The sequence below is a fragment of the Polyodon spathula genome, chromosome 6 (genome assembly GCF_017654505.1).
Source record: "Polyodon spathula isolate WHYD16114869_AA chromosome 6, ASM1765450v1, whole genome shotgun sequence".
Taxonomy (NCBI): domain Eukaryota; kingdom Metazoa; phylum Chordata; class Actinopteri; order Acipenseriformes; family Polyodontidae; genus Polyodon; species Polyodon spathula.
In genome coordinates this window covers 63,301,785-63,445,963 of record NC_054539.1, presented here as the reverse complement: position 1 = coordinate 63,445,963, position 144,179 = coordinate 63,301,785, and the positions used below count along the sequence as shown (strand labels likewise).

The following is a 144,179-nucleotide window of genomic DNA, read 5'->3' as shown; positions in this document are numbered from 1 at the left end:
AAACTAAATCAGAATGTTTCCAGAAGACACCACTTTTCTGTGTTTACATGATTTGGAACAGTTAGTCCAGTAGCAGTATTGCAAAATGTTTTTTTTTTTTTAAAACTATTTAAACCTGCATATAATGGCACTGAAGCTGAAAATCTAATTTATTTCTGGAACAAACACTTTAAAAAAAGAATGTGTTACAAAGCTCTGTACAATTTTTTGTTTGTTATCCTCTTTTGCAACTTGAGCATTGTTTCCTATCATACCCAAAAGCATAAGCTGGTTTCATTAATTGAATATTTAAATGGTAAATTAAACTGTAATGACTAATTCATAAGGGTTAATAATATTACATTGTAACATGAACCAGTGAACCGTTCTCAACTATTGCAATTTATATATATAATATATATATATATAATATATATATATATATATATATATATATATATATATATTAAAGTATAGATTGATAGTCTAACTCTCACACAAAATACAATTTAACGTAAATATATATATATATATATATATATATATATATATATATATATATATATATATATATATATATATATAATTTTCTCAAAGAAATGTTATTCTGTAGCTTAAATAGGGAATACAAAATCACCAAGAATCCAGTGCTATGTCACAAATGCTTTGAAGTATAAGCAATGTGACATCACCTCTCCAAACAGTCAATCAGATGTGTAGCTGTTCTTTACCACACATGGAGAGAAACAGCAAGCCATAATTCACCAACAATGTATAAATATGTGGTACTAGGTGTATCACTTTCTGCCAGCTGGTCCATTTACATGGATGTGTGATAGCAGACATAACCCATAAGCCTGAAAGCTATGCTTGTCTGTTTATGTGCAATACATCTGGCCCAGGTTGATATTTCTTAAAGATAAAGGGGACTCTCTGTAAATTAAACATAAGACAGCTAAGGAACAAGCTATGACTGAATTCTGTGACCAAAGAATATTGGGAATCTGATACCTATAATGCATTCACTATTCAGGAAAATGTAATGTTAGTTGTGGATTGGGCTTACATGCTCCTTTTCTTGTTGTGGTTGAAAGACGGAAATACAGCTTAGCTTATTTTATGGAAAGAACCATACTTAAGGAAATAGATCATTTGAAAGGAAAAACAACTTTGAAAGTGTTTACTTTAGCTGAGCAGTGTTTTTCACATTTGTAATCAGAGCATTTAAAATATATATACAAGTCTAATTAACATCAAGGTAGAGCTAAGGCACATGGAATCTTTATTTTTGTTTACGCCAAGCAACTAAGGAGTGATCAGGAACTGCCAACTCCACGACCTTACCACCTAGCATTTCTAGATTGCTGCTGTACATATGTCTTCTGAAGATGTTATAAATATACTCACTATATTAGTTTTGAAGAGAGGCATCAAAAACTGGCAACAAGATTCTAGGACTATCACCATGGGCCTTTTGAGGTTATTGTAGTTAGTCCCAGACCTCCATGCACCTTAAGGACTTGCAGTGAAACATTAAAAATCATCTCAATCATGCAGTTCATCATCTGCTGCTCTGTAGTAAAAGCTTACAGTAGCGATGTTAAGTGGACAAGTGGCTACAAGACTCATTTTGTATGTACAGTAATATAAAATGTTTTCAGATTTTTGAAGTGTTTACTCCAGTCTTTAGTTTTTATTTGAAAATAGAATTGATGCAATTAAATTAATGTTTTTTTTTTTTTTTTAATGGATAGTTTATTAAAGACTGGAAGAAAAACTATAATATAATCCTAAGTATTGTATCTGTTTATAAAAGGTGTGTAATGTTTTCCCTAAATGAACATTTTCAAATATTTTATAATAACCTTTGTAGCTCTACCAAATCGCAAAACTTGCATTACTGGAAGGGAAAATGTCTCTACTGTATCCAAGTTTAATTTGAAATGTTTAAAATAACCATAAAATATTAAGTGCACAGCTTTTATTTTCTGATTATTTCTGTACTTTATAGCAAATGTTTTCAGTTAAATCCACACAGAGTGCTTACTCCTGTTTTAAAAGTCATCAAGTAAAACCAGTATTGTGCAGACACAGCTGATTTGTTTCACATGAAGAAATTCACAGTAGCCAAGCCTAACACTTAGTTAGATTAAAACCATATCTTTGAGCATTTATTATAGCTATAGCCAATACAATAAAGGCATTCCATAGGCTAACTATGGCCGGTGAAGAAAAAAGAAACAATTAGCAAAACAAAAATATCAATACCAAGAATACAATATGCTTTAATGTATGTCACTACGTTATTTACATAATTATGTTGTGCAATATGAAGTACAGTATGTTTTAACAGGTTTCCATATCTTATTAAATTATATATGCAATATATTATGTACATTTGAACCATTGACAGTTAGTGATAATGTGTGCCCCACCCTTCAATATAATTTGGGCACTGTACCTCTTTTTGGTTGAGATTTTGCTACATTTTTCATAGTGTTTGGTGCTGCGTTGCAAACAAACTGTATGGCTTAGGAAAAAGTTTCAAAGAAAACAGAATTAGCTTATTTTGCAATCTTCCACTAACAAAAATGTACCATATAAAAGTTTGGCTAAGAAAACACGATTCTGCAATAAGCAGTGGTGAGCCAGTAACCAATTACAAGTTAAAATATTTGCAATTAGTCACAGTTTCTTGCAAAGTCATTTTGGATAAATACATTTCAGGAAATATTAGTTAGCAGTTTGTGAAATTTATATTATATTGATTTAAATGATAATGATTTTTTTTATTATTTGTTACCACAGGTGAATGATCTGGGCAGAGTTTAAATTCACATTTAAATATATTTCCTTGTAACCTTTCTAGTGGAATTTGTACAGATATCATGTTCCACCCTCCAATCTGTGTTTTATAACCAATGACTGTCACAATTCTACATTAGGGTTTGTGCCTCCCGTTCTTTGTAAGAATGGAGAAACTGAACATTGAACATATGGGTTTTGCACAATAAACTATTGTGATTACATTGTGAGGGTATGTACAGATCACATGTATACATTTTAGCATCACAAGTAAAAACATCAACATTTAATACAGTGGAATGAATAGACATTCAAAAAAGTGTCGAACATGTTGGATTTTCTAAGACGCACTATACTGGTAATAAAAGAAGGGATGACATTTCCATGTGGATGGTGTGCACCAGCCAATTCAATCAGTTACAACTCATCACTATCAAGAGCATTTTCTTGCAGATTGAGATTGAATATTTACACAAAAAACATGTACACAGAATTGTGTACTGATTGTACTTACATTACAAAACGCAGTAGTAGACCTACTTTCTGATGCACAAATACTTTGTGGTCCAAAGTTTTCCATAGAAAAACCAATAACACTTTACATTAAGTGTCTTTTATTAATTTATTTATTTTAAAAAATGAATAAATAAAATGACTGTGTATTTACACAGCAGTTCCTTAGTAAATACACGTGTACTTAGACATAATTACAATTATATTATGCATAGTTTAAATGTACTTTATGTGTGAATCTTTCATAACCCTAACTGTAACCCTAATCCAAATCCAACCCTAGCCTCACTAACCCTAACCCCAACCCCTTTCTGATACAATTGTGTACTTACATATATTTTGCACAAAGATTTACATATTAAGTACATTGTATTTGTGCATAATAACATGTATTTACTAAGTGACTACACAGTAATTACATTACACTTAATGTAAAGCATTACCGTAAAAGCCTAGCAAAGTGCAATAAAGTTACAACATGATAAGCATTTTCAAGCACAGAGAGGTATACAAAAGCATTTTGAAGACATTGCAAACCAGGGAACTCTATGGGAAAAGCATGGGAAAAGCATGGGAAAAGTGCAAAAATATAGTGGAAAAATACTGTGGTAAACGTTGATCTACAGTATGTGTTTCAACAGAGTTTTATATGAAACACAAGACAATCATAGATTAGTATTACTGAACACATTAAATTAAAATAGATACAAATGTTACCTTGATGAGGATTATAAAGAACACATTGAGAAAATGAAATTAAACAGTGGCAGCATCGAAACCTGGGGTACAGAGGCAGAAGTTGTTACTGCTCTAGATATTATAAATAGACCAATACGTGTTTACTTAAATGTAGGCCAGGAATGCTTTAAATATGAAGGAACATAAAGTTCAGTTCCATATAATGAAGAACCAATTAACCTGTTATATACAAATAATCATTTTGAATTAATTATACTAAAAGAATGGGAAAGACGAATGAGGCTAGCAGGATACTTTTATAATGAAACACACTAACAAAATATGTGTGTGAACGTGGAACAGAAATTAATAGAAAGCACCATTCCAGAGGGAAGAAACTAGAGGTTAGATGTGTATACTGAAGTAGTTAGAAATGAAACAATAACAGGCCTTAGAAGTAAAAGTAAACTACATTTAACTACAAATGAAGAAGTGCTAAAGGAATTATTAAAGGATGATAGCATCATTATAAGACCAGCAGATGAAGGTTCTGGGGTGGTAGTGATAAACAAAGATGATTATATAAAAGCAGTAGGGACTGAATTGCAAAACATAAATACATATGAAGAAGTAAAAACTATAAGCATAATAAAAGAAGTAGAAACATTTAGCAGATAGATTGTATAAAAATGAGTTTGTATCGAAAGAATTAAAAAATGACATGCTTCCACAAAATCCAAGACCAGGTTTGGTTAGAGGTAACCCAAAAATGCACAAAGATAAACACTCGATGCGAATGATTGTCAGCACAATTGATAACCCAACATACGTTATTGCGAAAATAGCTGAAAGGCAGCTGCAGCCACACATTAAAAGCTTACCCTGCTATGTTAAAGATACAACACATTTTCTGAAAAGGATTAATACTTCTACATTTGGAATATGGACACATGGAGAAAAATCCCTTGAACAGTTTCATAAATTAACAAATTATATCCACCCTAACATTTTGGTGGATTTAAGATGGACAGAATCTGAAATATAATTCTTAGACACCTGATTAAACTTGATGAAGGATCTACTAAAACAGATCTTTACTTGAAACCTACATATGTCATCTATACTAAAAGAGCAATTCCTAAAGGACTAGGTATAAGGACAAAAAATAATCTGTTGTGATGAAAATGACAAAAAAACAAAAAAAACAGAGAAAGGAATTAAAAATAAAGAATATAAATAACAAATTATTGAGAGAGAATTGAGAAAAGCTGACAAACTCAATAGGAATGAAATGCTTGATTATAAGAAAAGGAAAGAAAGGATTCAGAGAGAACCATTAATAATTACATATTCTAAAGTATTACCCAACATTTAAAAAAGTTTGGAAGCATTTACATATACTTCATAATTCATAAAAAAAAAAAAAAATCCAAAAGCACCAATCATAGCTTTTAGATAGGATGCAAATTTGGTTGACATTTTAGTCTACAGTAAACATAAGGGGATCATCGATGCATTAAGGGACATTGAAACCCATAAAAGTGCATGTAAAGTGTTCAAATAATGGTAAAGATCAAAGTGAAATCGCAAATAAAGAAAATAAATATTCAGTCTTAAAAAATCTGTCATGCAAGGATAGCAACCATTGGTATGGTATATTTTGCATAAAATATAATAAAATAAAATATGGAGAAGAGACAGATGCATCATTATATAAAAGAATACAGAACCACTTATCACATATAAGAAATGAAAGAGAAAATGAACCAATCAGCAGTTTACAAAGAACACCATAGATGTGGTTTTAGAAAAAAAAGAAAAAAAAGATAATGTACAATATAGAAGAATAAAATAAAAATAATGGATAAATAGACTAGATACCATGATGCCTGAAGATATAAATAGAAAGGAACAGTAGATCGTTACATCATTAGCTACCTAGTGAATGACATCACAAAGACATTAGATTTAAAGATAAATAAATGTGTGGTTACCATGGCATCAAGGAAGCCTATAAATACCTCCAATATTTGTTTTCAAACACACTTTCCCTTGACAAATTTATGTTAAACACATTGGGATATTGGCTCTTTGAGCAAAAACTATAACTAAATAGTATAGTCAGTTTATAATCAGTGACAGATTACATATAGAAACATGAAAGATTATCCCCTATCATTTTTTGTACAAACTAATGACTAATTAGTGTACTATATCATAAAGAAACCACCTTCGTTGTCTCCTTTGATAATTTTTGGAGTCCTTAGTATTCTAGTGAATATGCCAGATACTACACACTAGCACATTAATGTTGCAAACTGTGGCATGGTGATTTATTACAGAGTTTGAAGGCGAATTTCAATAGAACTTGTATTAAAGCAGATTTTTTTAAAACTGTAAGGAATGCCAAGAAGATAAAAAAAAATGGAATCACGCTTGAGTTTAGCTTCATACCGAAATTATTTTTTTAAGTTTTTTAATGATTACAGTTATTGAGTGTTTTTATTAAAATAATGTCACTGAAATATCACGGATACTAGACATACATGTGCCTTTCCAATTAGAAACCTGTCTGAGTGAACACCATTGAATGACTAAGCAGTTAGTGTGGGGGCTGTTAATTTTTTATTTATTTTTTTAAAGTAAACTATTTATTTATTAAAAGCTGTGTCTTAAGATTTGTTTACACACTGCTGGCTACATGTTTCAATTGACTAGGGATACTCAAGGAACAAATATTGTCAAGAAATAATTTGTGAATTTAACCACAATGTGCCCCAATCTGACCAATGGATATGATCCTTCAGTAGCAGTTTTAGTCCTGAGATTTATCTCATGCAGCCGGTTCAAAGGTTAAGCAATAATACATTAAATTGTATGACAGCAGGACTCACTTCAGACAGGCATTAACAGAACTGGTCAATGAGCAGGCCATGTCATCTACAGTACCAGGAGGTCAATTACTTTTCAAAGAAAACTAAAGAGGAAATATGCCCATCACTGTTTCAATACAGGATTCAAACTTTGCCAAGTTGTAAAATTAGGGATACATGACATATTTACGAATGCCAAAAAAAGATGGCTGGTAAAAGTGATTACAGTAACAATAATCTGAGAAGCAATATTATTCCATTCATCCTCGGCTTTAAGACTAAATGCAGTTGAAAGCAATTAATATGATGGGCCAGCGTAAGGCTGACTTGTTAGATGCCAAATAGCAGTTGTGTCTAGGCAGTCAGGCTTTACATGATTTGATTTGAGAAAGCACCCTTAGAAATGTTAGCTCTACATCCAAACACTGCTCAGAATGCAGTCAATTTCCAAATATTTTGGCTGCAACCTGATTCCCCTGGAAAGCCCAGCGTTTCATCAGGTTACATTATATGATTCTGTATTACCTATAGCACTGGCCATTGTGGGTGAGACTAGATCACTACTTATGCAAATAGGTTTGATAATTTCTTTACAGATTAAGGACAGGGAATTAGTTGGTTCTCACCCAGTCTTTGACAGTTACACATATACAATTGAAGAGAAGGTATTGTCAAATATGTTTTTAATTACCATAGTTCTATAGTTGTATCATACCATAGACATGTTAAATAAATCTTCTGGACAATTTGACTGGTGTTCTTATGTCTAGGTATTCTAGCCTTTATAATATATGTATAAGGTGCTGCTATAGTATCATACCTTTTCCTGCTTTTGGAGGTCATGTTTTCAAAAGGAATTGTATTGCGTTCAGAAATTCAAGAACATTCTCTGCAATGTTTAACACGAATAACTTGCCAATTTCCTAGACTTACCGTGAATTAAATCACGTCTTGTTTCCATCTTACTAATGACACAGGAGATTCACATTTTTGCTTTGATCACAATCACACAAACTATTTATTATAAAAATCTGGGCTCCACAAGCAAGCCAGGTTGTCTCATTTGATACTCATCACCTTAGCCTGACCCTGAAATCCAGGAGTAAAATAGTTACCTTGGAACTTTATAGGTTCAAGATTAAATTTCTACTTAGCTGATTGGATGCCTCACATAAGTGATGATGACATGCCAAAAAGATGTAACTAGAGTGTTCAACCAACTATGACTTTAGTTATGAAGTCATTATTAACTGGTATGAAGAAGCAAAGACAAAACATTTTGGAAGTAATACAGGTCATTAGACAAGTAGGCATGCATCTGGTGTGCATTTTCTACAGTTATGATGTTACTAACTTTCCATGTGGACACAACATGTTCCAGCACTGTATCTGATTGTGTGGGCACCTTTTTTATTTAAGGACTCAAAAGAACACAATAAGGAAGATGTTAGAAGATGCACTTACTACTGGGGGAATTTAATTTTGCTAGATAAAAACATGCTGTTTTGCTTAATAATCACATGAATGCAATCTAGAGCCACAGCTAATAGCTGTTTCAAATCCATTCAGAAAAATCCATTATCAAATTCCATGAATCTTCACCTCCTTTGTTGATTAACTAGTTGGATATGTACCAAATCCAAGACTTATTCCATTGCCTATGAAGGTCTGCAGCACATGGCATGGCTTGGGTGAATGGAGTCTAAGCCAGTCTAGCAGATATTAGAGAGCATCTGTGTTGGCCATATAAACTAGTTGATGAACATTCCTTGCCCTAGAATTGAACTTGAGCTACCCAGCTGGCATCATCACCACAGACTGCCTCAGTTCACTTATCTTTTATAGATGATATTTATTTCAACATGATGTGTATGTTCAGGAATACCTGTGCTTTTGCAATGTGTTTAAATTGTTGTAATACACATTGCTGTGTTTTTACCACACTATACAATTATCAGAGTGCATTCAGACGGCATTGTCCATCATTAGATACATTTCAGCACATGTTTTAAAGTATAGTTGTATTATATTAGTTAAAACACATTTTTAACAAAAGCATTAAACAATGAAAGCACAATCACATTAAGTGTACCTCTTAGATTTCATTCACCCATTTTTGGACAAAATATGGCACAAGTATTGCATGTGAAAAGCTTCCAGCTCAGCACTTACTTTTGGAATTTGTGGACACACTCATTTTAGTTACATGTATAACATTTTCACCATTTATATTAAGGATATGAAGGATAGCTTAGGCGATTGATTGTACAGTACATCTCAACACCTGCCACTTGATATTTAGCTGATGATTTAGCAGTTTATTCGACTAAAAGATCTATGTGTTTCATCAATCTGAAATAAATGAACTGATTAAGTTATATTGTCGTGGTTCAGGTGGACAGACTGATACCACTGGCAAAAAGGGTACCATGGAGGCTTAGCGTCCTCATCCTTCAGTACATGTCACTGGTTTTCTTACAGGGCTATACCTCAACCTGGTCTCACAGGTCTCTACATACATTATAGCACAGGGCTGAACTAGTCTGTTCATATATTAAATTTAAACGTGTAAGTTCATGCTAGATATGGCATGGCTGGGGTTAGAATCTCCATCCTCATTGGAACAAGTGTGGAATGTGGTCAGGTGAGTTTATTAAAGACATAAAAGCTAATTCTCAGTAGTGTTGGAGATAATTGACGTAAAGCAGCGTTTTTTGTGTACCTGTTCCTACCTTTAATTAAAACTGTGCTTAATGTGTTTATAGATTACCAGGCTTGAGGAAGGCAAACTAACAGCCGCATAGGGCGGCAGATTTAGGTGGGCGACAAAAAAAAAAAAAAAAAAAAAACAACAAGCAAGGAATCTGCAGTGTCTGAAGTCCCAATACATGACACTGGCAATATTACTAACATGTAAATAGACATGAAATGCTATTTAAATGGGACCCGTCATGCTAAATTATTATTATTTATTTTAATTTTTTTTTTTTTTTTAACTGACTAGGCAAGCTACTGTCATCACATTAGATTTTTCCTACTTACCCATATGTCATTGTTACTAGGGTGACCAGATGGCTCACCGGTGTGTCGTGGGTGTGTCGCCAGGGTGTTGACCAGGGTGGTCACATGAGGCGTCAAGCCGGTGGCAGCTGTTGTTCCTTTATTGCCGTCAACAAAAGTCACACGTGTGACCAGGCCTTTACAGACTCCCATCATCACCAATGCATTTAATAGACTGGTGTGGAGGGTTTAAAACTAGGATTTTACCTGACTTGTCATCAAGGTCACAAAAATACTGAATGGCATTACGGCAGTAAAAATGTCAACACCCACAAGAATTTGCTTTCAATTGCCTTTTAAAACACTCATTGCAGTAGTTAATTGCCATTGATTGGTACTCAATTGTAAAGGTGAAGAAAGGGTAGTCTTTCGTGTTATGAAATCAAAACATTAATGAGTGGGTATGTTTAGTTTTATTTTATACCTGCTGAAGAACACTTCTTAAATATAATTGCTCTGAAAATATGAGTATCAGCACACCCCTAGTTTCTAGTTTACAAACATACTTCATAAGTGATACAATTCCCCTTACATTATGCCCCCCCAAGAATGATTTTTTTTTCTTTTGCATTTTATAGAGAATTAAAAATGGTTTGCAGTTTCATTTTTTAATTTAAGTTCAAGAAAAGTTAAAACACACACCACACGTGCACAGACCATTTACATCTGCAGCTCAAACAGATAAGTTCAATTCTGCTTCGGCCCTTGGAGGAAGATTGGAAAAAGAGAGAGAAGAATGCTATACAGCAGGTGTGACCTGTCAAACACACTATGCAGCTGTGCATAGGATAAAAACAAAATGTGCAAATGCCAGAGGAGATCATTTGTCTATAAGTGACCATTTTCCTAATGCACTTCCAGCATTTAAGTTAGACACCAGTGTTTACAGGGAGTTTCTTTAGCTGCTAATACCATTTAATTGCATACCTATTTCAGTAAGCCCTTTTCACTGGATCAGATTTGCAGGAGTTTTCTATTTAATGAAAAATGTTATAAGATAGTTTATAAAAATGATTTTATTTTTCAAAAGGAAATAAACTGAATATTCTTTCAGTCTCTCTTACTGAATTAATGATGTATTAGGTAAACTTTAATTGTTACATGACACGTGTGAATTTAAATCAAAAACACATAAATATATTGCTTACCTACTTACTTGTTTGTTTATTTCTGGTACCGTACAGGTGTTAATAGGGCAGAGCTTCGACGACATTCATCTTAACCCATATACAAAAGAGCCAAGCTTGTTTATAAGATTATATAGAGCTTGTATTAAGCACTTAATATGGTCCGGAACAATTTTTTACTGTGGGACCTTGAAAGAGTAACCAAAATTACTTGCTTTAAGACTTGAGTGGTAAAAGGTTGACTAAGTCCTGAATCAGATAAACAACTTCAAAATAAATACCTCTGAATACTAAAGTTTTATAGACAAGATAAAAGGTGTATAAATGAATGAATGCCACAACACAAATGATCAGGACCCAAACCTCAACTTTGAAAAAGATAACCCTTTTCAGATATTTTTTTTTTTAAATCACAATTATCCTTATTGTTGCAGTTTTAAATGTGTACAGGGTGATTTGAGGGTCATTTCAGCACGGAGAATCTGCTTAAATGAATGACACTGAATGAATGATGATGATTGCGATTGCAATTGCAGATGATTTATGCTGTGAAGGGCGCTCAGGGCTTGATGACTGTGTGGGCACTCAGGGCCCGAGTGAAAGATAACTTTGGCCTGAGGTCTCGTCCGTGGGTGCCCGACGGCTACCTGCGTGAGGCTAGCTGGAAATACATGAACAGATACATGCATCCCATTGCCGCAGATAGGACGTGGCTATGGGGCCACGAGGCATGCTACAAGGTGATGGCTGGGGAGGATGGAGGCCAAAACAAAAAGAAGCGACAAGAAAGAATAACACACAGAGCTTTTATACGCTTGCTGATGACGTATTGGTTCGGAGCGGATTCTCCTTCCAGAAAAGCAACCAAGTTTACAATCTCGAAGAGTTTATATCATCTTAACTTATATCATCTTAACTTTAATGAGCATTTAAAATGCAATCATAACTTTTTAAATACATGTATTATGTTTACTACTAATACTAAATAAATACTAAAAGAATAGAATAAAACAATTCACACATGTTTTCCCATGGAAGCTGATATAATCTTTTTTTTTTCTTTTTAAATTGTAAAAAAAACCTTTCCAAAGTCCAGAGTAATTTTCTTTCCCATAACTCATAATGATGCATATTGGAGGCTATGTTGTTTATGTACAGCTTCTCTTCCACCTGTTTACCATTTTCTAATTGAAAACAATTAAAAGTGAGTGCCAGAGACATAAGTTCTCCAGATGTATATAAAAACAACCGTACAGATTTAAAAAAAAAAAAACATCTGCCATCCAAAAAAAACAAATTGTTCTCATTAAAAAGAAACGTATTTACTCTGAAAATTATAACAAATATTGTGGGGAAGGTGAACTTCTGCGGCCTAACAGAAATGTTGAACAAATTACAATGAACTAGAACCAGCTGTTAGGAAAATGCCAAAATACTACATGACTCCTCACAAGACCATTGACAGCCCAAAGTTTCCATTGGTATCATTTAAACTGCAAGCATATTGGCGAAAATTAAAACATAAAGCATATGTGGAAAGTACAAATATTGAAAAAGGGAAAGGCTATAAAAAATAATGAATTGGTAATGTATTTTTGAAACTCCTACCTACATAAAAACACATGGATTTCAGGTCCATTTTAAACTGATGATCAAACAAAATGTTATGTATTTGTTCTGTTTTTGATATACAGTCAATTTTATACCTCGTTCACTGTAGTATATTACAGAGTGAACAAGATTGTTGGCTCCCTAATCTTTTTTTGACGATGTTGGACAGTCAATGCAACCTTCCTTGCAACAGCTTCTTCTCACTAGGTGAAAATGTGTACAGTTTTAGTTTTTCATTCTTGAACAACCTAATACCCATCTGTACCAAGTCCTTTTAATGCTGCTTAATGGCTTAATAAATGTAATAACACTGTGCTCTCACCCTCAGGCAGCTTAACCAAAAGACAACTGTATTTTTCAGGGGGCAGATAGGACAGATGCTGAATTTTGAGACACATTTTAGAGCATGATCTAAACTTGCAATAAAACGCTGCTGACAGAAAACAACACATTTTTCTCTGGAAGGCCAGATACTTAAGTTGCTGGCCAGAAAAAGTAAAACAACAAAAACAAGTAAACAAACACGTCTGAAAAGACTTACGTGTTTTAGAGGTAATTTATTCTTATAAAAGATGCTAATTGATGGGGTCGACCCTCACCATAAAATACGTCAGCTAACCATTAGTGCTAGCCTTATTAAACTAATGCCTTAAAGTAGGTGCTAAGTGTGTAATTGTTTGACAATAATTGCGTGTTTCTTTTGAAGTTAAAATAGTTGTTTCCTTGTTGGCTTCTCAGTTAAGGAAATGGTTGTGTGTTAATAGCTCTAATTAAACATTCTGCCGGAACTTTGGAAGCCTGGGTTGGGGTAGAAATATTAAATCTGGTAGTGTCCCCTTAGAAGGGATGCCCTCCCCCCAAGTGGAGTTTAGACATGGTACTTGAGGCTCTTACTAAGGCCCTGTTTGAGCCTATACATTCTATAGAGCTGAGATATCTCTCTATGAAGTCAGCTTTTTTATTGTCCATTACCTCCGCTAAGTGGGTCAGTGAGCTGCAGGCTCTGTCTGTGCACAGTTCCTGTATGCCCGTTCGGAATAATGGAAACAGGCTATCGTTACTCACGAACTCTGCGGTCCTATCCAAGGTGATTACAGCTTTCCACTTTAACCAGTCAGTGGAATTAGAGGCTTTTCCTACCCATCCCTTTGATTTGGAGGAGGATAGGAACCTGAATTCTCTGTCCGTTGAGGGCACTGAGAGTATATGGATAGGACGAAGGAGCTGCGTCAGTCTGACCAGCTCTTCATTTGCTATGGTGAAATGACCCTAGGGAGACTGGCCCACTGGATTGTGGACACAGTATCAACTGCTTGTAATGAGGCTGGCCTACCCCCACCTCGGTGGGTAGCTGCGCACTCTAATAAGGGAGTGGTGACTTCATGGGCCCTCTCTAGAGGAGACTCATTGAATGATATACTGCAGCTAGCTAGGTTACTCTGCATACATTCACCAGGTTCCATCGAATGTGGTAGATCCCTTTATGCCATCATTAGGCACAAGGGTCTTTGAGGGTGCACACGCACAACACCAATACTAGTTGGTGGTAGCGAGGCATCCCTCGTATGCTCCCTTGCGACCGCTCCAGTATACTTTCCCCAAAGTATTGATTGGTGGTCGTCTTCCAATTGAAAGGGAACGTTAGGTTACTTACCATAACCCTGGTTCCCTGAAAAAGAAGATGACCACCAAATCTTGCAAGGTCACATCACTCGCATTCATGGGTTCGATGCAAAAGATGAAGTGAGTTCCATGGAACAACTACTAATTCCCTCGGCAGGTGGGACCGAGGACGTTATTCCACAGAGTGGCCTATCAGCAGCTCTGATATAAAATGCTCAGCGAATACCTACTTAAGGCAGGCATATCCCAAAAGTATTGGTTGTTTGTTGTCTTCTATTTCAGGGAATCAGGGTTACGGTAAGTAACCTAACGTTCTTTTTACAAACTACAAACATGTCATGGGTCTAAAATCCTTACTGCCTTCAGAAACGTGAGCTTGTTAAATAAAACATGGGTTTATCTGCATTGATTATGGTTGTAGTAACTTGTCAATTTTTAAAATAACTTTGTGGAAAGATTTAACAACACACGATACGTTTATTCTGCCACCTGTGCTGTGCAACTCTTTGCCAGTGCTCAGTATGAATTTATTAATTCTGCAACTTTATTATACATTTGATGAATTATAACGTTACGGCTTTCAAAATAAGTTATACCCATCAGAGTGCAGCACACCAGGTGGACATTGCTGTGTGCAGTCTCAGACAGAAATGCCTTTTGAGTTTGTCGGAGCATATATTTATATTTATGCTAAAACAGCTTTTTCTTTAAACACATCAATTTCCAGAATGGCAGAAATTGTCCCTGGTAATTAGGGGGTTTTCTAATTCGCCAGAATTTAATGGGTCGTATTCTTAATTATTCTTTTGACCAGTTGAACTGAAGTGGCTACATGGACATCTGGAGGTTTAGGACTGCAGTTAGTCATGTCGTAATTTTCCTGTGAATTTCACAGGTCCCTAGCTACTATCCTGAGTCTGTGTCATTAAGAGCATGCATCCAATTATTAAAATATGGCAAAAATGATATCCATGTTTTGGAAAAGTCTAAAATCTCATTTGGTATTAGCTACAGATAAGGAGTTCCCAGTTGTTCCTGCACATCTTTATAACATATTGTGTTGTGTCACAAAACATAAAACATATCAGCTTTTGTTTTAACATGTTCATTATCACAAGAACATGAATTTTGGAATTTTCCATTGACAATAATCAAAAATACATAAAATAGGGGATAGATTCTAAAACATATTTACTCCAGATACCATTAGCACATATTTTTATCTGAATTGCCGAAAATAAATTAATATTTTTTTTGTCATTTTGAGTATTATCAAAAAAGACATTAAAAAAACTGGGTCCCCAATAATTGTAGCTTTTTTTATTGTTTGGCGATGCAATGCAAAACTTCAATTAAATGCCTCTAGCGTTTATTTACAATATTTGCCAGCAGGCCGGGTGTGTATTGGAGACCGGCATTTATATTAGATCACTAGCTTCATATGCTAGACAATGTGGGGAAGCTATAAAAAAGGCTAACAAGATGCTCGAATACATTGTGAAAAGTGTTGAATTTAAATCAAGGGAAGTAATGTTAAAACTGTACAATGCACTATCAAGACCTCATCTTGAATATTGTGTGCAGTTCTGGTCACCTCGCTATAAAAAAGATATTGCTGCTCTAGAAAGAGTGCAAAGAAGAGCGACCAGAATTATTCCAGGCTTAAAAGGCATGTCATATGCAGACAGTCTAAAATAATTGAATCTGTTCAGTCTTGAACAAAGAAGACTACGTGGCGACCTAATTCAAGCATTCAAAATTCTAAAAGGTATTGACAGTGTCGAGCCAAGGGACTTTTTCAGCCTGAAAAAAGAAACAAGGACCAGGGGTCACAAATGGAGATTAGACAAAGGGGCATTCAGAACAGAAAATAGGAGGCACTTTTTTACACTGAGAATTGTGAGGGTCTGGAATCAACTCCCCAGTAATGTTGTTGAAGCTGACACCCTGGGATCCATCAAGAAGCTGCTTGATGAGAATTTGGGATCAATAAGCTACTAACAACCAAATGAGCAAGATGGGCCGGATGGCCTCCTCTCGTTTGTAAACTTTCTTATGTTCTTATGTTCTTATGTTCTTATGTTCATCGAGAAGCTGCTAACACACAGCCTTGTAGCAACACTAACTAAATTTAAACATTCCAGAAAGTTTGTTATAACAGTTTTATTTGATAACAAAATAACATTGTATTGTACACCTTCCAGTATAAAGCGAAAGTCTTAGTGTGGTCTTTTTATATGCTCTGGTTAAAAAGGATATGGTCTGCAAAACATTGGAAAATGAACAAGCAGAAGTACGAATTTGTATTTAAAAACCAAATTAGATCTACCATTGTTAATAATAATAATAATAATAATAATAATAATAATAATAATAATAATAATAATAATAATAATAATAATAATACAACTTCTAAAAGGTTTTTAAAAATGAACAATAAAAGCAATAAGTATCATTATCAAAATAATTTACTGTTTAATCTCAAACTTGTACATTGTTAATACAACAAAAGACGCTAAACTACACCAAGAGGTTTGTATCTGGCTTACTTTCAGCAAGCTTAAAATGATCAACACTTTGAATAACGTAATAACTGCATTAAACAAATATGCATTACATGTAGGCCTACCTTAAATTGCGTTTTCTATTATCATTATTTATTAATCCTGAGAGTCACTTTCACCGCTGTCACTTATCTGCAGTTCATTACACTCAAGCTCCTCCTCCTCTTCCTCAGCTTCCATGGCAATGACAGAGACCTGGCGTTTAATAGAGACCCAGCGTTTATTTTCAACATTTGCCAGCAGATTCAGTGCGTATTGGAGACAGGTGATTATATAAAGTTTTACGGTATATGACATATTGATCCTTATTCACAAACCTTTAAAGATTGTTTTAAAAAATATTTCATTAAGGGTTGCTTTTTAAAGCCTATTTTGATTAATACAATGTATGTGTTGAAGAGAAGAATCCATTGAGCCACACTGGAAATGAAGCTTTGGTGTGCATGCTCGAAGATCAACTTTGCTTAAGGAGGAGTATGTCATTGATTCTAATGGACTCTTTCCTGGAACTGATTATCGATTGATGTTTTTACTGTGTTTTTAAAATAGCTATATATAAATCACAGAGCAGTTACCAGGGTATGGTAATGCAATAGTGTTGGCACGAGAAAATGTTCAGTACATAACAATTACAGTAAATTAAGTAACTAACAGTGACAGCAAAAAATATAAATTGCACAATGTTCATTTTTGGTCCAAAATAGAAGAGCAACACTATAGTTCTGGTGAAGAATACTGTATGATACTAACGTTCTGCTAAAAAAAAAAAAAAAAAAACATTCTATGTTTTCTATTACATGAGAGTACACAAAGGACACCAGGGATCCTCTCCTACCCATAGAGTAAGATTCTGTAGTGATGGGAGAACTCTTGAGGAAACTGATCCTGCTCTGTTACATTGTCCATAGATATCGCCATAAATAGATATCGATATATAAATAAATAAATAAATATTCCATGCTTTGAAAAAATAAGTACATAACTAAATAAATGAATACACAGGGATATAGGAGGATGGGAAAAGAACATTGGCACGTCGAAGTGAACTAAAAGAGGCTGCAAACCAAGCTTGTTTACATACTGTGATTGTTCATATAACCCACACAATGACATTTGCCATCCCACAATTACTGCTTTATTGTCAAGATACAAAACAAACACCAACTAAAATTGAATTCACGAAGGGAGCAAAGTGGGTGAGATATGTGGCCGATCGTGATGACTTTGAAGGGAATCTTGAGATGTACCTCAGGTATGACTGCTAGTGGGAGTGCCAGTTGTTTTTATTTTTTTTATCAGTAGTTATATGTCAGTGTGTATATGTTAAGATTAGGGTGTGTAAGGTTCTTCTGTCACTCTACTAGTATAATAGTTGATTGTTGGGAAAGTTGTGTGTGTATGATTTGGCAGAGAGATAACTTCTTTTCAGGTGTAGTCCAGAAAAGCATGAGCCTAATAGACATGTTATTGCAACAACTACCCTTGTTAAATCATGTTAAATATCACATAAGCACAATGAGTACTTGTTATAGGCTTGACAGAAGCACAGTGAAATGTAAAATGACTTTCATGGAGGTAGCTAGTAGGTTAAAAATCATGGTGTTATTTTCCATCCAAGCTCTCCTTTGTTTGTGAGGTCCACCTCATCATCTGAGAAGCATAGCTAAGGCTGAGATTGTGATTTATAATCTGTAATCCTTAATAATTGATTACTGTAACTCCTTTGCTGGACTTCCGCCTATTAGAACTAGCTGGCAGTACATGTTTTGACCAACTCTAAAATGAGCTGTAGTAGTAAATTACCCCTTATATTTCCTATTGTTCTTTAAGTCTACAGATTCTTTATTCCTTAAGACACCATTGGCTATGGAACTTACTGCAGGATATTTTATTATGTTAACCACCATGTACTTGTATAACAAATCTTGTATTGTGTTAAACCTTATGGCAGAGTAAGTATAACAGAAATAAAAAGTAGGGTTGCTTTTCATCATAGGGATTTTGCATTGTAACCCTGTACTGCCCTGTAACAAGTATAAGTCACCGTGGATAAAGGTGTTTGCCAAATAAATAAATAAATAAATAAATAAATAAATAAATAATTTTATTTATTTATTGTATGCCACCAACATCTGTCTGAAGCAAAGTATGCTGTACCATTAAAGTATACTTAATGTCTGAGGATTCCTGTATGGTACCACAATGAAGGAGGGTTAGAGTTTGTACAGCTTGGTGCTTGAACTCTACATATAAGAGGAGCCATTGATAATGCTGCAAATACTATTAAGTCATTAAAGCCTGATGCTTAGTTCCAAAGAACAGACTGTAGAAACATCTGGGTTTGTTGTTTTTCTCATGCTTGCCAGTTGAGGGCGCCCTTTAACAGCTTGTTAGAAGTGTGCTGAAAAACAAAACAGATGCTTACCCTCTGTCAATCATATACACTCTTCTAGTATTTGCAAATATGGCAAGATTCCCAGAATTCAGGATTTATTTATTAACACTGCAAATGTCTTAAACCTCTCTAGGAAACTAAAGTTTTACAGCATTGTTGTTTAGAATTTTAAAAGGCATGCATATGCATTATTATTATTAATAACCTTCACTTTAGGCATTTAAAAAAAAAAAATTCTTATACTTATTCTTATTATGAATATGCACAACGTTTATATGAACAGCTGACCCTTTGTTGTTTACATGATAAATAGGGCCTTAATTATTCCAAAATTGTTCTTATAATATAGTGTCTGTATAACTAAAAATCATTCTATCATCAGCTAAACTGGGAAGAGACTCTCCATAGACTAACAATTATAAGAAACAGGATGTGTGTCTTAAGGCAGTTTTGATTAATGAGGTACTACAAAACTGAATTTCCAAGATGTGATCCAGATATACTGAAAGTTAACTTTTCAGTATTGCATATAACCTTTAGATTTTTCTCCTTAGTTTCTCTTTACCTTTTCCCCCTAGCCTTGAATTATTTACTTCCTCCCTGCCTCCATCTCACAGCTCTCAGCGTATCCCTTCTGGGGCATGGAACTATACTCTACACCCAGCCTCAGATGCTGGCTAGCTAGCCATTGTATATCACATAGCTGTATGAAATGCAGTATAGCATGTGTTGAGCAAGAGGTCATGGCATCAACTTGGTAAGTGACCACCTATATAGAATATAATATGTGAACATATTTTTTACTATTGATTATGAAAATAATAACACATGACAGGGTCAGGTGCTGTTCTATAGCCTAGGCGTGAAGGTTTTGGACCATATTTGAACACCCTGGAGTTTGTTTTGTGGTTATAAAATGTCCTGCCCTCCTACCACCACCACACACACAGCCTACCAAAGTGAATCGGTTGTCAAGTGAATCAAGCACAGTGGGTGGGTTAAGTAATTTAGCGCTTACTCAGATCATCAATGAAATTTGCTCTGTAGCTCTCTGAGCTGCTCAGAGGGAGTGGAACTGAACTTGACGTTAAGTGGGTTCTTTTACTGAGATGCTCTGGGCGTCTCACTTACTTAACGTACCCAGTGGGTCTAAAAGCTGTGCTGGTACTGTGACATATTTGCACAGGTTGGAACACTTAGCCAATGAGATTTCTCTCTCTATTCTTGAAGTCCATGTATTTCATCAAATACAATAAAATCATGAAAAAAGTAAGACAATACCTTTATAAAGTTTGTCTTTAAAAAAATTTGTATAAGTAACATTCATACAGTAGATGCTCTGTTTATACTGCATGGCTGTTCCTTATGTTTTAATAACATTTGAGGCTACTAATGCCAAAGATAATTATAATTATGGAGGTTGGCGATTCATAAATCTGTTATCAAATGTAAATATAATAGCTTCTTGTGGCAAAGCCTGTTTACCCTTATTCAGCACAGCCACTGAATGTTCCATGAGGATGTTCTCATCACTGTGCTAAGCACACCTTTATAGAAGTGAAGTACTAGGCCCAATGCTTTTACAAAGTCTGAAGCTGATCTCTGGAATTCTCCCAGGTTTACTCTGGCCGTGTATCACTTAACAGATACCTGCAAAACAAACCAGGCAGTGAGAGAGACACCTGAAGGTGGCAAAGAAATGTGTCAGGCCAAACCAAATACACTGCCTGGACCTCCCTGATCTTCACTGAAAACATTTTTTGATGCTGGCTAGAGTTTCCAGTTAGACGCTGCAAACAAACATAAGCTTGGAGGTAAAAATGAATGGTTCTGCTTGAATTTCATCACCTGTAACAGACGCAGTTAGCAAATTAGCTTCTACAATGGCACCTCTGGTTTGTTCGAAATCACACATTTCTCCCCTTCCTATATGGGAGTCCATTGTCAAGGATTTATACAACACATGAGAGACATACATGTATATAATAATGAACTTCTAACCAAAACTGTTGAAGTGTTACTGAACAGGCTGTAGAGGTTAAAGCACAATGCATTACTTTCATGAACATGTTCCCATCCCTTTGAACCTGAGCCAGAGAAAGCAGGTAGGACAGATGAACCAATCAAAATGGTGAACTTTGGGGGAGGAGTTGTGAGCCAATGGAATGTTTCTGATGCTGGTAAAAACTGATTTATGACCAGAGATATGTAAATTAAATATTTTAAAAAATCATAGTTATGTTGACAAAGATATTGCAGGAATATGTACAACAAAGCACAAAGTTAGGGAAAGTAATTCACTATTCAGTAAGAAGGACCATAGAAATATGCCAGCAAGCCTACTTATATGTAGTTATAGACCTGCTACTCGTAAATGCTCTTGGACATGACCCAGATGGGAAGGAGCTTATTCCAATCGGGACATGAAATTGTTGTTCAGAATGGCTCAGCCCAATTGTATTAAACTACACATCGTGTGGGCTGGAATGGTACAGCTTCATAATGAATGCAACTGAATACACACCCTTGAGTGTCCTATGTACTGTATTCACACCCTAACCTATAAACAACACATTATAAATAGCCAGGTTAAGAGCTAACTAAATATCCTTAGCAGAGATGCTTTTTTATTTTTGATAGCAGGGGTTTATTTGTAACAATATCTGCCTCAGACTACTAAGTCTGACTTTTAAGTGGTTTATAAGTAGAGGTGCTTGTAAAGGCTTCCCATGGGCTTTGCCCTTGACTTACAGCAGGGCAGTTGCTGAGTGAATTTCTCAACAAGAAAACACACACACACACACACACACACACACACACACACACACACACACACACAGGGTTTTTTGACCACACTCTCAGCTACATAGTCCAGAAAGATAAACAGACTAAGAGAGAGAGACGAAACTTGAATCAAATTCAAAAAATATACTTTGTATTCAGTGTAGACCACTGTGCTATTAACATTTTTACTGATCATGACTAATTTTCCTGCTTTCTGCCCCCTCAGGCATAAGACGTGTGTGGCTGAGTGAAAAGGCTAGTAGATCTGTCACCTTGTCAGTAAAAAACAAGAAAAAACAAACTTTTTTTTTATTGTACATACAATGGTAACAAACTGACCTATAGTGCTGTGAAATAAGTCAGATGTATTTAGACAGCAGACATAAATAATAAAACATAAAACATATTTTACTTCACAGTCTATGTAGGTTGTAGGCTAATAACCTTATTTAACCTTCAAATAGCAAACCTTCTGTAAAATGTGTGAGGCACTTTATAGTTAATATCTATTTACTATTTTCTAGTAACAAAACCAATTTCCTTTTGAACAGAGAATAGTGGTGTTCATTTTGTACCTTAATATAAGTTTTTATACCTAATTCTGTGCATTCACTAAGTTATGACTGAGTGAATTGTCAAAAACAATTCACTCAGCTGTAAAGATTTTGTTGCAAAATTAAACTGTCTGTTGCTTTATGGTTTATGTATTTCATCACTCCCATCATCTGATATATTCAAGCAAGATACTTGTGTCTTGTTTTTAAGAATCATTATGTGCTAGTAACATGGACATTATTATGACAAGATTTTCATTTAGCAGAAAAGCCAAGGTTAGCTAAACAGAAGCTAAATGTTTTATGTTGACAAACTTAATTACTGTCCCTAGAGCGCTGGTTAATGTTTCTTCTTACGTGCATTGATTTTTTTTTTTTTTAATTACCCAGAGCAGAAAAAACATGTGGTTTCAATGGCAATTTCTTTTAGTCATACAGATTAAAATATGGTAGGTACAGTTTATACATCCAGGTAAATAATATTATTTTTATATATTTATTTACAAGAAATTGTATTATCATTAAAAAACCAATGAAACTCAAAAAGAATCATTAGACAGACCACATTATTACTAATCATTAAAAAGCAAAAGTGAAACAAATATACTGTACAGTGGTTCTGGTAATTACATGGTATCAGAACACTTCTTTGATGACAGGTCCATTTCATTGTAATTAAAATAAAGAAAGTCAATATGCTACTACGGTGATATAACTACTAATGGTCCAAGAGCTACATGTGCTACCATTCCCACCCCTCATCTATTCTATTGAATTGTAATTGAAGATCATTCGCTAAGGTTAGATAAAACTGTCCCAAGAGAAGATGCATGCCAAAAGTCTAGGGGATGTATTTTATTTGTTCTGCTGACAAATCTGGAACAAAAATAACAAAACACACCATAAAACCTATAGTAGCACCTTTATACAGACTGTGGTAATTAGTCCTGCTGAGTGACCCACTGAGTGCTATTACACGTTTTCACAGATCTGTATCTCTTAATCACATTCTTTTTAGAATACCCCCCCTCCCAACATTCCCAGTGGTGTCATTGGTGTCACTAGGTTTTATATTTTCTATGTCTGCATACCTCAGATCTTGTTTGAGTGTTTTATAATTACAGATAGTCCTTCTGATTTAACAAGTTATTAAGGAACATTGGTTTCCTTTTTTTGTTATAGATAATAAAGAGTTAAAAATGAAATGTAGCCTGAGTTGAACATCCGAAATATATGTTTAGAAATGTGCTGTAAATATTTAACAGTTGTGCAATCTGAAGCCTCTTTACCACCACCAACTAAATAAACTACACATAAACAATGCCTGTGTGTCCCATCCCACGACTATGATTTTTAAACAAATCTGAAAAACAAAATGTCGGTAAAATCAAATGCCATCTTCTGCTCTTTGTATCATAAACACAAACCAGGCCAGGGAAGGTAATCTCTTTCTATGAAAGTGTGTTTACAGTTCTTATAAACTAAATAAATCCAGACAAACACACCTGAATATGAAAATAAGTACGCCAATATTTTGTTTAGCAATTCTTTTATTCATTATTTAGGGAACACCAAATATATAACGATAATCTAAGGAACCCACTCTGAAAGGAAATAACCCAAAAATGTAGATGGGTGTGTGTCAAATGTCTGCATTGGAATAAAAAAAAAAAACTCTTGCATTGCCTCAGGGCTTATCCATCCCACACACAGACTGAAGACAGAGAACTTTATGCAGTAAAGAATCACTTACTTAAACAGAGCAAAGAGGACTAGGCTGATGTACTTAACGCCAAGACTACAAACCACCTCAGGGGCTTCGTAAGTTCTTCAGGAGAACATGTATAGTTTCAAAGTTTAGCTCTTAGCAGAGACCAGGTTTCTTGTATCTCTTATCAACAGTAAAAACAACATATATGAGTGTTTTCAGGGTTCAAGAGATGGTGGCTGAAGCAGGTCTAATTTATCAAGCCAAATTTATTTTTTGCTCTGGAACACACTGACCTCTACTGGCGACCCCACATCCACCCACTCAGACTCCAACCCCAGGACAGCCACTCACCTTGCACGCCTCCCCTAAAGGCCCTCCCTCATGATCATGACAACAAAACAAACCCCTCCCCCTCTTTTTTCTTGGGGTCATCAGAATATATTTATAATGTATATAGACCTTGAATTACTTTGCACATTCATTTGTGGACAAGCTGATTGGAAAAAAAATTAATATGTAACAATTTCTGTATGGGTAGCCTTTTGGGCAAATTAGGCTATCGCTATATCGCTGTGCATGAAAAAAAAAAAATATATATATATATATATATATATATATATATATATATATATATATATATATATATATATATTCATTCAGTGCAAAGCAGAGGACACTTTGTTAAAGATGTTTTAAGACAGAACAGTCCCCAAACTTAACATGCTTTACACAGGCTGATTAGCCCTTATCCTAGACCGCCTTTTATAATATACCACTAGGGGCCTGTGACGGAAAGATGAGTTCTGGTGATGAATCTTCCTCCCAACCTGTGAGGGCGCTAAAGAACGAGGGGAGAAGTATCTGGAAGGGCTGGCCTGACAGTTCGTTTCCGGGTCAGGGAAGTGGGTCAGCCTGGAGGGAAGCGCGACTCTGTTGTAAGACCGTATTGATTTGAAAGGTAAACGAAGGCAGCTGCAAGTAATGAGGCAGCTGCAACCATTTATCTCGATATCATGCGGGATTACATATAGGGGCCAGGGTAACGCTGATCTTCTCCTTCGTTTGGGTTAAACGATTGGAGAGAGAGAAGGACTGAGAGAGGAGCTCTCAGTGGATTGTGTTCGTGTTTTGTATTGTTGTGTCTGTCCGTGTAACTGTCTGTTTTTGTATTCAGCACTAGACAGTTAACGCACATCTCCGGAGCTGTCGAAAGGAGAGCACTATCCGGAGCACCACTGCACTGAGCACCTGCACGTTTTCGATCACCCAGGACTGGTGACCGTACCGTTGTTTTTGTTCAGGACTGTGCCCTTGTTTTCATTATCCCCGTGCTTTACACATTGTTGTGTATTGCCAGGGATTTATTATTTTTGACGGTCGCCAGACCTGGAAAAGAGCAATAAAGCACTTATTCACTGAATCACTGTTGTCTGTTCATCACTCCTGCACCGCATCACCGCGACATCTGTTCCCCTTACCAACCACTTTGCCACACGTGGTGTCAGAAGTGGGATGGACCGCAACGCACTGGCGGAGCTGCTGCAGGCACTGGAGATCAGACGGGATGCAGAGGAGAGACGGAGGGAGGAGCGCTATACGACGCTCATTGAACGGGTAGGGCTGATCGTTGCTGCAGGAGCGACCCCTACCGGAACATCATTGATGTCGGCCCCAAAGGCACGGGCCATGAAAATGACGGCAGAGGATGATCCGGAGGCATTTTTGGTGGCGTTCGAGCGGCTGGCAACCGTGGCGGGATGGCCTCGGGAGTTCTGGGCAAGCCAGCTAGGACCTTGCCTGGTCGGGGAAGCGCAGGCAGCTTACCAAGCCCTGAGCGACCAGTACGCCACTGACTATGACCTAGTCAAGCAGGCTATCCTCCGTCGTCTCAACATCACCGCGGAGACCCACCGGACGCGGTTCCGCGAATACCGGAGAGCCCCGGAGACACGCCCCAGGGTGGACCGCTCAACAAATGGGGGAAGCCATTGTGGTGGAACAATTCTGCCATGTGGTCGGCGCCGAAACTCAGGCATGGGTACGGCGCCACAACCCTGACACCCTGGAGGAGGCGATCAAATTGGCCGAAGATTTTGAAGACTCTTTGATGCCAGCCCGGGTCGGGATCCTGTCAGCCCCTGCCCTGCTCAGGAACCAACCTCTCCCTCCCTCTCCTCCAACACCACCACCATCACCCTCGGTCCCGGCACCCAGACCTCCCAGACCGCTGACCCCGTTGGGCCCCCTTGCCTCCCCCCAATGGAGACCGAGGATGGCCCCCAGCTGGGGTAGAGGTGTTGCCCCTGCCCCGTTGCCCTACCAGCAGCGGGACAGATATCTAACCTATGCCTCCTCTGTCCCTCCACTCTGTTTTAGGTGTAACCAGCCAGGACATAGGGCCAGGTCATGCCCCGCTGCTATGGAGTGTGACGTGGCTGCATGCAACTGGACACCTGGAACGGGTAAGCAGGGGGAAAACGGTTGGGAGGGGCCCTGTCTGATCGAGGTGGTTTTAGGGAATGTGAAAACCCACGCGTTAGTGGACACAGGGTGTGAGCAAACCTTGATCAGGACAGCTCTCTTGGGCGGTATGTCGTGGCGGCCACAAGGTCAGGTGGCCATCTCCTGTATCCATGGAGACACGGCGGCATACCCCACCCTAAAAGTATATTTATCGGTAGGACCGATAAAACGTCACCTTGTAGTCGGGGTGGCGGAAAGGTTGCCGCACCCAGTTATTCTGGGCCGAGACTGGCCAAAATTCAAAGAATTGGTGCAAATAATGGCAGTCTCAGCCACACACGTAAACGTGGCAGAAAAAGGGAAAAAGGAACAGATTGGTGATGTGTTTCCTTTTCATACTGAAATGTTTTCCCCTCTGTTCCGTCCTAGAAAAACAAATAAGGAGAGAAGGACGGCGAAATGGGAGGGAGCGTCTTTAAGACAAGGCTGGGGTCTGGTGGGAACAAACGCCAGTCGAACGAGTGGGAACGCAGTGTGACCGAGAGAGCGAGGTTACTGGGCCGACTAGGGCAGAGGCTATTCCAGCCCCTCTCAATATACCAGACCCGTGGTACTCAAGCGCGGACCTAGTGTGGGGCCAAAAGAACGACCTGTCACTGGTGCACGCTTGGGGGCAGGTCCGGTCTATTGAAGGTAAGGATGTTGATGGCGCTGGGCCGCTAGTATATCCACATTTCAGTATAAAGGGGCAATTACTATATAGGGTAAACCTAGCCGCGGGCACAGGACAGCCTGTAACACAATTATTGGTTCCCCCGTCTTGTCGGACCGAGGTCATGAGGCTGGCGCATGATATCCCTTTTGCGGGGCACCTCGGAGCCGAGAAGACGAGGGAGCGAATATTGGCTCGATTCTATTGGCTCGGTCTTCATACTGATGTGTCGAAATATGTAGCCACATGCCCAGACTGCCAGCGAGTAGCGCCAGGTCGAGTGCGCCCCGCTCCTTTGAACCCACTGCCGATTATTTCCACTCCGTTCGAGCGCATTGCAATGGACATAATGGGCCCGTTGCTACCTTCTGACTCTGGGTATACGCATATATTAGTAGTGATGGATTATGCAACGCGATACCCAGAGGCAGTTCCATTGAGGTCCACTAGTGCAGCTGCAATAGCCACCGAGTTAGCGCAGATTATGGCTAGAGTAGGGATCCCCAAGGAGATTTTGACTGATCACGGAACCAATTTTTTGTCCAATACGTTACAGCAGGTGTACAAAATATTAAAAATACGTCCCATCAGGACGTCCGTTTATCATCCACAATCGGACGGTTTGGTTGAACGTTTTAATCAGACCTTAAAGTCGATGCTGAGGCGATTTGTAACACAGGAGCAGAAACATTGGGCATCGCTTCTTCCCTACCTCCTTTTTGCGGTGAGAGAAGTGCCGCAGAGTTCAACGGGGTTCTCCCCCTTTGAGCTCCTGTACGGCCGGCAGCCTCGCGGCATTCTCGACCTGCTGAGGGAGGGGTGGGAGGAGCACAAAGGCTCGTCTAAAAATGTAGTGAAGTATGTGCTCCTACTACGAGATCGGCTGGATTTGGTCGGTCGTTTGGCCCAAGACAACCTCAGATCGGCTCAGCACCGACAACAGCAGCATTACAACAAAAATGCACGGATTCGAACCTTTCGACCAGGGGACAAGGTAATGCTGCTACTTCCCTCATCTGAATCGAAACTGTGTGCTAAATGGCAGGGGCCGTATGAGGTGATTCGGGCTATAGGGAAAGTAAATTATGAAATTAGACAGCCCGATCGCCGAAATGAACGTGAAATTTATCATGTCAATTTGTTAAAGCCCTGGCAGGCAAGGGAGGTCTTATTTATAGCCCCAGGCAATATGGAGGATGATCCCTGTCCAGAGACCCCGAGCACAAGAGCGATTTCTATGGGGGAACAATTGGTTCCGGATCAGCAAAGAGAGCTGCGTAAGCTTATTGAGGAGTTCAGCGATGTTTTTTCTGACGTGCCCGGCAGGACAAACTTAGTTGAATATGACATTATCTCTCCACCAGGTGTCACAGTGCGAGAGAGACCGTACCGGATCCCGGAAAGTCGACGAAGTGGCGTTCGCAAAGAGGTATGGGATATGCTCGAGCTTGGGGTGATTGAGCCTTCCAGGAGCGAGTGGTGCAGTCCGATCATCATAGTGGCTAAGAAAGACGGCACCAACCGCTTCTGTGTGGATTTCAGAAAGGTGAACGCTATTGCTAAGTTCGATGCATATCCCATGTCTCGGGTCGACGAACTTTTAGACAGACTGGGAAAAGCGAGGTTTATTTCCACTCTGGACCTGACGAAGGGATACTGGCAAATCCCTTTATCCCGCAGCTCCAGAGAGAAAACCACATTTTCAACACCAGAAGGGCTGTTACACCTTAAAACCATGCCGTTTGGGCTACATGGTGCGCCCGCTGCCTTTCAGAGACTGATGGACCAGGTTTTACGCCCACATCATGAATATGCAGCAGCATATATTGATGACGTGGTGATATACAGCTCCACCTGGCGAGAGCATTTGGCTAGGGTTGCAGCCGTTCTTTAGTCTCTAAGGGCTGCCCGGCTGACAGCTAACTTGAGGAAATGTACTTTTGCCAAAACAGAGACTCAATATTTGGGATTTTTAATGGGGAATGGAAGGGTGAGACCTGTAGTCACCAAAATCCAGGCTTTGGTTGATGCAGCGATCCCCAAAACCAAGACTCAGGTGAGGTCACTACTGGGCTTAGCCGATTATTACCGCCGCTTCATCCCCGAGTACGCCACAGTGGTTAACCCGTTAGTCGACCTCACCAAAAAGAGTGCTCCAAATTTAATTAAATGGTCAGCTGAGTGTCAGGGAGCGTTTGATACTATTAAGCGTACACTTTGCCAGGCCCCCACTATTATCACACCGGATTTCACCAAGAGATTCATCCTCCACACCGACGCATCGGATGTAGGTTTGGGTGCAGTCTTGTCCCAAAAAGTAGCTGGAGTAGAACACCCGATATTATACCTCAGTAAAAAAATGTTACCTCGGGAACGCAACTACTCCGTAGTCGAAAAAGAGTGTTTGGCCATTAAATGGGCTACTCACTCTTTACGATACTACCTGCTGGGACACTCATTTTGATCTGGTCACAGACCACGCCCCACTCAAGTGGTTAAGCACAATGAAGGACAGCAATGCCCGGATAACTCGGTGGTATCTGGCATTGCAGCCCTTCATGTACCACATGGTACACCATGCGGGAAAAGACCACCAAAATGTGGATTATTTTTCGCGGGAGGGGGGAGTAATAGGGAAGGTAGTTTTAGCTGAGTGTTCCTTCGGCTCCACTCTGAGCGGTGGGATATGTGACGGAAAGATGAGTTCTGGTGATGAATCTTCCTCCCAACCTGTGAGGGCGCTAAAGAACGAGAGGAGAAGTATCTGGAAGGGCTGGCCTGACAGTTTGTTTCCGGGTCAGGGAAGTGGGTCAGCCTGGAGGGAAGCGCGACTCTGTTGTAAGACCGTATTGATTTGAAAGGTAAACGAAGGCAGCTGCAAGTAATAAGGCAGCTGCAACCGTTTATCTCGATATCATGCGGGATTACATATAGGGGCCAGGGTAACGCCAATCTTCTCCTTTGTTTGGGTTAAACGAGTGGACAGAGAGAAGGACTGAGAGAGGAGCTCTCAGAGTGGATTGTGTTCGTGTTTTGTATTGTTGTGTCTGTCCGTGTAACTGTCTGTTTTTGTATTCAGCACTAGACAGTTAACGCACATCTCCGGAGCTGTCGAAAGGAGAGCACTATCCGGAGCACCACTGCACTGAGCACCTGCACGTTTTCGATCACCCAGGACTGGTGACCGTACCGTTGTTTTTGTTCAGGACTGTGCCCTTGTTTTCATTATCCCCGTGCTTTACACATTGTTGTGTATTGCCAGGGATTTATTATTTTTGACGGTCGCCAGACCTGGAAAAGAGCAATAAAGCACTTATTCACTGAATCACTGTTGTCTGTTCATCACTCCTGCACCGCATCACCGCGACATCTGTTCCCCTTACCAACCACTTTGCCACAGGGCCTCATTCACTTACAGCGGTAATGTGTTCCCTTTCAATTTGCAGACAACCACCAAAACATTACTTATGGGATATGCCTTCCTATTGGTAGGTATTCACTGAGCTCTTTATATCAAAGTTGCCGATAGGCCCCTTCCTGGGGTGACGACCTCGATCCCGCCTACCGAGGGATTAAATAGTCAGTCTGTGGAAGCTATGTTCTTTTTTATCTCCTTTCTTCAGCAGCCTGCCTTTTCTTACTGTATGTTGTATGTGAGCGACTGCCTGTGCAGTATTGATTTAAAGGAGTGTATGTGTGTCTTTTCTGCCTAGACTCTTGGAGAGAATGCAATTCCTCCACCAGGGCTAGGCAATGCTGCATCCCTGCTATTAAGTGATCTGGTTGAGTGCCGTGCGTGCAGTAGTGTGAAATATAAATACGTAAATAATTCCATTTTTGTTGTTGTGTGACCTGATCTCACAACCCAACTTGCCTGCATTGTGCTGTGGATTAGCTGCAGTAATTTCCACACAACAGGTGCAATACTGGCGCGCTTGCACCTCGGACACCTGTGTGCTCGCTGCCGTGCACAATGGTTACACGTGACAGTTCCGCTTCAGGTCACGTTACTCCAGGCATTGATTTCAGTTGTGTGTCTGCCTTTGTAATAGTAGACAATGTAACAGAGGGAGAAACACTAGCTGTTTTAGGTTGATAGGCTCCAGTGGCATATTTATTTATTGCATTTACTGTATATAGGGCTTTTTATGCAAAAGTATCACCAAGCACTGTACAGTACATAGCAGAATGTTATATCATTTATTAATTATTTGACAGTATCTGTGGTTTTAAAACTTCATAAATAATCATTTTTAAAAAAATCATCAAAAACACACACGCACACACACACACACACACAAAAGCTTTGGTTTTGTCATTTCAGGTTTGCAGTTAACGTTTCTCATGTGTTTAATATTTTGAGATTAAAGGCAGCAAAATAGTCTGTGGGAATTACACGGTCATTGTAATTAATGTGTCATTTAAAGGTTTACAAAACTCGAAAATGTTGCTGAATATGTCATTCAAGGTTGTTTTAATAAAAGCTTGTTACTTCTTTTTTTTTTGCAGCCAACAAAGACCCTTTAAAACGACTCTTGTTTTCAGCGAGTTTGTTTAATTTTAAGATTGTACAACTGTAGGAAAAGCAAGGTAAAATTTACAATGTACTGGTACATCCTCAGACAGTCCAGGATATATGAAGATAAGGCAGTTGTATATGCAACACTTTCGGCTATGTTAATATATTTATATAGGCACCATGTACTTGTGATATTTAAGTAGGCTATGCTTAAGATATAGAAAAGAAACTGTAAATGTCCAATAAATGAATGTTTACAGAGTGCAAGTTGAGGTGCGGTCTTAAATACAAGCAATCAAACGGCATCTAATGTTAAAGTGATGTTTCGCCAAACACATTTTGAAATGTAAATAGTGAACTTCTAATTGACTGAGTGAGTGCTTTTCTGACTTTAAAATAAATCAGAGGGAGATCAAGTTAAACAAACATATGTATTTGATTTGCAGAGTTAAACATAACTGTTCCATTATCAATGACTGTCTCTGCTTTGACTGTCTCGTGGGACGCTGTGATTTGGGACAGGACCCCGCCCTCCTCCTACGGAGCGTATTTATTTGGTCCTTAATGTTTCACTGAAGTTAATGTTCTCACTGATTCACCACCAAAAAGCCTTTCATAATTCCCCACCACTTCTTCTGCTAATACATTTAGATCCTGGTCTGTAAACTTTTGATTCCTCACTCTGTCCTCCCTGGTGGCTGTCATTTGGACAAACTCAGAACTGTAGACCTACCTTTTCTTTTGAGCGTTATATATTATATACTATAATACAGTGTGTGTAAATCTCATGCATAATTCTGCGTGTTGTGACAAGTTGCAAATGAATAATTAGCTCACTTTATTTGTGCATATAATTACCTTAGAGAATAGAGCTACATTTGCACACCGTGTACAAGCGCGAAAACCAACAAGTGAGCGGTTACAATCGAGGTTATGTAAATAAATATAGGTCTCAGATTAGTATGGTAGACGTCAACAAAATGACTAATGATTAAATCAACATGCAGGTTTACCTTGCTTTTCCTATGGTTGTACTATGCATTTGCCATACTTTACTATGGTTTGACAAGGTTTGTTCATTTGCTTTACCATACCTCGCTGGCCTTAGCTATGCTTTACAATTCTTTTATTATTCTTCATTACATTTTGCTAGGTGCTTACGATGGGAAACGTGTATACTGGGTTGCCCAAACTCAGTGCTAATCGGGATCTAAACCCAGCTGTTATACAGAAAAACTGAATGATACATTTTTATGGATATGTAAAAACTGAAAAACAAAATAGAATTACTGTTGCTGTATAACAGAACAGTGATTGGTATAGGAAAGTGTTAGTATTTGAAAGGTAATGCAATACCATACCATTGAAATCATTTTGAATGTATTTAAACTAAACATCTCTTCATAATACTATTGTAGAGTGTGTGATCAAACTGGTACAGTACATGCCAGTACTTAGACTGGCCGGTAGTCTAATGAACAATTTCCTTTTCAAGGGGCTTGCACAGTTTCATCTACCAGTCTTCCAACTGCTGTGCGTCAGCATTCCAACTGACACGTAACAGCGCAAAAATCAACAAGTGAACGGTTACAATTGAGGTTATGTAAATAAATATAGATCTCAAATTGGTGTGGTAGACGTTAACAAAATGACAGATTAAATCAACATGCACGTTTCCAACAAAATAACTAATTTAAAAATGCATACAAAATAAATGATGCACACCAGAAAGTTAAGGAAGAGTGAATTAATAACAAACATTTGAATTGGGTTGCAGAGGATCAAACATGGGGTGTGCTGAGCAATAGAGGCTCCTGTTCAAATTACATTTTTATGCCAAATTTTTCATGCAACTACTGTGGAGATTCTTTTAAATACTGCAAATCATCCAACATGATTTCAGCTATATACGTTATTCTGGGGTTATATGGAAATGTCTGTCTTCACATTTTTCACTATTCTGTTGATATATGGTCATGGTCATTAACTTTTTCATCATACTGATAATATTGAATTTACAGCCATGGCAGAGGGTGTATGTTATTGACCTACTTATCAGTTTAGGGTCTATTTATATGCTGTCAGACATTAAATTGTGATGCCAAAGTAAAATGATAAGAGAATGATATTACTTTAATTGATCCAGTTTGAGATATAGCAGCAATTTCATGAGCTCAAATGTTTGTTGGTTCCTAGACTGCAGTTCTTAGGATAAGGTTGTTTTTTCATTACTGTTGAGTATGTTGGAGTAGGCTGTATGGTGCACTGTTTTTTTGTTCCATCTGCTTTGGGTGGAATTGTGATGCAACATATTCCTTAGCTTTGAAAAGGGAATTTAGACAGTTATGTCGTTTGAGTGCCATCATTGCCAATACAGATTAAGAGTGTGGTTTTGGCTGCTGTTGTGATCTAATAAAGCATAATGCTACAACATGACTGGTTGAAAAACAGTTACAATTAGAAAATGAAATCGAGATTTCCTTTAAAACCTGATTTATAGTCAGTAGAGGATATCAAATGTTGTCGTTTAGGTCACAATATCACAAGATTTCTCCAAAAAATAAGTCAGGACTATACACAAGATGGCAAAACGTTAGTTAATAAAATATTAGAACAACATAACTCAGATGGGCTCAATTCAGAATGACAGCATATATCATCAAAAGCTAATGGAGGTTCAAAATAAATAAATGGAATTTGCACAGGACACAGACATCTCACACCTTAACACTTCATGTGTTGGACAGAATAAAAGTCAAGTAAGCCCAATGTTAGTGTTAATTACACTCTACAGGCTTTGTATGTTTTTTTTTGTTTGTTTATAATAGTTAAAATGCCTTGGTAAGTGGTTCAGAAGACTATCCATCCAGTGTATCTCTTTGAAGGAGTCCTTTCTTCTTGAACCCACTTCTGACCTCCCAATTCTTTATCTAGCCTGGCTCTAGCGGGTGTTAGTTATCAGGCAAATAAGCAGCTTCTTTCTGCACCAGATCTAGAGCAGTCTGCTTGCTCTCAGGGTCCAGGATTAACGAGGCCTAAACTACAGAAGGGGAAGAAGATTTCTGAGGAGTCCCTGAAATGGGAGCTTTGTGCAGATTGAACTAAAATAAACTCTCCCAGCCCATTGCTTTTAGGACCTTTTTTTTATCATCTATGGCCCTTCTCGACCTTTACAACTCTCTGCTGACCTTCTGGTTTCCAGGCATTTTATTACGGTAGTCTGGAAGTTGTAAAGCCTAATAAATATTCACTCATGATACAGTAATAGAGGAGGACACTGATGCACCTTCCCAGCAATTCTTTACAGTGGCACACAATTGTTGAACACTATCTCTGATTGTGATTAGCTTTAATTACTTTATTCAAACTACTGTACAGTAACTATGAACTATAAAGTTGCATATGTCTGCAGAGTCCTTATTTCATTAAAATATGCAATGTCGTTATTTAATGAATGCCTAATATATATATATATATATATATATATATATATATATATATAATATATATATATATATATAAAAATTGATTACATATTAGTTTTATCACTTTTTAATAATTCAGTTACCAGAAAATACTATAATAGCATAGAAATAATTGTGGGAGATACAGGAAATTATCCCATTTGGCTGATTGGTGTAACAGTGCTCTCATGATTCAGGGTATGAGTCCAAATCACATGGTTTACTACCCAGTCCATTAAACTAATCACTGTGGCAAATCACCCATTTTCTGTGTCACTCTTTTCCCATTGTACTTATTTTTATTTCACACAAATAAAAGAAGTTCACAGTAATTAAATCGTTACACACGGCATAAAGCCTTTCAGTGCTTTGTACATAGCAGAAGCCAGGAGGTCAACAGTCAGCTGTCAGAACTGTTTGGGCACTCTCGTAAATCCTGCAGTATTGCTATTGTGTGTGTGTATGAGAGTGTGTCTGATTCACATGAGGCTGTAAATGCCTTTCATCAATTCCTAATCAAAGTGCACTGCCAATTTATGGCTCTCACTGATGGAACCTCTTCTATTGGGCTAATGGTGCCCTGGTTAATCTAACTCGACAAAAGTGCAATATAATTGTTTTAATTTTATACTGCAAAAGTATACTGCAAAAAAGTGCAATAGGATTGTTATACAGCTGAATTTCTGTAAAATCCTCCAGAAATTCATGAAGAAAAATTGCTTGGGCTATCTTGCCTGCCGTTTGGAAACCACTCGCTTTAACACACTGTTCAATAATGGCAAATGTCCACTATGAGGTGCTACAGGAGAGCACTAAGCCGATTGGTGAGATTAAAAATAAATACTTTTTAAAAATCGCCATAATTGATTTTTTGTAATCTTATTGTACGTCCTTTTGGAATATGTTTTAAAATTTGTTGTGAAGTAGCATCTTTTCAGTGTTATATCCCTCCAAAACAATAAGCACAGTATTTCAGTTGTGGTAAAGAGCAGGCGTTTTTTTTTTTTTTTTTTTTTTTTAATGCGTCAGACATTTTCTTGGTCTGTACACAGCCTAAACATTTATACACTGTCTTTAGGCAGCTGGCTTATTGGTAATTGTCATATTTATTTTAATGCCAGAGTATGTACATAGCTATTTGCATCAGCAATTTAGTATATATAGATTTCAATCTTGATCTTAAATGTGTTACTCTTTCAAAAAACACTGGAAATTGTAGTTTTTGGAAATTGAAACTGTGGCAATCACTTTGACACAAAAGCATCCATGTCTTAAAAGCCTGGATCTGCAACAGGTTGGTATGGCTGAAAAATTAGTTTTAAATTCAAAATGGGCAATTTTCAGCAGAAGCTGCACAAGGCAAAGTGTAGAGAGCTTGACGTTAGCTGTGTAAAGAAACAGCTCAGTGATGTAAAAGAAACAGTGTCAAGAAACCCAGGAGAACAGAAATATTTTTTCTACCACAACACCCTCTGGGAGAAGATCCAAACACTTAAGAAAAGGAGAGAAATATTTTTCAAGATGAGATGAAGAGAAAGAATGTTAACTGGATGGTGATAAATGCTAAAATGGGAATAACATTTTCCTTGAGGAGAAAGGAGATCATTGAGGATGAGTCGCTTGTAGCAGAGATTAAAAATAGATGGCCTGCATTGTTTACTGAGAGACAGGTGCAGTGTGATTAACATTGTCAATGGAACTTAAAACCATAACAGAACTCAAACACTTATTCCAAAAGCAAATATTTTGATTACTGAGGTGATCATTTAAAAAAAAAATAATAATAATTCTGAAATGTTCTGAAAACCACGGTAAATAAATATGTAGATTAATTTTCCACTTTTCCTACTTCTACAGACAGACTAATTATATGTTTAGGTACTGTTTTGTATAAAAAAATTTAAACAAAACATAGTTGAATTTTCATCCCTGTTACTTCAAACACCATTTCCCTCTTCCTCCATGATTTTGAAAAAAATTACAATGACTGCTCTGTGATTTTTAGCACAAATTTCAGTGACAAAATCCCAGGCTTACATATCAGTTCTTAAAACAGGAATCACAAATCAAACACAAAATATCACTCCTCCATCTAAAAAATTGAGGTTGGCTTGTCAGAAATAGCGTGAATAATTTACCACAGAACAGTCATTCATTAAAAGTCATTAAGAGTGTATAACTCACATAGGTATGAGGAAAAACCAGGAATAAGCAAAATCTGACACTCCCCATTACTGCATGTTTGTGCAAATGAGTTTTGAGGTTTAACTTTCTTTAAATAATTAATTAATTATTCGATACTACACAGTATTTTGTGTTTTGATAGTTGCAGAGTAGTACAAATGTAAATAATAATAATAATAATAATAATAATAATAATAATAATAATAATAATAATAATAATAATAAAACATTATGTTAAATCTTTCTTCAGGTGTTGCTATTTTGATAGTTATTTTTATAAAGTTTTGAGGTTTCAGTCCAGGTTTGATAGCACTTCTTTACTAATATTATCCACAATAAATAAAATTAAAAAATCAGTGCATTAAGTACTTTTATTTATTTATTTTTTATTATTATTTCTAAATGCTGTGTGTTTGCCAGAGCCTAAGAACCTTTTAATTTCTAGGGGCTAGCAGCCTTTGGCCTTTAAAAAAATAAATAAATAAATAAAAAACGCCCCGCTGTGCTGAGCACTTGCAACTATTTTCTCTTTTCAGAAGCATCTCTTACCTGCTCATGGTAAGTCTGGCCCATTTTGACAAATTGATTCAATCAACATCTCTTTGAACATGTCACAGTGTTTTCTAGCTCATGTTCTCTGCTGTAACCACAATATGCCTTTAAGCAAAACATTGTCAGGACCCTATTTAGGTTAAACATGAATGCAAACAAATAAATGCACTATTAAGGGAATTCCAGAGAGGTATATTATACTTAATACATTCTAAAATCCTGTACTGGAATAATATTTAACACTCCTGTAGTTATCCAGTACACCTGCTTCAATGCTATGCACCTCACTCAATATCCATTCAGTCCCAAACCTAACCACTGCTGCTTCCTACCAGTGAAATTATTATACAATCAATTAGTAAACCAAATCCTCAGCTACTAGAAAATTACATGGATAGCTGTGTGTGAATTATCATGATGACCATCATCTGAACATTCAGTATTGATGGTGCAAGCAATTGTCTGAATCATTAATGCATAGAGCAACTACTTGTAAGTTTCTCTAGTGAATGGTATAGCATTAAAATATGTGTCTATTGATTTTCTTCACCTGGATAAATGCAAAGAGAGGTGTGAATATATTTTAGTAACTACTGACCATTTCACATGCTTTGCACAAGCTTATGCTACCACCTCCAAATCAGGAAAAACAGCGGTGGATAGAACAGAATATATCATGACCAGGGATCAAAATTTGAAAATCAACTCTCCACTCAGATCAAGAGGTATTATGGAGTGGCTGGGTCTGGAACTACTTCCTACTACCTACAGGGAAATGGCCAGGCATTTCAATATAACACTCCTGCAAATATTGTAGACATTGTCAGACAAAATGGTCCATGCTTATAACTGTACGCGTAGTGAAGTAACAGGATTCTCACCCTTTAAACTTCTCTACAGTAGGTCACCAAGATTGAATATTGACCTTGTATTCAACATAGCTACCGATTCTTGACCTAGTAATATATGTGGATAAGTAGCAGCAGGGAATGAGAAATGCTTACAAGATCACTTCTGGAAATGCAAAGACATCAGCAGAACGAAACAAAAGGAGTTATGATCACAAAACAAGGTATACAGTGTTATACCAGGGAACTGTATCTAAGTGAAGAACCTAACTGTGTATGGAACCCCTGGCAAACTCCGGTCTTATTGGGAAGAGACAATCCACACAGTGGTCCAGAGAGTGGGAAAAGACATTCCTGTCTATGAACTGAAGCCTGAGGACAGGAAAGGAAGACCCTGAATTCAACACAAAAATCTCTTATTACCTTGTGATCACCTGCCAGTTGAACTTCAAGCCGCAGCTGACATAGGTCACCACTCTAGAAAATGTTCACATGGCAACAGGACTAAAGAAACTACCAAGATGCTGGAAGAAGCTGGGGACATTACAGATACAGAGGATGAAATGCCTCGTCCAATGCCAATTCAGTTAAGTGCAGAGGAAATACCGGCCCAGAATTGCAAGCTGAGAATTCTGCATCAGAGAATGAAGAGCGGGAGGTTTTTAGAGAACAAGGCCTTTCACCTCCAGGAACACCGCCAAATGCAGCATCTTAGTTGGATTCGCCAGCAAGGATTCACACACCAGCACACTCTGTTGAGGCAGCAGAGCCAAGTAGCCTTCATGAAGATCAACTGCTGCTTTGACCACAAACAGAGAAGAGACGACCACGGAAACGTACCTATGAAACAGCTTAGAACTAGTGTATCACAGCAATGACCCAAAAATCAAGGTTATCAGTGTACTTCCTGCACAACTCCCATCATCCAATTACATGCCTTGTGGATTTCCCACCCAGTATCTATTTGTGTTCTTTACCTGGAATACTAGTTTGTAAAGGAGGGTATAAAGGACTAGAATAGTATAGCTGTTACTATTACCAAGCAAGTGTAATAACAGTGTAACAAATAGTGGTTAAGTCTACTCACATCAGGTAGTCCATGATCGATTAACATAGCCTGCATGGTAGCCTGTATGGGGCAGCAAGGACCCGGCTGCATAACAAAATTAGTAAATGACTGCAGCAACAGTTTAATCTTGCAGTGGTGATTTATTTAACGTCATCCCTTTTTCAGGGGCGTGACTTATGAAAGGAATGAAAGCACATAGCTATCTGAATAGAGCCTATTGAAAATTAGATGTGACATCTCATACAGACGTTGCTGGTGAAATAATTTTAAACAAATAAATAAAACAGCCATCTGAGAGGAAATTGCCACGAAGCAGTCAAACAGGAGCTCACAGCTGGTTACAATTGAGCTGACAGTTTAGTAGGAACAGAACTGGCCCATGAGTTAAGAAAACAAAACATTTGACCAGCTAAAATGGAACTAGGGTTTTAAAGGGGCAGGTAAAGTACAAAATTAATTGTGAATTAGTACAACTAGTTGACTAACTAAATACTGTTCCACCAATTTATTTAACAAGGCACACTAAATGCTTCATCTCAACCTGTTACTGAATCAGGCGCTGTATAAAATGTAAAAGTGAAGAACCTGAAGAAGAGGGCTAAACCTTCTGCTAAGCTCTTACTAGACAGTATCTGTAGCATGCAGTGGTTTCAAAGACAACATTCCAAGAACATGCACTTCCTTTCATCAAGCAGGAAAACAAAATTAATTAGATTGTTCAAAATTGACTTCCTGAGAGAAAGTCATTTTTAATGTATTATAACATGTGTGTATTTCATTTACAGAGACCTACAGTATGGTAAAACCTAAGAGGGAGGATTTACTGGAATTAATTAATTAGCTTAATAACGGAGTCGGAGTCATGAAGCTAAACGAGCGTTCTCCAAGTGTGGTGCACTTTTGCTTGGGGATAACAAGCAGACCAGAGTCAGAGAGCTTCAGATTACGGACAGGGAAATAGCAGGTCAGCAGTTTGAAGAGGTACTCAGGACCTATGTGATGAACATAAGAACATAAGAAAATTTATAAACAAGAAGAGGCCATTCAGCCCATCTTGCTTCTTTGGTTGTTAGTAGCTTATTGATTGTGTAATCTTACAAGGCAGCTTCTTGAAGGATTTCAGGGTGTCGGTTTCAACACCATTACTGGGGAGTTGGTTCCAGACTCCCACAATTCTCTGTGTAAGAAAGTGCCTCCTATATCTATTCTCTATTTGTGACTGCTGGTGGACATTGTCGAAATTCTAATGCTTGTATCAGATCACTGTGTAGTCTTCTTTGTTCAAGGCTGAATAGATTCAATTCTTTTAGCCTGTTTGCTTATGATATGCCTTTTAAACCCAGGATAATTCTAGTCGCTCTTCTTTGCAATCTTTCTAGAGCAGCAACATCCTTTTTTTTAGCAAAGTGACCAGAACGGAACACAATCTTCTACATGGGGTCTTACTAATGCATTGTAATGTTTTATCATTACTTCCCTTGATTTAAATTCACAATTTTTCACTATATATCTGAGCATTTTTTTGGCTTTTTTATAGCTTCCCCACACTATCTAGATGAAGACATTTCATAGATTTTCAGCATAGAAAACAGACTGCATGCATCCAGATGTGTAAGAGGACAGACAGGTTCCAGAGATCCCAGCATACTTCTGAAGGCAGTCAAGAAGAATGCTATGATCTCTGGTGTCAAAAGCAGCTGATAGGTCAAGGAGGACAAGCAAAGAGGGAGCAGCAGCATCTGCATTAAGTAGGAGATCATTTACAAACAAAGCAAAGCAGCTTCAGTACTGTGATTGAGCCAGAAGCCAGACTGCAGAGATTCAAGCAGATTGTTTAACATGAGATGTTTCATCAGCTGACTATCTACAGCCCTTTCGAAAGTTTTGGAAAGAAAATTGAGATGGAAATTAGATAAGACAGCTGAGTCAAGTGAGGAATTTTTGAGCACCAACGTAACCCGGGCAAGCTTGAGGGTAGGAGGAACCGAGCCTGAATCAGGGACAGGTTGAGCATGTGCATAATGGAAGGAGCAAGATCAGAAGCACCGAGATGGATAAGATTAGTTGGCCAGGAGTCCAAGGCAGTAGTTGATTTCAACAGTAGGTTGGAGACATCAGTAATGGAGAGAGGAGAGAAGGAGAAGAGAGCAAGAGGGGAAACTGGAGGCGAGTCAAGGTGGCCAATAAAGGGTTATCAGGGAATCAAAATGGTTCCATTTGGGAGAGGCCAATATATCACTCACTGAAATAATGTTTTTTGCTAGGGCTTTAAATACACTATCTTTATAGTGACACCAAAAATGAAATTTAGTCCTGGCCTAGGTTCTGGGATCTTAAACAGTTTATTTATTTATTTATTTTTATAATGACTAAATTGTGAATGGAGATCAGTGTATAAATGCACCAAGGAACAACCAGCAGTAGAGGAAGTACTTCTGAAGTGTCATTAAGTAATGTTTTAAAAATTAACCTCTTCAATCAAACACGTGCTTATGGGAAACAACAGTAAAGTACCAAAACAAAAAGACAAGACAACATCATTTTTAAATGTTATGTTTCTAAAAAAAGGAGGCTTCAAATGTTTTTTGTTTATTTTATATAGTAATTTAGGGTCACTGTGGCATGCTGGCGAGTGGATAGAGGCCCAGAGACAGTCTGTAGTTCAAAAAAATAACTATTTTATTATAAATAAACCCAAAAATGAAAGGGCACAATGGCCAGAACAAAGCAATTTAAACACAAAAAGAAAGACAAAAAGCAAAACTTACAAAAATAACAATTTCCAGGCTGGGCAATGCCTTCACTGGATTCAAACTTTCCAAACAATCAAAAAAACCAACCTCCTTCCTCAGCTCCCTCCTCCCAAATGAAAAGCAGAGGCCTCCTTTTATGTCAGGTGGCTGGGCGCTGATTGATCGTTAATTAAACTAATCATCTAATCAACCCCAGCCACCTGAACACAATGAACCAAGGCAGGTAGGGGAATTTAACCCCATCCCTGCCAATTTCTAAAAAGCAGAGCTGTGCTCTGCCACAGTCACATTTATAACTTTTGGTCCCACATTGTATTTTATTGGTTTGTTAACTAGGAGAACATTTTACAATGGACCCTGACTTTATGAATTACACCATTTTTTTTACAGTATTATAACAAAGTAAGCTGACTATAATTAAATATTATATATTAATCAATGACAGGGAGGACCCTGTCGCTGGTTCATTGCGCGTATGCGTGCTTTTGTGGAAGCAGTTGGAATGCGCAATGGGAGATTCATTGCCAGCCTATCAATTGAACAGGAAGGCTGCGCCACATCCCGAGGCGACTGCAAAGCCAAGGACTCACATATGATCGGTGAGCAAAATATTATTTTGTTTACATTGATGAGGAGAGCGTCCGCTCCATCGAGAAAGAACCAAGGATTACTATACTAAACCCTTGAATTATGGAGGATATTACATGACAAAATTAAAAATAAATAAATGAATGAATAAATAAATAACTAAATATCGGAATAAAAAAATGAACGAATAAAGAAATAAATATCAAAATAAATAAATACATAGACATTTGATTATTAATTAATTAATTAATTTATTTATTTCCATTTTGATTTATTTATTTTGATTTATTTTATTTTTTTATTTATTTCATCATTTCTACTTTTTTTTTTACATTTCACAACAGCGCTATTTACATTTCCACAAATGCATTTCCTTTTCTGTTTTAGTTTTTACATTTCAAAGTCACCTGCTCATTTTCTTTTTACATTTTACTTTGACAAAAGCACTTCTGTCAATCAGAGCCAGTGGGCGGAATCAATTGCACCACTGGCTAATACAATAGTTGTTGGTAGTGGCATTTGATTGAGCTTGACTAAATTTTTAGAGCTTGAAAAACAGAGCCAAATCTAGTGTTGTTATTTTATTTGTTGAGAAATACACAAACAAGTGAATCATTTCTGTACTTAATTTGAATTAGTTTACATTAAAATGGAAATGTCTGAATTCTACAGTATTATTAGAAGAGACCTGTTAACACTTAAGAATGAAATTGGTGCAAACTCTGTGTCTCAGGACTACATTGTGTATGGTGTAGAATGGTTGTTGGAGAGATTAGGGCAGGTGTCATCTCTTACTGGTAATGATGTAGACCCTGTCATATTAGCCAGTCTTTGAGAAATTCTACATAGAGTTTGATAGCATGATGCTCTGGGATACCACTGTGGAAATGAAGTGATGAAGAGTGACAAACCTGGATGTCCATACTTGGATATTTCAGTCAGCTCAATAGAATATTACATACAGTCTTGTCTGACTGCCTCCCACAGTGCAAACCTGTTCAGAGTGTCTGAAAGAACTGTTCACGGAGAAGGGTAGATATTGACTTCTCTATCTTGTACCTCACACACATTGTTGCAAACTCCTCTTCGGTAAAAGTCACTAGATCCACAGTAAAAAGTCTCCAGATTGGGAAAAATGTCACAATGGCTGAAAAAGGGACAGGGGGGTTCCCAGCTGATATTATAGTAACAAAGTACACACAATAAACTGACATTGTACATTAGGGCTGCTATGATTAAATCGAAAATCGATTCCATTCCTGTGACAAGCTGGCTTGAGCGATGACGTGAGACCTGGAAGAAGCACACAGCACTGTGAGTGAAATGAATGACAATCAACAGCAGGCTGGGGGTATGAATACGTTGATTTAATAATAAATAAAAGGATTTAACAAAACATAAACACTTTTACAAACAAAACGGTGCAGTGGCCAAAACAAATAGACAGACAAACAAAACACAGCGAACACGAAACAAGTATTGCGCTAGTCTAAAACTAGCATGCATAGCAATTGTTTTGTCTTACTGACTCTCGTCTCTTGTCTCACGACTCACATCTCGCATCCCACATCTCACATCTTACATCTGTCGATCGCCTCTGACCTAATCCAATTCCATTAAGCCAAAGTTGCAGGTGCTTTATATTGTGGCTGAAGAGTTAACTAATTTAAATAACACTAATACAAAAATAACACAAAACATAATATGCACAGGGGCAGGGAGTACTCCATCACAATTCCTCATTATATACATTGAGATAAATACTGGATAGTTGATTAAATTATTACATTTGTATAACACGCATGGTTAATAACATTATTTAACTTTATCAATGAAACTGCACCGAACACCCTGCCTTGCGAATTACAGTATTTCTACCAGAGACAAGCAGTGGGCATGTTCTTCTTTTCCTGCTTAAGTATTAACTTGCATCTGATTTGCTGGTCCCATCCTGACTACCAGAGAATCAGTTGGTGCTTATCTCACCAAGATAAGCACCAACTAAGACATAGCTTCTTTTACAGTAAACTAATGTGATCCATCTGCCTGTCCTTCCATCTGATGGTGCAGATATCCTTCTGCCTGGTGTTGATGGCTGAAGTGTAATGCTGGCTCCAGGGATTAGCCTCTTTTGCCTCTCTGGTGCATCAGCACACACAATGGCTGCAGTACTGGCTCCAGGGATCAACCACAGTGCGGCCTCCCTAGCGCATCAGCATGACAACCGTCTGGATTGAGCTGAGTAGGGTACTTCTCTGGGGTCTTCAAGCGGGCACCTTCCATCCTTGGTGTTTCGTCGACTAGCCCACAACACCTTAAGAGGGCTCAACAGTGATTCTGGAGTCCCAGCATCACCCCCCTCCGTCCCCCACTCAGCTAAGCCCAGCTTACTTACCTTCCTTTATATCAGTGTTTTTTTTTTATTTCTACTGTGCTTGAGGTCCCCAACCAGAATCTTTTTTGTCTCAACCAGAGCCAGTTGCTGCTTCAGATAAATTCTTCACTATGCGTCAGAAGTGCTTTTGTCAAAGTGAAATGTGAAAAGAAAACGAAAAGGTGACTGAAGTGTAAAACGCAAAGCAGAAAGGGAAATGCATTCGTGGAAATGTAAAAGCGCAGAGTAAAAAGCAAAGTGGAAATTATGAAATAAATAAATTAATAAATGAATTAATAAATAAATACATGTACAAATACATATGGAAATAAATAAATATAAAAATAAATTAATGAATAAATAAATATGTATGTATTTATTTATTTTGATATTTATTTATTCATTCATGTATTTATTTATTTATTTCAATATGTATTTATTTATTCATTCATTTATTTGTTTTTCATTTTAGCATGGAATATCTTCCATATTGAACTGTCAGACAGATCCTGTGAAGGTGCTGCCCAGCCAGGGTCATTGGAAAGAACCAGATGATTATTACACCGAACCATTCTACTCGCAGAAGGGGCCCATGAAGGCGTTGCCCAGCTGGGACCGTCGGAAGGAGACGGAGATCCCATGAGGATGCCATGACTCCTGCAGCAACATAACTAGGTTAGTTTAAGAGATTTTAATCAAATAACAGTATAGAGAGGGTAACGTAGTGCAGTAGGTTCCTGGAGCGGGTCGTCTCTTTTAGTGAGGCTAGCACGCAACGTATGTGGCAAACTTTTATTTCTTAGTTCTGTTTTATTTTGACTTTATTAAATCTGACACTAGAGCTAACACTGCTTCTACCCTAGAGTCGGCACATGTGTTGTTTATGAAATCTGTGCGCCTGTGCAGCGTGTCAATAACCATTGCTCTGTGTCTGACCTAGTTATTTTTAGTGACCCATGCAGGTAACATCCCCCTGTTACAGAACCATTTTTAATTTATTTCAGCTTTTTATTTCAACTTTTTTTGTATTTGTTCTTACCACATTTCACCACGACCAGGGTAATGTACCAAAATGACACAGTGGGATGACAAAGAAATTCTCTCAAGCTCTTGGCCATGCCCCGAGACTACAGTCTGTTATTGAAAACAAATAAATAAATAAACCTTTGCTATCATAATTAGATGGGAGCCTACATACTTACAACCTCTCACACCCTGGAAGCACTCACCCTTATCATATAATAGTAGGACTTCCACTAACACCAGGGCTGTGCTGTAAAGACATGGGCCCCATTGTAACCTCTGACCTGCTGACCTCAAGACCACTGGTCTGAAGAGAGCTAAGGAGTAAGATCAATAAGAGCTGGTTTGTTAATCCCTCAGTCAGCAATTTAACCCATGTCAGCATAGTTCACAAGATGACCACTTTCAATTAAGAAGTGTATCAACGGGAGGAGATTGCAGAAAATGGTTAACTTCTCCACAGACAGCAGGGCCAGGTAACTGACAGATGAGTCCTTATAATCTTGCTATCTCTGGGAAAATATGATCGTGACTCCTTAAAGAAGCTCATTCAAACAGGCATAAAGCGCTAAATGATTATAAAAACAAGAGTTCCTACAGGAGGAAAAATATATCTCTTTTGCTGCCAGTAAGCACTGTACCTGGCTGTGCTTTTGTACCTTGTTTGTGTAAGACTTAAAGACATAAAGGTTTCATCTTTAGCAATTGATATCCAGCGAAGTGGGCAATCCTTTTTGATATTTGACCGTGGTGTCCTGAGACAAATATAATGGTATTATATAAAATAAAAGTTACTTCAAGAGAAATATGATTTATGTTTTATGTTGTTGTTGTAAATATTTTGCTAGTTCTAAAGTTTTTGTTTTAGGATTCTAAATTTCAAAGGGCATCTACAGTAACACAGTGGTTGCACTTTCAGTCTATACAAATAGTGTACATTAAAAAGTGGTTATGTAAAACATGGTAACTATAGCTTTGATATATCACTCCCAACATTACCTTCCAGTTATAAAGGTAGACCAGTCTCCCTGGGGAAAAAAAAAATGTTTTCAAATATTTAGTAACATATAACTAGTACGTCAAATTAAATTATTTGCAATGCAGCTTCTGTTCAGCCTAAAGAAGATGAACATTCACTCCCTGTTGCCTTCTTTACACACATACACACAGATTAGCCCTGCATGTATATCAATTTTATTGAGGGAATTCTAGAGCAGAACTGTATCTTTAAGAGGATATTTCAGTGATTCTTGATAACCACTGTCTCCTATCCAGCAGGGCACTGTAATTCTGGTATAATACTGTTTTTGTACCCTTGGGTAGACTCTAAGGTATGGTACTGAATTATAGTTTTGTACCTACTGGTTATATTTTTTACTTAACTCTGATTTTAGGCATTCATGCTATACATTGGCACCAAACATTATATATATATATATGTATGTTACAAGTAAAAGTCAGAACATTGGCAAATCTTAAGATTTACTATTAAATGTCGACATTTACCAAACAAAGCTGTAAATGCCAGAAATAAGCATGATAACATTTTACTTCGGACATTTACTGGTAAATCTAAATAATAACCAAGTAGCTTTGGCTAATGAGCAAATGAATTGCTTTCGCGCATTGTAAGGCTTCAGGAATCCTGTGTAACTCCAAGTGCCGCAAGAGTCTACCATGCTGCAATAAATAAGTAAATATATCTATTCACTGCCTGTCTTTGTGGCATTTGGTTTCATAACCAAAGTGTGATTTTCTGTTGAAAAAACAAAGGTCCTCAATTATTTAATATGCATTTAACAGAATGTTATTTTTCATCAAACGTATTTGGAGTACTATATCTTTCAATGCCATTGTGAATTGTTTTTTACGCACATGCAACCAGAAGGCTGGTTGTTCTATATAAGTGGATCACAATGTTGTTCAGTACCATGTTGAATTGCTCAATTGTGCGTTACTGTAAATGTATTAATGATTATTTTGTTAATGGAAAATTTATATGCAGGAATGAATACATATTTCGATAATTTACTTGCATTTACCAATAAGATTCGATAAATCACAAGACTAACCCGTAAATGTCTGGAAAGCTCTCTGTTGCTTCAGCATTTTAGACATTTACCAGTAAGCTTTGGTAAATCATAAGATTAATCAGTAAATATCTGAAAAGCAATCTGTTTCTTCATAATTTCAGACATTTACCATAAAATATACACTATATGCATAATTTTAATACATTCAATTGATATAGCCTATTAAACGTATTGTCTGCATTTTCTTTTTTTAACAAAAACACACAAGGGTACCATAATTCGGCATTAACATATAATGCAGCGGTCATTACCTGCTAGATAATTGAGTGCGGCAAAGGTGCCAAGAGCCGCAGTTAATGACCACAATTAAAACTGAACATGTCATTTAAAGTGAGATTCACAGAAAGTGTCGTTAGCTTTGATGGGCATCTCGAGTGACCACTCTACCCGTAACTGACTGAGATGATCGATGTGGTTTATAAGTATGCAATACAGTGTATTTTTGAAGAGATATTTCCTCCCACACTTTTTATTTAACTCTCCTGACAGACTGAAGCTGTCAGTTAGCAATTCACAATGATGGCTAAGGCAACCTGTAATTATTACTTCTGATATGCTCTACTGGGAAGCTTAAAAAAGATGTTTTCTAGCAGCTCTTTGCTTTCATGCAACTGTAAACAGATGTTATTTCAAAGGGTTTTTTTTTTTTTTAATGCAATGGTTTTATGGGGGAAAGAAAGCTGTCAGAAAATGTTGCCTTAATAGGGCTCAGATTTCCTTGATCCTCATCAGAAGCACAGTGGATGATAAAAGCTAACTGTGAAGCAATTACCGATATTGTTTATTGCATTAGATTATTTGTTCTGAAATCAATTTTCCTTCACTGAGTACATTTCTCCTTAAGTTCAGGATATTTATTGTTTTTACAGCTTTTTGCATGTCTGAATGATACAAACCAGTTCTTCTTTGCACACTGTGAGCCAGAGCATAACAGAATTTATGTGCCTTCTTTAGAGGTGCTTAATGGTGCAGTGCTCTGTCTTTTAGCCTTTTTGAGGACAGCATAGCTTTTTATTGATTTTGGACAGCCCTGTTTGTTTTTCCTCTTGTTGATTTGGATTTATGTACTCCCTTTGTAGAACTTTTATATGATCAAATCCAGCAGAGGTGGAAACAATAGCAACACTGTATAGCCTACACCATCAGGAATTTACCATAGCAAGAAATTAACAAGTGCTGACTATAATAATATACATTTCACATGTAAAACATAATAGCCCTATTATACAGTCAAAAGGTTTAGAAAATCAAAGAATTCCTTTCTGGTAGGTGACATAATGGTCAGAGGTTACAATGGGGCCCATTACAGCACAGACCCTGGTGTTAGTGGAAGTCCTATTATTATATGATAAGGGTGAGTGCTTCTAAGGTGTGAGAGGTTGTAAGTATGTAGTCTCATCCCATGTTGAATGTTGAACACAGTGAATAATGTTGCAGGACAGCAAGGTATTGCGTCTCTCTGTTTAACACAGAATAATAAAATGAAGGCTAGAATTAATCACACCTGTCATGATATCACATCCACCAAATATTAAAATCAACGACTAGACAAATGTTTGTCAAATGCGTTAGGGTTAAAAGCATTGTAATATTAAAATAATTCAGATGGAAAACTGATCCCTAAGCTGTTAATAATACAGTGCTTCCATTGATTTCTCCTGCAAATGTTCTCTGTAAACCTTGCTGGAAACTGCTGTGTCCATATTGAATTTATTCAGTGTTCTGTATTTAAACATTCACTGGGAAGTATTTAGCCTTTTGTGACTAATGCAAACAGCTTCCATCTGTGTACTGAACACTGGAAGGGAAAGTAATCTATTGATAGATATAAAATCTTACAAATACTAGATTTGTGTCTTAGTATTCCACTATTTATTTTAAATGTCAGTCTTATATGATTAACTTGTATAAATTAAGTTATACAAGTGATAAGAGTCAATCAAAGTAAGTGTTACAATTTAATAAAGATATGGGTCAAATGAATCTGTATTCCTATGTCCACAAAACTAAGTCATTTTGCTTTGGATCCTGGTGTTGCGTTTATTGGCGTCTGATATGCAATAGGACTGTGGCATTGGCTTTATTTTTAAAACCATTTATCAATTTAACAGTCTTAAATGTAGTACAACAGTAGTATGTGTATATTTACCTAGTCAAACCACTGTGGATGCGTTAGCTAATTGAAATAATATGGCATAAGTTCACGTAATTGTTCCACTTTGATAACTCTACCCCAGTTATGTTTTTACAGCTAATTATAATAAAATACCTACTGTGGGTTAGCAAAACAGTTTAAAACAAGTCAGAATCTGTAGACACAAATATTTTCTTTCAGTTATTAACAATAGAAATTACAAATTGGCAAACCTTGTGGCTGCAATCAGCTCTTCTAATTGTCAGGTATTTGTTTGAAAGAGTTCACAGAATACAAAGCCTATTAAAATCCAGCAGACTGTCTATCCCCTCCTGCAAGAGACCATAATTCAAAGAAATATTTGGCTGTGGAAGTCAAAACTGCCTTTTTTTAAAAACAAATTTGTCATCGTGGAAATTAACATAAGAAAATTACTGTATATGACTGATTCGAGCAATTTTGAGACTTTTTGCAATCAAAATATTTTGCATCTGCTTCTAGACTTCATGTCATGTTGATGTAAGCCAGAAGCTCTGTGATTATTTTTATACTCCATTAGAAACAAAGAAAGAGCCAATATTAGACTTTTTATGTAAACTGAAACAGAACTGCACCCGAAGATAAATTATTTCCATGCTGTCTATTAATGATTTCTTTGTCTTGCAGTCAGAGACTGAGATACATTGTCATGTACACCTATCTTCAAAGCCTCACTGCTAATATTCACATGGCCTTTTCTAAAGAGTAGCTGATGATCAATTACATTTTCAATTGTTTTTTACTGGGATGAACAAAGAGCTATTTGCTTTCTGGGTATAACGGTGGGTGATGGGGTACACACTGCCCTTGTGTGTATTATATTATTTGTTATATTATTATTTAAAACATATTGTTTAATTTTGTAAAAACAAGCCGTTTTATTATTGTTTACAACCTGGATGGGGTTAAAATCGTGAAAATGCGTAGTCAACAGCAAGTACTTATTGATAAACTGGCTGTTGACCACGCCTATGATAAAACCTGTAGAATGTAGTTGAGTGGTAAATTAGGTAATGGATAGCCAGTTGACCCCTCCGCCACAATATAAAAGACCTGCAGCTTTGGCTGAACGGGGTTGGAGTGTTCAGGAGTAGAGAACGGGAGTAGAGAGAGGAGGTAAAAGAATAAAACTAAAGGAACAATTGCTATGTGTGCTGTTTTCAACACCAGCACCATACTTGTTTTAGTTTTTATTTGTTTGTCTATTTGTTTTGGCCACCTTGCCTTTTTATAAAGAGTTTCTGTTTTGTTACATCTTTTTATTTATAATAAATACGCGCAAGCAACGTATTCATGCACCAGAGCTGTCTGTGTGTGCTACTCCTTCCGAGTCTGACATCACCACGTGAGCCATCATGTCACACGGTGTAATGCTTCTCAAGAAACACACTCCAGAGGTTTGCTCACTAAACATGCAACCCACTCTATTACTTCTCTATTAGATGATAATGTAACAGACCAGCATCTTACTGTGTCTGAGAAGTGAACTGGCAAATAAAAACTGTTTGTAACTCCAGGGCAGCCATTCTACCCATCTTTTCAAAATAACTAGGTCCCTTAGGAGAGACTAAGAAATGGGAATACATACAGTATTTGCCTTTGTCATGAAAGGCATGCATGCACTTTGGACCACTGGAGCTAAACTCTGAACTTACTGGTGTACATATGTGTGTGTTGGGAGGGTTAGACTGTTAAATAAAATTAAGTAAGCTCATAGTAATGTACTGTAAGTTGAATTTAAAATGATAAACCAAAACTTACAAGAGCAAAATGTGCATTAAAAAAAACTAAAAACTAAAAAAAAAAAAAATAAAGGGGTGTTGTCCCATAGAATAATTTGACAGTAACAACTATCATCAAAGAAAAATTACAATAACCACAAAAAATCAGTATGAAAAAAGATGTTCTCTATTTACAATCCAACTTTGCTGTAAGTGGATCATTTGTAATTGATAGACTCTTTCCACTTCTGCCCCCATTACAATAACACCCCATTTCCTTTACCTTATGCAACCAGAGGTTTTGCTTCATCATTTCACTTTGTCAGACTGGATCTCTCTTCACTGTTGTGTTTGTTTTTAATATGTTGCAGTGCTCATATTACAGTGCCGCAACATATTTAATATGTTGTAGTGCTCTTAGTACTTTGAAACTCTTTAGAGAATCTGAGATAACAAGTGAGTGATTGGTGATGACATCACATTTATGATACACTGTGATACATGGTGAGCAAAAGTTAACAATTACAATTAAGTAAAGAAATTAAAGCTACTGCATTAACCATGGTATCTTATCTCTTAGATAAGAATGTGCTTTAAAAATAATCAGATTTAAATAGCTATGGAAAATATGGAAAATCCTCACTGTTGTGCAGAAAAATATTTAAAATTAAATACTTGGAAATGGGGTCCATAGAAAATTAAAAATATATAGTCAATATGTTTACCAAATGAGGGTATTAGGATTTTATTTTAAGAAAATGGTTTCATAGACAGTATCTTAATTCACGAGGCAGGAGCTAGGCCTGCGTAAAGGGAGTACTAGGATAAAGAGACTAAGAGCTTGTGACTTTAGCAACAGAATAGGGATTTCCCCTTGACTACTCGAAGAACCACCCTCACTGAGGTGAGGCCGAACCGATCGACCACCAAGGCCAGAAAGCGTGGTAACTTCCCCCAAGGGGAACCTAATGAAGGATAGGGGATGAGCAAAGGTCTCCCTGGCTTACTGAGACGTCTAAATTGAGAGAGATCAGACTCGGCTTACACTCCTAGGCTGCATGGACAAGCGTTGGAAAACAGAATAAAGAAATAATCACATAAAAAGGGCCAGGGGTCTCCCCCCCTTCTCCAGCTGTAAGAGCCACTTTCAATAAGTTTAGTCAGTCACTAGCTTGAATGTTGGGAGCAAGCTTTGCTCTCCGAAGGGGGAGACTTGCACAGGTGAAAATGAATAGATTTAAGCAAGAGAATACAAAATGAAATGTAGTTAGAAGAATTTTGCCTGGGGATCCCCTCTGGCCATCGGAAACCTTCCTCTCGATGGACGAGACGATGCTGTTGGCCTCTAAGTTTGGGAAGTGAGCTTCACTTGCCCCCAGAGGGGACCGTTGCAGTGGTGATGCAGCAAAGTGGAGGAGGAGGGGAGGATGGAGGAAAGTGAAGAGGAAGACAAGAATTAGGGAGATGGCTACAGTTTAAATAGGGTGACTGACAGGTCATTTTAGTGTGACTGACAGGTAATTTAGTGGGATGACACAAAGAGAGGAGCCTTAGCTCCTGCCCCCCAAAATACACTAAGGTTCTACTTAGCAGCGTAATAAAGAACAAAGCTGGGATTGGTCATTTGTCGAGCCTTGGGTACTCATTAAAACCATTAGTAACCAGGCTGCTTTTGTTTGCTCTTTCTGCATGAACACCTAGTTGAACTGGCATGAAAGTGCTGTTTGGTAAATGAATAAGTTGTGTACAAGCAAGTTTACCTGAGATTAAGGGTTAGCTGAAAACAACTCCTGCTGAAACCCTTTGTCTCAATATTTACCTTTTTCTCATCGGCACAAATCATCCATTGATTTTTTTTCTTTCTTTCTCCAAAGCACACAGACACACATAACCCACTGATGGAGAGAGCTAATCCTTCTTTAATGTCTGTTGGTGCTGTGTTTGGCCAATAACCCTAGGTGAACTTTTCACCTTAGTGTACAGTCAGTTCCACAAACAGAAGACCTAAACATTAGCTGTCGACCTGTGTGTCCACCACTCTTTGTTTGTGTTACTTAGGCTTCTGCTCACATTTCCAAATAAGCAGTTGTCATCGAAGTCATATTAGTAGGAGCCCCTGAGATCAAAGTGCTGGTCACAACTTTGCTAAAAGGTTGCTATTAAAGCATTTGTATACACATGTGTGGGAGCAGGATGTTGTGTAAATACAACTGCTTTCAAATCAGTTTTATGATTGATTTTCAATAGGTCTCTTGTGGGTCATACTGATGTTATTCTACTGCTACATATGATATACTGTATGTTAACCTGAAATTACTGTAATACAACCAATACTGAAAACTTTGTATTTCCGCCAATAGATAACTATCATGAAGACACTTGAGCTCATTATTAAAGATTAACAGACCTTCATTTTTGGGCTTTCTCCCATTAACACCTCTTATCAGTATTAGAAAGTAAACTCACATTATCTTCCGTTTTCAAACTGTTTCTGTCGATAGCAATATGAGAAGGCAAGTAATCAGGAATGCATTGCATTGTCTGGATGGACACAATCACTCCCAGACTGCACAGTTTTCATTATCAGCTACCTTTTTGCGGGGTTTTTTTCCGCTAATTGTGGTGGCTTTAAGCTAACAGAAGTAGAAAAATAACAGCTGGGGATAATTAATCTTCTAATGTCATTTTTGACTGACAATGTGATAGTGGACAAAAAGGACCTCAGTCAAGCAAACAATAATCAATAATATAAAGATATAAGGAAATACAGGATACAATTCAAATTCCAGATACATTAACTACACTATAATTACACCATTTCAATCTTTAATACAATATACTTACAACATGGCAAAAATTAAAAGAGGAACAATGTTATATGCATCCAACATACTGCAGTAGTAAGCATATCAATTTAACATAAGATTAGTGCTCTTTCACTACAGTTCAGTTAATGCACCTGCATTTTGAAGTGGATTTTACATTTCTATCATGACCACATTTTCAAAACTGTCCTGCATTCCAACCGTTGAGTTACACGCTCATTGAAGCAAGGGTGAAAATCACTGAAAAACACAGAAATCAAACTTTAAATAATGTTTTGTTTTTATACATATATAAAAGAATTCAACATGGATTCACATGTTTCATCCACATATGTGCACCTCCCATGTATACCTCTGTTCAAATATTTAAAACACAAATATCTTATTTACACATGAAACCCTATTGGCACAGCAATGATCACACCAATCATAAGTTAAAATAACCGGAAATAGAAGTCAGTAATTAAATAAACACAACCGCACAATATTACGTCTTTATATGTTTCTAAAACAAATTGAACACCATCATCTTTGTTTATTTAACTATACAGTGCTATGACATTTTCTGTAAGCCATACCTGTAATTAATCAAAATCAATCTTGCAGATGTACATTCTAAGCAGTTCATTGTTTTGAGGTGCTGGTGACATGGTGTTGGAGTGGTGCTGTAATAATAAATAAAAAGGGACACACAATCACTGCTTTGTGGGAAAACAGATAAACATATCAGAACTATCAATAGTCCTAACAGCTGGGGTGGATGACCATGACATGAAAGGTCTGCTGCAGATATGTTTGTACTTAACCCTATAGCTTTGTAGCTTGAATAAAACTGATTTAACTAAAATCATGTACTTATATATTTTACAGTATCCCATTTCTGTATAAGATTTCTGCAAAATATATCATTTCTGTACTGCATGTACATGAATACATAAACATATTGGGTGCACAGACTGATAAATCATGCTTGCCAAGTTCTAGAGATAATAAACTGGATACCAACAAGTAATAGATTAAAATGTTTATTTTTTAAATGGATTGGGTCTGCTTAATCTACAAGAGCTGCAAAGACTTAGATTTCCCTACAATGTCTATTTTAAATTGCATTTTGCAATCAAACAAAATCATGTTCATGCATAGTTTATATGTTTCTGATGCCTATAACACTTAATATAAATGAATTTTGTGCTTGTCCAAATGATTTGCCACTGCACTTTTGCAGTCCACCTCAGTTCATTCCAGGCTAGCTTTATCAGTAGATAAAGGTTGGAGTGGCTACCATCACACATTCCCCAACCTTCTCCAGGTGGTCGAGTGGTCTCTGCAACACAAAATCGTCCTCGTGCAAAAAAAACAAAACAATCCTCTCTTTATTAGACCATTAGCTCTGGATCTGAAATGGTGCTGCTGACATCAATTAAAATTAGCTCTCCATTAAATTAGGCAGTTTTATTAAATTCTTAAGGCTCTTTTCATTTGCAAAGCCAATTCATTCATATTGCTCAACAGAGCAAAGACTGGAAGAGGTTGTGCTATCAGTATACTCTGTCCTTCATCTAATAATGGAGTTGGTGACAATTTAAACAAGGACATGTGATCTTTTTGCTTTTTCCAGTTTATTCCAGTTACCCAGACCTCATGCTTCTGTGCTGTTGTGGTTTCATTATGGTTTCATTGACAAAAAAATAGCAAACAAAACAAAATCCACTGTTTCAAAATAGTATTCCTTGCTTCCAAACCAAACATGAAACACAATCAGGATCACTTCTCATCCATTAGCCATCAACTTATTTTCATGACACTTAGTTAAGATATTGTAAAAATATCCATCTAAACATACACAGCTCTTTTAATATCATATTTAAATAAGACTTTATATGATGTTCATTTTCAAAGCATTTGAAAACATTTGAATAAAAAATATTATCCATCATGATTACTCATGGGCAATATGTGTCTCCAATGTAAATGTTTTTGTGGCGACTATATTGAAATCAATTTTTTTTTATCCAAGTGATTGTTCTTCATGGCAGTGAACCAGAACTCATTAGAGGCTATAAATATGTTTACATAAACTGAAAAGCTATTGTTAGCCAGGGCAGTTGAATTCAGGTAAGATAAATACAATCTCAATAAGATCCCCTTTAAACAATTTAACCCTCATTATGAGCCAAGGCCTATTACCAATAATAATAGCCTCTTATAGTTGTTGTTTTATGTGAGATTAGAAACTGGTAAAGGCCATTGCACACCCAAACCATTCCGTTGTATGCCAAATTTGTATGACAAATTAATTCATAACAAGATCTTTATCTTGCAATCAAGACATAATACACTGAAATATTGATATCCAAAATTCTAAACAGGTTGTAATGACATTGCCGGAGTTTTCAAAATGTACTCCTGCCTGCCCCAAACTTCATGCCCTAGAACTGCTCTTGCATTGAATAAAACTGCTGTCTTGCTCATGGCTAGCTTTTGTATAGAAAGTTATTTCAGTGCTGATTTTGGGAATGGATTTCCTTGTGAATTTAGATCATTAACCTTAATTTTACTGGCATTTATAAGGCACAATAACTGATTATTCAAACAGAAACTTCTTCTTCTTCTTCTTCTTCTTCTTCTTCTTCTTCTTCTTCTTCTTCTTCTTCTTCTTCTTCTTCTTCTTCTTCTTCTTCACATACATTTGAGATATGTAGGGTAATCACAAATGTGTGTGTGTGTGTGTGTGTGTGTGTATATATATATATATATATATATATATATATATATATATATATATATATATATATATATACACACAGTATGCTTTAAATCAAATCACTGTTAAGCTTTATTTTGACAAATGAGACTTGATTTTAAACGGGCTTCACGGTGTGCACGTGTTTTTCTCTTTCAGCAGTGAATTTACATATGTATGTTGTTACTTAAATCAGGGGACTTTTTACACCATATTTTTCCTACTGAGGCCTGAACTGCTACTTGTTGTCACTCACCTGATGCCTGTGGCATGTAATTGAAAACACTCTTAGGTAGCTTTACAGTGCAAACACCTAAGCCCCTTTCACATTGGCCTGGGTCAGAACATACCCTGGTCAGGACCCGGTGTCATGCGAATCGGGCACATGATTTCACACTGTGCTTGATAAAGCAGGGTTGACCTGCTTGACAGACGCAAGTAAATAACATGTGTATCAATGCTCCGGAAGCAGCTTGTTCTCTGGATTGAACTGTCGGCCCAAATGTTGATAGAACAAATGTGTCTGCATCCCTGCTTCAGCCTGGCTCATGCCGAGTCTCAATCAACAAAAAAATGGCTAAACAGAATAAACAAAAATGTTCTTTTCGGAAGTGAAAGCTTCACACAGACATGGCTGTTTGTTATTGCATCAGTTAACCCGGGTCCGACCCAGGTATGTGGTTTCACACTATGCGGGATTGTGCCAGTGTGAAAGGAGCTTTAGACAGCAGGCACCGACAGTAAAAATGAATGCAGGTGTTGATTTGCCTGTTATAGCTCACCTAGATGTGGAATGCAAGGCTTTGCAGTTTATCCAATTATTCACAACTATGGTTTGCACAAATCGGCAATTCACACTGTAGGCCATAAAAATGTTGACAACCACTTTGATGATTGGTTGCATGCACTTTACTGCTAAAAGTCATAAGAGTTTCTTGGTAACACATATCACTGGACGGTAAAGTGGGACTGAGTCTTTTCTAAACTGGTTGACAGAGGACATACAATACATACATATGAAACACAGCAGTTATTTTAATAGTTTTGTGGGAACACATCCAGGATTGGGATATTTCTTTTGGTAATGTTATTTTTTTTAGCTTTTTTGTAGCCAATTAATCCCTTTATGTATTTAATTCAGTCCTACTTAATTGTGGAAAATGGCCATAACATGCTATCATTTAGACTTTTTTTTATTTTTAGAACTAACCTAAATTAATTTCTGTTGTAATTAAGAAACAAGTCTAGAAAAGACCTGTACCAACAATGCAACTGAAGAACAAACAAAAAATGAGCTTGTTTTCTCTTTTGCCAAATCCCCTCCAAGTAGAAATCCAGAAATATCCTGTAGAACTATATGCGTGTTGGACATGTAACATGTTACCTATGTTTTGTAGAATGCTTATAGTTTCCAGTTTCAAAAAGAGCTGTGTATCTTTGAAACTAAAGCTTAATTACCAATTGCCACTCTTCATTACAGTTGAGGTCATGCTTAAGATGAAAGTAGTGGTCTATAGAGAAGCATCTTATCTTACCTGCAATGTGCAAACGGCTCAAATGGAATCTCATGACTTTGATTACCAGTAGAGTAGGTCTAATCAGATTTGTCATCTCTAGTGGTTAAATCAGACCCCATGCTATGACAGATCAAAGTGTTTTCTTCCACTCTATCTGCATAGCAGCCCAGCAAATCATGGTCATTGGGATTATAATCATAGAGTTTTTACTTCTAGGTTATAACACTTTCAGAATATTGCATATTGAAGGTTTTCATCGGTCTATCTATATATCTATCTATCTATCTATCTGTGATGGGATAAAAGGGTCTTCTGTTGTTATTCAGCCTCCCAACAACAGAGGGCGCTGGTCCAAGCAAAGGATCCTGTGCAAAGATCACGTGACCATGATGGAAGTCACGTTTTTCCAGGACACCATCTGTGTGTGTGGCAGCAGTGCAGGTATGTTAAACCCAGTCACTCAGGTCAAGTGTTTATTAAAAACACCTGCCATTCGCAGAGAGGTGTTTCGCTAATCTCAGAGGCAGGTTTGTGAGTACAAAGGGAACTGCATTGTTGTACTTCAGGGCTGGTGTTCAGATTCAGGAGCGAGAGAGAGAGAGAGAAAGAGAGACTTGGAGGGGAGGATTATAAAGATTAACCCGTGGTGTTTATTCTTTTAGACAGGACTTACAACTGAGGAGTGACAGAGAGGCTGGCAAGCAGTGGAGACCCTGTCCCTCAACCTGATCCTGTTTTTGTGTTTTAATTAATCCTCATGCCCTGACACAGCAAGTTTTCAAACTCTCTTATTTATCCACTCCAGTCACACTATCTATCTATCTATCTATCTATCTATCTATCTATCTATCTATCTATCTATCTATCTATCTATCTACTATGGTGTGGTTTCCTCAGGGTACATCTTTTTTTTCAAAACAGTAAAATGCATAAATACATAAATACATAAATAAATACTGTACTAACTCTCTAGCTCACTGCACCATAATTTTAACATTCTTTATCTAACATGTAAGCTTCATATTCTAAAAGGATTTAAGCTGCATTGTTATACATACTTGATGTCTGAATCAGAATGCATTTTTTTTTCTTCTGTGGTGTAATGCATTTGAGTTGAACATTGTTTTCTGTTGTACATTGCTGTTGAAAATATGTTAGCAGGTTCTAATGATGTCATCCAAAGTTACTTGCCCAGCTTACTGCTTGTTCTATTATATTTGCCAGCAGAGCGATATCACGAACAATTCAATTTATTTGGCGAGGCTTGGTCTTAAGTCCTGGGCCTTGATTTAATCACTTGTTGCTAGGATACACAAAAAAATATTGTCTGTCTTCATTTTATAAATACTTTTAATTAGTTGTCATTCAAGGGAAAAATATTGTTACAAGTTAAATGAGTAACAATAAGTTACATTGCATTCTTACAGTATGAGTACAAAGACTTCCCATGTACCTTTAATGGCAAGTTATAAGTAGTGCTGAATTGTGTGTTCTTTAACTCAGCGTTATTGATTTAACCTATTAGAAACTGATGTGCTTTTTCATTATAACTGACTTTTAAGATGAAGCCTTTCTGGGGGGATTTTATTCATCATCCCAGTTTAAGGCTTTGCTTGCTGACTTCTGGGGTCGTATTCCGCAAGTATTACCTCAATATCCTCAAAAACAGGCACTGTGGAGCCAGCCCTGATAACTGCCCTAATAACTTGACCTGACCAAGATGCTTAATAATATCTTTGTCAGAGGTGTAATATACAGACCAGCATTACAAATTGAAGGGGAGACTTTGAAGCACTATTGTCTGATGCAGCGGTACCTGACATTTAGGTGTCCTAAGACAAAAGCACTTATAATACAGTCAATTATCAACAGGTAATGACAGCTGCAGAGGATACACATGCTACTGTAAACAAAACACCAATTCTAAAGTCATGTTAGCTTTTAGAGGGCATCTACCCATGAGATAATGACTGCTCTACCCAGAACCTGATTGGGTTACTTAATTGTGACCTTATTTTTAATGGTATTTTTCACCACCTGAAATACAGTAAAGAGACATGTTTGACTTATTATTTATTTTATTTATTTATTTTGCTTTTGCAACAATGCAGACGAATAAGTACCAACACGATTTTTTGTTTGTTTTAAATATATAAAAAAATCATCTTAAGAAACTGTATAAGTATGATTTGCGCCACTGTATACATACTTACCTTCTGTAGTAAGAAATGACAGTGTCCCCTAAGGCATACCAGGTTCTGAGCTGTGGTCTTGTTTGCTGCTGTATGAAATGGCTTCAAGGACGTACTTTTTAAAGGAAGAATTCATGGAACTTCATAAAAGATCTGTCATACTTTAGACAAGAATTAAGCATAAACTCTGCAGGGCAACATAATCCACAGTAGAAATCTCCAAGATTTCAAGTACTATAAAGGTTTTTATTCCCAAAGGACACTGAGTCATGGAATGCCTGTATAGCATAAAGGAGAGAGCTGAAAAGTGATTTCAAACCCTCATTATACTGTAGTGTACATATTTTGGAAGCCATAGAGACTATTTGGACAAAGTTCTGGTGATGTAATTCCTACAATGAACATTTGACATGATTGTATCTGTATTTCAACTTAACAATATGCTTTAAAAGTATTTTAGCTGAACTAGATGAAATAGATCTACTGTGTACCAAATTTACAGAAAAAAAAAAAAACTCAAACACAGAATATTCGTTTTGAGAGATACACTGTGTATTTAGATGTAAATATGCAAAATAAATAACCGTACTGAATTAGGTGAGATTAACAGTTGTCCTTTACTACAGAAAATATGCATTACTAGTGTTAAAAGAGAGCATTTTGTTCATTAACACTTGATTGAACACAATCAATATTCTTCAGTTGTCAAAGAAGTAGAGATAAAAACAAAATCTTTTTTTTTTTTCTTATCAGTTAAATCAAAACAGCTTCCCCCAGCTTGGAAACCTGCTTGCACTAAGTGATGTAATTGCCAAGAGGCTGTTTCAGTTTAATGTTTTAGTGACAAGGCCATCCTATAAAGGATCACCAGACCTGTATCTGTTTTATATTACCTTGACATTTCAAAAAATGTGTTTAGACTCTTGTTAGTGTAACTCTTGTTGTAAACAGCACAGGGGATGTGAAGCCTAATACATTCAGGTGTCATTCCCTTTTCAACCCTTTAACCTAGTTCTTGTGGGTTTTTAACTAGTTCTAACTAGCTTTGTACATATGCCAATAAAACAGTGTTTTTTCATTATTTTTTGTATTATATAACTATAATTCTGCTGCAAAACAAGGCACAGCACATGGCAGACCACAGTACTTTATCTATTCTTTATCGATGCGCCCATCCGTTGGTGCAAGTGTAGTTTTTCCATATACTGCAGTTTCTGCCAAACATTTTACTGCTGTTACTTCAAAGTCTAGGTTTCTCCTGGCAGCTTTACACTCACCAACTGGTCTTTTATTTAAGACCTGGCTTTGCAGGGGATTTTTCTATGGGGTTTTGATCCCTATGTTAAAGGCATATTTTATGTCATTTACATTATACATATTTTATTTCTTACCTGTTGTATGTGTGTTCTTGTACTGTTATTTCTGCTTAGATCATTATTTGTCATTTGTAACTATTCCAGCAAAAACCTATAGCACTGAAGCTCATATGTGAATCTGTGTTCTGTACTAAAATCTGTGCAAGAGCCCTGATAATCCCTTTCTGAAGCAATATTTGCTGGAATAGTTAGAAAATATGGTACATAATGCCATAAGCAGAAATAACAAAATATAATCATATAGAACCCATCTACTAGGATTTAACATAGGATTTTTATTTATTTTTTTATAATAATGTGAAAAAAAAATTATCCATTTAAGTCCAATTGACAGGATGTTTGCCTGTTATGCCTCCTTTTAATTTCAATTTAATCAAATTTATTTTGTATCCACTGTGCCTCTGAAAATTATTGTAAAAAGCACACCTTCTGCTGTCAGTCAGTGAGCTTTGGAATAGCAATGTACATTGCTGTTTTCCCAGGCTTCAACTTGACAAAGTGATCCACAGACATGAGTTAAAAACAGATTTACAGGCCTACTTAAAGCTGCTGAAATACAAGCCTTTCAGCTGCCTCGGTTGAACTTAAGTGATGAATGTATTGCTCTTGAAAGGCGAGGACTGGAGAGCCCTAGGTGCCAGCCGGATGCAATGTCACATTTTTCTACATTGTTTTTCCATTTTGTCAAACCCTAACCTGGAATGATGAGAGACAGTACTAGTAGCTATTACTGCACTGATGTTTATTCAAAAACCAGTTTTTTTATGTTGCTAATTAGTCAGCGTCTGAGATTTAAGGGAGTGTACATAATTAAACCCTTGTTACTTCTGAACTGCCTGCAGAACTGGAAATGTATGTAAGGAGGATAAATATGTATGCATGTAGTTATTTTTCTTGTCATTTATAGAACCAGCAGCTAAGTATATCATACACAGAGTTTGCATAAATAAATAAGAAAATACAGTATGAGCATATTTTAACTATTCCAAAGAAGCCCCATATCTCATGCAGGGATGGGAGTGTAAAACATCTGAGGAGAGCCGACTTAAAGACTTGTCCCGGGCCCAAACATTTCAGTTGGCAACACTGCACGTAGGGCATCTCTAATTGTTCAACATCAACACACAACATGTTCATATATGAATAGATCATATGTCTTTATTAGTCTTTATTATCAAATAAGATCTATCTCCCTGATTCTAACTCTGTGTTCACACTGGGTCCAAAGGGTTTGGTCCCCACTCACTAGGGTTTGGTATGTTTGGTGTGAAGTGCAAACAACAAAGTCCTCTTGGGAAGCGAACCATACCGAGTCCACCTAAAGAAGTGGTCCCCGTCCATTTCGCTTGCTAAACCTCAATGTGAGCAACAGCTGGACTCGGTCCTTTTGCACAAAGGAAACAAATTATACAAGGTAACCTGACAGGAATTAAACATTTTGCAGTTTAGTTCATATTCTGAGGAAACAAGTAGAGCAAAAAACAAAACATGTCTCAGGGAACTACATTAGAGTTACCAGATATCCTGGGAAAATTTACAGTCACAGTTTTCAGATCTTCATTTTTTGTCCTGGTGAGAAACAGTAAAATTGTTAATTGTCCTGGTTTTGCTATTGTATTTTTTTTTTTAAAGTACAAAACTGCATCAGCGTACTCAGCAAGTTGTCTGTTAGTGCCATTCAAAATTAAAATAAACACAATCTTATGAATTAATTGTTTTGTGTATTCCTTATGTTTAAATGGTAATAGCTGATCTATTTTTTTTAAATCTGGCATTTTGTACATTTAACATGTTTTGACTAGATGACAATATAAATAAAATAACAACTTGTTACGATCTGCAATAAACTCACCCAATTTTAAAACTATTATCGTGTTTTTTATACACTGTTACTTTTGTTAATGGCTTCAGTTACAACGGCGTCAGTGAACTGAAAGCATTCCTGTTTTTCACTGTGGAAATCTGGAGTGCGTTCAATAGGCAGTGCGCTCTCTCTGGGCGCCCCGTAACATATGTTAGCAGTTACTGAACGGTCTGTTAGGAGCGAGGAGTTTCACAATAGCAAGCAAGATAGTGCAAGCTATGTTTCTTCATGCATTTATGGAGGATTTTACAGAAATTCAGCTGTATAATGCTTCTATTGCAATAGCTTTGAGAGCCAAAGGCATGGTACTAGCAGCAATAAACGAGAATAGTAGTGACCACTGAGGATTATAGACATCTTACTATGCGAAAAAGAAAATAAACCACATCAACACAAACGTGTATATTGCCTATTATGTTAAAAATACTTCTCTCACTTTCTTGACTTCAGTTATAACTTTCTCACTGGGTACAACAACAGCACTGCCAGTGTCATGTCAATTTCCGTCCCACACTCCTCTATAAATGTAGGCTATATAAACCTTATTAATACACATTAAAACAACAACTCTGTTGGTTGTATGTAAAAATAGATACATTGAATCAAAATGTATTCTAGGGTGTTTTTTTTTCAATACAATATTGCAAATAATATCTGAGCTATGCATACAAGCATAGTATATCTACACTCATGCATATACATGGTTTAATTACTATATAGGGTTTTAATCTTGACATCTTTTGATCGATTAATCGTTTGATTACCATTTGATATACCATTTGTATTTATTAATTGCATTATGTATGCATGTGCAAGTCAATGTGTGTGTACAATTAAATAATTAAAAGATAGGCAGAGGTGTCCATCCACTTCATAATAATTGCCATTTCACCTTACACATGGAATCCCTTGCAAAAGAGTAGTATATATTAATCTGTCATAGTATATAGCTCATTCCATCTCATAGCTCATTCCATCTCATCCCTCAATTGGATTGAGATCTGGTGACTGGGCAGGCCAGTGCTGTAAGCTGAATTCACTGTCATGTTTGTGGAACCATTCCTGTGCAATCCTAGCCTTGTGGCATGGGGCATTATCCTGCTGAAAAAAATCCATTAGCAGATGGATACAATGCTGCCATGAAGGGATTCACCTGATTGGCAATGATGTTCAGATATCCTGTGGCATTCAAACGTTGGTCCACTTTTATCAAGGGGTCCAATGTGTGACATGAAAACACACCCCACACCATCACACCACCACAATGTTGACACGCGGCATGATGGATGCATGTACTCATGTGGTTTTCTCCATACCCTAGTCCTCCGATCAGCGTGAAGCCACGCAACATCTTGGGCGATCTGCCTATTAAACGCACTCCTGATAATCCTAAACCACATTGACAGTGCGAGAAACTAAAGCTCTGATAATAGAACACTTGGTCAGACACCAAAATCTGAGCCAAACTGGACAACTCACATTTCTCAACTTAAATTTCTCAAATTAAAATTACTTTCTTTAATACCGACATTAGGAAAACCATGCAGTATTGTATAAACTGCATCTGCTACTGTAGACATTCACTAAATGTATTCATTAATTAGCGAAGTGCTCCCCCAGTGCTTTCTTCCACAGCAATATGTAAGACCCGAGTTGGTTTGAAACAGACCCAGTGTGAATGCACTTAGGGTCAGTAAGGGTTAAAAAATACAGGTTTTAGATTTTTACAGCATCTACTAAATACCAAAACACTATTTGATCCTTTTCCCGCTAAAGTAACATGATAATACTGGTAAGACGGTAAGAATTGTAAAAAAAATGGTAAGAATTTAAATGAAATTGCATAACTAAAAATATATCCTACAAAGTCTAAGCATTATTTTTATGTATTCCAATATTAATTTAAGTATTCCAATTCATGTTCACTTATTTTAAAATAATACAAGAGACAAAAATAAATTCACTTACTCAACATGAACAAACGTGTCCCTATTTTGAATTGCACTCTACTTCTGATATACTATCTGTCTTTTTGACTTACTGGGGATGCTGGAATATGTACTGTAATACATATTGAGAACTCAGAGTTCCACCAATTACCCAACCTTAAAGAACTGCAAAGATGCAGGCTGCGCACTTAATGCTGAGCCAACAATCACAATGACAGACTGAATATCAAGGAGAAAAGGTTACATCCCACATATTTCTATCACATTTTGATTTCTTGGATTTGCAGTAGTACAACTGCCAAAGTAAGATGAACTCAAAGAGTTAAACTTTTGAGGAAGTGTATATGTCAAGATACACAGTGAGAAGACCTTACCAAGAGGATATAATTTACAACTGAACCATTGTACAGTATCACCAATTACAGACTAAACTGTCTACTGATGAAACTTGCTTCCCCTGTTCTACTCTGATATTCTTAATTACATGTTAGGCTTGCTTACTTCATAACAATGTTAAAAAACAAAAAAATCAAAAAGCATATTAGTACTGCACTTTTGAAGTGCAGTGGCTATTTCGGATTTCCCACAGATATAATCTAATACTTTAAATAGAATTATCCTTTTTATTGTTGTTTGACTACTACTTTCAAATAATAATAATAATAATAATAATAATAATAATAATAATAATAATAATAATAATAATAATGTTGCTTTAAGGCTGTTTATAACTTACCTACCAGTAACATTGAAAACAGAAGGGTTTTTCTTGATATTTGGCAACAGATAAATTTGATTTGATTAATGAAAAATGCGATCAACAGCCATTGTAAAAGAAAGCAGAAAAATCTTAACAGTGATGAGATCCAAAAAAGGTTAAGCTGTAAGCCAAGGGGTTTGTGACACAGATTTCATATAGTGTGTGGATATGCAGGTGACGTTCACATGATGGATGCCTGATGACTCCCAAAAAAGCGTACAGTTAAAAAATGGACGATTTCCTCCGTTTCCACTTTGTGCTCCACTCTGGGTTATGGCCTGGTTTGGAATAATACATGGAAGCCCCCATAAATAAAATGGGGAGGAACAACACTTATAATAAGGCAGGACTGGGCAGCTGCACCACTCGCTCCTGTCCAAGGCAGAGTGAACCTGTGTGCGATAGAGTGAGGTTACATAAAAACATAAGAACAGTCTGAGAACGAGAAAGGACCATTTAACCCATCAAGGCTCGTCCCTTGTAAGCACACCATTGTCCTCTACTTGTGAATGAGTATGTCTCACACTGAATGCATGAGTCTTGACAGGTCTGTGCCTGCCTTAGATGAGCATAGCTCTAAACTTTTAAAGGTTTTAAGTTTCATCATCCATCATTGCCCACAGCACACAGTCATCTCCTGTTCATTTGGTTGACTTCCAAAGACTAAATACTTTCCATTACTGCTAAACACGCTGCAGTAGTAGTAGCTCCCACCACAGGGTATGATAACAAGGGCGTATGAAATTACAGTTCTGCCCTCTATTAAGATAAAAGAAACAAGTAAAAGAATAAAAAAACAGACACACAAGTCATAAATTTAAACTAAGAAATGCAACTTGTAAAAAATGTAAGAAGGAAAGAAAGCTTACCTCCCTGACCCAGAAAACTATTCAAGATTTAATGCTACACAAGCATAAGAAGAAAAAAAAAGATCCCTGTGGGGAAGTTAACAAGCCAGTTAAGTAGATACCTCACTTACAAAGCAAAATAGTTTTTTAAGAAAAAGCAAATAAATCATTGCACATCACAAAGTAATGGGAAACAGATTTCCCAGTGTTGATTTCTGGTAAATGTCACTGCTCCAGCTAAAGCTTGGTGTGAATTTTTTTATGATGCAGATATGCTAGGATTACCTCAGGCCAACAAGGCTAGGCACAGGCTTTGCATGATTGCTTTTATTTGTTACTGCTGACATTGTGCTGTGATATGCTGCATTTCATCTTCAATGGTGTTCCTAGACACATTGTTTGGATGTGCACATCCAGGCTAAAGAGAGTGTTTGCCAAAGAGAACCGATCTCCAGCATTCAGACAGCAGTGAGATAGGAGTCGAATACTAAAAGTCTTAGTTGAGTTTGGAAGATAATTTTTTTAGTTTTACACTGCCAGTACTTTTATAAAGAGACTTTGACTCCTTGTTAAGAGGTAAAAAAGTATTTATTCACTTTGATTTATTCACAAATTTGTCTGTTCAACTCACGGACAATGGATAATAATTATTTTTGATCCAAACAGTAAATATCTTCAAAGCACCCCCAAACTCTCCAGTAAGAGTCATGTGTAGTATGTGCCAGGCTACAGAACAACAGTTTTTATATATATATATATATATATATATATTATATATATATAGTATATATAATATATATATATATATATAATATATATATATTGCATATATTGCATATATTCAATGCCGGGATCATGACTGCTTGTATGGGTATGGTAGGGAGGTGATCATGACTGCTTGTATGGGTATGGTAGGGGGGTGATTAAGGTCTATTTGGCCGCTGGTCCCGTCTGTTAAGGGGAGAAGAAGAAGCCACTGCCCTCAGAAAGAGGAACTGATCTGATGATGCCAGGTCAGCAGGGTGGACCGTGACGAAGCCACACTCTTCCTGCCAAAAAGTCAAGACCAAGTGGATCCAGCCACTCTACTTAAGTGCAGGAATTAACAAAATAAAATATACTCAAACTCTACTGGCTCATGGCTAGATGATCAACAGCTATGTCTTCTGGAGCAGTTCTAATATACAGTTCTACAGCAATGAAGGCACATCTACCAAGGAGTTTGATCATGGATAGGAAAGTCCAGCTTTGGCTGCTGAAGTGGTTGCTCAAATCCTGAAAGAATGGCCTGAAAATACTGTGGAAGAGAAACCTGCACGAAGTAATAACATGGATAGATAGACTGAAAACCATGATCAAGTTTATTTGTTTCTGTTACAAACACAGGATCTTGGGGAGCATTATTGAAAGCCCTGGCTAAGGTGTACTTGTAGATGGAGTTGTACGGGCAACAGGTCAAAGGAATCTAATGGTAGTGAATATGAAATCCTCGTTGAAAACGTCTGCTTTGGCAGAATTGGGCGAGGATTTTTGAATTCCATGTAATAATAAAGATGCTTGCCATAGTTCAGTGACAGGACAGTTGATTCCAATTAGGTTTAGGTTGAATTGGATACCTGATTGGTATGTTTTGATTGTAGATAGCTAGAGGTGCAGTTTTCATGACAGTGTGTGATGAAGACCAGGAACTGATCAGAAGAGGAACTGATCAGAAGAGGAACTGATCAGAAGGCTCGTGTGGCAGGATAGATGGTAAACTGAATAGAAGTGGAGCTAGGATTTCCAGCCTGTAATGGATGAAGCCAGGGTCCAGGGTGCTAAGGAATTCATCATAAGTTTTTGGGCTGAAGAAAGTAGATGGCTGGGAAGGTCATTTAAATCGTTCAGACGAAGAACTATATATGTGCACTCCAAGTAGTTTTGAGCTATTCAATCTTTTTTTATTTAAAGTGTTAAAGACAATGTCCAGAGATGCATTACCTGAATCATGCTTATCCTTCTGTAGGCCATATTAACTTAAATTATTTTTTCAGTGGAAGAAGAGTAGATATCACATGACAAGTAATATTTAATTAAAAGGTTTAATATTTTTCCAAAATACATTACAATTTTAATTAAATTCATTAGGACAACATTACATATAGTTTTACAAAATAGTTTACAATAAAACAAAGTGAATCCACTGTCAAACGTAAGATGGGCCCCCATGAACAGTGTCTGCACTTCTACTGACAAAATCCTACTCCTATGTGACTTCAACATTCATGTTGACTTGCCTTCCTCCCCACTAGTGACCGACTTCAACATGATTCTATACTGTCTTGGGTTCTCTCAACAACCAAGGACACACCCTGGATCTGCTCATCAACAGGGGCCTTGATATCTCCAATCTCTCCTTCTCAGATATCTCTCTTTCTGACCATTTCTTAATTACTACTAATATTAAATTCCCTGCTCCTTCCTCCGCTACTGATACTGTTATCTCCTTCCATTCCAAGAATCTGCTGAATCCTCTGAAACTCTCAGAATGTGTCTCTGCATCCCCTCTAACTGGAACTCTTCCATCCTCAGTTGATGATGCGGTGACCCTCTACAACACCACCATTACTCATATCATTGAAATTGTTGCCCCGCTTACAACCAGAACTGTCAAATCGAAACTGCCTATGGTACAACCTCGAACTTCGACTGCTTATGTCTGTCTGCCTGTCGCAAGCTTGAGTGCAAGTGGAGGTCATTTGGACTAACGGTTCACAGAGAGATCTGGATGCACTTCCCGCCGACCAGGGTGAAATACTTCTCTGAAATCATAACTATGGGACAAGGTAAACCCAATGTTCTCTTTAGGACCATTGACCAAATCCTACATCCTACAACCGACAGATTCAACTCCCATTCATCCTCCTCTCTTATACCTGTCATGATTTCTCCTCTTTCAGAACAAAATCAACAACATCTATTCTACGTTCTCCCCCCCACAAACCCAGTTTACTACTTAACCACCTTGATGCTCCTCCAGTTGCCCCTTTTTTGCCTCTCCTCCTTCTCTCCTCTCTCTATTGCTGATGTTTCCGGCTTACTGTTGAAATCAACTACTGCCACATGTTCCCTGGACCTCTGGCTGACTAACCTTGTCCATCTCTGTTCTTCTGATCTTGCATCCTCCATTATGCACACTCTCAACCTGTCCCTGGAGGCTCACTTCCTGCTGCCCTTAAGATTGCCCAAGTTACGCTGGTAATCAAAAAACCCTCCCTTGACCCGGCTGTCTTATCTAATTTCCATCTACCTTTTCTATTAGAAACTCTTGAAAGGTCTATAACCAGTCAGCTGATGAAACATCTCATGGATAACAATCTGCTTCAGTCTTTACAGTCTGGTTTCCTGTCTTCACCTGAACACTAGCAAATCTGAACTCCTTCTAGTAGGATCTAAAACTCAACTTAAGAATCTAAATATATCTGCCCTGAACCCCGGAAACTATCTGCTGCTGCCGTCCCCCACAGTATGAAGCCTTGGTGTACTTCTTGAGAGCAACCTCTCCTTTGATGCCCACATTTCCTTCATGGTCAAATCTTCCTTCTACCATTTTCAAAACATCTCCAAAGTCCATCCCTACCTTTCCCTCCCGGATGCGTAGATACTTTGTCATGCATTTGTCTCCTCTCGACTCGACTACTGCAACTCTCTATATTGTGGTCTCCCGGCACGCACCATAAACCGACTATGGTTAGTTCAGAATATCGCTGCCAGGATCCTTACCAGATGTAAAAAATGTGATCAGTCACGCCCCCATCTTGCCCAACTGCACTGGCTACCTGTAAAGTTCAGGATTATGTTCAAAACACTCCTACTCACCTACAATGCCCTTCATCACACAGATCCCGAGTACCTCCTCAACCTGCTAACCCGCTATGTCCCTGCCCGCAAGCTAAGGTCCTGCAACTCTGGCCTGCTTGTTATCCCCAAGCAAAAGTGCACCACACTTGGAGAACGCTCATTTAGCTTCATGGTTCCGACTCTTTGGAACTCTCTCCCAGCTTTGATGTGTGATGCTCCCACTGCCGCTTGCTTTAAATCACCTCTCAAGACCCACCTGTTCTCTTTTGCTTCCCATGCACTTTAAGCCTGATATCTGCTATTAGTTGCTGTATTGCTGCTAATGTCATGTAGTATGTTGCTATCATGTATTATGCACTTTCCACTGTAGTTAATGTATTATGCTTTTTTTTTTCTTACTGTATAGCATTGTGACAGAAATACAATGAATCTTGGCTGTAAATCTCCCTACTGACCTGTGAGGGTGCTAAGCAGTGAGGACAGAGTTCTTTGGACGGGCTAGCCTGACAGTTCTTTCCCTGGGTCGTGAAGTCGGTCAGTCTGGAAGAAGGCGAGAACGTATTGTAGCAGCCGCAGATTATAAAGGCAGCTGCATTAGTTTAGGGCAGGGAGAGGGTTAAAAGCCTCCATGCCAGAACACGTGCAAAAAAAATGCACGTTTATTTAATTGTCTCAGCTTTGTTTCGTGGTCCTCTTGCCCAAACTGTGTTAGATGACATCTCTTATACAATAAGAGGCACCCTTCACACAACGTATTAACTTACAGCAGGTTGACGCTCAGGACTGATGAAAACTTTATGCTAATGAGGTAATCGTTAAGCTTTATCTCGATTTGTTTAAAACGTGCCTTCATAGACGAAAATCATTGGGGCTTAACGACACATCTCAATTGTCTCTTACGAATAGCAACTACCGTTAAATCCGATCATGTACTCATGTTTTCTCATTTCAACAGGAATAGACCCCGATATCTTTCAGTGTAGTTCTTTTTTCTTCATTGGTGTCTTTAATTCAGCCAGCAAATTATTTTCTACACAATTTAAATGAACTAGACTTTATTGTTGTAAAATATAATAACATATATAATAATAAACATGACATTTTACTGAGCATCAAAATTTAATTTAATGTCATTAATTGTGGTAACTAGTTCTATTCAAACAAAAAGGTACCTCACTGAACACGACTTCTTTTCTGACAGTGATATATACTTATGCCATGAGATAAAAGTTTTATTCAAATATAGTTTTATATAGTTTTATATCTTGTGGGAGGAAACCTATGGTGGTCCTGTCGGAGAGATGGCCAAATTGGGTATACTAGCAATATTCTGTTTGGCTAAATAGATATCAGAAAAGATGATAACGTTTACACGGTGAAACTCAGGTAATGACTGCTGCTGAGGGTATTACCGACCAATCTCAGGTAATGACGGCTGCCGAGGGCATCACTGAGCGAGCTTGGGCAATGACCTCTGCCTAGACTGTTACTAACCAAACTCAGGTGAGGACCCTACCAAGGGTATTACTGACCAAACTCAGGTAATGACCTCTGCTGAGGGTATTACTGACCAAACTCAGGTATTACAATTTTCCCTTTCCAATCCAGTCATCTAAAAAGAAAACATCAAGCACAAGTCTCTAGTTTTTTTCTCCGGAAAAAGCTGAGAAAACCTTTCAATGGCCGAGTGAGACTGATAGGAGCCAAGAGAAGCCAAAAAAAAATCAAAAAGGGCCGGATCTGAGCAATAGACATAGCCCCTGCAGCACTTCCGCATCCAGAGCTCAAAGAATATGATGGACATTTGCAAAGCTTTTTGAGATGTTATAGTAATAAAATAATAGGGTGGGGCTTGACTGGAGATGCAGTACTGAGTGTCCTTTTGATATGCAGTGCCTTTTAAACCTGTTTTACTGTGAAAAACACCTTTAAACGATGTGTGTAAAATAAACATCGCATGTGAAAATAACTTGGACCTGACGTGCCTGACAGGCACTGAATAAATGGACCGCTAAGCGGTAAAATGTTTTCAAAATCTGCAAGAACCTGTTCATGACTGAGTTTCTCAGTCTTGGGAAAAGGAATACCTCTCACGACAGAAACCTGCAACTGCTTGACTTGCGATAGTGATGGTAAAAAGGGATAAGACAATCAATCCCATGATTCAATGCACGTACCACTACAGTGCCATTGTTATAGCCCACTCGGAGTTGGAGGGCATGCAAAGAACAGACAGCACAGCTTTAATTAATGCAGACAGAACAAACTTAATGCGTTGCTTCCAATTCTGCTGCCTGAATGGGTCAGCGGGCCGAGGCGACAAGCTTGGAACTATACAAACAAGTAAAAGCATAACAAAACACAGAGCATGGCGGCGGACAAGCAGTCACCATGAAGCCGAAAGAGGCATGGTGAGCCCTCCAAACAACACGCATCAAATAAAACACACATAGACAACTAGCACGTAAACAAACAAAGGCAAACTGCTCATGGCCAAAGCACAGACAATATAAAAATGCAGTAAACAAAAGCCTGGCGACGCAAGGGGAAGCTCAGACTGCAGAAATAAAACGACAAGTGCAGACTTCTGAAATAAAGCAACAAGTGCAGTCTGTCCTTTGTAAATGGCGGCATAATTGTTGAATTACAAGTGGGATTGCGACTACAACGCCCAGGTGAATTTACCTGAGATTTGCATAGGAGTGATCTAATGGGCAATTATTCAATAACCCTAGAGACAGAGCAATCCTTCAATAATCCCTCCACCATTCATTCATATTAGCATTGACTGAGTCAGTGTTTTTGAACATCTCAGTGACAATTCAAAGATACAGTGCTAGCTAAATTCAAAGGAGCTGAGCATCAAAAGTGCAAATGGATGAACAATAGGCTCTACTGCAAGTTGAACACTCAATGTGAAACTGCCAAAGTTATTCTTATTTATTTCACTGTCAATGCAAAAGAGAATTACACATTTGTTTATTCTAGCATTATGAACATACTTTTGAGCAAACAAAATCTCAATATCTAAGATCAGTTTGCATTTGTTTTTAAACTGTTTCTTAAGCAGCATTAATGACACATTTGGCTGGAAATGTATCATAACGAACAGCCACAAAAACACTACCCTTTGAAATCCAATGGTTTATTGTTTAGTTTAAAAAACATGTTTAAAATTGCTTCACAAATAGCACTTGAGCTGCGACAGCACTATGTAAACTACCCCTGGAACTACCTAGGTATATCCCAGAATGTTATGTATACAGTCTTTTTGATGTGCGCCATTAAAAAAATAAATAAATAAAAAGAAGTATTTCTTATTAACATTTCATTCATATTCTGGGTTGTCTTACTTCAGGAATTATAAAAAAAAAGGTCTGGCCTGTACCATACGTTTGTTGGATGTGTTTGTGTACTTTTGGATTACCTTTACTGAGGTACAACATACCTACCTACTTTGCTTTACCAAAACTAGGGTTTCAAATATATCAGCGCTGCAAACCTTGCAGGCTTCACAAGTATACAACCAGAAGTATATTTGTATATAAATTACATGTGGTAAGTAGTTTTTTTGTTGACCAAAAGGACTGTGTATACTCAACTTTGTAGGTGGCTGTCAGTGTCAGTAAATAGAAATGTATTTAGTGGTCTTTGTATGGGACATTCAATGTAAAGGTGATTTACTTGACCTAGTTCAGTTAAAGTTTGCTCTGAACTAAACAAAAGGACAAAATAATCTGGGTTGGAGTCTAAGCCAGTCATCTAGTTATCTTGCCATGTATCTCCAATACATATTAACAATTTAATATATATAGTGTTTACTTTTCAAACAGGAAAGTACAAAGCTGCAGGAGAAAAATATGATTTATTGCTTTATTTATTTACCATTCTTTGTCACATTTGTCATTTTGGACCGAAAGTTCTTCAAGTCAATTCTAGACTTCTTGAAATGTAAATGTTTCAGTGCAGTGAGATTAAAGTTGGGCCCAAAGCATTCGAACCACAGATTATCATTCTTATGTTTTCCAGCTTTTAACCACAACATCTGATTTCTGTTACCTAGGTATTGCCGCTAGCAGATTCTTACCTTGACTAATTACTGGCGTGCTGCAGGCTGCTACATGTGCAATAAATCTTCTGCTTCATACATCTCATTTGTTTTACATGAACACTGTTCCCCTAAGTACATAAATATAAAGAGACAGTCTGATTAAAATACCTTCTTCATTTTAAATTAAGACACTTTTTTTTTGTAGAGCTAAAATGTTTATTGTGTTCATCGTTCATTGTGTATTGGCAACAAAACAATATTTTGACACAAACAGAGGCTGTGTATCATGATATACTGTACAACCAAAAAATGCACTACTGTAAACTGTCTTTTTTTTTTTTTTTTTTTTTTGCAGCAACTTAATTTCGCTAATGGCCTGCAAGGTACATTTGTGCGACAACAAAGGACTTGACTCAAAATCTAAATCTTAGTGTTTTTAAAAAAAGTACTTTATTTATTTGCATATCAAAATCAAGTAAGTGTTTATTTTTTTATTTTTTCAGATCTGTCATTAGCTTGCACACTATCCTGGTACACTGCAACAATCTTATCCCTGAAAATGTAACATACTTTACTGGTAGTATACAGTACAGTATACAACAATAATACAAACGTTACTGCACATTGAAACTTCCCAACGGTGGCGGCATTTCCATAGAGTAGCATACCAGGCTAGTTTGGCTTGTGTTGAAATGTCGTACATATTATAATATCCTCTTTTACATGATTGTTCAGTGTCCTCAATAACCTCTTCATTGGTAGATGCTACTGTTTTTGCTTCAGATGCCTTTTCTTATGCATTTGGTTCAGGAGTTCCTGGGTTGAGAAGCACGATTACCAGTAATTTAACACAACCAAGTAGTGTACTGTATTCAGAAACAATTAACGGTTCTGTTCTACCCAATCTTTGGGACCAGCACCATGGCAACCTAGCGTGCACATGAACAGAAACACTGTACCGTAGAACTGCTGTTGCAATACCCATCTGTGACAGAAAGACATTGATTCTTGGTGGTAAATCTCTCTCCCAACCTGTGAGGACGCTAAGTAACAGGAACAGAGTACACTGGACTGTTTGGCCAGACAATTTATTCCCTGGGTTAAAAGACGGTCTGTCATCTAGAAAGGAGGCAGAGCTTTGGTGCACTAATGCATCGACCCAGAAGGGAAACGATGTGGCAGCCACGGATTTGAGGAGTGACTACAATCGTTTACCAAGGGGTCATGTATGATGGCACAAAAAGGGGACGACTCAACGTAATCTGTTCCTTCATTTTGGTTAAAGAAAGAACCCGGAACAACCTATGAATTGTGAAATCGTATCGTGAGTGGTTGTTTGTTTTGTCTCTAATCGTTTATTATTAGTAGACAGCTAACACGTCCAGAGCTGTCACCAGAGGCCAACATAAACCTGGACAGCACTCCACCTCTGTCACAATAAATACCTTTAATAGCACCACGAGCACTACAGCACGCACCCAGGACTGTTTGCGTATTGTGTTTGTAACACGACTGTGTTTATTATTTGGGACTGCAATTATTGTTTGGTCACCAGACCTGGATTACAAATTAAATCTATTTCCTGATTGGATTATCACTGTCTGTTTCTTCATTGCGCACCGCATCACTCCTACACCTGTACCCAACTAACCACTTTGCCACACCATCACATTCAGTTTGCGGATTTACACAAAATTCTCCAAAAATGTCTTGCTTGTAAAATGGTCTTGCTTTACAGTAAATAGCTACTTTTTCTCCATCAGATGGTTCTTGAATGATGAATCAGTGTGATTTCTACACTTGTGTGAATTTAATTTCATAGTTGCTCTGTATCCAGCTTTTCTTTCTTCTTCTAATTAGTTAATAATCAACTTTATAAATATAAAATAAAAAATTTAAATACATTTTTTTATTTATTATTCCTGCAGAAATTTCACTAAAGAGGTCCATTTCTATAACGTGAAGGTTTTTTTGGGGTCTCGCAATATAAAAAATATCCAGAGCAAAGGGGTAGAGAAAAAGATCCCCATAGAGTTTCTACAAGTGCCATTTTCTTTTATCACTTTCTTCATTTAGCGATTCTGCACAATATTCAAAGGTTTTTTTTTTTTCCTTAACACTTTTCTTAATATGATGCCATTTTCAAATGTAAATGATTTAACCAACAAAAAGAACAAACAAAAAAACAGGCTTACGGTTGACAATGAGCCCAGTGTTTTAATCTGGAATTTCAATTAATGAAATGTGAGACAAAGCTCCTAATCAAAATAATATTTTTTTTACTATCGATCCTCACTGAACAGAAACGAAAGATTCACGCAGATTGTTTTAAATTTGCTTGATGTATCAGAGCGCAAGCAGGCTATAAATTCGGTAAAAAAAAACTGGCACACCACATCGAAGACATTTTATCTATGTAACATGAATGAAATTGAAAATACCAACCCTATTATCAGTAAAAGTTTCTCGGTGAGCGACTCCGCAGAGAAATACAACAATCCAGCATTAATTGTGGTGTGTGTGTGTGTGCATTATATGTCTATATATATATATATATATATATTATATATATAGATATATATATTTAATTATAAATAATTTAATTAGGAAATACCTGATATGTTATGCAGAACTGAGCAAGTGTTTTTGAGGACGTACCAGGCAAGGGGTTAAACGTTTCTCTAAGTTTTTTTATTTTTGCCCTTACATTAAGTGGTGCTCCGCAGCATCTGTGTACAGTATATATTTAAATGCTCATTCACCTTGTATTACTGACTAACACGATTTTTTATTTCAATTTTTACTGACTAGTTGCGTTGTTTTATTCATCGGTTGCTCCACCAGTGAGTGTCTGTGCTCACCGCACTGTTGTTCAAGTCATCGATGAGCCACCAGACTGTGAGCAACCAAAGCTGGTGAGATTCAACGTAAACCAAGTAGACACCCCCGTGGAATTTGTCAATATGGACTGTCGGCAGACAAAATAAATATATAGTGGACTAGGAAACTGTAAATCGCTAAGTAATAACAGTCCTACCAAATTTCTCACAATGCTAAGAATTTGCTCTATGATGGGCTCCTTGTAAGGCTACCACAGATTGTTGCATACTTGTTCTTTACCCCCCTACTTTATGAACGCCCAAGGGGGATATTTTTAAATGTGCACACAATTAAGGTCAATGAGAAAGAATTGATTTCAACATTAAAATTGTTTCAAAATTAGGGCACTGAAAGTTTTTGTTTTTTTTAAAGTTCAGTCACGCTACTATCATTCTTTACATTCCCTCTTCTAAATTGTTTGTTGTTGTTGTTGTTGTTGTTTTTTGACTTGGTTGGCATTTTTTAAAAATAATTACTGCCGTATTAGTATGGAGATGTGTATTTATTGGAATAATTTAAGTAACAAGCAAAATAAATTAAATAATAAAAAAAACAGTTCACATCGTCCGGAGTGCAAGATGTGCCCTATAGCTTGGAAATCGTAGGTCATAATCCAAGCTATGTCACTGCCAGCCGTGGACGGGAGTTCCCAGGGGGCAGCACACAACTGGAAAAGCACTGCCCGGGCGGAGTAGGATTAGATTGGCTGGGGAGTCCTTGGCTCACCCTACACCAGTGACCCCTGTGGCTGGTCAGGCACCTGCAGGCCAGCCTGTATGCAATTCAGAACTGTGAGGTACTCTGACGCGGTGAGTTCTGAATATCGCTGTACAGCGGGCAATTAAAGTGGACCACTGACTGCACTTGTTTCGGAGGACGCCAGTGCTCGTCTTTCCCTCTCCCAATTATTTTGGGGGTTGCAGCGGTGAGCCAGGTTGAATAATTTGGACATTCCAAAATTGGAAAATTAATATAAACAACTGTTTTTTTTTTTTGTTTTTTTTTGTTGTTTTTTTTTAAATAGCTCATACTGTATTGTATTTTGTAATCTAGACATGCATAGATTTGTATTCCTGTTGATAATTCTCACTCAGTAGCTTTTGTTAAAATTGTGGTGGATCATCAAATTTCTTTTTTTTTTTTTTTAGCACCATGTTTCAGTTCTGATAGTTAACTGCTGTTCCAAATGACTGGGGTTCTGATCATTCATTTCATATAGACTCTCCTGGAAGGTTTTTCAAAATGAATTTAAAAGTGAACCAGTTGGTGGGAGGGGTTGTTTGTAGAAAGAATGCTATTCCTGACTTTTCAGGAGTCCAATCCACATTTCCAGCTCACACACAGTTCTCTACATTGTTTTAGCTAGAGGTTTATTCTTACACATTAAACCAATCCTTGTGATGGAACTGGTCAAAGCATTACTCTACAGCAGTGGACCTCAAAGTCGTGCCCGTGAAGCCAGGCCATCATGCCCGCGGCAGCTGTTTTTAAATTATGGGTTGTGAACACATTTCTGGCGGGTCGTAGCTTGGGAAAATAAAGAAAGCTTTAAACACATTTTCCAACAAAAGCGCCACAGCAGTCTGTTGCAGCGCTGCTCGCTTATGCTGTGCTTGTACGTACGCGACATTTTATTTATTTTTTCTGAATGGCTTTTGTGATATGATCAACCAATTAAATATCTGCTTGTCTCTGCAGTAGCCCAATCATAAGTTAGCTGGGTGGGACATAAACGGTGTCTGTTTCAGGTGCAGGTACCAACTGTAAGTTTAACCAATAGGAGAGTCAAATATCTGCCAAGTTTTACACAGCTGTCCAATCATAAGCAAGCAGAGGCTGTTTACGGTATTCTGCATGAAAATAGAAGGCGAGTGAGTAGCCAATGAGAAAGTGAAAGATCTGACAGCGGTCCAATCATTCCTGAGCAGAGGTGGGGTGTTAATATGTCGGGTAAGCACTGAATTACACTGACTGTTATTGAGAAAAATAATACATTTCAGTCTGTAGAATTTAATTTTCTCTCTCTATATATATATATTTTTTTTAATTTCACCAGACAAGGGAAACACCATAGTAGATTTAGTTACGAATCCACTTTCTCTGAGTAATTGTACTGGAAATGAGCGATCTTTAAAACAGAGTAGTGTTGACAACTTTGTCAAATTGAAACAAAGCGAGACGCTATCTACACTCTTTTATGTTAGTTTATTCACGGTTATCTGTGTAAACAGGCTATTTAAAAAAATATTTCAATTGCGTATTTTATGTAAATTATCTAAAGAATAAGAGCATCATGCACAATTACTACCTGAGACTTGGCCTTATCAAAGTGAGCCAAGAATAACCCCACTAAAACTCTTAAAGAATATATATATATATATATATATATATATATATATATAATATATATATATATATATATATATATATTATTTAATGATTGAGGACCGCTGACCTACAGGGTAGTTCAATGGGGTTGTTCCCCACAGGCCCCCCATAAGCTTGTTGTGTTGTCCTTTGAAGTAAGTTTTTGGAGGTTTTTACTACACTTAATTGTGTGGCTTGAGCATTTTGAGAAGAGTGGACACAGTGTTTTCAGATTGTTAGAGTTGATGTGCTATAGTGACATGATGAATAAAAGCAAAACAAATGCAGCAATTTCCAAACTTTAGAGGCTTAGCTTTGTAACAGTGCAACATCTTTCTTTTTGTCAGATTATGTTTTCCTAGTGCATTTCTCTGTAATTATTTGACAACTGTAAATGTCAGCACATGATGTTGTAGAATAAGGTTTTAGTTTGTGGCCAACTAACCAAGTATACTATGTTTTCACATGTAATACACATTACTGCAGTGTACTGTAAAACAATTTATACTGACCAACACATTATTCATTTAAATATACTGTATATGTAGATGTTTTATCACTATATCAATCAAGGAACCAGCATTTTCCCACATCTCTACTGTCATAAATTTAAATGATTAGAGGTGAGAATAAGTACCAACACTGTGTTACAACAGAAATGCTGACAATATATAAAAGGTCTGTCATAAGATATACTTAACACCTGGTAATATTACATTTGAAACTTGCAGCTGCTGTCAGAAGTCAACTGCTTCAGTAGTTATGTTGTGTCTCACTCTTGGCATGTTTACTGTAGTTGTGTATATGACATTTCTAGCAGATTATAAACTCAAAGCCCAAAGGGTTATAGATAAAGGTTAAATCATTCAGAATAAAGTCATCAACTCTAAAAATATAATAGCAGTGAGTGTGGAAATCACTACCAGCAACAAAAGAGCAAACAGATATAACTGGGCCATTTAAATACAAAAGGAATACCTAGGGCTTGCTTCCCTAAATGATCATCTGGATTTCTGTAAGAAGTTAGTTTACCGAATAAATTTATTATGTGTTGTAATGAGGGCACAGTCAAGTATTCAAGATTAAGTGAAGTAGTCGGCTGACACTGTTCAGTGCAGACTTGCTGCAAGTTCACAGACTGCCATTATGATTTCAATGTTTTCACGCATGGTTATGTTATTAATATGTTTGTAGTGTTACTAAGCAATAGGTAATAGAAGAGGAGATCAAAAAGAAACTAAAATATTACAAATAATGCAGAATGTTCAGAAGCAAAACCGAAAGACATTAGAATCCATAATGGAAATAAAAATATATACTGTATCCACACACAAAAAAAAAAAAAATGGAAATCATATATAACAAATGTAGTTATGTCATGATGTGCACAAGCTCACATAACATGCATTAATTGTACTGAGTTCCTTATACATTATCTCTTGAACTTTGGGGGGAACTGTATAGAACAGTTTTGGCAATCAGATTAATAATAGTTTTATGATTCTCAATGTAAGGAAACGATTACATGTACACTTCAGCCATTTTTTTCTGCAGCAAGTGACTTCAAGATTAGTATAATTATTGATTCCTTGGCAAGAAAATAGGAGGCATTTAAACAAAATAACACAGAGGCTGAGGATTTTCCTTTGCAGTAGTAAAGAGCAGCTTGAAGTCAAGTCAATCACTGTGTCAGCTGCCCCCCCCCCCCCCCCCCCATTTACATTGCATAAAATGTATTTCTGTGTCACACAAATGCAATATTATTGATTTCTTCTGTTTTCAGACTTCAATACGGAATGATCATGTGTTGCTAAAATGTTTTTAAAAAATGTTTCCATAAAAACAATTGAAGAGCATGCTTCCTTGTATATATAGAGGTGGGCATGACATCAGTATCGTTAGATATCGATAATAATTTTCATATCCGAATATTGTAGGCTTAAAAAAAAAAAATCACGTACGCTCGCAGAGTATTTTTTGCTAATACTGTTAAAAATACAAACACGGTACAATCAAGTTTATTTTATATTAAGATTCAACAAACCCTATGCATACCAATCATTGTTATTCTCATAGACAAACACCACACTTAAAGTATTATTTAACCATTTTATTCCATTGATTGGCATTTTTCTTTTTCTAAGAACCCGTATTTCAAACATTCAACAACTATGAATCAAGGAAAACAATAAATCCACAACCCCCACCCTCTCTCATATGCATTTCTTCACCTGTTCCCTCTCCCCGGCCAGTCTCTTACCGGCAACTGTATCCTGTTTTTAAAAACTATGCGCAATTAACCAATAAAGCAACAGGAAACAGGATTGTCTTTTTTTAAAGGGATACACACGTAAAAAAAAACTACCTTGCTGCAGTCAATAAACCATCAATTTTCAACAATGTTCCACACCACTTGAGGATATGCACCCCCAAACTTGAATTGAACCTCCATGCTTAATATTTGGCTTCAAGCAAGGCTCTTTATAAATTTCAGTTGTTCTTCATCTCACATACTGTCTTCGATTAGATCCAAATGACTGAAACTTTGACTGATCTGTCCAAAGCACCTTTGACCATTTTTCCATAGTCCAATTTCTTTGTGAATATTTGAGCTTTTTAGTCTTGTTCCCTTTTCTTAAGAGGTATTCTTACTGCAACACATCCCTTAAGTCCTGATTTCAAGAGTGAACTTCGTATTGTTGATTTAATGGACAATGACACCTTTGCCTTCTGCCAGTTCTGTGGTCAATTTAATGCTTGTCTTCTTTTTATTCCTTAAGGATATTATCTTCAAGTATTGCTCATCCTTGTTAGACATCTTTTTGGGTCTTCCAGTCCTAGGTTTGTCAATTACAGATGATGTTTTTCTGTACTTGTTGATTATGCTTCGGATACCACACCTTGATAATTGAGTGATGCAAGCTATTTCATTGAATGTTTTTCCTTTTTTATGCAAGTCAAGGTTTTTATAACAGTAGAAAACACTAGTGGAGGCTTTTAGTAAATTGATGATGCTCATAATGCATCAGAGTAGAAAAATGCAAAGTCTAAGACTTTTGCACAGCATTTGTGTATGCGTCAGTGGTTAATTGCATTTTGTCTGTGTGATTACTTACGCTATTATAAATGTATATAACTGCTAAGGGTTTAAAACCTGTTTAAAAGTGCTTAACTCGATTTGCATCAACACTAAACACGGTTCATAACCGACAACCGAGTTTGAAACCTACTCAGGAGGTAGTCTTGAACTCAGTTGTCGGCATAACTGGGTTAGATAAACTGATTTAACTGTAATCTGGACGTGAACCGTGTTGGAATCTGCTTACACAGTATGCTTCGATATCCCCTAGTGCTTTACGCAGATGAAAGTTATACGATATTTAACACAAATATATAATTATTTAATATTATATTAATACAAATATTACTAGTCCTAGCAGGTAATAATAGACATAACCACAAACTAAGCTTTATTTACAAGTATAACATGTCAGAGTGTAGTTGGTATAATAAAAGTAATGGGACAATTAAATTAGCAACTATATATATATATATATTGTAAGATGTCAGGGAGGGGGTTAAAACCCTTCCCTGCACAAAACATGTGAAAATGCACACCTGGTTTTTGTTTAATTGTTTTATTGTTTAGTAATCCCCTGCACCTGGTGTTAATTGTAAATTAGAGCCAGGTGCAGGGTATTTAAAGAATGCAGCCGGTCTGTTCGGGGCTGCTGAGAGGTGGGAAGCAGAAGGTGTGCTCTGTTTCCGAGCAGTCAAGAGTGAGGTATGGTGTTTTTTGGTTTGTGACAGGTAAATGGCTTAGCCGTCCTGTGTGTTAGTCAGGGACCTGGTGGTGTATAGTCAGAGCTCCAAAACGGAGTTAGGTTTTGTTTGTGTTTGTTTATTTGATTTGTGTTTATTAAAAGTGTGCGCAATCGCCATAAAAATCAATTTCTGTTTCCTGGGTCTGTTTTTAAAGGGGCAATGAACCGTGAGAGTTGTGCAATTTTGTTACATATGGTGGCAGAAAGTGTGGGTGCCCCTATGACCTTGGAAATGGAAAGCATTGAACAGTTGATTGCCAGGATCAACAGAGATACCGCTGCTCAACTGGAGCAGAATAAGAAATGGATCGCCAGGATGAACAGAATGACAGCTGCTCAACAGGAGCAGAATAAAAGATGGAGATTGGCACTAGGGCTGCCGGAACGGGAGCCGACGGAGCTGGAGCCGCTCCCAGAGCCCAGAGAGGAGGAGCCGCCGCTCCCAGAGCCCAGAGAGGGAGAAGCAACGAACAAAGAGGAGGAGGTGAGGTGAGGTGCCCACTTCCATCACCCCAGAGAACCAGTCCGGCACTGCAAGGTACGGTCCCTTGCCCCTTGCTCCTGGACACCCTGCCGGTCTTCTTAGACCTTCCAGCGCTAGACCTGGATCCCAGGAGTCTGCAACATTGGCCACAGCTCTGCCCCTGGTTCCCTGCTCCGCTCTTCCTGAGCATCCAGTTGTCGCTGGGCTGTTGCCAGACGTCGCTGGTGCTCCCCCTGTTCGCTGCTTCGCTTCCCCTGGGTGATCGGACATCGCTGCACCAGTCCCCAGGTGAAGATCTCTACCCACTGCTGCATCCTCCTGTTCCCCGGTCATTGTTTCGGTCGGCCCTGCCATCCCGATGGGGTCCCGTGTCGCCGGTTCATGGTCCCTTCCCGGATGTGCCGGAAGGTCCTACCCACCCTCAAGCCCGCCCATGGAAGAGGGTGGAAATGGACATTTCTGGACTTGAGTGTGGGTGGTTGTGTTTTAGGGGAGGATGTGGCCTTGGAATGGCCGATCAGTGTTGTACACTTGGGGGGGGGGGGGGGGGGGGGTGTAAGATGGCAGGCAGGGGGTTAAAATCCTTCCCTGCACAAAACATGTGAAAACGCACACCTGGTTTTTGTTTAATTGTTTTATTGTTTAGTAATCCCCTCCACCTGGTGTTAATTGTAAATTAGAGCCAGGTGCAGGGTATTTAAAGGAAGCAGTAAGTTTGTTCGGGGCTGCTGAGAGGTGGGAAGCAGAAGGTGTGCTCTGTTTCCGAGCAGTCAAGAGTGAGGTACGAAGTGTTTTGGTTTGTGACAGGTAAACGGCTTAGCCGTCCTGTGTGTTAGTCAGGGACCTGGTGGTATATAGTCAGAGCTCCAAAACTGAGTTAGGTTTTGTTTGTGTTTGTTTATTTGATTTGTGTTTATTAAAAGTCTGTGCAAGCACAATAAAAGTCAATTTCTGTTATATATATATGCTGTTGATATAGTTACAGAGGCAGAGATTGATAGAAGGAAAAGCCAAGTGATTGTTAGCTAGCGTAGGCTTTAACATTTCATTAAAACATGTTATTGAAAACATTAAAATGACAAAATATTTGCTTTTGGAATAAACTATTATATACACACTGAACACTAAAATCTCTCTTTTGGAAAGAAACAGCTGGTTTATAACTTTCATCTGCTGTTTTTTTTGCACAGCTTATTTGCTAAACAGCTTGTCATTTCTGTTATGTATGCAGGCAGTGTTAAAATTCCACACTACACCAGTCCAGCTTCAAGCTGCATTTTCCTCTATTAGTTACTTTGCACCCAAAGTTTATTTAAACACTTCGGAACAAGTTCAAAAATTACATTAAAACAATAAAGCTTCATATTTTACTGTACCAGCTTCAAATACACAGTTGATGGAGAAATGCAAAATATACCAGTTGATTTTTCTCTTTAAAAAATATATATATATATATATATATATATATATTATATATATATATTATATATATATCTATAATACGTATGATAAATTTCATCGGGTATCTAGTTATTCTGCATACTATTTAAAGTAGCCCACACTTGATATCATCTTCTGATTCCATGAAAAGTATTATTAACAATTGTTGGCATTATCAATATTGTATTTGTTTGCCCAAATTAGTTTTATTTTAAAGTGAATCTCATATTGCATATGGATTAAAGCAGTTATTGAGGCACGCAGAAGCATCCCCAGTCCACAGACAACTCTGCCTTGGGCTTAATAAATGTCACTCAGTAAACGAACCTGTCTAAATTATTCTGAAAGTTCGGTTATAGATGTAACCCTGGTTCCCTGAAAGAGAAGACGACCAACAGCCACACTTTTGGGATATGCCTGCCGCAGGTCAGGTATTTACTGAGCATTTTATGTCAGAGCTGCCGATAGGCCCCTCCGGAGAGTGATGTCCTCGGTCCTGCCTATGAGGGAATAAGTAGTCACATTCTCTTTTCCATCGAACCCACGAATGCAAGTGATGCGACCTTGCACGGTTTGTTGGTCGTCTTCTCTTTCAGTGAACTGGGGTTACATCCGTAACCTAACGCTCTCTTTCAATTTGAAGATGACCAACAACCATGCTTTTGGGAAAGTATATCAAAGCCATCGCTAAGGAGTGTGAGCGAACAGCAAATGTGGGACATCTCGCTACCACCAAACTATTGTTTGTGGTGTGAGTGTACAAACTCAAGGACCCTTGTGCCTAATGAAGACATAGAGGGATCGACCACATTAAGTCATTAGAACCTGGTGAATGTATGTGGAGTAGCCCAGCTAGCCGCAGTACAAATATCAGTCAATGAAGCTCCTCTAAAGATGGACCATGACATAGCCACTCCTCTGGTAGAGTGCGCGGCCACCCTCCCAGGTGGGGGTAGGCTGGTATTGGTATATGTAGGCGAAACTGTGTCCACAGTCCAGTGGGAGAGTGTGGCAAAGTGGCTAGTGAAGAGGAACAGGTGTAGCGGTGATATGATGCAGGAATGACAGGCAGACAATAGTATCCGGTGAAAAAAAAAGGTGCTTTAATTATAATCCAGGTCTGGTGACCGTAAAATAATAAATCCCCGGCTATACACAACAATGTGTAAAGCGAGGGGATAACGAAAACAGGGCACAGTCCCGAACAAAACACAAGATGCGGTCACCAGTTGTGTGGTGTGTAGTGGTGCTCTGGATCGTGCTGACCCTGGCGACAGCTCCAGAGGTGTGCTTAACTGACTAGTGGTGTATACAAAAACAGACCGTTACACGGACAGACACAATAACACAAAACACAAACACAATTCACTGAGAGCTCCTCTCTCAGTCCTTCTCTCTCCAAGCATTAACCCAAACGAAGGAAAAGATCAGCATTACCCTGGCCCCTATATGTAATCCTGCATGATATTTAGGTAAATGGTTGCAGCTGCCTTATTACTTGCAGCTGTCCCTCGTTTACCTTTCAAGTCAATATGGTCTTACAACAGAGTCTCGCTTCTTTCCAGGCTGACCCACTTCCCGGTCCCGGAAACAAACTGTCAGGCCAGCCCTTCCAGATACTTCTCCTTTCATTCTTTAGCGCCCTCACAGGTCGGGAAGAAGATTTAACACCAGAACTCATTGTATTTCTGTCACAGATAGTCATTGCTTTAAGAGGGCTTTGACAGGGTCCTTTCATCATGACAGACGAAGAGCTGGTCAGATTGATGCAACGCTTTTGTCCTATCCACATAACATCTGAATGCCCAAAACGGGCAGAGGGAATTCAATCGATCCTCCTCTGAAGAAAAAGGAGGGGGATGGAAAGCCTTTAGTTCCACTGATTGGTTCAAGTGGAAAGCCATAAACACTTTAGGGAGGAAAGCGGGGTTTGTGCATAACGACACCCTGTTTTCATCATCCCAAACATGCATACAGGAGCTGTGCACTGACAGAGCCTGTAGCTTACTAACCCACTTTGTGAAGGTGATGGCTAATAAAAAGGCTATCTTCGTAGAGAGATATTTCAACTATGGAAAATATAGGCTCAAACACGGCCTTAGGAAGAGCCTTCAATACCACATATAGACTCCACTCGGGGAGGACGTCCTTTCTAGGAGGACGTAACCTCCGAGCTCCCTTTAGATAACGGGTCGTTAGTATATAAGCACCCAGAGACATTGAGTCAATGAGGACATGGCATGCAGATATGGCTGCTAGGTACACTTTCAGCGTAGAGGGGAAATCTAGCCTCCTGTAGCAGGTCTTACAGAAGCTGTAAAATGACTGCTATTAGGCAATAAATGGGGTCATGACCTCTGGCCATTCACCAATTTTGGAAATAATTCCACTTATAGGCAAACAACAACCTTGTGGAGGGGGAACTAGCATGCTGCAGTGTACTGACAACTACGTCTGAGAGCCTGTGACAGGGTCTTCCTCGGGTCACACGCGTGGGTAGCCGCTGTTCAAGCATACAGAGAGACTGAGGTTGGTGTTGAAACGCCGGCACAGGCGCGCAGGATTTATTAACAACAAAAAGAAAGTGAAAGTAAAATAAAGGCGGTCATGTGACGTTACCAGCGATGGTAACGCACAGAGGACAGATACAGAAAACCGTACAAAAAGTGCAAAATAAAACACAATACCGCAAACTATAACTCAAAAGGTGCCGTGAAAACGGCAGGCCTTGCAGCAGCCCCGATCACAGCGATCAACATGCTTTTATACTGACACTCCGCTGAGACACGCCCACCCGCCTGCTGGAACAGCTGATTGCTTTCAGCTGCTGCTCCACGCAGACGGGTAATCGTCCCCAGTGGAGCGCCACAGCAGCTAAACAATTAAATCAATATTAACAATTAACACAAAAACATACAATAAACTACATATTTCACTGTGCAAGGCTTACGCTTTGCCACAGAGCCCTAAGGCGGACAGATGGTCCCGTTTATGGGCTAGACCCACAGTCTGCCTGGTTCTAGGTTCCAGAGAGTGCTCAACTGACTGACTCCAGGAAGGCCTGGAGCAATGGTATTGGCGGGAATGTGTACAATAGCATTATCGGCCACTCGTGGGCTAGGGCGTTGACTCTTAGTGGACCGCCGCAGCAATGGAGAAAGAACCACGGTAGGCTGTGAGTTGTCTCTGCCATTGCAAAGAGATCGACTCTGGCCTTCCCAAAACGTTGCCAAATGTGCTGTACCACCTGAGGGTGGAGTCACCATTCTGACGGGTGAGGACCCTAACTCGAGAGGAGGTCCATCTCCTTATTCACCACTCCCAGGAGATGAACAGCCCAGAGGTATAACAGGTTCTCTTTCACCCATGTCAGTTGCCAAAAGGCTATGCGGTGTAACCCCGGGAACTGAAGTCCTCCCTGGTGATTTACATATGCTACCACTGACATGTTGTCCGTGTGGACAAGGACATGTCTCCTCTGGAGCACTGGAAGGAAATGCTGGAGAGTGAGGTGAACAGCTCACAGCTCCACTGCATTTATGTGCACGGATGTCCAGTGACCCGACCAGGAGCCGCAGACTCCTCTGCCTGTCCAGACCACACTCTAACCCGAGTTGGGTGCATCTGTTCTAACTACCTGATGACTGTAGATCACTCTCATCCTTACACCTTTGCGCAGGTGAGAGGCTTGCCTCCACCAGCACAGGTCTTCCCAGTGTACGCGAGACATGGTCAGCCGGGTGTCTAGTCTGGACTGCATACAGTCACACAACCAGAGCAGCACATAGCTTTCAACAGAGTAGAGCACAGCCTATAGATAATATATATATAAAAAACAAAGAAAGAGGGATTTTTTTTTATTTTAAAGACCTAACACATCGAGATGAGTAGAGGTCAATGTATCCGTGGAGTCTACTCTATAGTGGAGGAAGCACAGGTTGTTGTTTTCTTTTTTTTTCAAAACTGCAAGGCAGTGAAAAAACAAACACACAGCAGAGATAAAGAGTAGGGTTTGTTGTTTATTTTAATTTTTTTTTTTTGCCACACACACCGAGTGAGAAGGCCATAGTCAGCCCAGCCGAGCCGGGTCCCGGTGAAGGAATACATGTCTTTCTTTTATTTATTTTAGCTGCAAAAAGCAGATGCTGTAGGGTTAGAAAAAGCAGACTACAGTTGCCAAGTGATGTAAGCTGCCGAAAGAAAGATTTATTTTTTTATATGGAGTGCAGTTGCGCAGCGTTTATATCTCAGTACTCAGAAGCCGAGTTTCTGATTCTGGGAAAGTAGCAAGCCGACTTCCAGCAATAAATTGCACAGAAACTACCAGGAAACTCGTAGTGAGAGCTCTTTCCCAAACATTCAACTGGAGGTTAGTTTATATCTACCTTACCTACCTGATTGTGAGAAGCAAAAGAGAACGTGATCTCCGCGGAGTGACGCCACTCCCCAGAGGAGCCTATCGGAAGCTCTGACATAAAAAACTCAGTAAGCCCAAAAGTATGGTTGTTGGCCGTCTTCGAATTGAAAGGGAACTGGAAAAAATACTATCTGCTATGTTACTGCTTCCTGGTACAAACATGGGAAAAGCCTTGGTAGGTTTAGGTATGTGCATAGTATAAAACCAGAACATAAGCAGAACTATGTAGTTCAAAAGGAGCAAAATAAAAGTTAAATGAATGATGATGACCAGCAATCATGTCTGTGAAATCTGTACGTTTATAATGGGGAAACAAAAATGGAAACAAAAAAATAATCATTTTTTGAACAACAAACCTTTAGGGTTAAAGTATTTGTCTAAAGTTATGACATGACAACTGCAGTTCATAGTTAACAAACTCTATCCTGCATTGCATACCTAGCTCTTGCCAAACTGTTTAATCTCAGCTAAACTCCGATCCACACAATCCTTTCCAAAGCTGACATTTGAAGACATACAAAACACTTATGAGGGTCTTACAGACTGCTATGTTTGTGCTAAGTTAAAGTTTTATGACCAAACTTTTGCCTTTTACTAAAATCGTATTAAAAAAAGAAATGATTGTACAAAGAAGTGACTGGCAATAGACACAGATATCAGCAACTTTTCTGTCCTATGAAAACTTTTCAGACTATGGCTGTGATTGTGTGTAGTCCTGTGCTGGATTTATGGGGTTGAGAGATGGGGTACATGTTTCCCATTCAATCCCAAACAAGCTCTAATCTCTAAATATATTGATATCCCTTAAAACAGTGTTCCTCAAACCGGGAATCCCGACCCAAAAGGACGTGGCATGGCTATTGCAGGGGGGTTGCGTGATCACAAAATTCTGTCCTAACCTTAAAATCCTTAGCATTTCATTATAGCACATTTACACTTAATCCATAATAGTAGAAGATGTATTATGAAGCCAGCCCTTCTGCCATGTTTTACTGGTCAGCTAATTGACTTTTGTTTTCTTTTGTTTTACTCAACTAGAGCGATACCATAAACGCATCACCTCTTCCCACCAACACCACACTGTAAGCAGTTTGAATGACAAGTTTTGAAACAAATGTGTTTAGTGGGAAGGTGAGAGGACCATCTGTATAAAAATCATGTTTGTTATAAAATTAATTTGTTTACTACGAACCCTGTCAGGAATTTAACATATTTGTTTAAACCACAAATACCTTTTAATAATTAAGCAGAAAAAGCTTTAAAAATAATAATGATAAATATAAAACATATCTCAGTCTGTAGGCTTTTTTTGTGCAACTTTTCTTACTAAAGCCCGAGTCAGACAGACAGGCGCGGTGCGGCACGCAAGACATTTTGCCAGCTGTATCGCTGCCATTGCTTTAATAGGTGTTGGACAGATCAGCGTGGGATGAAATAGTTAGTTCCACAGTGACACTGAGCAGTGACGCTCAAATAGAATCTAGAGTGATTTCTTCTGGCTAGTGCACGGCACCGTCGGTGGATTAAGCAATCACATGCTTGCAAGGAAAAATCATGAATGAAAAAATAAATATAAAAAACAGACTCCCAGCAGCAACAGCACTTAACCTAGTGTTGAATTAGACTAGTCACCTTCCCTGCAGGAACAGCACATAATCTAGTGTTGAATTAGACTAGTCACCTTCCCTGCAGGAACAGCACATAATCTAGTGTTGAATTAGACTAGTCACCTTCCCTGCAGGAACAGCACATAATCTAGTGTTGAATTAGACTAGTCACTTTCCCTGCAGGAACAGCACAAAACCTAGTGTTGAATTAGACTAGTCACCTTCCCTGCAGGAACAGCACATAATCTAGTGTTGAATTAGACTAGTCACCTTCCCTGCAGGAACAGCACATAACCTAGTGTTGAATTAGACTAGTCACCTTCCCTGCAGGAACAGCACATAATCTAGTGTTGAATTAGACTAGTCACCTTCCCTGCAGGAACAGCACATAATCTAGTGTTGAATTAGACTAGTCACTTTCCCTGCAGGAACAGCACATAACCTAGTGTTGAATTAGACTAGTCACCTTCCCTGCAGGAACAGCACATAATCTAGTGTTGAATTAGACTAGTCACCTTCCCTGCAGGAACAGCACATGTTGAATTTGACACTTGTCAAGCAGCAGGAGCACATTTTTGCGTTTTTCAGTTTTTTGCATTCATGTTCTTTTATTTGTATTTGTGTTTTTCAATTTGCATTCATGTTCTTTTATTAGTATTTGTGTTTTTCAATTTGTATTTAAGTTTTTTTTTAAATTATTTGCATTTGTGTTTTTCGATTTCTATTTGTGTTTCTTGATTTGTATTTGTGTTTTTCGATTTGTATTATTTGTGTTTTTCACTTCAGAGTCAACGTAGATAGGGTACCAGAAAATGTGCTTCCCAATGTGTAGTGTCACACAATCAACATTTCAGAAAGTCACTTGACTTAGAACCTTTTAAATACATTTTACGTATTGCATTGTTCTGCTGTGTCATACATTAAGAGAGGTTAACCAGTCAAACATTAATTTGACGATTGTTTTTGTGTGTATTAGAAAGCTCCAGGAGTAGTGGAGACAAGTATTAAATTAAGCTAAAGATTTGAAGTGAATTGTATTGAATATGAAGAGTTGACTTTCATTTATTTTTTTATGATTGATTGCAAGCACGTTGAAAAAAAATTAATTAGTGGCTGATTTGGGCACTAACATAAAAAAGATCTAAATGTTTTCTTTACAATGCAATTTTGGGGGAGTCCATTTTTATACAGATATAAAATCATTATAATTACAATGGATTAAAGACAGTGACCTCTGTGAAGCCTTTTAATCACTTTGTGATAATCTGCTAAACTCTATGATCTGCTAGACTAATATAAACATACTTCTAGGCAACTATTGGAGCCTGGGTTTAAAAGCCCCCTTCAAAACCTGCACACACTGCTTTATGCTTTAAAAGGAGACAAATACTGAGAGATACTGTACAACCATGGAAACATAAAATATAGGAATGTATTGCGGATTTGGTGACATTCTTGTCCTTGTCAGTTAAAGTCAGGCATAAATAACATATCCATAAGGGAAAAAAAAAAAATTACAATATTAATATTCTTGCATTATTGTTTTAAAGCCATATGTCATGGTTAACTTGTCCAGTCCAAGGTGTCTCAGCAATAAAAGGCTCCTTAGGTGGTTCTCTGACCATTTACAAAGTCTTGCGAGAATGTAAATGTCTTTTTAGAACAATAAAAAAGTGAAGTTACCAAGTTGTTAAGTTTTAATTTCCTGTGTGATCCCAATCCTTGTTATTTGACAATTACTCTAATCATGTTATTATTCTGTTTCCTAAGAAACTATCTTCAAAACAGAAGCCCTTGTAAAGACTTTAAAGATGTATCAGACACTTTCCCCTGCTGTACTACATTGTGTATATTGCTGGCAAACATCCATACTGCAAAAGATATACTAGCACTCTATGCCAGGACTCTTGACCCTGATCCTTGGCTGTGCTCTCTTTCCAGTTGCAGTCCGTCTCGGAAAAGACAGCAACCACTTTTTTCTTGGACTTCTTTGGGCTCCTTGCATTGCTTTCCACTTTAACCATACCTCACTGTATCAGGCATTAAAGGGAAACAAAATGTTATCCAAGATGTTATTTTCAATGCTAATTACATGACTTCCCCTCTTATAACAGTGGCCCGACGTCCTCACCTGTACAACAACTCATCCGCTGTGGTCAACTAAAGTTGGCCTGCTGTAATTTACCAGGATGAGATTGTGCCCTCGAGATGACTGAGCCTTCTGTCCCTACAAACCTAAGCTTTAGATTTTCAGGTCTACTTTGGAATACCTGAGACACTGACTAAGTTTCTGCTAGACTGAAAACCTATTTCTTTGCATTAGGTTTTAAAAAAAAAAAAAAAACACTGATCTCTTAACTCGTGGCTTTCTTAATAAAAGATTAGTTATAGCGTGTCCTTTTTTATTTCTTGTATATTTTAAGTTGCTCCTATGCTATTATACAGGGCCTTGGGATGGCTAGACATGACAGGTGTTATATACAGTAAGTCTAATTTAGTTGTTGTTTATTTATATATTTTTGAAATTGTTAGAATAAATATGTCACATTAAGCATGTGCTGCTATCTAGTGCTGTATTGAAATCATTTAAAACATTACTCTAGACTGGCTACTCACTACAGTTCAAACATGGTCCCCCTCCCATTCAGTCACAGACCTACAGGACCCTGCAGTGGTGTCTCAGGAGGTAGCAACTCTGTTGTAAAAATGGGCTGTTTGCATGTTAGACCCTCTCCATTTGGAGGAATGGTTCTACTCCAGGTACGTCCTAGTGCCCAAGTGGCCAGGAGGCTTCAGACTGATTCTCAACCTCAGGCAGGTCAACATATATCTGAGGCGAAGGAGGTTTAAAATGTTGACAATGCAACAGCTGTTGCAGTCAATCAGTCCAGGCGACTGGTTCACCACAGTGGACCGCAAAAGCCATATTCCCACAGAAAATGTAGGATCCGTGGCTGCACTGATGCTGCATTTCGTTTTTTAAATTCACTGTTTAAACACAACTGCCTTGCGTTTAAGACATAGACATTGCATGACATATTAGAAAAAAAAACAAAACATGCATGAGGCGTTGAACCACGACCGCCTACTGACAGTGTCTCGCGTCTAAAGGCACTCTCTTGGTGGAAACAGCCTGCACATCTATGCCTTGGCATTCCACTGGGGAGATGGACACCACGGACATGTCCAACCTGGGATGGGGCACTGTGTGAATGGCAGGGGTGCGCAACCCCCCTTGGCAGGGCCTCCACACAAATGTTTTGGAGCTGCAGGCAGTTTATCTGTTCTTATAGAATTTATTGAAGGAGGTTCGAATGAAACACCTTCTTGTCAGTACGGACAGCATAGCAGTGATACATAAACCACGAGGGTGGCCACCTCAGGTCTCAATATCCATCGCATGGCCCGCAAGCTTTTACTCCGGACACACGAGAACCGTATCTCACTGCGGGCACTACACCTTCCCGGTGTGACAAAATGGGCGGCAGGCTTCCTCTCAAGAGGAGTTCCCAGCGACTCCAAGGTGGTGAGCCTCACTTCGGAGAAATTTGGGAGAGCAGAGATAGATCTCTTTGTCTCCACAGGAATCGACCCACTGCCCCCTCTGGTTCTCCATAACAGGAGTTGGGGACCCATTGAAGATGGATGCCTTGGCACACAGGTGACCCAGGCAACTGTTATATGCCATCCCATCACTCGCCATGCTCCTGGTGTGTCTATAGAAAATCAGACCAGACCAAGGTGCTCTTAGTAGCCCCTTATTGGCTCAGGAGGCTCTGGTTTTCAGCCCTAATGCAGCTCCATGATTGCAGCAGGCTTGAAGGAAAAATGATGCTGAGATCTCTGCGCACAGTCATTTATACCCTTCAGGGTGGGCATAACTGTATCACAGGCTCGGCTCAGCAGATTTCTTATGTCTTATTCGGGTTTTGGGTCTTTAGGAGGTAAATAACCATTTGGTAGTTGTTACATTTCTATTTCAAGGAACCAGGGTTACGATAATAACCTAATGTTCTGAGGTTTCTAATGCATAGTAATATACATTATAATATCGGTAGTAGTTGAGGCTGTGTTATTTTAATACTGGAATGATACATCTGGGCTGTACCACAAATGTTGGTTTTGGCAGAGTAAAGCCTAAAGATTTTGCCCATAAACAAGAGCAAGCTGAAACACATAAAATTGCTCTCTAATAGAAATGTAAACGTGTTTTTCGACATGAAAGATAAAAAATAACTTGCCAACCTCCATAGCATAAGATTTATTATACTACATACACCTGTTGGCAAGAGGCCTGCCATGGGGTAACAAGTGCTTCTGAAAACAATGACATTTTATCATATTTAAAAAATATAATGATAATTAAGTTATTATTATTATTATTATTATTATTATTATTATTATTATTATTTATTATTATGGCTGGAAGCCTATTGTTCTTCAAATTATTAATATTTTCTTTCCTTCCGCCACAATGGTAAATCTTTAACAGCCCATAAAATGAAAACCGTTGCAGGTAGAGAGAGACTCAATGTTTGGAACGTTGGACGTTAACCCTGAAGCAAAATGGAGCACGTAGGTCACATGGTTTGGCAGCCATGTTGGATTTATCAAAATTTTGGTTATTTTCTAAACTCTTCTCTGAAACCGCTTATGCTAGAGATGTGAAACTTGCTGTACAGGTTTATGAATGGTCAATCTTTAAAAGTCATTCAAAGAAAAAGTTTTCGTCAATGGCGGCCATGTAAATACAGTATAATCGTAAATCTTGAAAAACTACTCACTTCTAAATCTTTTGTAGTCATTTTTTATATTACTTTAGTATAAATACATGTTAATTTGGATTCATATGTTTTTTTTTTCTGACTTTATGTGAACGAAAAGACACACATTTGCCCGTTTTCCCATTGGAAATAGTGATATTTTGAAATATCACTGTCCTGGTCACAAAAGCAAAGTTTGTGGGGAATAATAGCCAGTTTCTATACTTTTGAGGCATAAGCAATTAGGAAATAACACTTACTACCCAGGAACAAAAAAAAATTTAAAAATTGTTACACAGTGTTATTATTATTATTATTATTATTATTATTATTATTATTATTATTATTATTATTATTAATAATAATAATAATAATAATAATAATAATAATAATAATAATAATAATAATAATTTGATTCAGCTAGACTGTCCAAAACCAGTATAACCACATTGTGGAATTTTTTAATTTTTTAATTTTATTTTTTTACACAAAATGTTATCCAACAGCAACAATGATCTTAAAGATGAATGACAGTTAATGGCAGAAGGCATAACTGATGTGAACCGAAAATAACTAGTCAAAACCAGGGATGTTATGACCAGGGATATGTTAATTAAAATATCAAAACAATCACGACTGAGTTGAAAAAGACATTGCAGGAATATTGTCAACAAAGCAGAAAGCTAGGGAAAGTAATGCATTGTCTTTTAAACCCTACAACCTGTTCAGTAATACTTCCACCTGCTATTAATGGGCATCTTAATTTCACCAAAAAGGATCTTGTCTTGTAATTCTAAAGCTGTTCTTAATGTTTGCATGAAAAGGGTAAAAAAAAATAATAATAATAATTGGCGATGATGGAATATATTTTTAGAACTTCTCCCCATATCTTAGGCCCCCTGATTCTATGCAGATATTGATCAAATCCACATCTTTTCAGTTGGCTGAATGTGCTGTTTTGGTAGGATTTTACAGGTCAAAAGGTTCCAACTGATGATCTCAGAAGCAAAAGTGTACGGCAGAGACACAGGTGTGCTGGGGAGACTCCAGAGTTGTCCTTGGCTCATTTCTGCAGTATGGCTTTAGAGGAAGGAACAATCCAGCAATAGTGTAAAATTGTCAGCTGGGAGCTTTTAATAATGGAGCTTTTTTAACTTTCATTTGGCTGCGCAAAAAACAAATGGAATGTACTTACACAACTATAAACCTTATGTACAAGTATAATAAATATTTTTGCAAAATGAAAGATGGGTTTGTTGTAATCCCACATGGGATTCTATTGAGCACCATATGGTCATAAATATTGCAGTATGTTTCCAATGATGCAACTAATGAGAGTGTTTTTTTTTTCTTTTTCTTTTACACAAGCAGAGATTATAAACAGACTCTTTTACAATATTCATTTTACAGATATGAGCTTTAGGTCAAATGTCAAACAAATCTGCTGGCTAGCCTCACTGTTTATAAATGAAGACAGTCTACGTTTACTTTGTTTGCTTGTGCGTTTTACATCTCAATCTGGCTGCCTGTATAAGGCTTTAAAGTTAAAAAATGTAAAATAATTTACACAAAGTGTACGTATTTTCTGCATTTTATCATTATCTGTTTAGCAGTGTAAAAAGAAAGTTGCTTCACATTTTTATAATGTTTACAATCATTCTAAGCCTGCTGTTTCTCAAATAATGAGTTGATTTTTTTTTCTTGTAGACTGAATAAGTTGCTTCTGGCTGTTTTGAAACTGACAACTCTGACCTGAGTTGCCAAAAGTTGCTTCCCTATTCGGGAAGTTAAAAGAGGCCCCATCTTCTTTTAATTGTGCAAACAGGCATGCATTATGCGGTTATACTTGGTGTGACAGAAATAGAATAATTCTTGGTTGTAAATCTCCCTCCTGACCTGTGAGGGTGCTAAGTAAAGGGAACAGAGTATCCTGGAATGGCTGGCCTGACAATTCATTCCCAGGGCTAAAAGAAAGTCGGTCATATAGAAAGGGGACAGAGCTTCCTTCATTTATGGTTACATTGTTTGTTTGTCTCTAATTTGTTACTTGTTATTTCTTAGTAGACAGTAAACATGTTCCGGAGCACTCGTCTGAGGCCAGCACTAACCCAGACATCACTTCACCTATATCACAATATAAATTGTGTTTGCACCACGAGCACTATAGCACGATCCCAGGACTAGTAACCGTGTTTGTACATTGTGTATGTAATTGACTGTGTTTATAATTTGGGACTGCAAACCCTTTATTTTGAACAGTGCAATATACATTGCTGTGTATTGCTTGGGATTTTTATTTACGGTCACCAGACCAGGATTATAAAAATAAACCCCCTTGCACTTTGGATTCTTGTTGTTTGCTTTCATTGACCACTGCAACACTCACCTGCACACTGTTAACCACGTTGCCACACTTGGGTACACAAGTATGCTGTTTTATTAGCCATCAAGCACCCACAATTCCTGAAGATATGTGCAAATGCAAGTTGTCGTGGGTATAATTTTTGCATTACTGTACAACAGGATGGTAAGTTTTAGTGGTAACATAAAAAGACTGCTTTAAAGTAAGTGGATTTATAATATATTTTCACTTAAATGCTTTTCTAAAATACTAAAACAGGCTGGTATACAAGTACCTGTGCTTATTTAATGTTTTTAGGGGGCTTTGTAAGATAATTTATTATAAATCTCTGAAATGCAACCTTGTATTCACTTTTTATAGCTATCTGCATGTTGGTTGTGCTGCTGGTCCTCAACATGTTGTGCAAATGGGCTTTAACGTTGCATGCAAAAAAACGTTCAAAACCAGAAAGACAACATTAAAAAACTAAGCAGCAAGATCTTTCTTTCATTCATACAACCTGTTTGGAGCTTTGAACTGTGATCAAAACACATTCAGTTAGTGTCAAGCTTTACCCAATATTTTCACTGTGACTGTGGAGATTCAATGCTTTCCAATAGGCCCTTTTAGTTTGTGGGGTAATTCTGCTGATTTTCACATCTCACAACTACTGCAGGTGATATGAAACAATCCTTTATCCTGGTTTTGGACACAGATTGTATTAGGCACATACTTACAGGTGAACTATAAAATGATCTGCCAAGTCATTTTCGTGTAGGATTCTGGGAAGGAGAAGTGCACAGATCTTACTCATGACAGCAAGCAGTGACTCATTAGGGGAAGTACATGTATTTACACAAACTGAAAACACGAGGAGCATGCCAAGCAATTATACTGAATAAAATTGAAGACACTACTGGCAGCCACAGAGACAGTCTTGTACGCCATGTTAGTAATTTGATGTAAATACCTTGATAAATATGGCATATAATGTCATCAAGTATTAAAAGCAGAAGTTTCTTATATTTAAATATTTATCTATAGTAGTGACGGGTACTGTAACAGGGGATATGTTATGTGTGTAGGCCGACACCGAATAATCATGAGGCAGACACAGAGCATTGTTTTTGACACGCCACACAGGAGTGCAGATTTATTATCAACACAAGTGCTGACACTAGGGTACCAGCAATGATAGCCATAGTGGCACATTTAAGAATGAAAACAAAAGAAAACAAAGCTAAAAATAAAAGTTTGCACACAAAATGGTGAACACTGGTCCCTCTAAGGAACGTGTTTGTATTTTGGAACCTACTACTCTATGCAAACCCTCTCTATACTGTTTGGGATCAGCATTCCCTAAACTGACCTACTTCTGGGCTCCCAGAGTCCCGACATTCTCACAGAGACTCCTGCCTCTTCACACAGCCTTTTCCAATGGCCTTGGTTGAGGAATGACTTCATGAGCACCGTCTTGGAGTGGAAGGGTTTCGTGTAATAGTTCCTGCAGAGCGGACACTCTCCTCCTTGATGTAAACAAACACAAGCTTTCGCTCAGTGTGTAACAATGGCCAAAGCCTGGAACTATGGCACAAATATTTGAGTTCCACGCAACATCCCCGGGCACGCCCCATTGGTTGCCCAGCAACGCCTCCCAGCTGCAAACACTTGCACAGGAACCAACAACAGGGATCTCCCTGTCACAAGCACCAATATAGATCAATAATTTCCATATCACGATATTGTGGGATTTAAAAGAAAATTCAAGTACGGAAAGCTCGCAGAGACATACTTTTATTGCTAATTCTGCTAATATACAAACATAGTACAATAATGTTTATTTTATATTAAGATAAAATACACTCTATCAATCATTGGCAGTCTTGTAAGCAAAGAAAACCCACACACTAAAGTATTATTTAACCATTTTATTCCATTGATTTATGTTTAGGTATTAAACGCTATTTGCATGCTGCATTAAGTTTGGCACAACTGACCATCCGTAAAGTGTTGATGGGGTCGTGACAAATTTTGCATCCTGCTGAATTTTGCATCCTGCCTTATTTTGAGATGTGCGCATGCGTCAGTGTTTCATTTAATTTTGTCTGTGTGTTTACTTACCCTATTATTTTATTCACTGCCGTGAACTTTCGCTATTAGATATGAGATGTACTTTATTACATCAAAATAATATAAAAACATCAGAACACATGCAAAATTCAGCATGACATCATACTTAATACTTTAGAGGTGTCATGAGTCAGCATTTCCGCACAGAGCAGTGGAAGATTCAGTTACATCAGAATGTCTACAAAGTGAACAACCCGAAGTCTGTGCGCTGTGAAGAATGGAAATATTACGGTTTTGAGATGGATGATGGTGGAATCTTAAAAGATAACATCTTAAAAGATTTTTCTCCATGGATATTACAAAGTAAAGCAACTCTGAGTTAAAGTAAGTTACTGCTTTTCATATATAAATATCTGTTTTTATCATATCATCTGCGCTTTGTTAATGTCTATAATTTAATACATTTACGAGACAGGGTGCAAGCCCTGTTGCATTGCTGTTCTTCCACTTTGGCAGGGATTGGGTTAATATTATCCCTGTCAAATACATATACAGACTGTGGAAGGACTTAATTAATTAATTAACAATCAACTAAGCCCAGCCAGAGAGCAGTCTCTCCACTTGTGGGAGACAAATCCAGGGCAAGACGCAAAGTACAACAAACAAACAAACAGACAAACCAACCAAGGACTACAATTCTCCTTTTATTTCACGGACTGAATGCAGGTAACTACCTCCAGGACAACCAGAGACGATAACCTGCCAGCCCAGCCTCTACAGCTGTGCATGCTTGAATGGAATATGTACTAGAGTGCTTAAACTTTTTGCAATTGTGTGTTATATTTGTCTGTTTTGGAAGGCGTTGATATTATCAATGTCGGTATCGAAATACATATATGATATCAGTATACAATTTCATATCGTTGCCCACCACTAATTTATAGGAATATTATTATTAGGAAGGAAATTGTTCAGTTTTATGGAAAATTGAAGCTATATGTTGGGAAAAATGCATTGTAATTAAAGGGACATTTCAATGTTGGGGGAAAAAAATCTAGTTGATCTGGGACTCATGCTAACTTAGTGATTATTAAAAAAAAGATGTCTTAATGTTTATTAAACTAAACATTTTGAATCTCTCCACAGGTATTTCCTGTAGGATGCCTCTCAGCTAAAATGTTTATTTGGAACTGAGCAGACATTTTTACTTATTGAGGCTATCTGTACATTTTGAAACCAAATAGTTATGATCCCGAGATGGTTTTGGCATGTCAGGGTAAAACATTAATGATATGCTTATTCTACTTTTACTGTACCCTCTGCATATTAGAATAGTAATTAGAAATGAAGTAAACAGCTGTATCACTGCTCTAGTGTATTAACACTAACAAATAGCAAAACTAGTACATATATTTTCCGAGATTTCATACTTAGGCTTCAATATATAAATGTGTTCTAATAATATGCAGAAGTCATGAAAAAAAAAGTTTTCCAGTCACTGAGATCAGTTTATTAGTAATGATATCAGTGATGGGAAGCATAATATTGCATGCAAAGAATACAATGACCTCTGCCATTTGAAAAACATTAAGTTCCAAGCCTGTGCACTAATATGAAGCAAGTGCCAGAAAAAGCAAGCAGATCTAACACAGTTTTGTAGTCGATGAACATGGCTCACTTAAAAAGAAATATCTTTGAAATAAAGCAGAAACTTGGTTTATCCTATTAGGTTTTTTTGGCGTTGCCAGGGAACTGGACGTGCTTAATACACATTATATCACTCGTCCATCATTGCCGGGTAAAGTAAATCAACTTCTGCTTAGTCTCAGGCCACAAAACGTTCATCAAATGACACAGCATTGAACATTAAAAGCAAGCCATGTTGTCTTTTGATTGTGGTTACACATTCACGGCCTCTTGGCTGTGATCTTAATATTCCACTAGAGTCAAATAAGTAAGTAGGCCAATCAAACAAGCACAGTGAAAAGGAATAACCATATATTAATACTTGTCATCAGCATTACCACCCTCTTTTATTACCCGAGAACTGACCAGCTAGTAACTTTAACCCCTCTCTGTGTATTTACAAGGATGTTGACTGTCCCAGGTTGTAACCCAGAACGTTCACATTAAACAATGTGTGATGAATCCACAAGCATGGCTTATTATGATTCTACAAAGAGCTGCAAAAAATCCCTGCTCAGACAAAGCATATTCCGACTAGGTACAAATACAGTATGAGCTATAGAGCAATAAAACCTTTCAGGAAATAACTGTTGACCGGGTGTTAGAAAATATTGTGCAAAAGAATTGTCTACTTTTTCACTGCTTCCAAAACATCAACATTCCAATCCTGCTTACTGCAGTCAAAATGCTCAAGCCTGGTAATGTGTGTGTCTTGTTGCATGCAATCTTACCAGTGTGGGTAGTGACACTGCATCCCTATCTCCACACAAGTAAGACTACAGATAAATATCTATTCAACCCTTAAAAGAGAGTTTCTCTCTGCTGTCGGCATGTTGCTTTGTACTGCATGAATGCCCATTCCTTTCTGCTTGTCTGTTTAGATCCCTTCATAATGCAATACGCATCAATCAGTTTGTGAAGGGAATCCTTGAAGCTCAGTATCTGTCTGTCCCCTCTGTAGAGAAAGACAGACCATGAAGTTAATCTCGTAAATTACAGTTATAAAGTTACACTACACATTTTAAACATGTGTGAACTTTCTCGATCAAGAGGAAATATACAGTATATTACTTTCATTTTAAAATAAAAAATTTCTTTTTAATTTTGTATGTACATACACCTGTTTACACACTAGTTACTTTTGAAATGTTTATTTTATTATATTTTTTTATTTTTTTAAGTAGTGCTTTATTAGTATGTGGTAAGTTAGAAAATAAACCCTTTCATGTTTAATCGATGTGTTTGAATAAAACTTTTGAGCTGTAGCCGATAGTTTGTCTTTCATTTTAATATTGATGTTGTTTAAAATGTATCCGCCATAATGACTGCTGGCGGTGGTTTTAGGTATAACCGCGGGGGCTCTAGTGTTGAGTCACCACCATCACTGTCAATAAAACACTTTTATTTATTTATTTATTTCAGCTGTTTGTCCAAATCATTTAAACCACAAATTAAAATATCAGATGTGACTCACCTACAATTATTACATTTTTAAGTGGCGTTCTAAAAGGTTATATTGCAGTCATGCAGGCACAATTATCAACAGTTTGACAACTAATAGTTGAAAAACTAAAAATTTTAAAAACAAAAACAACATGAAGACACACCTGTTTACACTAGCGCCAAGGGTGTCCTGAAATTTAAGATTTTTATTGTATGTACATATAGCATAAAAACAAACCCTATACAAGACGTTACTATGTACTGTGGCATAAATAAATTAATAACAACCACCTGTGAATGTAAACATTAAACCAGAATATTGTTTCTGTACTGATTTTTTATCTTATCTACTTTAGTAAACGTATGTATTTATGTACTGACTGGTGCTTTTACCACTCTGTTGTAGCACAACTCAATAATGCATTTTGTTGATTTTTTAGATGATTCTCCAAGAGCAAAATCAATTTCAAACAGCTTAATACAAATTATAGCATTGGATCTTCAGCCAATTTCTGTTGTTGAAGACGTTGGTTTTCAGACGTTTGTAAAGCTGCTTGAACCCTGGTATAAGATTCCAAATAGGAGATCGCTGATGCGCATTGAACTCCCTCAACTATATGATAAAGGTAAGATGGAAGTGAAGAGATCACTGTTACCTGTAAGTGATGTTGTTCTGACTTCAAGGGCAACAGAGGCATATCTAACTGTCTCATGTCATTACATAGATACAAACTGACAAATGCAGTCCTACATTTTGGAAACATCACACATCCCTGGACAGCACACTGTAGATAACATTGCTGAGCACCTAATAAGAATAACAGCTGAACGGGAAATTAACCACAAAGTCCAAGCTGTGATTACAGATATTGGGGCAAACATGGTGGCTGCAGTGCGCAAAGCAGAATGGAAACATATTCCATGTTTTGCTCATACTTTGAACTTAGTAGTTAAAGGCTCATTAAAGGCTGACCCTAGCTTGGATTCCCTTCCATCACAGCCCAAATTCAGAAGAGAAGCAAAAAGTGATTCAAAATCAGCTGAAGATGCCTGAACATAAATTAATACAGTCAGTCAAATCTAGATAAAAATGTCAAGTTTGGGAATTGTGCAGTAGAGAAGACCACAGCAGCTCTTTGACAGCGGTTTCACTGGCCTGGGATGCTTGTTCCATATGCACCTCCTACCTTTCAGAGTTGCTGTCTACGGATTCTCGGGTGGCTAACAGAGTATGCTGGTGGCAACAGATCATTTTGCTTTGTTTATACACTGAACAAAAATATAAACACAACATGTAACAATTTCAAAGATTTTACTGAGTTACAGTTCATATAAGGAAATCAGTCAATTGAAATAAATTCATTAGGCCCTAATCTATGGATTTCACATGACTGGGAATACAGATAAGCATCTGTTGGTCACAGATACCTTAAAAAAAAGGTAGGGGTGTGGATCCGAAAACCAGTCAGTATCTGGTGTGACCACTATTTGCCTCATGCAGCGCGACACATCTCCTTCGCATAGAGTTGATCAGGCTGTTGATTGGGGCCTATGGAATGTTGTCCCACTCCTCTTCAATGGCTGTGCGAAGTTGCTGGATATTGGTGGGAATTGGAACACGCTGTCATACACATCGATCCAGAGCATCCCAAACATCCTCAATGGGTGACATGTCTAGTGAGTATGCAGGCCATGGAAGAACTAGGACATTTTCAGCTTCCAGGAATTGTGTACAGATCCTTGCGTCATGGGGCCATGCACTACACCGTGTAACAAATATATATATATGTTTTTTGTTCCTGGGTAGTAAGTGTTATTTCCTAATTGCTTATGCCTCAAAAGTATAGAAAATGGCTATTATTCCCCACAAACTTTGCTTTTGTGACCAGGACAGTGATATTTCAAGATATCACTATTTCCAATGGGAAAACGGGCAAATGTGTGTCTTTTCATTCAAATAAAGTCAGAAAAAAACAACATATGAATCCAAATTAACATGTATTTATACTAAAGTAATACAAAAATGACTACAAAAGATTTTCGAGATTTACGATTATACTGTATTTACAAAAATCTTTTGTAGTCATTTTTGTATTACTTTAGTATAAATACATGTTAATTTGGATTCATATGTTGTTTTTTTCTGACTTTATTTGAATGAAAAGACACACATTTGCCCGTTTTCCCATTGGAAATAGTGATATTTTGAAATATCACTGTCCTGGTCACAAAAGCAAAGTTTGTGGGGAATAGCAGCCATTTTCTATACTTTTGAGGCATAAGCAATTAAGAAATAACACTTACTACCCAGGAACAAAAATTGTGTTACATAGTGTTATCATCTTGAAACATGAGATGATGGCGGTGGATGAATGCCATCGATAAAATGCAATTGTGTTCGTTGTCCGTAGCTTATGCCTGCCTATACCAGAACCCCACTGCCACCATGGGGCACTCTGTTCACAACGTTGACATCAGCAAACCGCTCGCCCACATGACGCCATACACGCTGTCTGCCATCTTCCTGGTACAGTTGAAACTGGGATTCATCCGTGAAGAGCACATGTCTCCAGCGTGCCAGTGGCCAACGAAGGTGAGCATTTGCCCACTGTTGTTTACGACGCCAAACTGCAGTCAGGTTAAGATCCTGATGAGGACGATGAGCACGCAGATGAGCTTTCCTGAGGTGGTTTCTGACAGTTTGTGCAGAAATTCTTTGGTTGTGCAAACCCACAGTTTCATCAGCTGTCCGGGTGGCTGGTCTCAGACTATCCCACAGGTGAAGAAGCCGGTCCTGGGCTGGTGTTTGGTTACACGTGGTCTGCAGTTGTGAGGCCGGTTGGATGTACTGCCAAATTCTCTAAAACGACGTGGGAGGCGGCTTATGCTAGAGAAATGAACATTCAATTCTCTGGCAACAGCTCTGGTGGACATTCCTGCAGTCAGCATGCCAACTGCACGCTCCCTCAAAACTTGAAACATCTGTGGCATTGTGTTGCATGACAAAACTGCACATTTTAGAGTGGCCTTTTATTGTCCCCAGCACAAGGTGCACCTGTGTAATGATCATGCGGTTTAATCAGCTTCTTGATATGACACACCTGTCAGGTGGATGGATTATCTGGGCAAAGAAGAAATGCTCACCAACAGGGATATAAACAAATTTGTGCACAAAACGTGAGAGAAATAAGCTTTTTGTGAATATGGAAAATTTCTGGGATCTTTTATTTCAGCTCAAGAAACATGGGACCAACACTTTACATGTTGCATTTATATTTTTGTTCAGTGTAGTTGTGCTGTTTCTATATTTTATTGCATTTTGTGGCGTGGCTTTCTTGAGGCCAGTGTAAAAGGAACATTTTAAATAAACTGTGTCAAGCTTATTTTGTTGTCTGTGTGTGTATACAATTGTAGATGCTTGTCAGCCAGCCCAGATTGCAAAGAACCTGTAATATTAATTTCTGGAGGATGACACATCACCCAGTGGCATAGCAGTTACATCTAATTGGGTTATCCCTGGTGTTTCAAGGGTATCAAGTGGCTACCCACACTGTACCAATGGAACCGTCGAGCGTGGATGAATCATGAACTCTTCACTTTGTGTGTGTGGACAATTGCCCTGCTCATGCTGAGGTCATTAACCTGAAGGCAACCAAACTTTTTTCTGCCACCCAACATGACAGCAATGCTGCAACCCTATGAGTAAAATCTACAATCTACAATTTGAAATGCCACTACAGAAGAAAGATTATAAAGAAGCTTTTGAGATGTATGTATGCTGGCAGAAATGCATCTGAGTTTACAATTTAATTGTTGGAGACTATGACAACATTCAGAGAGATGTTACCCAGCAGACAGTAGCCAACTGTTTCCATGAGGCTGGCTTTTTTTTTTTTTTTCGCAATGCCAACAAACTTGAAACAGAGATTACTGAGGATGAGCAGTGCAAACTTACAGTAGTGAAAGACAGAAATATTATTGAGCCACACTTTGCAATTGAGGACATTGTTAGTGTGGACACCGATATAGCGGTGGCAGAAGAACTGAATGAGGAGGAAATCCTCTGCAACATACAGCATTAGGAAACTTTAGATGGCAGTGTTTAAGACAGCGGTGAGCCCCCAGAAACTGTATGCAACATGAACGTGATTCACAGTTCACTTTGATGGGAAGACTTGAACAAATTGTTGAAAACTGCATTTCAGAGTCAAGTGCAAACATCTATCCTGGACTTTTACTCAAAAATGTACAGGGATTTGTCTGCATTGGCAAAATATGAGTGAAATGTGAGTGCCCTAAAAGTTTCTTTTTTTTTTCTTACCATACTGTTGTTAATATTATTATTTATTTATTTGGAAGACACCTTTATCCAAGGTGTTACAGGACAATACAAGATTACAATGCAAGAACAATATTTAAACACAATAAGTTTACAGTAAGTGCAAGTTTGTATTACTAAATACAATATAAAATGTAACAAGTTAGGATTTAAAACAACTTATGTATTCAGTGACAAAAGTCATACAGTAGTACAAGGAATGTTGTTCCATAAAACATGTTTCGGTTTTATCTTTTTTTGTTCTCCAGTATTTTCTTGTGATCAAATGAGAAACACACAAATTACAGTACATATGAGTTTGTTTGCTCAGGATTTAAAACATATTCTTATAAAAATATTTGATAAAAAAAAAATACTATATAAAACAGAGCATTCTTATTATTAATGACTATAGGACTATTCTATTTTGGTAACCGCTGGTAGAAATGAGAGCTCCGGATGAGCTGAATTTCTGATAAGCCAAACTTTTTTACTGGTCCCGTGAAATTTGACAAACAGACCCCACTGTATTACATTGGCTAATACCAAACTCCCTTTATTCCTGGTAATGAGAACTGGAGTTTTGTAACAGATCATAAAAAATACATTTTCAGAATTTTTGCTAAAGTAGCAACATTTAAAAATGTGGCATGTGAGAGGTGCTAACCAATGTGTGGGGAGACAATCAGCTGTCCCAACTTTATTGAGTGTTGCCTTTTTAAACAGTGTGTAACAACTACTAAGACATCATTTTTTCCATACACCAACAATTACTTCAATATAAATTGTGTTATCAATAACTCACAATTATGTTCAATATAATGATTTGGACTAGTTCTAGTACAGGCGTTCTTGTACTCTTGGGCTTTCTGAGAATAAAAATAAATGTAAAAATATTGCTCTAGGACAACACTTTAATGACACCCCAAGTGTTCCTGTTACATTTTCTTCATTATTTATTATTATTTAGGTAATTTATAATTCAGTTAAAATTCATTATTTTGACTTATTAAAATATTTCACAACATTAGTACAAATTATATAATGGTTGAACTATAGCTAGTAGCAAATAATGAAGAATTGTTCACAATTGATTTGAAGAGCTGATACTGTTTATTAGATTAACTGTCATATTCAAACACTAGCTTTCAAGGTTTAAGTTGAAATTTTACAAAAAAGATGTTATTGTTTACATTTGTAGGAGAATGTTTGGAAACAGTGCTCCAGATAAGGTTTGAGGTCATTGAGTGATTTCCTCTACGATTTAGACACTATGGGCCTCATTTACGAAATGGCACTAAACATTATGATGCATCATAATCACATGAACGTTTATGATTTCCGTATTTACTAATGCAATTTTATTAATTATCACGACAAATAGTGCATATATTATGGTGCACACTGATTTTATTGTGCCACGTTATGGTAATCGGAATGACTATGTGATTTGTATGATAATGCCTGCTAATGTATTTAAAAGAGGCACCCTGCTCTGAATAATGAAATGATTTTTTTTTTCACACCATATTTACTAAAGGGCAATAATCGTAGTGTGCTCCAGTTTGTTTGGAAACCTTCATGGAGGTATTAATTACATTACAGTTTTCATACAGAGCAGTGAAAATTACCTGTAAATAAGCGTGAATAAACATGAATTAATGTTATAATTTCTTATATTTTATTTTATGGTTCATTGCATTGGTACAAATAATAGAGTGGTTAAATAAACCACTGGACCAAACAAGGTATTGTAATTTATAACAACCTCTGTCACTAGAATTTCTAACTCCTCTGCGTGCAGTTTTAGTTTGTGTTGCCTCTGTCTGTTGATCGCTCATTTTCAGTCAGTGTAAGCCACCTCCACCTTTCACAATAATCCACTGACCAAAAGATATGCCTGGACTGCGCAGCTTTTTATTTCACGGTGGTCACGGGTAAGTCTTGGACATTATCGTGCACATTAAGTTATCACTCACAATACATGTAGTGCACACTATAGTATGTAAACTAGCCAAATAACGCTCACGTAAATTAATGTGTTCTCTGTTTGCAAATGGGGCAGTAAATTTAGATTAGGCTCACTACTAAATGTGCACGTTACAGCTACATTTAGTGCCTTTTCGTAAATGAGGCCCTAAGTGAGTAAAATGTATTTTGTGTGACTAAAACCCAACATTACCTTGTAGTCATGAGCATTTTCAATAAACTGTAGATACTTTAACGTTAACTTATGGGGTATGCGTGAATTATAGCCTTACATTTTAACTGTAATGTTAATTTGAACTACTGTACAAATATTTCGTTTTACAATAACAATATCCCTTTCGTTATTTTACATTTGAAAAGAATCCAACAATGTATTTATTTATTTAACTCTATTAATAATTTTATAGTCCAGGAAGTTGCTACTCTGGATGTAGTTATGTGGGCGGCACTGCCCAGTGATTTACTGCCCACTGAAGCTTCCTATCAAAGCTGTAATTGTAAGATACTGTTATCCAGTAGTGAAAAGTGAACTGCAACTGTTGGCAAGACAAACTATCATTTAGAGATATCTGAAATTGCATTTTAAGATATCTTGAAATATTTAAAGATATCTCTAAATCATTTTGAAATATCTCAAATTGAATTAGATATATCTTTAATTGTGCAGTGTTTAAGATATCTGTAAATCAATTGGAGATCTCTAAAATGAAATAAAATCTCAACCTGATTTACAGATACCTTTAAATACTATTGAAATCATGTGGATTTTGCTAGCATGGTAAGCCAAACTGTCATTTAGAGATGTCTTAAAATTACGGTTTTAAAGATATCTCGAAACGACTTCCTGTTCATTTAAAGATGTCTCTAAATCATTTGAAGATCTCTCAAAATAACTTCCTGTTCATTTAGAGATATCTTTAAATGGACAGGATAACCATACAAAACACAGAGCATTTTCACAGGAAGACATTTCGAGATATCTTGAAATGGCTTCCTGTTCATTTGAAGATATCTTCAGATGATTTAGAGATATCTTTAAATGAACATGCCTAAATGATTTAAGATATCCCTAAATTATTTAAAGATATCTCAAAATAACTTCCTGTCCATTTAGAGATATTTTTAAATCATTTGAAAATATCTTCAAATATTTAGAATATATAGAAATGATTTAGAGATATCTTTAAATATTTAGAAATATCTCAAAATTAACTTGAGATATCTCTAAATTATAATTTGGCTTGCCATACAACTGCTGTATCTACGATGCTATCAATCCAGTAAGTGTCCTTATTTGAGGACAGGCTATGTATGTAATTTTTGAAGAATTTAAATGGCATATATCTACCTGTTATTTAAGTTTTTTTCTTTAACTATTCAAAAAATGTATTTCGTTCTTAAAGGGTTAAGGATGGTGCGTGCCTGTGCGTGTTGACAGTGTGTGGTGGGTTGTCAGCAGCAGTAATGAAGGTGTTGCTAGGAATTGTTTTTGGCTCTTAAAGGTGTTGTTTAATATGTGTTGTTTCAGAAAACAAATTTAGGTCCTTTACACTCCCCAGTAACAACAACTCTTTGCAGCGCACAGGCTGTACTTGTGTACAGTGCCTATGGAAATTCTACCCCCCCCCCTTGAACTTTTTTCACATGTTGTTGTGTCAGTGACTCAGTTTTATGCATTTAAATGAGGATTTTTTTCCACTTATCTACACACCATACTCCATAATCTAAAGGGGAAAAAGTTTTTATTGAGAAAAAAAATTATATATTAAAAATACAAAACTGAAAGATCATAATTGGATAAGTCTCCACACCCCTGAGTTACTACTTGGTGGAAGCACCTTTGGCAGCAATTACAGCTGTGAGTCTGTTGGGATAGGTCTCTACCAACTTTGCACACCTAGATTTAGCAATATTTGACCATTCTTCTTTACAAAACTGTTCAAGCTCTGTTAAGTTCATTGGGGAGCGTTGATGGACAGCAAAATTCAAGTCATGCCACAAATTTTCGATTGGATTTAGGTCGGGGCTCTGACTGGGCCACTCAAGCACATTTACCTTTTTGTTCCTTAGCCACCCCATTGTAGTTATGTCTATGTGCTTTGGGTCATTGTCATGCTGAAAGGTGAACTTCCGTCCCAGTTTCAGCTTTCTTGCAGAGGGCAACAGTTTTTCTTCAAGGACTCAAGGACTTCTCTGTACTTTGCTCCATTCATTTTTCCATCTATCCTGACAAGTGCCCCAGTCCCTGTCGATGAGAAACATCCCCATAAAATGATGCTGCCACCAAATTGCTTCACAGTAGGGATGGTGTTCTTTGGGTGATGCGCTGTGTTGGGTTTGAGTCAAACATAATGGTTTGGATTTAGGCCAAAAGATACCATTTTAGTTTTGTCAGCCCACAAAACTACCACATGGCTACAGAATCTCCAGAGTGTTTTTTTTTTTTTTTTTTTTTTTTTATTTGCATATTTCAAATGGAATTCAAGGTGGGCTTTCTTGAGTAATGGCTTCCTTCTTGCCACCCTACCATGCAGGCCAGATCTGTGGAATGCTTGGGATATTGTTGTCACATGCACACTTTGAAGGCTTCGCCATAAAAGCCTGTAGCTCTTGCAAAGTTGCCATTGCCCTCTTGCTAGCCTCTCTGATCAGTCTCCTTCTTGCTCGGTCATCCAGTTTGGAGGGAAGGCCTGATCTATGCATGGTCTTGGTGGTGCCATACACCTTCCACTTCTTAATAATCATCTTGACTGTGCGCCAAGGGATATTCAAGGCCTTTGATATTTATTTATACCCACAACCTTATCTGTGCCTTTCAATAACTTTATCCCAGAGTTCTTTTGAAAGAGCCTTGGTGCTCATGGTTGAGTCTTTGCTTTGAAATGTACTACCCAACACAGGGAACCTACAGGAACTGCTGAATTTATCCTGAAATCACGTGAATCACTACAATTTAACAACGGTGGAGGCCACTTAATTTGGTGCGTGATTTTGAAGGCAATTGGTTACATCTGAGCTATTTCAGTTTTTATTTTTAATTCATTTTCTACAAATTTCTAGAATATTTTTTCACTTGGAAGTTATGGGGTAGGATGTGTAGATGAATGAAAAAAACATATTTAAATGCATTTTAATTCCAGACTATAAGGCAACAAAATGTGAAAATTTTGAAAGGGGCTGTAGACTTTCTATAGGTACTGTAATGCTCATTGGCTGAGGTTACAAAAACTAATTTACATAATCCCCCCACCATTCACACAGTACAGCAGACACGTAGGGGGCTGTGTACACACACAACAGGAGGCAGAGACATTCACAAAAAATAACAGGCAGCAACAGCTCATACACAACAATAAAATAACAGCATTTCAACAGTAAAAATAAACAGACCTACCCACAGAAACGATAATCCCATTCCCCCCCACAATTTCAACACAGAACACACATAATGACCCAACGCTGCAATATGTTTTCTCAATGATTGTCCAGTCTCTCCAATACAGCCATAGCAATCGTAATTGTTAATTGGTTATAGTAATAGAAAACATGACTTCAGTTTATATGTAATTGCAATCACATCATTGAAAGTGCTCCCATATATTGTATTGTATTGAAAAACACCCTATTAACACAAGATTGACTAACTCTGTATATATATATATATATATATATATATATATATATATATATATATATATATATATATATATATATGTTTTCCATACTCAGGATAGGTATTGTCTGAAAAAAAAATCAATTAAAAAACAACCTTGTAATGACAAAATGGGTAAAGAAATCACTGTCTACATGTTGTACAAATTAGTCACATTAAATGTGCAAGAGAGATTTGTTTTTTGCTGATGCCAGTTCACTGTGCCAAAGAAAAGACAGTTGACAGCATTCCAAATCCTTCGCACACAACCTATTGTAATAATTTTCATGGCACAGTAGTTAAGCCTCCACACCTTTTCTTTTATTGACAATTTTTTTCAACATAAATTTATTTTTTAACATACAATTCTCACTAAAATAACTTGAAACTGATATTTAAACAATATCTTTAGAAACTGTACACTGAAAGGATAACCCCTTGCGGTTTTTCAATGTGGTTTTTCTTTTACAGAGCAGAAAATCCTAATGATGGATGTATTCTTGTAATAGTAAGTGAGGTGAATTACATAGTATTGACCGCAGTGAAATTAATAGGGTGCTCCAGATATGCATATCATTTATCGTTCATAACTGAAGGAATACCAACAGCGTAAAACCCCCATGGTGCACACAGTAGGAATCACATTTATTTTGGCCAAATTATATTTCTTATAACAACAAGCCATAAGTACATATGAATTGTTATTAAAATAGTAGTATTTTAAACATTCTAATAGACTATAAAAACATGATATATTTTTATAGAGTTGGGAAATTAGCCATATGACTAAAAATCTGTACAGAAACCTAGTAGTGGTAAGTCCCCAAAGAAAACAAATGCAATGTTTAGTACAAAGAGGCCCAATAATAATAGGATACGTTGTTTTAAATTAACAGTTAAAATATTGCTGTTATTATTCTAGTTTCTTAAACTAATTAACTTTCATAAGTGATGGATATAATTTAATGATGTTAATTGAACCCAAAAAAGTTCTAAATGAATCAGTGCTGCACCACAGATAATATGTATTGGACCCGAAGACAGTGTTCACTCAGACGAATTGCGAGATTAAAATGTCCTGCTGGCAATTAGTGCAGTGGATTGGGCTCTTGTTTGTACAGCAATCAATCAGGCTTAAAGAAAAAAAAAACAGACTGAAAACATAGGAGGTTAGGAAAATGCAAGTCTTTGTTTGTCCCTTTGGCTGCTGCCACTCTCTAGTTTACTACATGGTGCTGACTCAATGACTGGAGCCAAAGTGTTTTCAGTTTCATAACTTCTCTCCGCTACCTGATTGGAGAATGGCTGTGGCTCGTTCTAATAAGCTAATTACTAAATGACCTCAACACACTGTCTAAAACCCAGTAGACAAAGTATAATCTTTATTTGATCTTTCCTGTACTGTAATGTTTTTTTTGTTTTTTGTTTTTTTTTTAACAATTAGACTGGAGGAAGAATAATCTAAGTTTGTGCTCTATGAATGTTGCATGGAACACTTAGTTCTATTGGATGCTTATATAACCATAGGAAATGCCATTACCTAGACTACTGTTGTCTATCCAGAAGTTTACTCCTGCATTTCATTATTTAGGTATTTCTTCTTCAATGTGCAAAATCGTGTAGACTGAAGTATATTCAAGTTTATTAAAATGTCTGGATCCTTGGTTCTGTATTTTCTCTTGTAATGTTTACTGACAAATATAATGATTGCCAGTTATTCTAGGCTTAGTGTTACTTTGCCTAGTTTTTACTGTTGCCAGTTTTCAATTGTGTCAAGACTGTAACATAACCATGAACTTCTTAAATGCATTATCATCATCAAAACAAAGTTTGCATAGCAATCTTAATATAAATTGTGGTTGCAGTGAATTGCTTCCACATGATTGCTGTCACTGCATTTATTTGGCTTAAAAAAATTTCAATGTAAATTTACATAGTTATAAAGTTCATATAGACAGTACATTTCAATGCTGTCAATATCAGAAGCAGCAACGCTACTTTTTTTAAATAAGTGATTTGTTTCTTTGAAAATTGCATTTGTATCAAATTTACAATTTTTCAGCAGCCACAGCAATAATGCAGCTGGATTGTAAATGTGTTGACAAGTTTCATATCAGTTTTAAGATCTTACAGTGTTTTCATGCAACTTCTGAAGTACTTCAACCATATGTTGTTGAGTGTAAAATGGACTTCGTCAGATGGAGCCAGCTCTTTGTACTTTTGGCCATATGCTGAATGAAGAAACATTTACGAACAAACATTTTGGAGACGAGACAGGGTTAAAAAGAGTAGACTCCAATCCTGTGAAAATGCTGGAGATTTCAACTGCCTGTTTGATTTTGCTTTCTAAGGGTTGTCCAACAACGTTTTATTAAAAAAAAAAAAAAAAAAGTACCCAACCCTGTTGAGTTTTCCATCGCTAAAAATGGATCAGCTGAAATCCACTGCTGGGCACTTACTTGTTTTGTTAAAGTCTGTTTTGATTAATTAAATTAAGCTTGGTATTCATTAAACTGTTCTATACTGGTGTTAATGAATATGACTATTCAAAACAGACTTTAAAAAAACTACCTGGTGAGTTAAAAGTGCCCTTAGTCTCTCTCACCACAAATTAACCAATATTAGACTACAACTAATACTTTGCAGTTATATAACATGCTTAAGAAATATTTTATTTCAGGACATTGTAACATGGTCATCATGAAAAATATAAAGCAGTTAAATAATATCCACATATATCATTATAGAACAGCAAAGAACTAATAAAAGATATGCATTTCATCATGAGAAAATACACAATTTCACTACTGTCATTGTCACTGAAATGTAAGAATTATTCTTACTGTTAGTTTTTTCTTTTTTTTTTTTAAATAAAGCTCATGTCTATTTTAGCTAGATATTCAGATGGGATTAAAGTACAAGCACTTGAACAGCACATTTGATTCCACCGTGTAACAATTTTTATTTTTATTTTTTTGTTCCTGGGTAGTAAGTGTTATTTCCTAATTGCTTATGCCTCAAAAGTATTGAAAATGGCTATTATTCCCCACAAACTTTGCTTTTGTGACCAGGACAGTGATATTTCAAAATATCACTATTTCCAATGGGAAAACGTGCAAATGTGTGTCTTCTCGTTCACATAAAGTCAGAAAAAAACAACATATGAATCCAAATTAACATGTATTTATACTAAAGTAATACAAAAAAGACTACAAGAGATTTACGATTATGCTGTATTTACAGTATAATCATAAATTTCTAAAAACTACTCACTGCTTTACCTTATCCTCCATTGCACTGGTAACAGTTGGTATCAATTATACTGATTGTATTTTGTGTTCTTTATCAATTTATTTAAACCTTTTTCACCCACCCACCTGTCATTAACATCTGATGACACCAGTCATCAGATATCAATCAGTAACGACAACTTTTGTAAACCTGTGTGTCAACTGAAAGTTACACTTCTAATCACTCTACAAAGATGCATTTTGATAGATCTGTCAACAAATGTCTTTTGGAGGGAGGGCATTTGCTCCACCTTTCTCTATGGGGTAAAAGGTGAATACACACTTCCCCAAATAAACACAATAGGTAAGCAATTGATAAACAAACTATCCTGCCTAATGTTAAATACAATAATTGATAATCTTTAAAAGATTGCAGATGTCCCCAACTGTAACCCCACAAGGAACCTGAGATGATCCCCAATATCCCTTTAAATATGTGTAACATTAGATAAGCTTTGTGTTTTCTGGTTAGTTTTATATATATATATATATATATATATATATATATATATATGTGTGTGTGTGTGTGTGTGTGTGTGTGTGTGTGTGTGTGTGTGTGTGTGTGTGTGTGTGTGTGTAGAGATTCTGTGGTATTTTTAATATCCATGCCCATCTCTGAAAGTCAGTAACATTTCTAAAGGGAATTGAACATATTGAACATTAAGTATTTGTTTTGTAATGTATTTATTTTCCAAATTTTTTTAGGAACTTTTACAAACATAAAATAGATCACATTTCAACACTGTGCAAGCAGCCCTTCACATACAGTACATGTCACCTGGGAGACCAACTACAAAATAAAACTTAAAAAAGACAGTCAACTTACTTTGCATTTTCAAGGCCCTAACCATTGACACTTCAGCCAACAGTTCTGTGGAGGGCCCTGTTGAATCCGATTGCTGTGTTTCTGTTGCACAGCTGCCTCTGTGATTCCTTTCTGCTTAGCAAAGAGTTCTTCTTTCTCCAAAAACTACAATACCTTCTCTTTGCCTGGACTTCCGCTGACCCACAATATCTCTGTTTGTGGTCCACATAATAAAATAAAATTATACAGAACGCTACATAAAACCGTGACACATCACGGCTGGAGAGAAGACACTACATTTTGCTGATTAGGCTGATGCTTCCTCTGTACTGCTGTATTTGGCACATGATCACAAATTACAGCACTGCTGTCTTGGCTTAAGCCAGCCATTTTGATTATAAGGCTATGGTGAGGAAGCACTGTAAGTTAAATTATATCAAACATACTCGCAGAAAGATAATAATAGAGCGAGCAAAATAAACATGTAAACACCACGTTGGGCACAGCAAGAATGGTGCAGCATTGAGGGTTTGGATTTGCAATGCATATAGTTTGAAATGTACTTATTAGGGTTTTTAAAATAGAGAGAGGGAGATCAGAAAAAGACATTGATTAACAGTTATCTTCAATAAACATTTCTAGTGATTGATGAGTATGTTGTAGGATTCAGATACTCCTTGGTTGCTGTTCTTGCTGTTTTATATATGCATTACTCTAGCTGGCTTCTGCTCATTGTGACCAAAAATAATTTCTAACCATTGCCCCTCCTTAGCTTAACAAATTAAAGACAAAGGAGAAGCGTCACAGTTTGTTTAGGTACAGTTGTATAGAGGTACAGATATAGTATACAACACTTTAGATGAAACTGATGGATCATGGTACATCTGCTGTGGGTTGCACAGCCTAATTGTAGCTAAAATTTTAAAACACAAAGCATTTAGGTACCAGGAAGTTTCTCCTCTATAGTGCTCTAAAATAATATTCCAAATTGAAGTTTTAGAAAAACCAACACAAACAGAAAAAGTGGTTAATGAAAATAGTATAGTACTGTTAGAGTATGCACTGTAAGACTTCTGGGTAACACTTTACATTAAGGTGCAATGTATAAATACTTTATTAACACTTTATAAATAAGTAATGGATGATGTGCAATGTATTAATAAAGCATTATAGAACAAATTATGTGCTTTTTAAATACATCATACATAGGGGTAGGTGTACTAAAGTGGTGCGCCTGTCGGAACATAACTTGTGTGAAATGTTCTAAACAAGCACAATGCTATTTGCGACTTTTTATGGAATGCTTTGCGGCCGCAGTTTCTGTTTACGGTTCAAGCGTAAATAAATATGTAATTTGGGGCGTTCTTGCATAAATTAGCAAAAAGGGGGCAGGTGTACGAAATGTACGAGATGTACGAAAGCTGCAGGCAATTGCGACACTTACAATTGCATCAATTTGTTAAGAACTTTTGAATGCATGTTTTAAACAAACAGTCACAGTTGTTGCTGGAATTTCCCAGTCTGCTTTTTCTCATGCATTGCCAGTTGTGCTCAATGCATTTTTCAGGTGAACAGCCACATACCAATTTTCCCTAAAAGTGTGGTGTACTTGCAAGCCTTGAAAAAAAATGTCTGTGACATTTATGGTTTCCCCAACATGCCGCATGTTGGGAGCAATAGACTGCACACATGTGCCACTAAACCCTCCAGCTCATTCTGAGCATCTGTATAGGACTAGGAAACACACCTATTCTATTAATGTGTACGTGGTTTGTAATAGTGAACAATTTAGCACTGCACCCCTGACTAACTTAAATAAAAATGGACAGTATACATTAGGTTTATAGACTACTAATGATAATATAAATGATTGTATGCAATTAGTATAATACAAAATTTGTTGCTGGTCCTTTGAAATTCGTATTAATAAGAATTAACTCTGCACCATGATCTATGTTGTGTTTATTGTCTTGGCTGTAGTGAAAAAATTAAGCTGACAAATGTTTTTTGATTCAATAACACTTCATATACAAGAAAGGTATACCTCCAATACAATCATATAAGCACAAAATTTAAACTGTCTTTGGAAAAGGCCTCAGTACAGCTCAGTGCATATGTTTGTATCAGAGAGCACGGCTATCCATGGATTCAATTCGAAAATGATGTCAAGACTAACAAACTTTTGATTTGAGATTCACGTGATGACGTCGGAAGAGTAGACAGCGAAGCAGCCGAGCTCTGGAAAATATATGCAAATAATTCATAAAAACATCCGACAATCAACCTAAAAATAATCAAATCTTAATATAAACCTCCTTTGGAGTCTAGTGCAATGTCTACAGCTACAAAAAAAAACAAAAAGAGCCAAAGAAAAAGGATTGAGTATAGACAATACGCCATTAATGGCAGGAAGCTCAGACTTGCAGTTAATGGAGGGGGACGAACTGCAAGGACATGACGACAGTGAGCAATGCCCTTTATGTGCTAAGAACATGATAAAGATGTCTCTAAAATACAGAAAGTTCTAGTCAAAAGCCTGCCTGCCTGCCAGCAACGTCGCATATTCAGAACGACATGGCCGCTGTCGGTGCAAGGTTAGCCGAATGTGAGCAAAGGGTATTTGATCTGGAAGATAAACTACCACCATTGGAAGTAATTCAGAAGACAACAAAGATGACTGGCCTGGCTAGAATAAAAAATCAATGACTTGGAGAATCGGTTAAGAAGGAATAATTTACTTCTAATTGGCATTGCTGAAAGCGCAGAAGGCAGAGATATTATGGAGCTCCCTACTGAATTGCTAAAAGCATTTTAAACATACTGCAGCGATCCTGGTTCCCGCAGGCAGGCGCCTCACACAGGGCGAGGCAATCCACACACAGACGGAGGGCAGGCGCGAACCTGGGATCGCTACATTTGTGTCAGAAGTGGACGCAGGTACCCCGGCATGCACTCGTCAGACTGTAGCCTGGACAGCAAGTCCGGGGCGGACTTGACACTGGTAGGGGAGAGTGTAGCATGCACGGGGGAAAGCAGCAGCAGGACTGGTAAGTGACATAATCACATACAAAGACATAAGTACGATATACGCTCCTTGCAAAGGAGCCGGATCTTTTGTACAGCGGTATTGGCGCTATGCTTCAGTGCGAGAGGTCCCAGGTTTGCGCCCACCCTCCGACTGTGTGTGGATTGCCTTGCCCTGTGTTAGGAGCCTGCCTGCGGGAACCAATATCGCTACATTAGCGAACCCGGGACCTCTCACACTAAAGAACAGCACTGATACTGCTGTACAAAAGAGCCGTCTTCTTTGCAAGGACGGTTTATCGGGCTTATGTCTTTGTATGTGATTACGTCACCTACCAGCCCTGCTGCTGCCTTCCCCCGTGCACGCTACACTCTCCCCTGCCAGCCTCAAGACCACCCCGGACTTGCTCACCAGGCTACGGTATGACAAGTGCATGCTGGGGTACCTTCATTCCACTCTGACACCATTGAGGCGACACCAATTTCCCGCAGGCAGGCTCCTCACACAGGACGAGACAATTCACGCACAGGCGGAGGGCGGGCGCGAACCCGGGACCTCTCGCACTGAAGCATAGCGCCGATACCTCTGTACAAAAGAGCTGGCTCCTTTGCAAGGAACATATGTCGGGCTTATGTCTTTGTATATGATTATGTCACCTACCAGTCCTGCTGCTGCCTTCCCCCGTGCACGCTACAATACCGAGAGAAGAAACTGGCCCAGAAATTGAAAGGGTGCACAGGTCCTTAAGGCCAAAACCTCCTGATGGCGAACTATCCAGACCAATTATCCTGAAATGATTCAGATATAGAGACAAGCAGAACTGTATTTAAATGACAAGGAAAATTTAGGAACTGACCTACAACCAGAAGAGGTTCTACCTTTCCAAGATTTTTTGGCTGAGTTGCAATGAAAGAGGATGGAGTATAATTGTATTAAGCCGTCTCTCAGGAAAAAAAAAAAAAAAATTCCCTACACACTGCTTTACCCAGCAAAGCTCCGGGTTATTGTTAATGAGAAAAGAAACATCTTTGAAAATCCCCAAAAGGTTAAAGTAGCTCTTCAGAAGCTACTTCCCAAGCTTCAGCTGTGACGCAGTGAGTTAATACATGCAACGCATTTAAGTTGTCTGTTTGGACGTTAGATTCAAGATTTTTTGTGGCTCTAATTAACATAAGACCGAGCACTATCTTAAAAACCTTTTTCCTGTTTTTTACTTGTTAAAACTGTTTTCGCTTCTTTCCTTAGGCATGTTTTTTATGGGACAAAGCAACAAACTGTTCTTTTGTTTGTAATATCCATGAATATAAATGAGAAATGCAGTGGTTCGTAAAGTACCACAATAGGGAGCTGTTGTGCATGGTTGTGAATTCCAAACACCTTTTTTCTTTTTCTTTATTTTTTTTCCTTATTTTTTTCTGTTGCGGTTGTTGTTATTATTTGTATTAGATAACTGTTAATGACAGTTATACAGTTCAAAAATATGATTGTTACATCCTGGAATGCAAATGGGATTAAATGTCCTGTAAAACGAACAAGAAGTGAAACCTTGAAACTAAAACAAAAATGGGTAGGACAAATATTTTACTCCTGTTATAACAGTAAAAGCAGATGGGTTACCATACTTGTGCACAAAAATTCTCCCTTTGCAGTCCAGAACATTATCACAGACAACGATGTTCGTTATGTACTTAGAGAAGGTAAACTATATAACGAACCTGTTGTATTGTTGAATGTCTGTGCACCAAATAATGACACAATACACTTTCTCACTCAAATCGCCAAACTACTTGACTGTTATGTAAGGCTTCCAATACTAATTGGAGGGGATTTCAATGCCGTTTCTATCCCTAACTCAGACAGGTCAAATAGACCTTCTCCCTCAGATATTAAGATTTCAAATGCCCTAACTGACATGTGCAAAGCAGCTGGATTATCTGATGTTTGGAGATTAATTCATCCTAAAGAAAGAGAACACGTTCTATTCGAGACCCTGCAAATTCTACTCTAAGATTGATGCTTTCTGTGTTACACAAGACAGTTTATCAAATGTTTGGTAATCAAAAATTTAGAATATAATTTATTCAGATCAATCCCTGATTACTATCTCCTTCTCCATTCAAACTGTAACATTACAAATTTCAGCTGTAGACTAAATAACTCAGTATTATTAAATCAAGAATATGTAAAACAACAGAAACAAAACATTTATTAGATACAAATGCTAAATCTATTTACTCATTTGCAACTGTATGAGATGCATACAAAGCTACACACAGAGGATGGTTTATAAGCTATTCAAGTTACCAAAAGAAAGCAAGAAATCAGAAATTAACAAACTTACCGAGACCTTGACAAATCTTTCAACAAAGCATAAAGCAAACCCCAGTGATGAAAAGATTTATACTGAATTATTAAAAACACAAATGGAACTTAGTGATTTATTAAATAAAAAGCTAGAATTTGTCTTGTTTTGCTTGAAAATTTTAACCTATCATTAAATCAATCAAATTTATTTTATATAGAGCCTTTCATGTCAAGGAATCACAAAGCGCTTCGCATGGCAAATAAATGAACTGGTGATAAGGCAGGTAAATTACACCGTGTAACAATTTTTATTTTTTTTTTTTTGTTCCTGGGTAGTAAGTGTTATTTCCTAATTGCTTATGCCTCAAAAGTATAGAAAATTGATATTATTCCCCACAAACTTTGCTTTTGTGACCAGGACAGTGATATTTCAAAATATCACTATTTCCAATGGGAAAACGGGCAAATTTGTATCTTTTCGTTCACATAAAGTCAGAAAAAATAACATGAGTCCAAATTAACATGTATTTATACTAAAGTAATATAAAAATGACTACAAAAGATTTAGGAGTAGTTTTTCGAGATTTACGATTATACTGTACATTTACAGTATAATCGTAAATCTCGAAAAACTACTCACTTCTAAATCTAAATTTTTGTGAACATTTATGGCATTGCCACCCGATGCTTCACTATCCTTTAAATGGTCTCCTGAAGGAATGAAATACCTTGGTGTGACTCTAAAACCACAGATAGAGGAAATTACTTCATACAATATGTCTTAGAGGACTTAGACAGATGGAAGGACATGCCTTTGACATTTTGGTGTAGAATAGATACAATTAAAATTAATATTTTGCCAAGAATAACCTTTCTTATGGGTGCCATCCCACTATCTCTCCATAAACATTGTTTTTTTTTTTAAAAAATATGCATTATTCAGTAAATTTCTGTGGACAGGAAAGGCTCCTATAATTAGTAGGTTGAAGTTGTCAGCAGTCAGGGATATAGGGGGTCTGGGTCTCCCAGATATTTATAAATATTATATCTCATTTAATGCAAGATATCCATTCAAATGGTCTTATGATATAAACCTTGATCAAAACGTGGTGGTGGTGGGGGTATAGAACAGGAGATCTTGGAGGTAAATAAATGTAACGTATCCTTAAATTCTCTGTGGTTCACCCCAAATATTGGACATCTATAAATAACCCAGTTATAAAATTATCATGTGATATTGCCTGCCGCATACATAAAGCTTTGAAATTTGAAGGGACAGCTTCCCCCAGTACTCCTGTATGGTGTAATGGTAGTATTGTATGCAATGGTAGACCATTAAAGAACACTATCTGAGAGTCCAAAGGTATCTTCAAATTAAAACATCTCTTTGAAGATAAAACAATGTCATTTCAACAATTAAATCATAAATATATCTTAAGACTTCTTTCTCTACTTGCAAATTAGGTCACACTTTACCAAATTTCTTGGAGAAAGAATAGCAACCCCCAAATTACAGAGCTTGAATATACATTTATGGAAATTATAGGAAAAACCTCACATATTGCATCCAATATTTATTAAAAAAATAAATAAACAACACAAAGCCCACAATAGGTAGCCCACTGCAGAAAACATGCAAAAGAGATAACTGAAGATCAGTTTACCCCTGAAATGTGGACCAGAGTATGGAAGGATGTGCATAAAATATTGAAATCTGTGAGAAATAAACTAATCCACTATAAATTCATACATAAAATGTATCTTACACCTGAAGGTTAAATATAATGAGGGTAAGGGATTCTGCCATTTCTTGGCACTGTAACCCAAAATGTATTTGTTCATATGGTATGGTCTTGTCCAAAACCCGTGAGATACTGGTTTATGGTAGTTGATTCTGTATCCAAAATTACTGAAGAGTAGAACAACTGGACCCAAAGATATGTCTTTTGAACTATTTTAGTGACAATTTATGGGACAAATCTGTGAAAAGATTAATAGCAGTAGGATGTATGAAAGCGAAACGTTTTATGAGATTTAATTGATAGGACATTGACAAAGTCACTGGGGACTATTGGCTTTGCTCATATTTGGAGATGCTGATGCTGGAGAAAATGTCCAGTAAACTAATGGATGTATGTAATGAAGAACATCAAATTTGGAGTCAAATAGAAAAAGTGATAAAGGACACCCAAACTTGGTTCAGATTTCAATATCCCCGATCTTCACAGTACTCTATTTTTTTTAAACGCTAGACCTTCTTCTTGTCTTCTCTGCTCAGAACGCATTCAGGAAAATGTAGGCAGACCTCTACTGTTTTTTTTTTTCTATAAGGGGCCGTCAATAAATTACCGACTGCAATGAAAACGCTGGTTACTTGGGGATCATCTCACAAAGCATAAAGTAACCTGGGTTACACCAGGAGAAAGACATTGCAAAAGATTAAACAGTTATATCATCATACAATTATTGCTTCACTGAGCGCTAGAATGGAGTATAACTGTCATATAAAAGGAGTGAAAAGGGTAAATTCTGTCATAACATTTTGTAATATGTAGAATAAGAGAGAATGATACCATAGACATGCAAGTTAGCATCAATGATGACTAAAATGAGATTTTCACTTCTGTTATGTTCTAGCATGGAAATATTTTGAGTATCAGTAAGCTGATTATGAGATTTGCACCCCCTAAAGAGTCCATAGTTCACAGCATGCCAAGCTGTTATAAATACAGTACACCCTCAATATAATGAACCTGCTGGGGTCCAAGCCTTTTGTTTGCTATAGTGAAAGGACAGTAGAAGTGAACGATAAACTGTTGGAGTAAGTTAATGAGATGATATTGTAAATGAAAGTAGAATTACATGTACCTGTTTGTCTCATGTCTGCAGTATTCTGCCTTTGCTTTGTCCTATTTGTTAAAGAATTAAAACATATTACAAAAAGCAAAAATCCCAAATTGAAGCTAAAATTCTAAATCAATCTGAAATGAATCATTTCAAAGTGCACCAAATCTTAATCAATTTTGCTTTGCCACATGGTTGCTGAATAAACCAAAAACAGGGCTTTTTGACAACCTATATTAATGACAGAGATATGTCTGTGGTACTTGTCAATACATATGTTACAACTATCAGTTATAAAATATCAGAATAAGAAGCTGGCCGAACAAGAAGCCAACAGCAGCTTCGCCAAGTTAAGTTTATATATATATATATATATATAGAGAGAGAGAGAGAGAGAGAGAGAGAGAGAGAGAGAGAGAGAGAGAGAGAGAGAGAGAGAGAGACACACACACACAGCTGCTTCTAACATAGGATCCACGTTGAAAGCCAGGGACACTTGGTCTGACTTGCTGTCACTATTTATTACTGGCAGATAGTCATATTGACCTTGCTGAAAACTGTCGAAATAATGCGATCCTCTAGCAGATCTCCTTTGAAAATAACCCCCTATGTGTTTGGATTTGTCAGCCTGTGCTTAGTCATCAACAACTAGTGTTTACTAGTATTAAAATATGGCTGAAGTATTAGCAATATACAAACAATAGAGTTGACAAAAGGTCTGGCATGTAAATACAGAGTGTGATGAATTGTTTATAGAGAAAGAGAATAAGGCCAGCAACAGACCCATGTGGGACATCCCTTTTAAATATGGACTGGCTACCATTTGCTAATTTTCTGTCAAACAGTACTTAAAATAGTCAAGTATAGCTTATACCCAAGGCTAATAAAAAAAATCCCACAGGACATTGTGGTTCACCAAATAAAAGGTCAAGGACATGAATCTTACCACATGGCCCTGTTTGCTTTCAACATGAGTAGATTGTTGGAATCCGAAACATGTTCTTAGGGCATCTGGACTGGCTTGGTCATTTAGCAGAGTGCCATTTACCATCAATTAAAACAAATACTGATGGAGATTTCAAAATACTTCTAGGTGGCTGTGGGTGAGTTGTTATAGACCAGGAAATGCTAATCCAAGGCATTGTGGTAAAATTCTGTTCCAAACTCGAACCCCTCCTGCTGTCTGATGTCTGTGTTACAAGTGTGTGTTGTCGATTTGCACAGTGGAAAATGCTTTTGGGTTGGGAATATGATTATTATTATTTTTTTAATATATATAGCAGTAAGAAGACTAATTGCAGTTGTTTCCGGGTCACTTTTCACCAATCAAATCAACAACCTGCGTTGCAAGTTACATTCTTTACTAATGCTGCTTATTTGATGTCTAGGAAACTTATTGACGAAGGTTTAACTTGTCCACAATAAACCCTGTTACAAAAAATGCAATTAATAGGACACAAATTCTTACTTTCGTTCGTAGTTTAAAGAAACTTACCAACCAACCCCAACATTCCATTAATTTTTGTCAACATGTCTCAGTTATCAAACAAAAATTTGCAGGAAAAACTTGCAGGAGAAAAGGGAATATTCTTCTAATCAAGTTAACGTGCACCATAGCTTATTTTAGCACTGTCATTGTTTAAAATGGAGAAACTTCCTTGTGGCAGATGTCTATTTTCAGCAGTTCAGAGCAAGGCTCTCACTACACAATTTAAAACATGAACCAACTAATGCATAGATCTTTTAAAATGAAAACTTTACCAGCCTTACCAATCTCTTACCACAACTTGCTTGTGATTTATCAGCTATTTTGAACTCTGCCAAAACCCTAATCCCTCTGCAGCAAGGCCACAAAGTGGGAATACCCAATAAATCCGTAAGCAAGGGAGCTGGAATTTCCTGTATTAATTCCAAGGTATTCTGTATGCACATACTGTGGTTTTACTGCAAAATACCCATAATGTTTAAAATGTTCAGTAGTAGTGCATGCAAAGCATTGAAACGCTAACACATTAAGACACTGAAAATGACATTGTCAAACCCTTCTGCTACACGTTAAAATGTTACTGGGATGTACAGGTATTTGTAAACAGTGGTGGGTATACATTTGCATGCCATGTTTATGAAAATTAAATATCTAACAGTGCATGTGAGTCTCTTTAGTGTAAATACTTTAGATCAATTGAATACACACCAATATGTCCAAAATATTACATTACAATGCAGTTTAATGCAGTTATAAAGTATGTTTTTTTTTTTTTAAGGAATTACATGGAAATAAATAAATCCTTCAGTGATTTTTAAGTTACACTCCTTCAGTGTATGTGTTTTTTTTTTTCTACTCTATAAAATAAGTAAGCCTTTATAATGTGTTACAGATTGGCTATGTGTATGAGACAAGGGGATATGTTTCAGATGAACGTTAAAGACATACATATGTCTGCAGTACAATTTCTTACCTTGAATTAATTGCATTTTTGGTTTAATAACCTGTCCTGTCAGAAGTCTTATATGTATATGTTGTGTAACGGGGAGACCAAAAGGGATTACACACAGGGATCTTTAGTAAGATTTGTAAAATATGTCCCTTATAAAGTTTAACAAGATAAATTTGCACAGTAATATTGCAGTTTACTATGTTTTTCGACTATGCATTTTCTGTGAATTTCCATACTATTCTGTGATTTCTTTTCACTTGTCTAGGCTTCACTACTGTATTGATACAGTCGTATTTTTGCTTTTACCGCAGTGCACAACAATATACATCTAAGTGTACAGCCAAAGTTCTGAATATTAAAACTCCTCTTTTCTACCATTGTCTTGAATTAATCAGGAGGAAACAGCACACAAAGTAAAAACATTCAGTGCAGGTATATATAGTATTCCTTTAACTGTAGGTTAGTAGTAAAACTAGGAACACCTTTCAGCAGTAAATCTACGTATAAAAGTCAATGTGTTCGTGTATTTAGCAGAAAATTTACAAGATGTGGAGAGCTGTCAATTTTAGAGCCAAGACTAGCACAGCAACTCTCCAGTAATGTTGAAGCTGGCACTCTGGGATGAGATTCTGTGATAAATAAGCTACTAACAACCAAACGAGCAAGATGGGCTGAATAGCCTCCTCTCATTTGTAACCTTTCTTATGTTCTTATGTAACAACCAGAAAGTTGGAATTAAAGGATTATATGTGTAGTGTTTGTATCTTGTCTGATTGACTGAAAAAGTGCGTGATTCCATGATAAAAAAAAAAAAAAAGTTTTTCAATTTGCACGACAGCGTGTGTTCATTTAGAAAGCTAGTCGCAAGGGTTTTGATTCATCAAGCATTGCTGTCTGACACAGTGACTCTGACTGAAGGAAAGCTGAACAGTGCAGGGATGTCTGCTCAGATAAGCACAGTAGACTCATGTTAAGCAGAAGCCTGGTAGTCTGAACTGACCTATTATGCATACTGGTAGCAAATGTAGAAACCAAACTTCAATATCATGATAATTACTCCTCAAGTTTATGGTCAATGTGGAAAACACTTACAGCTGTCATGTGATGTTTTTTCAAAAGGTTATTGCTGATGTTTGATGAAATATAAGTACCAGAACCATAAAACAAAAATCTTTTTCTGTAAGATACAGATTACCAAAAGCACTCCGAAAACTGTCACTAAGCAGACCAGATTCTGGTCCCAAATAGTTCAGAGGCACACGATTCAACTGTAAATTTATTAAAAATGTAATTAAAAAAATTGAGAAAGATTATTATGAAACAAGAACTATTTTCTTAAACCTTCAGCAATATTGTACTAATTATAGTTGCATTGTCATCTGTGAGGATCTCACATTGCAGTAACTGTGATTATACTGCTTCTCGTCTTCAAATCAGTATTTATTATCTGTGTCGTCAATTCTTCACTGTAATGCAATTTAATGGATTTGAATATGTCTTGTAGGAGGATTTACTAGTGCACCTGGTTTGTCTTTTATTGGGTTTAAATGTATTGAAAATAATATATGATCCAAGTTGTCTTAGTAATGTTTTCACCATACCCATGTTTTTTTACATTATTTAAAATAATACACCTTAGCAAATAATGTGACATACATTCAATCAAATCTTAGAGACATAACATAATTAAAATAATAAGCTTGGAGATGTTGGGAGCTGTTTGGCAATTCTTTCCTCTTAATGTGAGAAAGATTTTACAAAGATTGTTTTTTTGAAAGTGGATCGTGCCAACTAAACCAGAACATTTAATGGTTGGCTGGGCTACAGCCGGCAAATATCATTTAAAATGATGACATTCCAAAGCTGCACAGTGGAAGCTGGAGAAACAATCAATTATATTACCATTTTTATTTGTAATTATTTTACTAAGTACATACTCATACAATATGCTTTTTTACTTTGAATTATAGCTATTCCCTTTCTTAGTACCTACTGTAAATAAGAGCAACAATACATTTATAAGCTTCAAATACATTAACCTATATTATTGTCAGGCACAGTGACTTTAACAGTAGGACTATATTTACAAAATGAAACTAGGCTATCTATCTATCTATCTATCTATCTATCTATCTATCTATATATATATATATATATATATATATATATATATATATATATATATATATATATATATATATATATATATATATAGTGCCTTGCAAAAGTATTCAGACCCCTGACCAATTCTCTCATATTACTGAATTACAAATGGTACATTGAAATTTCGTTCTGTTCGATATCTTATTTTAAAACACTTAAACTCAAAATCAATTATTGTAAGGTGACATTGGTTTTATGTTGGGAAATATTTTTAAGAAAAATAAAAAACTGAAATATCTTGCTTGCATAAGTATTCAACCCCCACACATTAATATTTTGTGCAGCCACCTTTCTCTGTAATAATAGCTTTAAGTCTTTTGGAGTAAGTATGTGTTGGAGTGATTCTGGTTCATTCTTCTTGGCAGATTTGCTCCAGGTTGTTCAGGTTGGTTGGACGACGCTTGTGGACTGCAATTTTCAAATACTGCCACAGATCCTCAATGGGATTGAGGTCAGGACTTTGACTGGGCCACTGTAAGACATTCACCTTTTTTGTTCTTGAGCCACTCCAATGTTGCTTTGGCCTTGTGCTTGGGATCATTGTCCTGCTGAAAGATGAATTTCCTCCCAAGCTCCAATTTTTTAGCGGACTGAAGCAGATTCTCTTGCAGTATTTTCCTGTATTTTGCTCCATCCATTCTTCCTTCAATTGTAACAAGATGCCCAGTCCCTGCTGATGAGAAGCATCCCCACAGCATGATGCTGCCACCACCATACTTCACTGTAGGGATGGTGTGTCTTGAGGCATGGGCAGTGTTAGGTTTGCGCCACACATAGCGCTTTGAGTTTTGGCCAAAAAGCTCTATCTTGGTCTCATCTGACCACAAAACCTTTTCCCACATCGCAGCTGGGTCACTCTCATGCTTTCTGGCAAACTCCAGACGTGCTTTCAGATGGTACTTTTTGAATAACGGCTTCTTTCTTGCCACCCTCCCATACAGGCCAGTGTTATGCAGAGCTCTTGATATGGTTGACTGGTGCACCATTACTCCACTCCCAGCCACTGAACTCTGTAGCTCCTTCAAAGTGATTGTTGACCTCTCTGTGGCTTCTCTCATAAGTCTTCCTTCTAGTTTGAGCGCTGAGTTTTGAGGGACGGCCATTTCTTGGCAGTGCCTGGGTGGTGTGATGCAGCTTCCACTTCCTGATTATTGATCCAACTATGCTCACTGGGATGTCCAAACACTTGAATATTATTTTGTACCCTTTCCCTAATCTATGCATTTGTATTACTTTATCTCTAACTTCTGTAGAATGCTCTTTGGTCTTCATTTTCCTTCATTTTCCTTACCAATGATCCTTGAACAGTGGAGTTTTTATCCAGAAAATGTGACAGCAACTTTAATGGTTCACAGGTGGAGGCCAACGGTAAGGTAATTGTGTCCTCGTTAGGGCAATTTCTTTCATCGGTGCAAACTGGGAGCTTCCACAGCACAGGAGTTGAATACTTATGCAAGCAAGATATTTCAGTTTTTATTTTTCTTAAAAATATTTCCCAACATAAAACCAATGTCACCTTACAATAATTGATTCTTTTAAAAATAAAATATTAAACAGAACGAAATTTCAATGTACCATTTGTAATTCGGTAATATGAGAGAATTGGTCAGGGGTCTGAATACTTTGCAAGGCACTGTGTGTGTGTGTGTGTGTGTGTGTGTGTGTGTGTGTGTGTGTGTGTATATATATATATATATATATATATATATATATATATATATATATATGCATATCGTGTACACCGTACATCAATGAATACAGTGAAATTAATGACACAGAATGACATGTTTTCTTTTCTTTTCTTTTTCCAAACAAAAGTTTCATTCAATTTGTAAAAAAAAAAAAAATATTGTATACATTTTCCCTTAAGGCACAAACAAATCCAATATTGTCAAGACATGTTAACTGATAAAAAGAATGGACACTTCTTCATGTCATTTAAGAAAAAGAAACAGATGTTCTTTTCCTTTCTTTAATGTGCTTGTGCCATCCTGAAGGGATTAACAATGACATTTGTGATGGCTGAAAACTCATCCAGCCAGGCAGACGTTAATGCAACTTGATATTTTAGGTTTGTTTATATAGAAGGCAACAAAAACTTTGCACTACACATTTCATCTCAATAAACTGTAGCCTAACTATTAAAACCCACACCAGTATTTTCTCCATAAACCAAAAAAAAAAACATTACCTCAAATAAAAGATGAGCCAAGTCCTGAACACAAAACAAGTTGCAAATTCCGATTCATGGTTGTTTATGTTATATGTATTATAAACTAAAAACCTGAACACTTAATTTCTCATTTTTTTGCATGCACTATCTTTCCCAAATTAAATAGTAATAAAGATATGTATTTTCAGAAAGTTTAATAAATTAATAAATACACAAGAGAATGAAAATAAAACAAAATTGAAATTTTCCAAGAAAAGCACAGCTGCCTGTAGCTTGAATGTCTATTCCTCTGTGGAACAACAGGATGCTCGAACTTTAGCCTTTTTTATTCAATATGTAATTCTTAATAAAGGTTGTTTTGGAGAATAAGAAAAGTGGATGAGGGCACAAAATAATTGTAAAATAATTGTGCGTGTGTATATATAATACACACGCACGCACGCATGCACGCACACACATACATGTGACCAAAAGCCAAGTTAAAAAAGCCTAGATTTCAAAACATTAATGGAATCTGCTTTCCTAATAAACTGAGGGATATAATTGAAAGCCATGGCTCCAGCAGACTGCAGTCAAAAGCCTAGGGACTACAAACAAACGAGCATCCTGAGATCTTAAACTACAAGCAGGGACATTAGGAGCACACTGTTGTGTGAGTTACAAGGTCCAAGGCAGGAAAATGCAGTCCCTGTACTGCAGTTTTAGAACCTCTGTTAAATAAAATGCAGATGTGTGCAGCTCAAAATCTAAATCCATCTAACTGTGTTGTAAAGACACTGACCTTTTATCCATAAATGCAAGGATTATCTGAAACTTCATAAATCAAAGCTGATTAACTACATACACTATTATATAGATCTAGCAAATGTGCTTAACATACCTTTACTCTTTTCCCTAGGAACATTATGGTAAGAAGCTGTTCAAGTTCTTTTTTTATGTTTGAATAGAATATCAAAGTTTTGAGTTGAAAGAAACTTAAAGTTCATTTTGATAATAGTGTGAAATTAATGTAGTGGATTAGCCAGTAACGAAAGTCACTGACTGATTAAGACAGAAGCCTCTGTCATTCACTTGAATTGAGAAATCCAGGTATTTTACTGGAGTTAAAAAACTGCCCTTACTTTTAATAAATCTCTTTTATCAGCTTTTCGAAATCTGGCCCCAAACTCGTATCAGTCTTCTCAAAACATTCACTGGATGCTCAATAATGCTGTCCTGTCTGTTGTCTGCCTGTCTATCTCCTGAACCGCCTTCTACAATTGCCCACAATTAAAATATGCATAAAGCTGTAAGCACTTCTGTGGGAGGGAGAAGTACAGTAAAGTAGGCAACATGATTCTAAGTTGTCAGTCTGTGCTTTGGCATCGTTTGTGACATTTTCTTATTCCCCAATATTGTGCCCTAACCAGTGAACAACAGAACTCTGCTTTTGGACTGAACACATTGCATCACTTGTATTGAAAAAACAATCCTTTCTGGGTATTTTGAATAGCCTAGTGTGGCAGGGTGGAAGCCGAGCCAGTGTAATGTGTGGGTGTGGGGAATATTGGGTTGGCAGGGAGGGGGTTAAATTCCTTCCTGCCAGAACACATGTGGGAATGTGGCTGGGACCATAATGGAATAATTGATGATTAATTAGGCTCCAGCCACAGGTGTATAAAAGGGCAAACACTGTTGGTGTTAAGGTTGGTGAGTAGGTGATTGGAACCATTGGAGTTATACGCTGTTGGAAGTTTATGGAAGCAAATGTTGTGCCGTTTTATTGCTTGTTTCAACCATTTATTTTTGGCCACTGTGCCTATTTGTTTGTTGCTGTGTTTTGTTTGTTGTTTTTGTGTTATTAAAAGTGCACAATAACTCTTAATTTGCAGCTTCTGGTGTATCTTTCTCCCTGACGGTAACAAGCCATGCCAGTGACTCTATCCAGTTATGCTGTGCCTTCAACTTCTTTCTCATAAACACTTGTTAAATGCATGTTATTTTCCCAGCTCTGCCATAAAGCCCTACATTACACACTTTGATGAGCTAAACATATCGGTAACCTATGAATATGCTAATTAATATATAAGAAAACAAAGTCTTGGTTTTTACACTTTTATGGTAGTACTACATAACAATACATGTGCTGATTTATTTTATATATATATATATATATATATATATATATATATATATAGAGAGAGAGAGAGAGAGAGAGAGAGAGAGAGAGAGAGAGAGAGAGAGAGAGAGCTATACAATAGATGAAACATAACCTGAAAATTAGTATTTAGTAAGCAATTAGTATTTAATCATTTTTGCAGAGCTGAGTTATTGTACTGTACCGTCCTATACATACCAGAGGAAGGCTTCTGTACCTAACTAACATACTAGCATAAAATCGAGATGACTAAACAGTAAAAAATAAAAATTGTACCTCAGGAGATTTTGTTTTGGAATTAAAGTGTATGGCATTTTGGTTAAAAAATAAAACCATGAACATCCTTGAAAAATCCTGTAAGTCTAAGGAACGTGGGAATACAATTATATAAAGGATGTGTTTGTGGATGTTGGTGGTGGAAACATAAATAAAACATACCAGTCACTCTTTGAATGTGACAAGGAGTACAGAATGGCACAGCATGCTCAGGAATGGAAAATCATTGCCATGTGTGCAGGACAGAAGTAGATTTGCTAGCAAAGGAAATGTAAATGTTCTTCTGTTATAGTACACTGCTGGATCTCATTTCTACATGAATATTTGCATCTGGCATGAAAAAAAATGTATCCCCAAGCACAAACAATTGCTCTTAATTGGTCAACCGAAAAATTATTTAGAAAGCTGCTTCAGCTCCAAAATCTTATTTTTAATTGTATTGTTCTAGTTCATACCTATCTGTTGTACTTAAAAACATAAACATTTGAAACTCCATGTATTGGAGGACAGTCATGAAATGAAGGTTGTAAAGTGGCTTTTAAAATTTTCAAAGCATAACATCTCAAGGACATTAGCTATCTTGCAAAACAGCATTGTTTTGGGTTGTTACTCATTAAATGTATTGCAGGCTTGTCAAACATATCATGCAAATTTAATATGGGATATGCATGTGTGATCTGATATTCAGCACTGAATGCATATACATGAAACATACTATCTTGCCATATCACATACTCTTTTAACATACCAGTACTTGACAAAAAACATATAGCTGAAATATGCTTGGTATGTGGTTATACATTAAACATAACGAACAACAGAAAGTTTGTAGAGTCTTGTATTTTTGGGAACTAATAACTCAAGGTTAGAAAAAAACTACTCTAAACCATGTGTTTTCAATGTTTGGAAATGTGGACATTGTGTGCATATAGAGAAATTGGATGCTCTATAGTTTACGCAACATTTGGTGAACCCATGAAATACCCTGGCTCTGTTCCATTTCCATTTATTTCCAAATTGCATGCATGATGCCTCATATACAGTACACACGCAGATTGTGGATACAGTAATGTTATCCTTTGAACCTATACATCCTGCCATCACGAAGACTATAATAATTGTAATGCAGGAATAAACAAAGCAATCATTGTTGCTGTACACTCATCAGTAAAGTAGTAAGGTAAAAACAAAGACATACCAATACAATCTGTAGCTTTTCTAAGTGAAATCCAAAATAAAAAGAATGAATAAATAAATATGCAGAGAATGCTAATCCTGCAGAAGGGTTTATCATGCACAGTTGTTGTTCAATATACTTGTAAAATAAACAGGTCTCTGTTGCACAAGCTTTGTGTAAGTTAGTTTAGTTCTAAATCTTTGCTAACTTTGCTTTTCCACACTACCTTCATAGAGGCCTTACGTTTACGTTACAGGGGGGGGGGGGGGGGTGATGTGATCATGTTTTTTACATCTGATAAGGATCCTGGCAGCGATATTCGGAACTAGCTGCAGTCGGTTTATGGTGCGTGCCGGGAGACCACCATATAGAGAGTTGCAGTAGTTGAGTCGAGAGGAGACACAGTTTCTCTCCATCCGGGATGTTTTAAAGATGTTTTGAAGATGGCAGAAGGAAGATTGACCACGGAGGAGATCAAATCAAAGGAGAGGTTGCTTCGTACTCTGGGGGAAGGCAGCAGCAGACAGTATCCGAGGTTCAGGGTAGCTATGTTTAGATTTTAAGTTGAGTTTTAGATCCTACTAGAAGGAGTTTGATGTCTTGAATGCAAGCCAAGAGCTGGTCCATGGCAGAGGGGCTACAGGGTCGAGTTTTAAGTAGAGCTTTGTGTCGTCAGCATACGAGTAAAACATGAGGCTGTGCTGGTGGATGAGGTGCCCCAAGGGAAGCATGTAGAAAATGGATCCTTCGGGGACACCACAAGTGACTGGGTTTGCAACACCACTACGTCCAGCGGGGAAAACAGGCTGCATGCATATGGATAGATAAGAGGACATCCAGGAGAGACAGGTTCCAGAGATTCCAGCATACTTCTGAAAGCAGTCAAGAAGAATGCCATGATCTATGGTATCAAGAGCAGCTGTTAGGTCAAGGATGACAAGCACAGAGGGAGCACCAGCATCAGCATTAAGCAGGAGATCGTTCAGAATTCTGAGCAGAGCAGTTTCAGTACTGTGATACCAGACTGTCGAGATTCAAGCAGATTGTTGTCCATGAGATGTTTCATCAGCTGACTGGCTACAGCCCTTTTGAGAGTTTTTGAGAGAAAAGGGAGATTGGATATGGGACATAAATTAGACAAGTCAGCTGGGTGAAGGGAGGGATTTTTGAGTATTGGCGCAACTCGGGCAAGCTTAAGGGCAGCAGGAACCTAGCCAGAGTCCAGGGACAGGTTGAGAGTGTGCATAATGGAGGGTGCAAAATCAGAAGAACAGAGACGGACAAGGTGAATCGACCAGGGGTCCGGGAGACATGTGGCAGTAATTGACTTCAACAGTAAGCCGGAAACATCAGCAATGGAGAGAGAAGGAGAGGGCAGGAGAGGCAACCGGAAGAGCGTCAAGGTGGTCAAGTAGTATACTGGGTTTGTGGTGGGAGAGCGTAGAATAGATGTTGTCGATTTTGTTCCGAAAGAGGAGAAATCGTGACATGTATAAGAGAGGATGAATGGGAGATGGATCTGTCTGTGGCTGCATGTAGGATTTGGTCAATGGTCTTTATAATAATAATAATAATAATAATAATGCTGTATTATAAAATGTCCTTTTACGCAACAGCTTTTTCTCTTTATCATCTGCAAACAGGAGTACCTACTTGAATAACATTTATATTCTGTTGTTTCCTTTTGGAAAAAAAAGAACTGGCTGCTTGAACTCTTCAGATCCCACCTGTTGAAGACCAAACAAAAGACTATACATCAGTGCTTACAAGGAAGTAACCACAAACATTAAAACAGATAATGGAATGTAAAAAAGGCAAGAATTGGAATGAACTAGTAGCAGTCAGACATTGTCTTCATTGACAGCCTATGATTTTTAATGACTCTTCCGGCCATTTGGCTTTGGTTTTAAGTAAACACTTTCAGTCTTCCTTGTGTTCTTTTTTTACTGCCACCTCCCACTAATAAAAGGCCCTACTACGAAAAGCAGCCAAACAGTTCATTTGCCTCCCTATCATGCAATTAGACATGGGTCAGCATAACTATGGCATGCTTTCAACAGATGGGACAATGTTTCAGTACATTAAAATGATTCTCTTTCAAAATGCCTGATTAAGAAATAGTGGGCTGAATAAAATATCACAACTAAGGCAAAAGGGGCCCTCAAAGTAATCACAGCAGTCTGTTTATGGTGATGGATGTGGACAGCAGTCTGTAACGGAGGCACCAAAGAGGCACCGGTGCACTTATTGCTGTGCTGAGTCAATGAACATGCGCATGACATGAGCAAGTGAATTTGGCAGAATTTCATTCATCAGTCTTGAAATGCATCGCAACAATCTCATTAAAAAACTAAGAAAAATATATGCATTCTGGGTATCAAAAGTGGTTTTAAACACAGTCAATGTTGATCTAATTACTTCATTCAAGTTTGCGAAGTTCACTGGAAGTACTGCAATGAAATATATGCAAGGGGCCTTCAAAAAATGTTATTCACCAGCAACTTAAAATAAATTACCATAAAAAAATCAAATTCACATTGAATATAATATGTGCGATTTTCATATGGGAAAATCTGACACCTACGAAAATTATGCTATTATATATATGGCTATATATATATATATATATACATATATATATATATATATATATATATATATATATATATATATATATATATATATATATATATATGTGTGTGTGTGTGTGTGTGTGTGTGTGTGTGTGTGTGTGTGTGTATATATATTATATATATATATATATATTTGTAGATGAAGATACATGGACACTTGAGATTCCATGACACTTCTTTGCAGATACTGTAGCAGGGCTGTAAAATTATAATTCCAATACAGCCCTGCCTTATTTCCTTAATTCCGGCACATGTATAGTACACAGGATTTTCTTAGAAAAAACATGTTGGATCCTATAAAACGTATGTATTGTGTGATACATAATTTAAAAGGAAACATTCTACACACCACTATTAATGTTGACATAATGTCAGACAGTAGTCACCATGGGTGGAAATGTCTTTGAAACAGACATAAAGAATACATAAACTCCATATCAAGCACAAAGGGCATTCCTGAACATTGCAAAACAAATAAAGTGACTTGCATTCTAACTTAAAAGATTATGCAAAAGTAATTTTAGCTAACAAAATGGCTCGTTCATTTTACACTGTAGGTCTGAAGTTTTGAAATAAACAAGTTTTAACAAACATGTACTTAAAAACAAAAACAAAACAAAACAAAAAAAACATGATCTCTCGTATTACACTAGGTTAATGAAGTCTGTTTGCAAGTCATGCTTTTAGATTGTCTTGTACTTCTTAGGTCATTTTACTTGGGGGGTGAAATTGTCCCCACTCATTTCAACCAATCAGCCTCTTCCTCTATTGACGTACATGTTTTCAGCCAATAGCATGCTTTGTCCCAGAAGACACTGCGGGGGTGAAATGTTCAAGGAAGTAAAGCAGTAAAAGACTTCCTGGAAGGCAAGGAACATTCTTTAAAGTCGTGTAGTGCAAGATGTCTGTTTTAAAATTAAAATACATGTTTGTTATAACGTGTTTATTTCAAAACTGCATATCTGAGGCCTATGAAGCTAATGGAAATGCACAATGGATAAAATTCATAGAATTATCTTGTTGCTACAATTATTTTAAAGGGAACATGTTTAATTAATTTGTAATGCACAGATTCTGCAATAGAAACTATTACGTTAATAGCAGGGTGTTGATGACGTTATGTCACAGGGATAAAATAGAAAATTAAGAAGGAACAGTTAAATTATTGGTCTATGGTTTATAACATTTAAATTATTTTAGGGCTGAAAATACCAAATATTATATTTTAAATATGCACTATATATATATATATATATATATATATATATATATATATATATATATATATAGATATATATATATATATATATATATATATCAGACAAAAGGCACAACCACAGAGGAGTCTTCAGAACAGTTGTATTGTCAAAAAGTGTCCTGACAAACTATTTGCATGTATTGCTTTTTTTAAGTCACTTTCATTTTCTAGATTTACAGAATAGATCTGAAGCATGTAGAATGTTTGAAAATAGTCTGTATGACATCAACTTTTCTTTTCATAGATATTTGTGTCCGTTTAATTATGTTCTTATTTAAGGCTTACCACAGGCCTTTACACTAAAAGACCTGGAATGCAGCCAACCAATTTATCCACTACAAAGAGGTACTGATTCAAAAACTTTTCTGTTTAGACAAGGGCTGACCCAAAGTATTCTCAGTAGTGCTAGCAGGTCCGATTGTGCCATCACAGAATGTGAGGTTACCACAATGCCACTAGCACTGCAATGTGATGGGGAATGAAAGTGCAGGTTCTAAATAATTTAATTAAATGAGCTATGTATAGTCTTGGCTTTTTTCTTTATAGAAAATCAAACACCACTAGGAATGTGTCATATCTATAGGTGTGGGTGATTTTTTTTAAATATTTCACAGTTTGATTTGCTGAATGAAGATGGAAGGAGTGGAAGCAACAGCGTGGGAGAAATACAGGCATGGAAAAGTGCAGAGCAGTTTAGAAGCAGTAAGGAGAAATTACATCTTTAATTGCTTTAATCAGAAAACACAGGACATTGGGAAAACACTGCAATATAAAAATACAGCTGTGTGTGTTTTGCTGATAACAAACAAGCTGAAACTCGGAGCAGCTGATTCAAATTCAGTGCCATTCTCAGACACGAGGGAGGGGAGGAGCCAACAGCACAACAGAACAACGCAGCTTTAAACAAGGCAGTCTTCCCAGCAACAGCGAGTGGAAGCAACATTGTGGGAGAAGTACAGGCGTGGAAAAGTGCAGAGCAGTTTAGAAGTAGTTTGAAAGCAGGTTGACAGCTGCAGAAGAAACTAAACTTCAAAAAAAAAAAAAAAAAATTAACATGGTCTTCAAGCCAGTAATCTGTGACACAAGCATGATGTGGGAAAGCTGAGAAAACCCAGCAGAGCTAAACCAAGTGTGTGTAAAGTGTCGCACGATCCAGTACTTTCATAAACTAGTAAGTATGCTAGAAATGGAGCTGGAAGAAATGAGACAGCAACAGGATATTGAGGAGCTGGCACACCCACAATTCATGGAAGTCTGTACCACCCCTAACAGAATGAAAGCCACCAGGGAGATAGAAGGTCAGAACAAATGGGTTCAGGTAGGCAGAAGCAGGGAAAAAAAGACACTTCGTCAAACACAACCACCAGAAATCAAAACATCCAACAAATCTGAGCCACTTCAAAATTTTGATGAGCAAAACCAACATCAAGAGAACGAAAGGAACAACATCCAGGAACCTATTAACAGTGGTGACCAGACAGCAAAAAGAAGGGAGGTCATGATTATTCGGGACTCCATACTGAGAAACACAGAAAGTTCAGTTTGCAGTTTGGAACCCCTTACTACAACAGTGTGCTGCCTTACAGGAGCCTCCGTC

At 37.3% G+C, this 144,179-nt stretch overlaps 1 long non-coding RNA gene across 1 annotated transcript; it reads right to left on the bottom strand.

Moving 5' to 3' along the window:
- Positions 1 to 55,633: 55,633 nt before the first annotated feature.
- On the bottom strand, positions 55,634 to 120,470 carry LOC121317452. The gene is made up of 3 exons (XR_005950504.1): positions 120,176 to 120,470; positions 56,217 to 56,303; positions 55,634 to 55,878 (listed from the first exon to the last, which is right to left on the bottom strand). It is a non-coding gene; the product is annotated as an uncharacterized LOC121317452 (long non-coding RNA).
- Between the last annotated feature and the right edge of the window lie 23,709 nt (positions 120,471 to 144,179).